Source organism: Sciurus carolinensis, chromosome 1 (genome assembly GCF_902686445.1).
Source record: "Sciurus carolinensis chromosome 1, mSciCar1.2, whole genome shotgun sequence".
Classification (NCBI taxonomy): domain Eukaryota; kingdom Metazoa; phylum Chordata; class Mammalia; order Rodentia; family Sciuridae; genus Sciurus; species Sciurus carolinensis.
In genome coordinates this window covers 91054100-91189756 of record NC_062213.1, presented here as the reverse complement: position 1 = coordinate 91189756, position 135657 = coordinate 91054100, and the positions used below count along the sequence as shown (strand labels likewise).

The 135657-nt window shown below is 37.3% G+C and overlaps 5 protein-coding genes across 10 annotated transcripts; 2 read left to right on the top strand and 3 right to left on the bottom strand.

The window, feature by feature from the left end:
- Nucleotides 1-24335: 24335 nt before the first annotated feature.
- LOC124965043 (olfactory receptor 6N2) lies at nucleotides 24336-25289 on the bottom strand. The gene has a single exon (XM_047525867.1). The coding sequence runs from the start codon at nucleotides 25287-25289 to the stop codon at nucleotides 24336-24338; it is 954 nt and encodes a 317-aa protein (XP_047381823.1).
- A 14789-nt stretch (nucleotides 25290-40078) lies between these two features.
- LOC124986542 (olfactory receptor 6N2-like) lies at nucleotides 40079-41023 on the bottom strand. Its single transcript, XM_047554972.1, has one exon. The coding sequence runs from the start codon at nucleotides 41021-41023 to the stop codon at nucleotides 40079-40081; it is 945 nt and encodes a 314-aa protein (XP_047410928.1).
- A 19898-nt stretch (nucleotides 41024-60921) lies between these two features.
- On the bottom strand, nucleotides 60922-61866 carry LOC124986476 (olfactory receptor 6N1-like). The gene has a single exon (XM_047554868.1). The coding sequence runs from the start codon at nucleotides 61864-61866 to the stop codon at nucleotides 60922-60924; it is 945 nt and encodes a 314-aa protein (XP_047410824.1).
- A 23540-nt stretch (nucleotides 61867-85406) lies between these two features.
- Nucleotides 85407-100699, top strand: Mnda (myeloid cell nuclear differentiation antigen). The gene is made up of 7 exons (XM_047556428.1): nucleotides 85407-85606; nucleotides 89292-89576; nucleotides 90527-90621; nucleotides 91093-91284; nucleotides 93906-94328; nucleotides 95697-95885; nucleotides 100106-100699. Exons 2-7 carry the CDS (start codon nucleotides 89312-89314, stop codon nucleotides 100235-100237), a joined length of 1296 nt encoding a protein of 431 aa, XP_047412384.1. The 5' UTR covers nucleotides 85407-85606; nucleotides 89292-89311; the 3' UTR covers nucleotides 100238-100699.
- A 4562-nt stretch (nucleotides 100700-105261) lies between these two features.
- Nucleotides 105262-133964, top strand: LOC124987253 (interferon-activable protein 203-like). Of its 6 annotated transcripts, none has more exons than XM_047556405.1 (10): nucleotides 105262-105383; nucleotides 105615-105740; nucleotides 123133-123417; nucleotides 124332-124468; nucleotides 125153-125314; nucleotides 126052-126126; nucleotides 127999-128418; nucleotides 129981-130400; nucleotides 131987-132175; nucleotides 133461-133964. In XM_047556405.1, exons 3-10 carry the CDS (start codon nucleotides 123153-123155, stop codon nucleotides 133536-133538), a joined length of 1746 nt encoding a protein of 581 aa, XP_047412361.1. In that variant the 5' UTR covers nucleotides 105262-105383; nucleotides 105615-105740; nucleotides 123133-123152; the 3' UTR covers nucleotides 133539-133964. The 6 variants fall into 6 exon arrangements, with proteins under 6 accessions (XP_047412361.1, XP_047412331.1, XP_047412351.1 ...); XM_047556395.1 differs by lacking the exons at nucleotides 105262-105383; nucleotides 105615-105740 and adding exons at nucleotides 110501-110628; nucleotides 122838-122954; XM_047556385.1 differs by lacking the exons at nucleotides 105262-105383; nucleotides 105615-105740 and adding exons at nucleotides 110535-110628; nucleotides 122227-122954.
- The last annotated feature ends 1693 nt before the right edge of the window (nucleotides 133965-135657 follow it).

Genomic DNA, 135657 nt, shown 5'->3' with positions numbered 1-135657 from the left:
ACTTTCTGACTACTGAAGAGTCAATTCTTGTATCCCCTGATGCCTCTCATTTTGTCATGGAAACTCATATCAAACATCATCTTTTAGGAACGTATAGGTCAGAGGTTTAGAACTCTTTTGGACACTGGTGAAAATTCAGTTCAGTCTAAGGGAGTTTGAGAAAATAAAAGAGATCCAGAAAGACAGGAGGTAAATCTGTCCCTCAGCATTGCTACTCTAAACTGGCCTCTTCCTGTAGGGTGGGTGAGTTGGCACAAGCCTATAATCCCTATGACTCATGACTCTGGAGCCTGAGAGAAGAGGATCACAAGTACAAGGTCAGTCTGAGCAACACAGCAAGACTCTGTCTGAAAAAATAAAAAGCACTGGGGATCTATCTCAGTAATAGAACACCTCTGGGTTCAACCCAAAGTACAAAATAATAAATAACTAAATAAGTAATTAAAAAAATAATCTGGCTGCTTTCTTAATTCTTTCTATTGCTTCTCTCCTCCACCAAACTCAAATGCACTTTTTGATTTGCAAATGAAAAATATTTATATTCTACTGTGTTGAGGTCAATGGAACAAAAACCTATTAAACATTTTCTTGATATTAAACTTAGAATACAGATTAAACAAATTAAAATATGGCACCTGATGCTAAGAAACCACTATTCCTGGCTTTTAAAATTTTTTATCATTTTTAATTGACACACAAAATTGTGTATATTTCTTATGCACAATTTTACATCATGATCATTACATTATTTATCATGATTTTTGGACTATTTATGTATTGATGAATGACTACATCTATGTAATTAACATATGCATTACCATACAGAGTTATCTTTTTTGTGGTGAGAACATTTAACATTGATTCTCTTAACATTTTTCAAAACTACAATGTGTTGTTATTAACTATAGTCACAGAACTGTACAAAGAAAACTAATACTCTACTAAAGAAAAATGGAGAAATAACCAATTCTTAGGCAGCAGTTTACTGGAATATACCATCAATAGAGAAATATGCTATTACTCTCACTTATTAAACAAACAGAAAAAAAAAAAGTACCCACATTCTTCCTGTTCATTCCCTTTTAGGTCACCGCCAAAGCTGCAGTTCTTCCTCCATCCCAAAACAAAATCCCTCCATAAATTGCCTGTATGCATTACCTCTAGTCTCTCTTGCATTTTTTTCTTAAACACATTCTAATTAGACTTTCACCAATACTCTCCATCAAAACATCCCTTCTTGTAGATACTAGTCATCTAAAATTGGCTAAATTCATTCACTTTTCATTCGTCAGCGTACTTGGGCCATCAGTAGTTTTTGACAAAGTTGATCTATCCTTTGAGTCTCTTGACACCCTATCTTCTCTTAATTCCCAGGATACTACACTTTCTGTTTCTTCCCACATTACTGGTCACCCCTTCTCCTCTTTTGGCTCTTCCTCTTCATCCTATTTTTTATAGCTTTTATTGGTGCATTATAATCATACATAAGATTCACTGTGACCTATTCATACATGCTCATAACATCATTTGGCCACTCGAATTCCTCAGTACCTCCCTTTCCTGTCCCTCCTTGGTCCGCCTTCCTTGACATTATTGTCTCGCTTCTAGTGCTCTACCTTTTTAAACTTACAGTTACCAAAGGACAGGGTTTGTTCTTTTTCCTCCTTAACCTCCTTTGTCAATATCATCCAATGGCAAGGTTTAAGTACCTAAATGTGCTGCAGAATTCTGAATTCATTTCTCAGTCAACATTCTCTCCCCCTATTTCAAAGTCATATATTTGGGGGCTCAGTCTCTTCTCCACTGGTGTTGAAGAGCCTATCTTGAAACTTCACCTATGTGTGCTTCACCCAGAGCTTGTCCATCTCAAGTGATGGCAATTACAATCTTTCAGTTGATGGGCCCAAATTCTCCGAGTCATCGTTTTTCTTTCTTTCTTATATCTAGGATCTGATGGTTTCTCACCACCTTGGTTTGAGTCACTGTCATTTCTAACTTCTGTTCCTATGTTTGACTCCTGTTTTTGTCCACCTGTGACTTGATCTTGAAATAGTAACCACAGTGATCTTCTTAAATTTTAAATTAGGTCATCCTCACTGTTCAAGTTTTTTCAGAAACGGCATTTTACAACTTTGTTGTAGCTGTTTCTTTTTTTCTTTCTTTCTTTCTTTTTTTTTGAAAGAATTGTTTTTCACCAAATATCCACTTAGATAGCCCCTTCATTTATTTAAAGTATTTGTTCAAATCTCAACATCTCACAGGCCTTAACTGGTCACCCAATACAAGACTGTAGTCTCCCCTCATCCCAACATCCGTATCTTGGATGGCCATCACCTGTCCCTACTCATCTTTTAATTCTTTTCCATAGGACTAATGATCTTCTAGCATATAAAATGTGCTTATTTATTATTCCTATTATTGTTTTTATCCTCTTTGAGAAAATGAGAAAAGGAGTTTTTTTTTTTTTTTTTCTATTTTGTTCATGGGTGTATCTTAAGTTCTTAGAGCCATGTCTGAAACATTAATAAGAACTCAGTAAATATTCGTTAAATGAATTTAAAAATTCAGTAAGATAAATGTTAATTTTGATATACAGTAGGGGTTGGAAGAATAGTAAATGAAACACATGCTGGATGTGGAGATCAGGAAGACCTCCTAGGCATAATTTGATTTAAAATAAAACATCATAATTTGTCAGATGGAAAAATTAAGGTATCTGCAATACAAAGAAGTACTTGCACTATGGAAAAGTTATGAAAGACAAGACACTCAGTATTGCCTTTCTGCCCTTTAAGTTTATCACTTCTTCCCTCTCCAGGATCCTTCACTCTGTTCTAAACTAACTTTACTGCTTACTGTTTTCTCAGCCATATACTTACATCTTAACCCGGACCATATGTCCACCCCTTATAACAAAAATTATTCTTTTTTTTTTCAGTACTTGGAATTGAACCCAGGTCCAGAGGCATTCTATTACAGACCTATGTCCCCAGTTCTTTTTATTTTATTTTATTTTATTTTAATTTTGAGTCATGGTTTTACTAAATTGCCCAGGCTGGGTTTGAACTTGAGATCCTTCTGCCTCAAGCTCCCAAGTCACTGAGATTACAGTCCTAGGTCACCTCATCCATCACAACTTAAGCTTTTCTCAACCTGAGACTTAACGCAGGATATTTTATCTACATGGCAGAGAACTTTTTCTGGGAAGAACATTTGTATGGATGATCTTGCTTCAATAGAACCATTTCAGTTCAAGCTTTCCCTCTGTCTTGGTTTTCCACCCTTCAAATTCAACCTGTCCACTGCCCAATTTTGTCTTCTACTCACATCTATGGTACATACCTTCTTTCTATAAAAGATTATTTCTAAATTTCTATCCAAATGAAAACTTTTTTCCCTTACCTGTATTACATTCCTTTTCTTCCCAATATAAACATAAAGTACATTCTGAGGCTGCCCCTCTCCATTCCTGGTCTCCATCCCTCACTCACAGATTAGTTTGTCTAAAACCCTTAACCCCTGTAATTCTCAGATCTATAGTGGGTGGGAGGATAGGGAATGGACTGGTCACAAGTTTGAATATTGGAAGTCAATGTCTTGACTTCTCAGAAGATAAAGTTTCCACATAATCCCATGGATTTATTCACAGTCTGTGCATTGTATCATTCCTCACTAAGCACCCACAGTTGTTCACTCCCCGGATACTCTGCCTAGGAAATCATGAGGAGCTATCAGGAAGAGTTCAAGCATGATTTCCCAGTGAAAACCAGCACCCATACTCCATCAACTCCAGAGATTTTGACCTCTCCCTTTTCTCCTTTATATCCCACCCAATATGGCAAAAGATATTTATAATTTTTCCCTTACATGTTTTTTATAAATTTAATATTCTTTCATGATACTTAATTACTATGATAATTTCCAGCACCAATAAACATTAAATCAGTGTTGAAAGAAGTTTTAGGAACTATCACTTGCCAGTAACCCCATAAATTTTTAATTTTATTGGAAAGTTAGAGAATTTGAAACATATCCCTGGGTATAGTGATACACACTAGTAATGGAAGCTACTCAGGAGACTGAGGCAGGAGGATCACAGGTTCAAGGCCAGCCTGGGCAACTTAGCAAGATTCCGCCTCAAAATTAAAAAATAAATTAAATTAAATATAAAGGGCTGGGGATATAGCTCTGTAATACAGTGTCCCTGGTTTCAATCCCTAGTACAGCCAAAAAAAAAAAAAAAAAAAAAAAAAAAAAAAAAGGAGGAGGAGAAGAAGGAGGAAGGAGGAAAGCTAAAATAACAAGATAAATCATCTACACCAAATATCATATTGTTCTTATCTTTCTCATTTTGACTCAGATCATGAAAATCTTGCAACTCCTTATCCAAGAAGTGGTCTATACCCTGGGTACCCCCCACAAATAGGCACCAAACCCCTGCCAGAACCAATAGTGCCAGAAGCTTCTGCCCCATAAAAACAGTCCTCTCCATTGTTGAAATGCTTCAGTTTGATAAAACTCTTTCTCCTGTTGATGCAAAATCTGATTTCACTCACTCTTTTTAGTTTTGTTCTGTAGAACACCTTACTAGTTTGGTCCAGAGTCATGCTTTTAAACATTATTTTTGTCTTTAGTATATAAACTTTACTGTTTGTTAAATGAGTCCCTGTATTTAGTCTTGACTCCCTCGTAGCTACCCTCACCAGAAATATACTGTATCCTAAGTGAACCTGAAAACACTTCAATCACTTTCTAGGTCAAGCCCACCGTTTTCTTTCCGAGATGAACAATGATCTTTCTTTGTTTCTTTCTCTTGTGTGTGTGTGTGTGTGTGTTAGTGGGCATAGAATCCAGGGGTACTCTACCACTGAGCTATACCCCCAACCCTTTTTATTTTTTATTTAGAGACAGGGTCCTGCTAAGTTGCTGAGGTTGGTCTTAAATTTGTGATCTTTTTGTCTCAGCTTCAGGAGGCACTGGGATTTCAGGCATATACCACTATGCCCTGCCAAATACTGATCTTTCTTGTCTCTAAATTCTCAGTAGTACTTCCTCACTGTCCCTCTACATCTGGTCAAGTATTGCAACTATCTTTATTTGTACATATTATCATCCCAAAGCAGTGCTGTGAGCCTTTTGAAGTTAATAAATCAATCTCCCAGGGTGTTTACCACAATGTCTGATATATTACAGCTGTGGTGACTGATGAACAAGATAACAATGATTAAGATGACTTGCATAGCTTCATCCCTCATCAGTTACTCATCTTCTTCAATTGGTCTCCTGATACTAGAGTTGGTGCTCTTATAAATCCTAACACCTGTACCAAGTAGCATTTGCCTTCCCCTTTTAAAATATCTTTTTATTAATGGGTATTGAACCTGGGGCACTCTACTACTACATCTCAGTCCTTTATGTTTGTATTTTGATGCAGGATCTCAGTAAGTTGCCCAGGCTGGCCTTGAACTTGTGATCCTTCTGCCTCAGCCTCCAGAATAACTGGAATTACATGCATGGACCACAACATCCAGTCAAATTAGAATTTATTTTCATTAGGCCTTTTGTAATCATGTTTCATTCCGCTCACTACAGGAAGTCCTTAGAAGTAATCCCTTGCATTCTGTTCTCTAGTTACCACAATTGCTTTACTCATAGCCTGTATTTATTTGAGCTTAGGGTCAATAAGCTATAGTTTAGGAGGGGACGCAATTTAAGAGATCATCTCACTCAGTATCTTCGTTTTGCAAGATGGGAAACTGGGTTCCAGAAAAGGGAGAATCCTTGCTCAAGGTCACACAGTGGCTAAAAATAAAGCCAGTTTGCTAATTCAGGGAACAGATTCTTCATTACAGCAATTAGAAAACAGAATATCTGTTTATTAAAAAATACAGTTTTTATGTTCTGAATGATATGTCCAGAGCCCCTAATTATTCAAGACCTTTCCCTATGTTCGCATGTTCTGGATCTCTTCTTAGTTCTCAGACTAGGGAGATAAAATGATAAAAACGTCTGCCTGGCAAAGTCCTTACTCACCATTTAATAGTGATGAAGACTTTGGTAAGGCTTGAATCTGGGACCCCAGCCACTGCTCAGAGTTTGCAGTAGGAAAAGAGCTCCCTTCTCACTTCCTGCTTCTCCTATAATATGACATCCAGCCACTCTTGGGGCCTAGAGGAGGTAAAGTTCAGCCCTTTGATGGAACCTGTGGGGGAAGTTAAACCATAAAACATTCTTCTCCCATAATCTACATTCCTGATTGGGCAGAAGCCCCTGGGCCTTCCAATAGACCTCCTGGGGTTGCTAAAGTGCTCTCTCAGGAAGGGTACTGACATGCAAGAAGTTCATTAGCCAGTAGTCCTTCATCAACTTACCTCACTAGAGAAACAACTACCCATCCAAGTTGAGATAGTTGTTAGCAACCAACTCAGGGAACTAAAAATAAATAAATAAATAAAGCAAAGTCAGCATAAAAAAAAAATAAGCAAATGACATAAAAGTGAAAAAATATTAATTTACACAGTTTGATCAAAATCAGCTAGATCTTTTCTCCCACAGTTCTTCAGAAGTGATTACAATTTATGGAATTGTAAAAAAAAAATTAAATTAAAACATTAAAAAAAAAAGTCAGGTGATCATATACATAGATTTAGCTAGGCTAAAGAGAATATGTCAGGTTTAATTTTCTTAGTGCACCTCCTCAGTGTGAGGAAATTTATATTCTTAACATGAGGAAGTTTGGGAGCTCTATTTCAACAGAACATCTCTCATGGTGATGGTTTCCTTCAGTAAGAAATAATAACTGGCAAGAGAACTCATATACAATTAGACAAAGCTCAGATAAAAAAATTTAGTGCTATGATGTATAAATATCTCTAATAACAGATTAAATATCTATGATGTAAAATATAGTATAATAAGCTAAAATATTAGTTGTTGATTTAACCAGAGTTGTAAGGTAAATCTTTTAAAACACTTTAAAACAGATACTAAATCCTTAATTCTTTTAAGACTTAGTTTCCTTAAATAATGAAAACTTGACAGAAAAAGAAACCACAAGAAATTATCTTGATAAATCACACCTTTGTTCTTTAAGCCAGTTCTTCTAAATGTTGCTAAGAGAAAATTAAATTTTTAGGAAAAATCTTGTTGCTTTAAAATAAAAAATTTGATTCTGGTTTATATAAGTACATTACCTTTTGTTCTTAGAAGATCTTTTAAATAATACTTTAAATTATAATCATCTCAATAACACATTTTTTCCTAACACTGGGACACTCTACCACTGCTACAACTCCCCCTTTTAATTTTCAATTTAAAGATTGTGTTAGGAGACAGATAGATGAGAATGGTGGAAACAAGAGGTTAAGAAAACAATTCTTAAAATGAGCCTACATGCCTTCTATGCCAAAAAGCAATTTGTTTGCAGACCTGCCTGGCCTAAGTGGACAGGATATGTCACATTCTACAAACTACATGTTATCTGCAATGAAATTCAGGCAGGGAACAACATTAATAAGAGGCACCCAAGTAACTTTGAAGAGAGAGACTGTTTGTGACCATTTTCACATACCAGATTCTGGAAGATAAGGATAGTTCCTCCTAACCATAAAATATTTAAGAATGTATATCTAAGAATCCAGCTAGAACCAGTCAGCATGGGCCAATGTGACCTAGTGTTACCATGGATGGCAGTGGGACTTGAAAGTCTGATGTCAACCTGCTGTCAGTCAAAAATCAAGAGGTGGATCTGGATGGGACTCTCTGGAAACCTCTCTGGGATCCCCCAAAAAAGTGGAGTGCAGGAGAGACACATTGTCATTCCCCTCTCTGGAGGAACCACTTCACTCTCTCCCTTGGGACTGTCCCCTTACCCATTTCCTATCCCTTCAATAAACCCATTCCTCTTACTCTGAGCAATATGCTGAAGTCTTTCTGACTTGGTTGCAAGAATCGGGACTGGAAGGGTGTCTTCGAGTTGCCTCAGTTTCTTGGAAGGCCCCAGCTCTGTAACAATAGTGTCTCACTAAATAGCTTAGGGTATCACTAATTTGCCCAGGCTGGCCTAGAACCTGCGACCTCCCACTTCTGCATCCCAAGTAGCCGGGATTACGGGCATGTGCAACCAGGCCCGGTGTACAAATATTTTTATTACATTTATCTTCTACAAACCTTTTGCAACTTATTTAGACAGTGCAGTTTGTTTACATACTTAGATTTGTCCTTATCCCTTTAATCCATCTTTAATTTTAGAAGAAAAATCTTACTTTACCATATAAGTCCTTTTTTTATCTAGAAGCAATCTCCAAAAATATGACTCATATTCATAACCTTCTTATACATCTTTCTCCTGCTTATGATACTGGTCTTATTGGTGATTGGGACCAAGTTGGTGTTTCATGGAGTCAAAGAATGAAACCATGAACAGATAGGCAAGCAAGGATAGCAAGTTTTATTTAAGAAAGCAATAAAGAACAGACTCCTCTGGAGAGGAGGGACTTTCAGAGCCAAAAACCCATAGGATGTGTGCAGCTTGCCTTATAGCTGTCAGAATTTCTATCTTCCATTAATCATTGTCTTTTACTCCCTTTCTGTGGACCCTGTCCCCTAGAAGGAGGCCTACATGGCATTCTGTCACAAGACGGAGGTGCTAACCAGGATCTTTGGGGATTAGGTCCATCCTCTTCTCCTGTGTTCTGTGAATAGGATGTTCTTCTGTGGTCTGTGAAACTGTCACCTTCTGTGTCTCACATGGTTGTTTTTTTACTTTCTGTTACCTACCGATAATCTGCCAAATAAGATAGTAACTGCTTACGCAAGGATTGACCTTAAAGATGTATGTCTAGCTTAACTGCAAGCCTATAAAAGACAGTGTTATATGCAGTAAAGACAAGCAGCTTCCTCTGTGACAAGTGCTCCAATCTCTCCCAAATAAAGTTCTTTTCCTCGGAACTCCATGTGCAGTCTGAGTCCTTCCCATGGTTGCCAGTGTTAGCACTCCCGGGGTGCAATACATAAGGCCTGCCTCATCAATAAGTACCCCCTTGTTGCAGCCCTATGCACACCTTTCCTGTACCCAAAAGCAAAAACACTGAAAATTTATTGTTTTTCCTTCTGGACAATAAAACCATCAGCAGTTTTCTTTCTAATTTTGCTTAAAAAGAATATAAACATTAATCAGTTTCCCTGTTCTCAACCATTTATTCATCTTCTCCCTCCCTTGCTACACATCTGCTATTTTTTAACTTCAATAACGGTGGTTAGCTAATTTCCTCTCAACCCCTCCTGACTCACATCACCCTTGCTCATAGTTAATTTTCTCATTAGGCCTTGTCTTTCTTTCCTGAACTCCTAAACTTCCCCGCACCCCATTGATACTGCCATTTACCGGTGATAAGTCCTGTTTCCTCAGGTGTTGAAGTATAACGCCAGAAAAGCACGCCGCCGAGGCAAGCATAAAGTAGAAAGTGAAAGTAAGAAGCTATTAAAGAAAAGTAAAAGCAGACTTCTCCAAAGGTGGATTCCATAGGATGAGCAAATCTTGCCCTTTTCATAGATTTTATTCTTCCTTTCTTTCCCCCTATCTCTTTCTTTCCTGCCTAAGTGACTAGGCCCGGTTTTGCAGGTGAGATGCATAAAGTGAGAAGCGGATGGGCAGGGGGAGGGCCAAATTGATTCAGGCATAAGGGCCCAGGGGGCATCAATTAGCATTTTCTCGTCTGTAGTCCCTGACAAGGGCAGGTAAATTTGGTAATCAATGGGCTCCTGAGATCCTTGACATTCCATTCTCCCAGGGCAGTCTCCAACTTGCAGAGGCAGATGGCTTTCATGGCCTCCATTTCCTTGATCTGACCCGATCCGATCCCCTATTTCTACACTATCTGCCTGTCCCCAATTCTGGCTTCGCTGTCTCACTTGCTGATTCTTTTTGTCCTTTTTTCTTTCTTTAAGTTTACAATGTAAAACAATCCTTATACAGTTTCCCAATTTAGACGAAATATTCCTTTTTCTCAATGAAAGAAAATACTATATGATTCTCTCAGTATTTTTTCAATCAAAACAGTTTTTTTGTTTTTCATTTTTTTTTTTTTTTCTTATTGTATTCTTGATACCAGTCTTGGAGAACAGGTGCTTATTCCCCCCGGCGTTGAGGATTAAACACCTGAGAAACACCAAGGTGAGCATAGACAGCAAGTTTTATTTAAGAGAGGGACAGAGGCAGAGGTACACTTCTTCAGAGAGAAGAGGTCCCAGAGCTAGGTGCCTGCAGGCATGGGTGTGTCTTGTTCTTTTATGGATCCCCAGGAGTCACCCATCTATTCTTGTTCTCCTATAGGTGCCTAAGGGCAGGAAGGAGCAGCTTAGGGAGTAATCACTTGTGTTGGGAAGTGTGATCCCCTGAGGTACTAGTGACCCCTTGAACTGGAATGTTTGATCCCTGAGGTTAGCTGTTAGCAACCCAGTGATAACAATGATGGGGGTCATCCTCTTTTCACCCCCATCATTCATTATCTACACTAACTGCCAGGCCTTTCACCCACTGCCTCTCTTTGTTGAGGAATGTGACATTTGCGATCCCCTCAGACCAGGTGGGGCTGAAGGCAGATTGCTGTTTGGCAAAGGAAGCAAATGGGAAATCAGTACAGTGGGCTTAATTTATGGAATCCCTGAACCTCATGTTTCCAGCATCCTCATCTGTTTGTCCCCTTACATTCTTCACATATAGAATCACATATTCATCAAAGTTTTAACTCTTAGTAACCTTGTTTTTCAGTGAAGTCCCCCAAACAAAACAACCTTGAAACTGTTTTTCCCTTATGCCAGTAATTCATATGTTTATATAAGTGCATGTTTGTGTGTGTATATGAGTTTAAGAGGCCAAGCAATAGTACTTGAATTTATAATATTCGGCAATTGATATTTCAGTAGTTTGACCTACAAATAACTCAATGTTCTCTCTCACTAATGCATTTATAAATATTCATCCCATTTATATCAAACCTAATTTATCCATTTTAACAGCTACTTTTAGATTGTTAGGTCGGAATTTGGGTGACTATATTATGGAGAGTGGAGCAACTGAGGCAAAGGGCAGTGTGCCACACGGCGACCAATCAAACAGGCAGGAAAACTCCACTGACCCCTTACCTCCACCTATCACTCAGCAGGACCCCCACCCATTCCAGGGTCTATAAAGACCCTGGGCAACCAGGGCCATGTGCAATTTTCTTGGGCTCCCTACCCTGACCTGTACCCCAGGGGGCTGGGAATTTCGCCTGAGAGCCAAATTCTGATAAAGCTTGCTTCAGTCGGTTGCTTTCTGTCTGATTTTATTTGGCCACTAGCCTTGTCCCCAGCTTACATTGATTACTAACAAAAATCAAGATATCAGAGAAACAGAGTTAATATTTTAAGCCATTTTGTCCTACCAAAGAAGAACCTCAAAACCATTGGACATTGTACTTTAAATATCTCACCAGAGATAAATACAGTCCTGATTGACTTGTGACATAGGCTAAAAAAAAAAAAGTGTGTTGGTAATTCTAAAAACATCTTTACTTCCATCTCACTAAAAAAAATTGAAATTATGTGTCAAGGATTTCTGTTAAATCACACAAACTAAAAGGCATTCGGGTTTATGTCTTTTTACTTTATTAGAGCTTATTTATTTTTAGGTCAAAATGGTACCATATAGACAACATCCAAAACACACACACACACACACACACACACACACACACACATACAGGAAACAAACTGAAAACAAGGATGTTATAGCTTCCATTTTGATTCATCATTTGCCAGTTTTTAAAGTCAAGCTATTAACCAAAGCACACAAGAAAACCAGTTTAGAAATATTAAATGCTCCCCATTTGTTAAATACTTGCAGGTTGGGGTACCATAAACATCAAGCATAAAACCAGCTGGGGTACCAGATGGGGTTTTTCTCTGAACACTTTCTCCTTCCTTGAATTTTTTTCCCCCATTTTAGTGGATGTGCCCATTCCCATATTTCAACCTTCTGAGCTAACTAGTGGATTTTTGTTTTGGACAAAAGGGAGCAAGCTTTCAATACTCAGGAAAAAAAGACAAGACAAATCTACATAGTGGAGTCATAATGAAAATCTGGATCCTTGCCCTCAATGCCAGTTCATGCTATAATATAAAGTTGCATCCCCCGCCCTATCCGCTGCAGTCATTTCCCCGCCTCCCAACTACTTGTCAGTCTGTGAACATCCTAGCTAGCTATTGGTTCATCAGTCAGCTTGCAAGTATACTTCTCCATTATTGGTCCCCTTAACCTGTGAAATTTGACTGCTTAAGGATAGCTCCCCGTCATTTTCTCTCTTTCTTCTTCTCTTCACATTCATGCTTTCTCTCTCCTATTCACTTTCTTTCTCTCTCCTCCTTGCTTTTCACACTCTCTCTTGAGTGCGCCCTTTCTCTTTTCCTCTCATTTTCTCTCTTACCCTGCAGGGAGACACTCTGTTTGCTTAATAAACCCTCTTATGTCAATTCCCGTGTCCAGCGTGGTTTTCTGGGTTCTTACACATGCCAATTTAATAATGAAGACAGGGTTTTCAGAAAAAGGAAAAAGAAGTTTTATTGCTTTGCTAGCAAAGGAGAAGCACAGAGGACTGTGATTCTGCCCCTCAGGAGGAACAGGGAGGTTTTAAAGGAGTTATTCAAAGGCCATGTTCCAGGTGTGCACTGACAGGGGGTCCCAGGGAGCCCTGATGGTGTGTTAACATTCACTTGTTAATTTGGGAGATATCCACTTCCTAAATTCTCTAGCAGATATCTCCTTCCTGTGGAGCACAGATAGCTCAGAGTAATCTTATTCCCTGCCCCCAGGTTAGGGAGGGGGGGAGGGAGAAGAGAAAAAGGAAAACAGGTCCCTTTAAAAAATAAGCCTCACAACTGTATTCAGAAGGGCAAGTGGAGCACTGTTACAGAACAAGGAGAAGGCAAATAACTAGATGGTTGATATTAGTCTAATTATATTAATATTTATGAAACTGGGTTTAGAAGGAAAACTGGATTCTCCATCTAGGCTGCAATAATTGCTGGAGATCAGGGGTTACTGACAGCAGGGGTCTCTTTCCAGCATTAGTGGCTGCTCTTAGGATCAAATTCTTCCACAGTGGACAGCAGGATTTAATTGGGAAGCAGCTCTCAGCAGCAGGAGATACCTGCTTAGCTTTGCAGCAAACCCCAGCCTCCTGCCGGTGATTTCTTTCTGGATTCTTGTAAGAGAATTCAAATGACCAGTGAGAGTAAAAGAATGGGATTTATTTAAATGAGAAGAAACAGCTCTCCTGGGGCAGGAGAGGGACCCAATAGAGGTTGCAACCTAAGTGTACTAGTCTAGAGGTCAATATGAAGCCAGAATTGGGGATAGGCAGTTAGTGTAGAGATAGGGGATCGGGTCAAATAGAGGAAATGGAAGCCATCTTGAAAGCTTGAAAGCCATCTGCCGCTGGAAGTTGGAGACTGCCCCTGGGAGGATGGAATGTCAAGGATCTCAGGAGCCCACTGACTACCAAATTTACCTGTGCTTGTCAGGGACTACAAGCAGGGAGCTGCTAATTAATGCCCCCTGGGCTCTTGCCTGGCTGAATCACTTTGGCCCTCCCTCTGCCCATCTCACCTGCAAAACCAGGCCTAGTCAGAGCCTAGTCACATAGGCAGGAAGGAGAGATAAGTGGGGAAAGAACTGGGGAGCTAAAGGACCTTAACCTATAAAAGATGTAGGGCGTGCTCACTTCTTGGGATTCTAGAACATCAGCCATGGCCCCCTTCTCCTTCTCCAGATAAGTCTGTATTTTTACTATTTTTAAATAAAATCTGCTTAATATGCTTGCCTTGGTGTGCTTCTCTAATGTTCAAACTTCAACATTAGAGGAAGCAGAACTCATCATAAGTAAATGGCAGTATCAAATACAGCTACTGGGTAAGAGCATCCATCAACATCTGTGTCAGTCAGGTGTTGAGAAAAATGCCACGGCTATTGGTTTGGCCCGGGACCTTCTGATTGGTTGTTTCCTTTTAGCTTTGAGTCTGTAGCCTTTACTCAGGTCTATCCTCTTCCTTTTTCCTGCTGCTCTAAGAGTTGTCTGGAATGTTTTGAATGTTTTAACAGGTTAATTTCATAGAGTGGACTTTGCATTTAAAGAAGACTTCATGGGGTCCATAGACCTCACCTGCTTGCTTCTATTTTACTACCTGTCTATCTTATGTTTCAAATATATTAAATAAAAATAGTTAAAACAAAAAACCTTTAAAAAGAGATTTTTGTTTCCATATTTTCCTTTTTTTCTTTTTGTTTCTTTTTTTTTTTCCCCCAACATGGGAATTGAACCCAGGAGTGTTCTACCACTGAGCTATATCCCTACCCCTCTTTAATTTGTATTTTGAGACAGGGTCTCACAAAGTTGCTGAGGTGGTCCTTGAACTTGTGATCCTCCTTTCTCAGTCTTCTGAGTCACTGAAATTACAGGAGTGCACCCTGGTATCTTGTTGAGATTTTTCAAATTGAATGGAAACAGAATATATTCTATGTTGACTTTTAAATCTACTTTAACTAGAAAGACAGATGAATTAAAAGTGTAAGGATAAAAAGGTACCTGCAAACGTTAATAAAAAAAAGTTAGAGTCGCTATATTAACATATAACAAAGTAGACTTCAGAGAGAAGAAACAGCCTCCAAAATTGTTTTTGAAATGACTGTCAGGGACCAAGAAGTTCTCATTCTGAGAACATTCTGACCTTTACAATAAGCAGCAGTGCCCCTCCACCACTCCTGGCTGATAATTCTGACAGTATGGTGCCTATGGCGCCGTCCCTGCTTCTCTTCCGGGACTTCACCTTCCCGCCAGCGCAAACTTGCAGCCTATCAGGAGCCCAATAGAAGAACACAGCCAACCAGCCTGCACCTCGTCATACCCCTCATTCCCTCAGCATAAATACCCGTGAGAACAATAAAAATTTGCAGTTTGATCAGAATTCTTGTCTTGCTGTCACTCCCTGCGTCTCTTGTCCTTTTCATTCCTTCTCTCTTAGGTTCGCCGTCTCCCGTTGATGTCCCGCGGGCCGGGACAATGACATTACACAATGATGAAGTAGTCACTTCACCAATGAAATTAATAACATGTCCTAGAAGTACATAAAGTAGAAACAAATAGAATAGAAAAGTGAAAAAACTATCAATTACATTTGGAGAAATTTACACTCTTTTTTTGTCAATCAAGAGAAGTAGAAGGACATTGAATAGTGTAAGCTCAAGGGCCAGGGCTGGTGACCAAACAAACAGGGCCAAAGCAAGCTTTATTGGAATTTGGCTCTTGGGCAAAATTCCCAGTCCCCCTGGGTACAGGTCAGGGAGGAGAGCCGGAGAAAATCACGGGTGGCCCTGGTGACCAGGGTCTTTATAGGCAGAATACGCAGGGGGTCCTGCTGAGTAATAGGTGGCAGTAAGGGTCAGTGGAGTTTATTTGTCCATGTTTGACTGGTCACTCTTTGGCGCACTGCCCACTTCCTCTGTCGTGTTGTTCCCTCCCATGAAGCCACTTAAGTCCCGACCTAACAAATAGAGATAATGAAGATGTAAAGAGTTCTATTAACCCATTTGACCTACTTGAATTTTACATATTAATGCACTCAACCACGTCAGAATATACACATTTTCAAGCGTCTCAACTTAAATAACAGGTTTTAAAGAATTGAAATCAAATACAGTATGCTCTTAGAATATAACAAAATTAAACCAGAATTTAAGGAATTGACATTTACAGTATCCATGTGTTAAAAACCAAAAAAACAGTTCCACATCTCTAAAGAACTTATGGGTTATAAAAGGAAATCATATTAAAAATTACAATACATTTTGGTGAAATTAAAGTACAATTTATTGAAATCTGTGAGATTGAAAAGGGAGCTGAACTGCGGCCATGACAGGTTGCGTGTAGGGTATGAAAGATTTCAGGCCTAGGTTTCTATCGGGAACTAACGAGCCAATGCCTAACATTCCAAACCATATATGTCAATATGTTAAGACCTAGGTACCCTAAGCCAATGGAAACATGCCAAACCACACATGCTGAAAAATCAACCAATCATGTACTTTGCTTTGTTCAAATTTTCTGAATCAAATCTCACTGAATCGAGACTCCGAGCTCTTAGCCAGTACCTGCTGCGTCAGTGAATGCTGAGAGTCCAGAGCTCAAGCTTGCAATAAAAGACCCTTTTGCTTTTGCATCGGAGACTGCTCCCTGGTTGTCTTTGGGGATTCATGATCTGGGCACAACAAGATAAAGCAGTGTTTAGGAAGATCAAATGGAATTAAATGACATAAATGAAGAGTTTACAAATACATAAAAAATGTCTTCACCTCATAAACTATAAAAGAGGAATGTATTGTCAGTAATAGTAGTACACACCTGTGATTCCAGTGCTTTGGAAGGCTGAGGCAGGAAGATCACAACTTGAAGGGCAGACTCAGCAACCTAGTGAGATCCTTCCCAAAATAAAAATAAATAAATAAATAAAAAGAACTTGAGATGCAACTCCATGGTAAAACATCTCTGGATTTAATCTGTAGTTCCAAAAATTTTAGAAAGAAAAGAACATATATTAAACTCTAAGCAATCTAAAGTAGAGCAGAAATAATACAGAGAACAAAATACAATAAAGAGAACCAATGCAACCAAAGCTAGTTCTTTAGGAAGAAAATTAACAAAATTGGCAGTACCCTAAAGAGACTGACCAAGGCGCGCGTGGGGGGATTAAGTAAATAACAAATACCAGCAATGAGAGACAAAACACAATTGCAAAGGACCAAATAACACTACAGATTAGTCAATAAAAATAAATAAATAAAACAACCCTGGCATAAATTCAACAACATAAACAAAATGGGGAAAAATATTTCTGATGTTGGGTATGAACCAAGGACCCTTTACCACTGAGCTACATCTCTAGTCCTTTTTATTTTTTAGTTTAAGACAGGGTCTTGCTTAATTGCCAGGGTTGGTCTTGAATTTGTGATCTTCCTCCCTCAGTTTCCAGTTGCTGGGATTACAGGTAGGTGTATGCCACTGTGCTCAGTCATGAAATTTCTTGAATGACACAAATTGCAAATCTCACAGAATAAAAAACATTTAATAGGAAGATTCATATCTATAAATAATTTATAATTTAAATTTCTAACAACTAAAATCTCCACATCTAGGTTGCTTTATTGTAAAATTCTACTAGCATTTGAGGAAGAAATAATAATTACATAAAGTTTTACAGAGTGTGGAAGAAAAGGGAACAATTCTTAATCCATTAAATGGAACCAGTATAAACCCTACTAAAATCAAAGACATTACAAGAAAAGATAAACTACAGTCCACAACCCTTCAAAAGCAAAGATTCAAAAACCTTCACCAAAATATCAGAAATACAATAACAAAAATTATGATGTGTCATGACAAAGAGGACTTACCATGAGAGTGCAAAAAATGGTTCAATCTTTGAAAATCAATCATATATATTACCATATCAAAATATTTTTTAGATGTATGATCTTTTCAACACATGCAGAAAAAGACTATGACAAAATTAAACATTTGTTAATAATTTTTTTAAAAATTCAATGTTAGCAATATAAATGAACATCCTCTTTCTGTGGGAGGATTTCTACAAGAAGGCCACACTAATACTGTACTTAATAATAACGGAATGTTATCTCCTGAAGTTTGGAGAAAAAGAGGAAAAATGGGTCTGCTTTCATCACTCCTATTGAATATTATACCATAGGACCTCACTACTGCAATAAAGATATAAAATGAAATCAAAAGATTGATTGGAAAAGAAAAACAAAATAAAACCATCTCTCTTCACAAATGACAAGGCCAACTCTGTGGAAAATCCCAATGAATCTTTCTTTTAAAAAGTTCTTAGAACTTTTTAAAAGTTCTTAGAACCTATAATCCCAGAAACTTAGGTGATATCTGTCTCAAAATTAAAAAGAAGAAGAAGAAGAAGAAGAAGAAGAAGAAGAAGAAGAAGAAGAAGAAGAAGAAGAAGAAGAAGACTGGGATGTAGCTCATTGCTAGAACACCCCAGGGTTTAATCCTCAGTACAATAAGAAAAAAAAAAAAAAAGTGCCAAGTCTAATAAATTAAACTTGCAGATTATATAACCAATGTACAAAAATTACATTTATAAATGTTTCTACAAAACAACTGAAAATTATATTTTTTCATATATCTATTTATTTTAAATGACTTACACATATTAATCAAAATGTCCATTAAGAATGGAATGGCTACCCATTGTCATCACACAGTGAAATACCACACAGTACCAGAAAAGAACAGACTAAGTACACACAATGACATGGATGGATCTAAAAACTTAATGATGGACCAAAGGCAAAAATTCATACTGTATGATTCCATTCACACAGAATTTGAGAGCACAGGCAAAACTAACCTACATTATTGGAATACATATAATGATTATAAAAATATAAAGGGAAACAAAGAAGCAATAATCACAAAATTCGTAGATGCTGACCCCTCAGAAGAGAGGGTGGGCTGTGACTGGTGAGAGACTCAGGCAGGTCTGGATGAGCCAGCAGCATCCTGCTTGCCTTGTCTTTGATGGCCAGTGCTTTATGCATGGCTCTGAAGGTTGTATTTACAGTAAGAGTATTTTTAAAAATTCTAAAAATCGATTGTATGGTTTCAAGGCAACAATACAAATCTGTTCTCTTTTCTTTATTAATATTTATCTTTTTAAATGTAATTTTTCCATTCCAGTCCCCAACATTTACTATTTCCCTCCTCACCTTCCTCCCCTGTTCTCCTTCCTCTCTACTGAATCTTCCATTTACTTATTGTTATTTTTATTAACATTTTATAGATATACATAAAGATGAAATGCAATGTGATATATTCATGTACAGTACATAGTATAATTTGGTCCATTTTGTTTCACAGTTCCTTCCATTTTTTGTCCCTGTACCTTCTTTCCTCCTCTTCTATCTCCTTCCTTTACTCCATTGATCTCCCATCTATTTTTAAAAATATTTATTTACAATAATGTGAAAATTCTATGTCCTACAAAAAATGTACACAAACTGCATGGAAAAACCTACAAAACACTGATGGAATCAAAGAAAAATAAGTGAAGAAACACATCATGCTTATAAATTAAGACTATTATTAAGAATATCAGTTTTCTCAAACCAACCTACAAATGCATTCTTAACTTCTTTAGGAATTAGAATGCTGACACAAAATTTACACAAACAGCAAAGGGATGTGAATAGTCCAAAATTTTTGAATAAATAAACTTGGAGAACATGAACTTGGGTTCAGACTTGGGATGGACTTGGACTTGTAGCATAAACTTACAGTATTGAAGACAGTACAGTTTAGGAATACATGAGAATAGACCCAGACATGTGTAATCAATTGATTTTCAACACACAGGCAAAGGAAATTCAATAAAAAATAGTCTTCTCAATAAATGATAACAACTGGATATATATCAGTAAAAGGAACCTAAATTTTTCTTATTTTAATAGTATCATATCAACATAGATTTCCTGGCTTTAAAAGTGAATTCTGATTTTGCAAAAAGTTATCATTGGATGAAGTCAGTGAAACTTACATAGAAACTCTGTATTGTATTTGAAATTTCTGTAAATCTGAAAAATTTTCAAAATAAAGGTTTGTGATAAATGAACTTTGAGATATCCTTCACAATCTACAAAAATGTTAACTCAAATGGATCATAAACTTATTTATAAAAACTAAAACTACAAAATACATATAAGAAAATAGTAAATCTTTATGATCTTAAGTTATGCAGTTTTTTAGCTATAATACCAAAAGCATAAATCATAAAAATGTGAAAGAAAAAAAAGCATACTACTTGACACTTCCCCAAAATATATTCTTGCCTTTATGCCTTTATAGTTTTTTTTTTTATTTTACTTAGTTACTTTTTGTTTTTTGTTATAAAACTTCTACTTTGACTCAATTGACTTCCTATCTCTTCCTTGAAATTTTCCTCATTTCTCAAACTACTAATGATTTCTCCTGGCCTTCCCCCATCCACACTGGATACTTTGATCTTCCATGGTAATAAGAGTGTAAACTGGCACAATCACTTTTAAAGTGCTTCCCAGTGTCAGTAAAGATGAACGTACACATGATCAATGACTTGACAAATCTACTTCTAGAAACATATCCAAATGAAAAATGAACAAATGTTCATTGAATATTATGTGCAAATGTGCTCATAATAGTGCTATAATAGCCCCAAATTGGAAATCACTGAAGTGCTTGGCAAAATATACAAATAAATGCTCCTATAACTGATTTCTATAATCAACGAGAAGGAAGGAGTTACAATTATGTGAAACAGAAGGGGTGAATCTCATAAACAATGTCATACGAAAGAATGCACCCCTGTAATTTCAGAGACTCAGGAGGCTGAGGCAGGAGGATCACAAGTTAGAGGTCAATTTGGGCAACTTATTGTGACCCTGTCTCAAAATAAAAAATAAAAAGAACTGGAGGCATAACTCAGTGGTAAAGCATACCTGGGTTCAATACCCAGTACCAAGAAAAAAAAGCAGACACTAAAGAGTGAATATTGTGTGAATCAGCTTAAATAAAATATCAAAACTGGTCAAGCTACATCATTAAATGTCAGGCTCCTGGTTATACCTGAGGGGGAGAGGAGTGTGCTGAATATAAGATGTAAGAGAGACCATTTGGGATACTTGAAATGTTCTGTTCTGAATGCTCATTACATAACAGAGATTACATTTTAATCTGTGAAAATTCATTGAGTTGCATGTTTATGTTAGTTATTGTCCTTTGTATGTGTTATATTCAATAATTTAAAAGAACTGATGACTTACCATCTAGATTGCACTCTTTGCCTTCCTTTGGCAAACTATATGTTCCACATTTAACAACAACAAAAAAGTTTCAGTGCCTGGAGCAGCAATTGGCACATGGTACACAATTTACCAGGGGTGTGGTGATTAAAAAATAAAGGATTGACTTTAAAAGAAACTATGAAGCAGGCAAAATAGTCTTTTTTCCTATGATCTTGGGATTACTTTTCTTTCAGTTTTCTGTGGAAATTTAGGTTCTGCTGCATTAAAACAGCAGAATAAATGTAAGGCAGAGGAAATAGGAAAGGATAATGTGGAAGCTTTATTCTCTTCACTTACCTCTAAGAATCATAAGGAGAATTCATACTAATTATTATACGTAATAATATACATGAGAGAGAAATGTATACAGAAAAAAGGAAAGAAATTGAAATATAGTTTTAAAAATACTGGAATATTTTCATCCACAAAAAAGGATCATGAGTTCTATCCTTTTAGTTGCATATATGTGTGTGTGTGTGTGTGTGTGTGTGTGTGTGTGTGTGGATGTTTGTGAATCTATACAATTTTTGCAACTCCAAATATACAAATACCATATACAAGAAAAATATTTTCAAATATCCTACTAATCTGTCTGCATGACTAAGAAAAGTCTTATATTTGAATAATTATTTGAATATCTAGAAAATCTGATAGACATTCCAGGAATGTTCAAAAATTCAGGGAAATATGTGACTCAGTGAAAAAAAACTCACATTTTTATGACAAGTTGTTCATCTTGGAATTCAAGGGTTGCAAAGAACATACACGCAAATAAAGGGTTAAATGTATTCTTAAAACCATATAATGTTAGCAATGAATACCATCTAGAGATGGCTTACCTACTCACTGAAGTTTTATGAATAAAGAAATACACATCCAGAAAAGATTGATGAATGTGATACGCACAATGGCTAGGACAAGTTATCAGTACTACCCAAAGAAATTCAAAAGGCAAACGTGGGGTGTGTTAAGACTGGTTTTGTAGAAGAAAGAGGCAAGTGTAGACCAAAGCACTGAAATGAAGAGTGGGTTCCTTAGTGATTAGAATCAGAAAGGAATCAGTAAAGACTAAACACGATATTGATGGGAGTGGGGAAGATTTATTATATTTTTCATTCGTTGCACTTTTATTGAATGCTTAACATGTTTAGACACTCTGCTGGATTCTGAACAGATGGCAAGTAGCAAAATTGAAAAGATTTTCAACCAAATATAGTTTATAGAAAAAAAATGATGAACTCTATGTACAGCTACATATATAAAAATGTACATATATATTTGTATATATGTATATATATAAACACACTTTGAAGGAAAATGAAATGTAACTTAAAGGAAAAAATGAATAACATAAAGGAGGCTTGTTGCTCAAAGTTCTCTTATAGTGTCATTTGAAAGGAATATTTGAACAGAAACTTATACAAATAGGAGGAGTGAGCCAAATGAACTTTTAGAGGAAGTAAAACAGTGTGAAGTTCCTTGTTAGTGTTTGGATATGAAGTGTCCCCACAAAAACTTGTGTGTTTGCAACATTATATACAGTGCAGCAATGTTCAGAGGTGAAATGAATGAGAGCAGTAACCTTATCAGTGGATTAATCCATTTGATGGATTAATAATTTGAATAGACAGCTGGGTGGTAACTGTAGGCTGGTGGAATGTAAATAGGTCAGTGGGGGCCTAGTCTTGGCCTATATCTGTTCTTGGTCCTTTCCCTCCTCTCTCTTTCTGCTTCCTGACTGCCATGAGCTGAACTTTTTTCTTCTACACCCTCTGTCATGATGTTCTGCCTCACTTCAAGCCCAGAGCAATGGAATTGGCCCACCATGGATTGCACCTCTGAAACTAGAGCCCCAACTCAACTTTTCCTCCATTAAGTTATCCTTTTTAGGCACTTTGACTATAGAAATAAAAAGTTAAAAACATCCTAAAGTCAGAAAGATGTTAATATATTTGAAGAACCTGAAAATGATGATGTGGCAAGGGAAAATGAGCTAAGGAAAAAGATATGGAGTCATGTGGGAGAGGAAGGCAGGAAGGAATTTTTTTCGCCTCTAAAGTATGGGGAGGCATATGCGTTTATCTAAGTGCAAAATTGGGTACCTTTTCTAGTTTTAGGAATGACTTATCCAACTTAGGTTTAAAATATGTGACTTTGGATTTTGTGTGGAAAAAATATAACAGAATAAGATTTGGAGCAACAAGAACAGATAATGGGTAGAATATTATTGTATTAATTCAGAATGATAGTAGAGTGAAACAGACATTATTACCTCATGTACATATATGACTGCATGATCGATGTGATCCTACAATTTGTATAATCAGAAAAATGAGAGATTATACTACATTTATATATGATCTATCAAAATGTATAAATGCATTCTACTGTCATGTACAACAAATTAGAACAAATAAAGAAATATAAAAACAGAGATGTTGGTGATTCACACTAGGGTAGCAACACTAAAGAGAATAAAAGCTATACAGATTTAGGACTATATTTTGAGGAAGATTGACATATATTAGTAATGAACTGGAAGTAGGGATTGAAGAAGAGGAAGCAAAGTAGAATAACTAAAAATTTCCAGCAAAAACATAGGAAAATAAAAACATCAAGTTTTCAGGGTTGGAAATTTGAAGATTTCATATTTGACATATTATGGTCTAAATTCCTGGGAGACATCCAGATAGTTATTCAGTGGTCTCTTGGATATATGTTGGTCTACAACTCAAAAGAGAGTTCTGGCTTGGAAAATCTATGAGCCCTTGGCATTGATAGGGATGGTATTTGAAGCCATAGAATAAGTCTGAATATCAAAGGAAATAGGTCTACATGATAAAGAATATTAGATGAAAAAAATGAGAGATAATAGTGCTATTGAAAATTAGGAAAAGAAAATCATTAAGAAGTGAAGACTAGTCATGCACCCTAAGATTTCAAGAAAGAGAAGGACAAGAAAGATCTAATGGATTTGGCATCATATAGACATCATTAATGACCTTGGCAATATTGGTTGAAAGGTCTCAGACAAAATCAGATTGAAACGGGTTGAAAAGTGAATAGGAATTGAAGAGGAGGAGGAAGAGATAGGCTGAGAAGTTTGAGTAGAGAAGGGAGCAGAGATATTGACCTCCAGTTGAATGGAAATATATGGCAAAGAAATTGTGTACTCTTAAAAAAAAATGGAAACACTTAGGTGTTCTTAAATGCTGAAAGCATTGATCAAGTAAAAAATAGAAAGGTAAAGATGCGGGAAGTAGAAAATAATCTTTGAGAAGGTGAGAGGAGATGAATCCATAGAGTGTGTAACAAAGGGACAATTATTCAAGGCCAGGCAGAAGGCACATGAGGTGAACACTGAGGTAAGGGAAGGACCTTGGTTAAAAAGTCAGTGTTGAGTAGGACTAGCTTTCCCCTCTTTCCTGAAGATAGTCCTCTTGATGGCCTTAATGAGTTCCTTGTTACGAAGACTGTAGATAATTGGATTGGCTAGTGGTGTCAATACAGAGTAGACTACAGCAAGTGTTCGGTCAAGAGTCAGTGAATAGCTCTTCCTTAGCCGCACATACATGAAGATGATGCTCCCAAAGAAGATGAGGACCACAATGAGATGTGAGGCACACGTAGAGAAGGCCTTCCTCCTTCCTGCTGCTGTTTTTATCTTCAGCACAGCTCCAATAATTCTCCCATAAGAAACCATGATAAAGAGAAAGGTGATAAGGATAATGAATGCATTGACAGCAAAGTCCACCAGAACATTAGTGGATGTATCCTTGCAAGCCAGGCTCAAAAGGGGTGGAAAGTCACAGAAGATGTGTTGGATTTCATTGTAGTTGCAGAAGGGGAGCTGAGAGACCAGGATGACTTCGGAAATGGGACATAGGAAGCCACAAGTCCAACAACCAGCAGCCATCTTGGCACAGAGTGCTGTGGTCATAATGGCAGGATAGTGGAGGGGCCTGCAAATGGCCAGGTAACGGTCATAGGCCATGGCTGTAAGAAGGTAACATTCAGAGGCTCCTAAGGAATGGAAGAAGTAGGTCTGAAGGAGGCATCCTGCAAAAGAGATGGTCTTCTTCTCACTGAGAAGATTAGCTAGCATCTTGGGGATGGTGGTGGCTGTGTACCACAATTCCAAAAAGGAGAGAACACTCACAAAGTGATACATGGGCTTGTGTAGGGCTCTATCCAGTCGTATGACTAAGAAGATGAGTGCATTACCACAAATGGTGAACAGATATGCCAACAGCAGCAGCACAAAAAGCCAGCCCCTGACATGTCCCACATTGGGGAAGCCAAGGAGTACAAATTCATTCAGGCCTGAGTGATTGTGTTGCTCCATGGGAGACTGAGGTCGACCAGGAAAGAAGAAGAAAGAACTGGATTAAGCAGACTATCAAGTCTAAGTCAAAATTTAATTTCTTCCTGTGTCTGGCTCTTAAAATCCAAAGGTAGCACTTTAATGGCTATTATTATTACTGTTTTATTAATACCATCCTAAAATAATAATAGTATTTATTCTAAATATATTCATGAGATAAATACCAATGTTATGCTTATTTTACAGATGGAAAACTCAGGAATAGAGAGGATGGCAGGATTGTGACTCTTTTCCACTTTCTATAGACACTATTTCTTAGGAAAAAAATTTGAATCTATGCACTTTAACTCCCTGCTGTTTATACTATGTGAGTTTGCCAAATATCCCCTCTCCCCAGGTCATAGTTTTCCTTTGATCAAGGTTAAAAGGTTGAATTTTGTCTATGAGATTAATATCATAGCCAGTCTTTTCTCACTGTTCAGTTCACTTTTATAAAAATTAAACAAATATGTGCCAGGCATGAAAAATTCAAAATTCAAGAAGGCATCATCTCTGCCACCAGAAATCTTACAACCTAGGCAGGCACATCCATCAGTCATCTCTATATAACCTGTGAAGCTCAGAACACTGCAAAGTACCCAAGTGACTGAAGGGGCTTCGCAGATGAAGCAGGTGGTGCACACCTGTAATTAGAGCAATGCAGGACACTGAGGCTGGGGGATCACAAGTTTGAGGCCAGTCTGGGCAATTTAGTAAGATCCTGCCGGAAAATAAAAAGGGTTGGGAATGTAGTTGAGTAGTAAAGCACCCCTGAGTTTAATCCCTACTACCACAAAAGAAAAAAAAAATGATAAAATTATGGGTTTGATATTTTTAAATGTTAAATTCATTCAGAGTAATTAGAATTTTTAGGAATTCCTGTTAAATCAGTTCTATTCCAAAGAGACTGTGCATTCATCTCTCCAATGGTGGAAAACATATGTTAAAATAGCAATCCATGCTTCCTCACTGTTACCACTCCTGACCATCTGTTTCTGGTTTAACTCTCTTCCTTCTTGCCCGTATGGAAACCACTTCTCATCCTTCAAAATCAGATCAAATGTCAAATGTTAATGATGCTTTCCTGACACAGAAAAAAAGTTACTTATTCTGTCTTCTGTAGCCTCATAACATTTATACTGTCTACTTAGCATAGTGTTATCTTTATATCAAATCTGTCTTCTTCACAAATGAGTAAGGTAATTGAGAGAAATATGGCACTTCATTAATTACTGCATATTCCCATGCTTAGATAAACATAGAATTGTGAACTCAATTCAGATTTCTTAAATGTACTTGAATTATTTTTCTAAAATCAATTTAAGTTACATTTCCCAACTGCACTTGATCATATCCTTGTCCTGCCAGCATTCTCAATACATTCAAATGAATTTAGCATCTCAAATTTGGTCTATTCTCACTTCCCCTATTCCTGTTTAAGGACCCATTATTGACTTCCACCAACCCACAGGAATTAAGGCAATATGCTTGATCATCTTTTCTGCACAAGCGATTGTTATTGATGATGCTTCCTCTTTCTAAAAATGAGCTCGTCTGAAGCCAACTGTACAGGTAAGACAAGAAAGGTCTAACAACTATGGAATAATTTCAGGAGCACTCTGAAGATCTCTCAATCATAAATTCTTGTACCGTCAAGTCTCTTTAACCCCTCAAATGCAGAACCTGGGTAAGGCCTTCTCTAACAGAAGTCTCTCCTGACAGTATCCCTTCCCTTCTTTTTCATTGTTGATTTCTTTAGCTCTTAGTCACAGCTCCTATGTTATGCATGATTTTCTTTTACAGAAACTTCTACTCTCTACTATCTATGCTAGAACCTAATCATTCTGTGGCAACACTTGGGGCAACTTTTTGTTGCCCAACATTTTTAACATAGCTATTAGCCAATCCCTTGATTACAGATTGAATTATCAAATGGAAAGGAAGATGGGCTTTAAAGTCTCTTCTAGCTCTGATGCTCTAAGATCTGTTATTTTTCCACTAAACCAATTCTCTGATTTCAAAATAATATCTGTTTTCCAATCCCTTAGCCATTCCACTCTCAGATTCCTGACCAACACATGGGCCCCAGCTCACCTACCGCTGAGCATCATCTGCTTCGGTCTCCTCTGGCTTCGTATATGTGGGGGAGATCGAGACTGGATCTAGGAGTCTTTTCTCCTCAGTGATTCTTATCCCTGCAGGTAAGGTTGATAGAGTCAACACCAACAGTTTAAGGCCACCAGGGGCACAGGGAAGGGAGAGACCCCAGTCCCAGAGGCAGGTGAGAATCAGGCTCAGGGGTGTGCTCCTGGGAGGTCCCTTGGAGGCAGGCCAAGCCGAGGAACTAGGATCAGGGAATATATGTTATGCTATCCCATTACCCCGCCTGCAAACCTCACCCCTACATCTCTAGTGGCTTCTTAGGATAGAAGCCTAATGTTCCTTTTCAGAAGACTCTTTGATAATCGCTGCCTCTTCTGAAATATATAAATAAATAAATAAGTATGGGTCATGGAGTATCCACTTTGATTTGTGGTTCCAATACAACACCCACTTACTAAACTTTTGGTAGGCAACGTATGGTGTCCTAAGCACAACGCACATGTTAACTGATACAATCTTCATTATTACTCTGTGGGGTTGGGATGATTGCAGTCCCATTTTACATCTGAGGAAATTAAGCATGGAGCATTTAATAACTTGCCCACAGTCACACATGTGCCTCTGTCAGTAATATAGTCTAATGCACTCTGACTCAGGCCTGTGGTCATCACCTCTAAGTGTCATTGCCTCCAGAAGCACTGATAGTGGTCAAAGGAACATAACCAAGGCCAGAGAGGTACAAAGTTGCACTTTCCCTGGTCTGTACTCTTGACCACTACAGATTACCTGTGCATCTTGAGGTAGTCACTTATTTCTTCAATGTATACTTTATCATGTTTAAGGGTGTGTTGTAAGAGTTAAGTGTGATAAAAATTATATCAGCTTTAAAATGTTATTCTATATTTCTTGCTTCACTTATTAAGTGCAATATTTGTCACGTTCCTCCAAATAACTTAGTGTAAGTGAATTAATGTCTCATGGTCTTATTTTCTCAACATTGAAAGGGGCACATTTTAGTTACTTTGAGAATCAAACAGCATGTCAATGCCTTAAAGAGAAGGAGCATACCTAGTTTGACAAAATTAGGTTTATTGACTTTTTCAATGAAGAGGATCACACACTATCAGAATTGTGAAGCATTTCAGTAAAAGGGCATTGGGAAAGGATTATTACAGGATGTGGATTTGTGTCAGGTCATTTGGGGAGGATTCAAGGAAGCAATGTTTGCTGTGAATTGGGTTCAGTCAGTTACCAGGGACTGAATCATACCTAGAAGGTAGACTGACGCTTTGAATGCCTTTCTCTTTCTCAGATAAAATCCATAAATACCAAAATATAAAGTTTGGTCCATAATCGATGATCCATAAACTTTAAGTTTCTCTCCAACCCATTTTACTATTTTAGTTTTTAGGGTTTCCAACATTAACTGATAATGCCCTTCCTTAAATTCACTATGTTATAAAATAACTTAAATGAATGTGTAACTTCGAATTGCTTAAAATTTAGTTTTCATGAATTAAACCCATCTCCTTGTCACTTTCTCTAATTGATCTTCTAACAGAAGGTTAACATCCAGAATATGTAAAAAACTCAAAAAACACACAAAAATAGAACCCCAAATAAAGAAGCATATAAACAAAACATACTTCTTTCTTTTTTTTACTTTTTCCCACTTGAGGGGCCAGGGATTCGAACTGTGGTTCTTGCACATGCTAGGCGAGCGCTCTCCAAAGCAAGCTATTTCTTCAGCTCCCATACTTCTTAAAAGAAGTACTAATGGCCATAAATTATATGGAAAAAAAAAAAAGGTTCAACATCTTTAGTCATTTGGGAAATGCAAATTAAAAACTACATTGAGCTGGATGTGGTGGTTCACACCTGTAATTCTAAAAACTCAGGAGACTGAGACAGACAGCCTGAAGGCATTCTGGGCAACTTAGGACAACCTGTCTCCTAAAATATGTATACATATATTAAAAAGGGCTGGAGGCTGGGCATGGTTGCACACACTGTAATTCCAGTAGCTTAGGATCACGAGTTCAAAGCTAGCCTCAGCAATTTAGTGAGACCCTAAGCAACTGAGCAGACCCTGTCTCTAAATAAAATACAGAAAAGATCTGGAGATCTGCCCCTGAGTTCAATCCCCATACCAACATACCGGGGGGAAAAAAAAAAAAAAAGGTGGAACGGTGGGCTTGGGACAGTAACTGAGCACCCCTGGGTTCAATTACAAATACTAAAGTGAGGAGGAGGGTAGGGCAGAGTACTATTTTGCAATTCTAACTCAGCTCAATCAGAATGGCAGGCAATCATCAAAAATACAAATAACAATAAATGCTTGCGAGGATGTGGAGAAAAAGGAACACTTACACATTTTTGGTGGGAATGTAAGCTAAGGAAGAACTGCAAACACTGGAACATAGTTTCCTGCCCTGTCTTAGTCCCTCTTCTTCTGAGAATAGCCTTCAACTGATCTATATGTATATTGGAGTCCCCTTGACTTACTGGTCGCTCTTTCTCAGATTGACTTTGGTTTATCACTGTCTTCATCCCTGAAATGAGGAACAAGGCTACAGACATTTCACATAAAAATAGAAATCAGCTAAACTGCCTAAGCTTTTAAATCACCCTCCCCTCTGCCTGGAATTCTCCTAGAATAAAATTAAGTGCAATATTTGTCACATTCCTCCAAATAACTTAGTGTAAGTGAATTAATGTCTCATGGTCTTATTTTCTCAACATTGAAAGGGGCACATTTTAGTTACTTTGAGAATCAAACAGCATGTCAATGCCTTAAAGAGAAGGAGCATACCTATAGTTTGACAAAATTAGGTTTATTGACTTTTTCAATGAAGAACAAAATCCAGTTCCTGTTCTAGGATCCTGTTTCAGTCAGCTTTTTTGCTGCTGCAACTGAAAGATGGGACCAGAACAGTAGAGGAGGAGAAGTTTATTTAGGGGCTCACAGTTTCAGAGTTCTCAGTCCATAGAAGGCTGGTTCCATTCTCTGGGGCTCCAGGTGAGGCTGAACATCATGGTGGAAGAGTGTGGAAAAAGGAAGTTTTTTCAACACCATCATTCTGTATCTAGTAGTGCGCACATAATGATCAGAAAGCAGGAAGAGAGATTCCATTCTCCAGATATAAATATATATCTGGAATGAACTACTTCCTCCAGCCACACCCCACCTGCCTCTAGTTACCACTCAGCTAATCTCATCAGGGGTTAATTCACTTGCACTGTCTTATACATAAGCTTTTGGAGGACACCTCACATGGAAACCACAACATATTCTTTTTACCAAGGTAAATTTCCCTTGTCCTTCTGTTATTCACCTTAAGATTACCTCTTCAAGGAAGTCTCACTTAACCATACTGTGTATGTATTTTGTTCACCAATCCTTATTCTATTGTTTGCATCCTGGTTATTCTTTCTATAGCCCCAACCATAATTTTAATTACATAGTTTTATGTTTCCCTCGCAAAAACATCAAAGAGTCAGTGAGATCAGGGACCAAGTTTTTTCAACACCAGCATTCAGTACCTGGTATTGTTCCTGGCACATTCAATAACTATTTGTTGGATGAATCAAGGAAAGGCTGTCTGACTCCCCAGTCCACTCCACACACACATACACACACCATATACACCCAGGTTAGGCCACATTCTCCAGGTTAAGTTTTGCAGAGCACTCTATTTCTGAATTCATCCCATTCCTAACAATTCATTCAATATCATTATTTCAAACTGAATCATAAGTACAGAAACCATTTTTGTCTGTTCCTATTTGTTCAACACCATATCACTACACAATGTCTGGCATAGAGAAGGCATTAAGTACACTAATAAATGACTGTAGTTAACCTTGCTTTTCCTATCGGTACTGAATTAGAAAGTTTTGGTATAGTCACTGTACTTGTTGTTTCTGTTTCCATACCAAACACAAGAACATTTTCTGCCTCCATTAAAATTCATCTTGTAGGATTCAGTCTGTTTTCCCAATGCTTGAAGGTATTTTTAGATTTTGATTCTGTCATTTCCCTTCGTGTGCCTTCTATTCACTTTAAGTTAATTACAAATTTGACAAGTGTACTACTTAACTTCTCATCTGGTATTAGTGAAACTTCAAGTTATCACTGTTGATTCAGCAGAGTCCACTGTGGTAGACCTGTACATCCTTTTCTTTAAAGTCATGAAATAAACATTCATTAGAATACGTTATTCATCCAGCTGGTATACTCTCATAACAGTACTCACATCCAACCAATATTTTTTCTTTTCTCCCTCTAGCGTATCCAGAATATGTCCATAGGACTGGGATCATGAAGGCAGAATGAAATGAAAGGTAATGAGCCCTGGTAATAATTAAGCAGAGCTAGGAAAGGCATGATGTAAAATATCTAAAGAAGCCATCTCAAAATTCAGAATCACCAGTGGAGAGATGTCAAATCAGAAATCAACATGCTGTTGGCATGTGACCACTTACTAATTTGTCCTGAGATTACAATTTGTTCTAAGATTTTAAAATATCTATGACTGGAAACTAAACTTTAAAATAAAAATAGTGTTTTTTCAGTACAATTAGAGTAAAAGTGTAAATGGCCAAGATAAAAATTTAATGAATATAAAGTATACCAGCCTATACTTACAGAATATCATATACATACTTTAGGGCAACTGTGGGCAAATTTTTTCTTAAAGGGGCAGAAAATAAATATGTTAGACCTTGCAAGCCGTGCAGTTTCTATCATATCTATATAACTCTGCCTTTGTAGCACACATGTAGTCACTGTCTATATGTAAAGGAATGGATGTGATTGTGCTCTCATACAACTTTTTATTTACAAAAACAGACAGCAGATTTTATTTGGTCCACAGGCCAGAGTTAGATCCAGGGTCATAATTTGGTAACCCACTACATGCAAACACACACACGCACACACACAAACACACACATTTTATTTTGAATAATGTCTCTAATTTTAGTATTTTGAAAATGTTCCCATTTGATATGATTCCTGAAAGCATATCTCTCCCTCCTCCAGAAGATGTTCATCAAAAAATTCCAAGTGCATAAAGAGAAAATGCATTCTCATACAAGTTTTCTCTTATTTGGGCTTCAGTGTGGATTTACAATATACACCTTTGGAGCCCTGTATCTATTCATCCTGGCACTTAGAACATTAGGCACTGTCCTTTAGGTGAATGGGCTAAGAAGAGTTAACTCCAGCAAATCTGGAGACGCACTGATGACAGAAGAAATGACAGATAAACTTCCTTTGAAGAAGGAAAACTAAAAATAAGAGTATCCATCTATGAGGAAGGAAATGAGCTATAAATGAAAAAAAATCTTTTGTAAAACACATTATTTGAATATCAGTTTATTCAGAAACTTTCATAAATATTTTGATTATTGTTGATAGGAGAGGCATAAAATATAATTATATAAGAACCTGTAAACTTGACAATTGTGTGCACTGACTAAATTGATGCAAAGTTATTAGATGAGATTAACGTTATCTCTGCCTGCTGGTCTGTCCTAACCTCAAAACTCAGGTTTTGTTTCTATGCATTTCAGTAAAGAATATCACTATTAGGCTTTTTCTATACATATAAAATATAAACCTTCATGTTTGTCATGAACTGTAAAACATTATTTATAAAGCATTCCAGTATGAAAGATTTAGAATGGTTCATACCATATTTATGATTAATCATTTCAGATGTATCTGAATTTGATACTTCCCATCAGAGAAAAACAATTTAGTCTTTGTTTTACAAGAGAAAAATTATAAACCTTCAAAACAGCTTACATTTTGAAATCTGTGGTTACATTTTATTGGCTTCCTTCAACTCAACTTTGTAGCAACCTTGAAAAAAATTTAAAATGCTCCTGACAATTTTTAAGCTGAACCCAATGTGGAGCTATTAATTAACTGTGACTGGCACCCTATAACCTTCTGCTCAAATATTCAAATTCTGAATACTTTCAGACTTCTCATATGGGTTCAATACCCTTCCACATGGCCCATTATAATGCATTTCCTGAAATGCTATTAGAGGAAAGCTTCAGATTCAAATTAGCATTGTATCATATAAACCAAAGCTTAATTTATAATTTCTTCTTATATTATCACCTTCGTATACCACGGAGAATAGCTAAAATAATCTTATAAGCCTCAATCAGTTGAGGGCTGGTGGAAATACTCATCACCACCATATACCACCTTTTCTCCTTTTTTTTTTTTTCTTCTTATATATCATGAATATGCTTGATCTTGGACAAAGTTTATCAAATTACCTCAAATACATTTTTGGAATTTCATATCAGATTTTATTTCATCTATAGGTTAATTTAGATAAAATAAATTTTTTTCTGATATAAATTCCCCCACCCATGAATGTGCTTTATCATACCATTTATGAGAGTGGCAATAACTTTAAATAAAAATTTATGACTTTCCAAAGAATCTTGAAATTCTCTTATTAGGTACAATATATCTTTTTGTTTCCATTACAAGTGCTTTATCTTTATTTGCATTTTCTAATTGTTACTGTTATACAATAATACAATTAGCTTCATTTTTTTTCCTATTGTATTGTATCATTTTTGCCCACCATTCTTAATTCTAGTTTGTTTATGGTTATCTATGCTTCAATAGAAATAAAAACAACATTCATAATTAATTTTTTTCTTTCTGAAATTTATACTTCTTTTTTTTTCTTTTTGTATATTTGTTACACTAGTCAGTATTTCCTGCACAATATTAAATAGAAGTTATATTAACCATTAATCTTGTTCTGTTCTTGATCTTCAAGGAAGATTTTTTCACATTTTTCCCTTGGTCTTCTACATGATTTAAAAGATGCCCGTTATCAGAATAAAGAATTTCTATTTGTAGTTTTGTTGTGGTTTCTTATTTTTCAATTATGAATGGATATTGAATGCTTTCTTATTCCTGCATCAAATGAGATTATTTTTTTTCCTGTTAATTTGTTTGTGTTGTAAATTAAATTATTCACTTTTTGTTGAATCAACCTTACATTCCTGAGATAAATCACTCATAATCATTTAATTCAAATTATTTTAATTGGTTAGGAGTATAGTACTTGGAGGAAGAATTTTTCGCATGTTAGTGAATGAGATTACCCTCTAATTCTTTTTTCATGTTCCTGGTTTTGTTCATTTTGAAATCAGTGTCAAACTAGCTTTATAAAACACATATTGAGTTGTAGTTCTGTTCCCTGCAGAATTTGTGTAAAACTACAAACTGTCTTTCTTTAATATTTGTAGAACTCACTTGTTACATGATCTGGACTTGATTCTTTCTAGTTATATTTTTAACTTCCAATTCAATATTATAAGATTTTTGTATTTCTCCTAAAGTTGATATCACTAATTTTTAATTTTTCTTGAAATGAATTCAGTCAATTAAAAATTTTAATTAATTTGCAAACATTGCTAATAACATCATCTTATAATTTCAAACTTTGCTGCAGCTCTAATTATACCAGTTTTTCATTCTTAATCTGTTTAAAAATTTTTTACTCCTCTCTCCCTTTTATTTTTATTAGTATTGTCAGAACTTTCTTATTTTCCAGGAACTGAGTTTTTTTTAATATCGAAAGAATAGACATATTAAATTTATCATTTAGTTATTTAGTCCTAATTTAATTATGTCATTATTTGAAGCAAGGATCTACATAAAATTAATATTATTAATTCTCTTGACTCAGTTGAGACTCATTTTGTGGCCTAGCACTTAATTTCACATGTGCTTCATGTAGATCTGTATTCTGTATATATCCATTAGGTGATCTGGTTAAATAGTGCCCTCAAATAATTTATCTTTCTATTTATGATTTATCCGCCTCATATTTTAACTATTCAGTGGAGGTATTTCAAACATTACTATGAGAGTGGGTGTGTTAATTTCCTTTTCTTTCTTCTGTCCAATTAGTATGCAGCACTAAAAACCAAAGACCCTCTCCTGTGTGGCAGAAGGGAGTAGCACACGCAGCTGGCTTGGGCCGCGCATGCGCAGTTTCTTCTTCCAATCTCACCCATAGGATTAGGTATATCCCCAGCCTGGTTCACGATTTTTAACTTGCATCCAAATCGTTTCAAAGCACATTTAATCACAGATTGCTAGCTGAGCGTGGTTGGCACACACCTGTAATCCCAGCTACTTGGGAGGTTGAGGCAGGAGAATTACAAGTCAAGACCAGACTCAACAATTTAGTGAGACCTTGCCACAAAAATAAAAAATAAAATAGACGACTGGAGATGTAACTCAGTGGAAAAGCACCCCTGGGTCCAACCCCCGCCCCCATTAATAATAACAATAATAGTAAACATACTGAAAGTTTCTAATTTAGCAAATCTGAATTGCACATTCTCCTTAAAATAAAAAATAAAACTTTGTTTATGGTTAAGTTGTAACTGAGAAGATTTCATGTGATTTGTTGGGCCTTATTTATTCCACAACTAATCAATATCCTCATGTTTGGAGAAAGTTTAAGAAAGGTTCGCAACTTGTTTAATAAGTGAGTTAAAGAATTAAATCAATGATCTGTAAAACATTGGCATTAATTTTAGACTTTCATGACTATAGACAGAAAAATACTGTTTCAATAATTATTCCATGGGCTCAGATAAATCATGTTGAAGGGAATTTTCTCTAGTAGCCTACATTTAAGTAAAAGATTATTTAAGTGAAAGAGATGTGTTGTGATTTCCGGATTCCTATAAGTTCTGTAAAACCCACACTTGTAAGGGATGGTAAGGAGGGTCAAGACTCAGCATGATTAGAGCCTCTGGTTTTAAAAAATGCTCTCCTTATTTCCTCTTTCTCAGTAGAGTTAAAATTTTGGGATGAGTTCAATGTCTACCTACTAACTGATTTTGCAAAGACATTTGTCCATTTTCCCACTGTAGGAGATTTAATAAGAAACTGAACACATAATATTAAATTATAAATGGTATGCCTGTGTAGTCATGGATCCCTGTGTAATCAGGCATCATAAAATTAGGCAAAAACAGGGGATGATTCTGTGAAGTAAGGAGACAAGTCCTATTTCCAGAAAGGAAATAGAGATGCAGGGGGCTGATAGTAGACAGGTGACAAGGCAACCCGTGGAAAATTCCAGGACAGGCCACATTCAACACAGAGATAAGGGTCACTCTATGGAGAGTGCTCTGTAGACACCCAGGGGAAGTCTCTGACTTGTGGAGTCTACATGCACTCCCATTTCTGCTGTGAGGTGCTCAAGCTTTCTTCCTCTGGTGGAAGAACTAAGAAAAAACAATTGAGACTAACTATTATAGAGGTAGAATGGTGTGTTAGTTTTGTTTTGTTTTTTTGTTTTTTTGTTTGTTTGTTTGTTTTTTAATGTGACTAAAATACTTAAGAAGAGGAAAATAGAGGAGGAAAAGTTTATTTGGGGCTCATCACTTCAGAGGTTTGGTCCATGGCCTGCTGACTCCATTGCTCTGGGCCTGAGGTGAAGCAGCACATCATGGTGGAAGTGTATGGTGGAAAAACTGCTTACCTCATGGCAGTCAAGAAGGAGAGAGAGAGAGAGAGGGAGAGAGAGAGAGAGAGAGAGAGAGAGAGAGAGAGAGAGAGAGAGAGAGAGAGAGAGAGAGAGAGAGAGAGAGAGAGAGAGAGAGAGAGAGAGAGAGAGAGAGAGAGAGAGAGAGAGAGAGAGAGAGAGAGAGAGAGAGAGAGAGAGAGAGAGAGAAAGAAAGAGAGACAGAGAAAGGGAAGCTAGAGACAAAATATAATCCCTGCCCCCTCCCCCCAAAAAAGAAAAAAATACAAAATAAAATCCCCTAGGACTTGCCCTCATTTGCCTGCTTCCTCCACCATGCCCAACCTTCCTACAATTACCCCACCCAGCAATCCATTCACATCATTAATCCAGCAAATGAATGAATTCATCGATGGGATTGCAGCTCTAATAATCTAATCATTTTGCCTCTGGACATTTCTACATTGCCTAAAACGAACTTTTTGAGGCACACCTGATATCCAAACCATAACAAATGAAAGGGGGTAGAACCTTGTTTCTACTCCATTCCCAGTGTGTTCCTAAATTGCTCAGGACCTGTGGTTACTTCCTACCTCTTACCTTTGTTTTCTATCATGTAATGATAAAGTTTGAATCAGATGATTACATGAGTCAGCATTTTAAATGTTGTCTAAATAAAAGTCAACGATTTGGTAACTTCCTGGTGGCACTCTTGTATTTTCTCTGGAGAGCCCCCGCCCCCCGCTTTTTTTTTTCTTTTTCGTTCCTCGAGCTACCAGCCTAACTTTAAGGAGGGTGCCAGTCGCACATGTCTTTATATTTACCACTCCTTCTGTAGGAAACCAGGGAAAAGTTTTAGTAATAAAATTTATAAATTCTACCAGATGTGCTCTTCTAACAGATCTTCTGCTCTTCCTGAGCAGATCTCTAAGGACAGACACATAATGATCCCTTTCTTTGGATCCTGTATATCCCACATTTTACACCTGACTCTGACTCACTCTGATCTCCTTACCTTTGAGGATTTTTTAGCTTACATGGTGTACCTTCAGGAATGTCCCCTCTTCTAATGGTTGAAGAAAGTTCACCTGTGTCCGCATCTGTATGGGCCACCAACTGTGGCAACCAGCTGGCAAACTCGGGGGTCCGGTGAGGGATGAAGGGGGATTGGAAAAATAAAGATTGACAGACACAGATCTTGAAGATTAGCCTGGGATTCAGTGGAGCCTACTTTCTGATGGAGATGCAGGTCTAAAGAATTACACCAACAATCTTTATTTATATATGTCTCATTATCAGGTTAGACTATGCAACAATTATTCTTTGTATTCAGGAAAGTTTCTATAACTTTCATAGGACATCTATGTAGCTTTTCCATACTTGCAATCCACAATTGCAAAGTGCAATGTTAAGAGCTTTATGTAGCTCTCAAGAAAGTCCATTGTTAAAAGTTACTATAAGGCAGGCAGGAACTGGAGAAATGGAGTTGGTGAAACACTGTGGTTATCTAGCATAAGAGTTTCTTCCGTCCCAGGAGCTGTGTGCCTGAGATCAAGGTCGATAGGACTCTTGCACAGAGCCTCCTCATGCAGGGCATTGCTACGGCAGCTAGGCATCCTGTGCCCTTGCACTCCCAGGAACCGGGCATGCCACAGCCATGAGGGCATCAGATACCCCTGATCTCAGTAACTGCTCTCCCATCCTGTCACTGCACTCAACAACCTCTCTAAAAGATTGGTTTTTGTTTTTTTATAATATTAAAATTTGCTTCACTTTATATTAGGACCCACCAAGCAGAAAACATAGTCCAGATCTAGATTAGATGGTTAGGGATGTTTTCCTTTAGGCCACATTGTTACAGAAAAACCTCAAATTAGAGAGCTCATTTAGAAATAGGAAACCTACTTACCTTATTACTAAAAAAGGGGGGATTGGCTAGAATAAAAATGCAGTCTGTAGAAATAAAAATAATAATAAGAAAGGGAAAAAGTAAAGGAAAAAAGTACTATATAGTTTTTACTTGAAATGAATTTTCTTTTTGTATTTTCAGTAGGGTTATAGTTGTGTTATCCAGAGACAGGGACAATCATAGGAAGAGCCTACAGTTCTACCTCTGGTCTGAGGAGACCCTTCAGAGAAGTATCACCTGGATGCTTAGGGTATGAGGATTCCACAATTTGAGACTTGGGGAAAATGTCTATGTAAACAGTGAGACTCTTTTTTTCTTCCCTTTTTCCCTTCCTGTCAATAAACATGCTCATTCCTACCATGACTTTCTGTTATTCCAGAAACACATAGAGTAAAATTTAAATTTGTTTCCTGGTGTTAGGAAACATGTTGCCACTATTGCTTGCTGGTGTGTGTGTGTGTGTGTAGGGAAGAAAGAGGGAGACAGGAGAGAGACAGAATGAGAGAGCTGACTCCTTAAAACAAAATGATAATAATCTCCTTGAAAACAGAAATTGTGCCCATTTTAAATATACGCTCTTGGTTCCTTGAGCAATTTTTGCACACAGGGGACTCCATCAATGATGTACAGGATGGGTTGATATAGCTTTAGTTTAGTCCAGACCATCAATATACTGAGCATCTTTGTCTTCGTTGTCCTGTTCTTCCCTATTAGACAGCAATTCTCTCCTCCACCTTCTAATGTCTTTTCCTGTAGGATCACCCAAGAACACTCAACTTCATACTCTTGTGGGCACTCTTTTCATTTTCAATCCATTTCTAAACATTTGTCCCAGGTATCCTTATATTTGTCTTTCATCTAATCTCAGTTAAAACCTTCTTGATCCTTCTCTAAGTATCCAGACTTGATTACAACCCCATAGCCAACATTGGTTCTTCAGATTTTCTCAACATAATTCCAAACTCTAAGTCTACCTAAAAATTTGCATTTCTTTATAATTATTATTATTTTTTTTCTATTTCTTCACTTATGTGGCCTTTCTCCCATATTAGTAGATCCAGGGACCATGTTTCACCTCCTTCTACATATCTCAATTTGTCCAAATTCAAGAATCAAACCATTTTAATGGTATATTTCACAGATTATTTGAATAACAAGTTGCTTTCCTTGGCTAATCAATTAAATCCTACAGTTACCAAGTGGATGGATTATAACCTTGAAGGACCTCAGGGTGTCTTCAATACAGTACTCATCTTCTGGATGACTCTCCTAACAGCCTCTTTCACCTCTTTGTTACGAAGAGTATAAATGATAGGGTTAAGAAAAGGGGTAAGAAAAGTGTACACCAAGGCAATGAGTTTGTCTCTTCCCTCAGCTCGGATCTCAGGTGGCCCAACATATACAATGAAGGCAGATCCAAAGAATAGTGTTACCACAATTATATGGGAGGAACAGGTGGAGAAGGCTTTGGCACGACTGGCAGCTGAGGGCAGCTTCAGAACAGCTCTAAGGATTCCCACATAGAGTCCTAAAATGATGATAAGATTGCAGGTGTTGATCATGCCAATCACTGTAATATAGACCCGAGCATACCAGCTTGTGTCCACACACGCCAACCGCATTAGTGGAGCCAGGTCACAAAAGTAATGAGCTACCTCCTTCAGGCAGTAGGGCAGAGTGCCAGTGAGGCTGGCCGGCACCAGTGCAGCTGAGAAGCCAGCCACCCAAGTGGACCCTGCTAGCCACACCTGTACCTGTCTGCTCATGAGTGCATGGTAGTGCAGTGGGCGGCAGATGGCTAGGTAGCGGTCCAGCGCCATGACTCCCAACAAATAACACTCAGTCATGCCCAAGGAATGGAAGATGTACAGCTGGATGAAGCATGCAACCGATGGGATGGGTGAACGCCCCTGCAGCAGGGTGTGCAGCAGTGTGGGCACAGTGGTGCTGACATACCAGAGTTCCAGGAAAGAGAGGACACTGATGAAGAAGTACATGGGTGTGGACAGTCCAGAATCTGTGTGAACCAGGACAATGATGAACAAGTTCCCTGCAAGAGTGAGGAGATAGATGCACAAGGTCCCCAAGAAGGCAAGAGGTCGTAGTATCCCAGTGGTAGTAAAGCCAGCAAGGATGAAAGTCTGGGTCCAAGTCAGGTTGAGGTGATCCATGATTCTAGGAATGAGGGGTAGATGCAGAAGTTATATGACTTCAGGATTCTTCCTTTTGAGAAATTTCTTTAGAACCTCAAAAACAGAATATATATATATAGTCAAACCAATTTCCTTCATTTATAAAAGAGGAACTGAATACTAGAAGTAGAAATGACTTACTTAATATCTCTTGCTAATGGTATGAGTGGAGTTCAGGTCCCTTGATTCACACAGTCCAGCACTTGTCCTGTTGAGTAGCTATGGCACCAGAGTCTCTGAACCCAGGATTTTTTCACACATTCTCTGCCAAGAAAAAGAGGGACTGGGGGAGAGACAGAAATTCTCTTGCTTATCATCCTACAGACTCTAATGAAAATTTCCAAGATTCTTAGAGATATTCACCCATTCCATGTGCTCTACCCAACAACTGACCATACTAAACTGGGGGAAGGAGACATTGCAAGGAGACTTTGTAAGGCTTTTTTAGGGGAATCTCTGTGGAACTCAACAATGTTCTCATTAAAGGTTGAAGGAGGAGGAGATGGGAAAGAAAGAAATGGGGCTCTCTGACATCATTCCAAGTTCAGACCTGCAGAACAGGATGAATCAATGAGTAGACCAGGTATATTTTAAGGAAGGATCTCAAATGACACATGCATCAGAAATTCTAAAGACCCATATGGTATAGCCAAGAAGGGCTGTAACAAAGCAAGCATTCTTTTGGGAGCTAACTTTTCAAACCTGTTTGCCACTAATTCAAAATGAATATTGGGCTTTACTGTTTCTCCCCTCTTTACTCAACTTCCTCTCCTTTAAAATGAGGAAGTTTAAATATGTATTTATAAAACCCTTATAACCTATTAGTTTGTAATTCTCTGAAGTCTTGAAAGATGCTTGTCAGGTTAGCATGGAGATGTGTGGTCTACATCAGTATCTCTGGAGTTTTACTCCCACACTTTTTTGACCTTATTTGGAAGTGGTCAAAACCATCCCCTAGTTCTCTTCTTCAGCTATGCTCATGTCATCCGCACCACCATTGCCTATTACCTGACTGTTTTGATGACAATATAACTCATTTCATCCTCTTTAGTATTCTTTCTGCCCCAAGATGCTTCCCTCATTATATTGCATGTTCCTGGATATGTGGGTCTCCCAAGGGCTCCCTGGAGTTGCTAAGACTACCTCTCAGTATGGGTCCCTCTGGGGCAGGAAGTTGGGCACAGGGAAGTGAAAAAGATAAACTCTGCTTCTCAAATGACTTGTTTTGGCCTTGCACTTTTCATTTTTGGATTGTGGAATTCAATCCCAGGGACATGGCTTCTTCTGGGCCACTAGAAGCTTTGCAATTATCATAGAGCTTTTCACCAAAGAGGGAATCCAACTTGGTATCCATGTGCATATATGGAAAATAACACCTTGGACACCTTAGAAATGGATTTTATCTTCCTAAAATTTTTCTTCGCAAGGAAGTTTCTCAGCCATTGCTACTAATCTTGTTGCACAATTCCCTTAGGTGCCACCATCAATTTTTTTGGTGATCATCTCTACTTCATGTTCTTATCAGTACCCCACCTCCACTGTGTTCACATCACTTATTCATCCTTCTGATCATTGCTTATTGCATAGCTAAAACACGGTTCTAAGTGCAGTGCTATGTCTCCATCAGCAAGATTGCTATCATGACTTTTTCCACTACCACCATTATTTTTATCCTGGAAATTCTCAAGAAACTACTCTGTTTCATAATCACTTTTTTCAATATCCATATTCTCTAGTATTTTCATCAAGAATTCTCATATTAACTTTTGAGCTTTGATCATGGCTGGGTACCATCTTTGAATGTGTACTTGAATGAATATGAAGTAAAAGTAAATGATAGAATAAAGGTATTTATCTATTAGAAGTAAGGTATTTGAATCTTTCACAGAACAGATCCAATTTTTTTTTTAATTCTTTAGAGACATATGGGGATTAGTCAATTTTACTGAATACATTTAAGGCAAGAAGGTAATTATAGAAGATTAACAAGCAGATCGTATTAATGGAATGAGAATATTGAATGTCCTTAGATTAAATTGGAAAAGCTTCCTGTGAAGGGTGATTTTTGAGTCAAAAGAAAGGAAGATATTTGCTTGTGAAAGTGCCAAGGAAACTTCAGAATGGGAAGAGTTTGTCAAGTGTTTGAACAATCTTGGTCTCATTCAGTCTTAATCAGCATTAAACCTGTACCCCACTCCCTCTGAAATACCTGACGATTCTCTGGGATAGATACTTGCAAGGACCATTCACTACATGAATGCATCTCCCACAGTCCCAAACACCAAGACACCTCTTGCTTTCATCCTTATTTCATGACTACATATAGGTTAGACATTTTTCTAGAGTCTACAAATGAATAGCTGGGCTGTGCTCAGAGAGGTCACATTAATGCTCCTTTTATTCCTCTATAAACTTCTGTAATTCTACTTTTCTCTGATGTGAAAGTCTGAGACAGACTTTTCATACCACTTGTTTATCTGGATATAATTCTCCTTTTGTACATTTGGATGGTTTGTTATTAACTGATTAGGCTACAATGCCCACATACTATATCTCTCTGAAGGCTCCCAATCTAACATAAATTCCTGATCATAGAATCATAGACATTTTCCAGAATCTGTTAGTACAGAAATATATATTAAATGATTGAGACTTGCATGTGTGCTCCTGGTATAGTAGAAAAAATTGTTGGTTTCTCTCATATCTTGCCTATGAGTAAAGAGTACTTAACTCAGCATTTACTCTGTATCAGGAATGGAACAAGAAAAAGAAGCATGTCCTATCCGGGCATGGTGCTGCATGCCTGTAATCCTAGCTACTTGGGAGGGTGAGGCAAGAGGACCTCAAGTTCAAGGCCAATATCAGCAACTTAGCAAGACTCAGTCTCAAAATAAAAATGAAAATGGTTCATAGTCACTATTCCACATAGTTCAGTGGTATAGCAACCCTGGGTCCAATCTTCAGAACTCAGAAAACAAAGAAGAGCAAACCTGATATCTTTATCAGGTAATTCAGGATTTAGGGGGTAATATAACATCTTCTATGATCTATGTTAAAAATTTTAGGAAGCCCGCCCAAGACCGCCTGCCACTTCTGAACCTCAGCATGCCCATACTCCATGTGGACTCAGTGTCTGCTCTGTGGCTCCTCATCTGTCAACATGTTTGGAGACTGGTGCAGCCATCTTGGATTATCTCCAAAGGGAAGCTGCGATGCTTAGGTGGGGCAACTCCCATCCTGGGATGCCTATGGAAGACTAGAAGCTCCTTGTCTGGTACCTCTCTTGCATCAGGATGCTGAAGACTGGGAGGTTTGTTATGCTGTAGATTTTTTTTTAATTTTTAATTTATTTCTTTACTTTATTCTCACTCTATTTTCCTTTTATATACCTATTTCCTCAGAGTCTCTTTCTCCCTTTTCTCATGCTAACAACCAACTCCATTTGATCCTATTCTCACTCTTCCCATGATCTAGCACTCACTTCTTATCCCATTAACAGTTACATCCTACACCCCTCCCCATCCTCTTTGTCCACCTTTAGAAATTGTAGATTTCATTGCAAACCTATTGGCTATACTGTAGATAATAATTGAACTCATCCTATCTGTGTATTATAATACTGTTAATGTTTTCATAGAGGCTATCTGGTTTAGGGTTGCATATTGTTGGAATTGGGTGCTGCTAATACTGATCTCCCTCTTAAAGGAGAGGTGTTGGAAATCTGCAGGGTCACAATAAGCCTATGGGGGGAAACTGCAATACCTCAGATTTTCACTACTAGAGGGGAAGATACAGCAACAACATGAAACACTAAGAGAAGGAAGTGTCCCAAGCAAACCAAGATGCTATATTAATAGAATCCAATGACAGCATGGCAGTAGAAATGTCAGAAAAGGAGTTAAGAATGTACATAATTAAAATGATCTGTGAAGTAAAGGATAAAATAAAAGAGCAAATGCAGACAATGTATGATCACTCCAATAAACAGTTACAGAGCAAATGTAGGAAGCAAAAAATTTTTTCAAAAAAGATATAGAGATTCTGAATAAAACAATCAGAAATCCTTGAAATGAAGGAAACAATAAACCAAATTAAAAACTCAATAGAAAGAATTACCAACAGAATACATCACTTGAAAGACAGAATCTCAGACAATGAAGACAAAATATTTAATCTTGAAAATAAAGTTGACCACACAGAGAAGATAGTAAGAAATCATGAATGGAACATACAAGAATTATGGAATATCATGAAAAGACCAAATTTAAGAATTATTGGGATTGAGGAAGGCACAGAGATAGAAACCAAAAGATTGAACAATGTGTTCAAAGAAATATATCTGAAAATTTCCCAAACCTGAAGAATGAAATAGAAAATCAAATACAAGAGGCTTACAGAGCACCAAATGCACAAAATTATAACAGAGTCACACCAAGGCACATTATAATGAAAATGCGTAACATACAAAATAAAGATAGGATTTTAAAGACTGCAAGGGAAAAATGTCAGATTACATATAAGGGGAAACCAATATGGATATCAGCAGATTTCTCAGTTCAGATCCTAAAAGCTAGAAGGGCCTGGAACAACATATTTCAAGCTCTAAAAGAACATGGATGCCAACCAAGAATCTTATACCCAGCAAAACTAACCTTCAGATTTGATGATGAAAAAAACCCTTCCATGATTTAAAAAAAAAGTTAAAAGAACTTACAAATAGAAAGCCTGCAATATAGAACATTCTCAGCAAAATATTCAATGAGGAGGAAATGAAAAACAATGCAAGTCAGCAAAGGGAGGAACTACCCTAAAGGAAAAGCCAATCAAAGGAAAAACCAAGTTGAGTTTAAAACCAAAAATAAGCCAAAATAACCAGGAATATAAATCATATCTAAAAAATAACTCTGAATGTTAATGGCCTAAACTCATCAATCAAAAGACATAGACTGGCAGACTGGATTAAAAGGAAAGACCCAACAATATGCTGCCCCCAAGAGACTCATCTCACAGAAAACAACATCCACAGATTAAAGGTGACAGAATGGGGAAAAATATACCACACACACAGACTCAGTAAAAAAGCAGGGGTCTACATCCTCATATCAGATAAAGTGGACATCATGTCTACATTAATCAGAAGGGATAAAGAAGGACATTTCATACTACTTAAGGGAACCATAAGCCAGCAAAACATAATGATTACAAATATGTATGCCCCAAACAATGGTGCATCCATGTACATCAAACAAATTCTCCTCAATTCCAGGGAACAAATAGACCACAACACAATAATACTGATTCTTTAACACACCACTGTCATCACTGGATAGATCCTCCAAACAAAAACTAAACAAAGAAACTATAGAACTACATGATAAAATCAATGATTTAGACTTAACAGATATATATAGAGTATTTCATCTATCATCAAGTGAATATTCTTTCTTCTCAGTAGCACATGGATCCTTCTCTAAAATAGACCATATGTTATGTCACATAGCAGCCATTAGTAAATACAAAAAACATAGAGATACTACCTTGTATTTTATCAGATTATAATGGAATGCAATTAGAAATCAGTGATAAAATAAAAAAGAAAAATTACTCCAATACTTGGAGACTAAGTAATATGCTATTGAATGTTGCAATGAAAACAGAAGACATCAGGGAGGTGATAAAAAATTCTTAGAGGTAAGTGAGAACAATGATACAACATATCAAAATCTCTGGTACACTATGAAAGCAGTACTAAGAGGAAAGTTCATTGCATTAAGCTCATACATTAAAAAAATAAAAAGTCAACAACTAAATGACCTAACATTACATCTAAAAGCCCTAGAAAAAGAAGAACAGATCAATACCTAAAGTAGTAAAGACAGGAAATAATTAAAATCAGAGCTGAAATTAATGAAATTGAAACAAAAGAAACAACTGAAAAAACATGACAAAACAAAAAGTTGGTTCCTCAAAAAGTAAACAAAATTGGTAAACTCTTAGCCACATTAATGAAAAGAAGGAATGAGAAAACTCAAATTACTAAAATTTGTGATGAAAAAGGAAATATCATGACAGACACCACTGAAATACACAACATAATTAGAAGTTATTTTGACAATATATACTCCAACAAAATCAAAAATATCAAAGACATTGACAAATTATTAAAAACATGTGATCCTCCCAACCTGAATCAGGAGGACATACACAATTTAAACAGGTCAATTTCAAGCACTGAAAGAGAAGAAGTCATCAAAAACCTACCAAGCAAGAAAAGTACTGGAACAGATAGATTCTCAGCTAAGTTCTACAACACCTTCAAAAAAGAACTAGTACCAATACTTCTCAAAGTATTCCATGAAACAGAAAAGGAGGGAACCTTTCCAAATTCATTATATAAAGTTAGTATCACTCTGATACCAAAACCAGACAAAGACCCATCAAGGAAAAAAAAACTTTTGACCAATATCCCTGATGAATGCAGATGAAAAAATTCTGGCAAATCACATACAAAAATATATTAAAATGATAGTGTACCATGAGCAAGTGGGGTTTATCCCAGGGATGTAAGGTTGGTTTAACACCCAGAAATCAAAACCCATAATTCATCATATCAATAGACTTAAAGTTAAGAATCATATGATTATTTCAATAGATGCTGAAAAAGCATTTGATAAAATACAGCACCCATTCATGCTCAAAACACTAGAAAAAATAGGGACAGTAGGGACATACCTCAACATTGTAAAGGCTATCTATTCTAAGCCCATGGCCAACATCATTTTCAATGGAGAAAAACTGAAAACATTCCCTCTAAACACTGGAACAAGGCAGAATGCCCTATTTCACCACTTCTATTCAATATAGTCCTTGAAACTCTAGTCAGAGCAATCAGACAGACCAAAGAAATTAAAGGAATACAAATAGGAAAAGAAGAACTCAAGCTATCACTTCTTGGTAATGACATGATTCTATATTTAGAGCATCCAAAAAACTCCAACAGAAAACTTATAGAACTAATAAATGAATTCACCAAAGTAGCAGGATATAAAATCAATATGCATAAATCTAATGCATTTCTATTCATAAGTGATGAATCCTCTGAAAGAGAAATTAGGAAAACCACTCCATTCAAAATAGCCTCAAAAAAAAAAAATTGGGGAACCAATCTAACGAAAGAGGTGAAAAAACTTCTACAAGGAAAACTACAGAATGCTAAAGAAAGAAATTAAAGAAAACCTTAGAAGATGGAAAGATTTCCCATGTTCTTAGATAGGCAGAATTAATATTGTCAAAATAGCCATACTACCAAAGACATGATACAGATTCAGTGCAATCCCAATTAAAATCCCAATGACATTTCTCATAGAAATAGAGAAAGCAATCATGAAATTCATCTGGAAGAATAAGAAACCCAGAATAGCCAAAGCAATCCTTAGCAGGACGAGCAAAGCAGGAGGTATCACAATACCAGATCTTAAACTATACTACAGAGCAGTAGTATCAAAAACGGCATGATATTGGCACCAAAATAGTCAGGTAAACCAATGGTACAGAATAGAAGACACAGAGAAAAACCCACATAAATACAGTTATCTCATACTAGACAAAGGTGCCAAAAACATACAATGGAGAAAAGATAACGTGTTCAACAAATGGTGCTGGAAAAACTGGAAAGCTATATGCAGTAAAATGAAATTAAACCTCTATCTCTCACCCTGCACAAAACTCAACTCAAAATGGATCAAAGACCTAGGAATTAGACCAGAGCCACTGCACCAAATGGAAGAAAAAGTAGGCCTGAATCTTCATCATGTTGACTTAGGACCAGACTTCCTTCACAAGACTCCTAAAGTGCAAGAAATGAAAGCAAGGATCAATAAATGGAATAGATTCAAACTAAAAAGATTTTTCTCAGCAAAGGAAATAATCAATAATGTGAAAAGAGAGTCTACAGAGTGTGAGAAAATCTTTTCCACACAAACTTCAGATAGAGCACTAATCTCCCAAATTTATAAAGAACTTATAAAACTTTACACCAAAATTACAAAAAACCCAGTCCATAAATGAGCCAAGGAACTGGACAGACACTTTACAGAAGAAGATGTACAGGTGATTAACAAACATAAAAAAAAGTATTCAACATCTCTAGTAATTAGAGAAATGCAAATTAAAACCATCCTAAGATTTAATCTCTCTCTAATTAGAATGGCTATTATCAAGAACAAAAGCAATAACAGGTATTAGCATGGATGTGGGGAAAAGGTACACTTTGTACATTGCTGGTGGAGTTGCAAATTGGTGCAGCCACTCTGGAAAGCAGTATGGAGATTCCTTAGAAAACTTGGAATGAAACCACCATTTGGTCTAACTATACCACTCCTCGGTTTATACCCAAAGCACTTAAAATCAGCATACTACAGTGACACAGCCACATCAATGTTTATTGCAGCCCAATTCACAGTAGCTAAACTGTGGCACCAACCTAGATGTCATTCAATAGATGAAAAGATAAAGAAAGTGTGGTATATATACACAATGGAATATTACTCAGCCATAAAGAAGAATAAAATTATGACATTTGCAGGTAAATGGATGGAATTGGAGAATATCATGCTAAGTGAAATAAGTCAATCCCAAAAAACCAAAGGTCTAATGTTTTCTCTGATAAGTGGAATATGATACATATTGAGGTGAGTGGGTGTGGGATAAGAGAAGAATGGAGGAACTTTGAATTATGTAAGGGAAATGAGAGGAGGGAGGTTGCAGGGGTATGAAAGATGGTGGAATGAGACAAACATCATTACCCTATGTACATGTATGATTACATGAATGGTGTGAATTTACATCATGTACAATCATAGAAATGAATGGTTGTGCCCCATTTGTGTACAATGAATCAAAATAAATTAAAAAATAAATAAACAAAAAGAAAAAATGCAGTCTGTAAAAATACAAAAATAATAAAATAAATTTTAAAAAAATTTAGGAACAAAAAGGATTTTACATGCTCAAAACTTCACAGAATCATTGCTAATATTTGCAAAAATATTGTATGTTTATTAGAAATTAGAAAATGTGTATTTTTTTAGTATTAAGATGATTAATATTCAGGATAAGTGATTTTAAAGTATACTCATTTAAATATTCTAATGTGCTGTATTTATTTATATGTAATACATTTTTTTTTTATTGTGAACAAATGGGATACATGTTCTTTCTCTGTTTGTACATAGAGTAAAGGCATACCATTTGTGTAATCATACGTTTACATAGGGTGATGTTGGTTGATTCATTCTGTTATTTTTTCCCCTTCCCCCCACCCCTCCCATCCCTCTTTTCCCTCTATACAGTCCTTCCTTCCCCCATTCTTGCCCCCCTCCCTAACCCTCACTCTAACCCTAAAACTAACCCCTCCCACGCCCCATTATGTATCATCATCCACTTATCAGCGAGATCATTCTTCCTTTGGTTTTTTGAGATTGGCTTATCTCACTTAGCATGATATTCTCCAGTTTCATCCATTTGCCTACAAATGCCATAATTTTATCATTCTTTATGGCTGAGTAATATTCCATTGTATATATATGCCACAGTTTCTTTATCCATTCATCAACTGAAGGGCATCTAGGTTGGTTCCACAATCTGGCTATGGTGAATTGAGCAGCAATGAACATTGATGTGGCTGTATTTCTGTAGTATGCTGATTTTAAGTCCTTTGGGTATAGGCCAAGGAGTGGGATAGCTGGGTCAAATGGTGGTTCCATTCCAAGTTTTCTAAGGAATCTCCAAACTGCCTTCCAGAGTGGTTGCACTAATTTGCAACCCCACCAGCAATGTATGAGTGTACCTTTTTCCCCACATCCTCGCCAACACCTGTTGTTGCTTGTGTTCTTGATAATCGCCATTCTGATTGGGGTGAGATGGAATCTTAGGGTGGTTTTGATTTGCATTTCTTTTATTACTAGAGATGTTGAACATTTTTCCATATGTTTGTTGATTGTTTGTAGGTCTTCTTCTGTGAAGTGTCTGTTCATTTCCTTAGACCATTTGTCGATTGGGTTATTTGTAGTCTTGGTGTTGAGTTTTTTGAGTTCTTTATAGATTCTGGAGATTAGTGCTCTATCTGAAGTATGATTGGCAAAGATTTTCTCCCACTCTGTAGGCTCTTTCTTCACATTGCTGATAGTTTCCTTTGCTGAGAGAAAGCTTTTTAGTTTGAATCTATCCCTGTTGTTGATTCTTGCTTTTATTTCTTGTGCTATGGGAGTCCTGTTGAGAAAGTCTGGTCCTAAGCCGACATGTTGAAGATCTGGACCTACTTTTTCTTCTATAAGATGCAGGGTCTCTGGTCTGATTCCGAGGTCCTTAATCCATTTTGAGTTTAGTTTTGTGCACGGTGAGAGATATGGGTTTATTTTCATTTTGTTGCATATGGATTTCTAATTTTCCCAGCACCATTTATTGAAGAGGCTATCTTTTCTCCATTGCATATTTTTGGCCCCTTTGTCTAGTATGAGGAAATTATATTTATTTGGGTTTGTGTCTGTGTCCTCTATTCTGTACCATTGATCTACCTGTCTATTTTGGTACCAATACCATGCCGTTTTTGTTACTATTGCTTTGTAGTACAGTTGAAGTTCAGGTATTGCAATACCCCCTGCTTCATTTTTCCTGCGAAGGATTGCTTTAGCAATTCTGGGTTTCTTATTCTTCCAGATGAATTTCATGATTACTTGTTCTACTTCTGTAAGGTACATCGTTGGGATTTTAATTGGAATTGCATTGAATCTGTATAGCACTTTTGGTAGTATGGCCATTTTGACAATATTAATTCTGCCTATCCAGGAACATGGGAGATCTTTCCATCTTCTAAGGTGTTCTTTAATTTCTTTCTTTAGTGTTCTGTAGTTCTCATTGTAGAGGTCTTTCACCTCTTTTGTGAGATTGATTCCCAAGTATTTTATTTTTTTCGAGGCTATTGTGAATGGAGTAGTTTTCCTAACTTCTCTTTCTGAAGATTCATCACTTATGTATAAAAATGCATTGGATTTATGAGCATTGATCTTGTATCCTGCTACTTTACTGAATTCACTTATGAGTTCTAAGAGTTTTCTGGTGGAATTTCCTGGTTCCTCTAAGTATATAATCATATCATCAGCAAATAGGGATAGTTTGAGTTCTTCTTTTCCAATTCGTATCCCTTTAATTTCTTTGGTCTGTCTAATTGCTCTGGCTAGAGTTTCAAGGACGATATTGAATAGAAGTGGTGAGAGAGGGCATCCCTGCCTTGTTCCAGTTTTTAGAGGGAATGCTTTCAGTTTTTCACCATTTAGAATGATATTAGCCATGGGCTTAGCATAGATGGCCTTTACAATGTTAAGGAACGTTCCCACTATCCCTATTTTTTCTAGTGTTTTGAGCATGAAGGGCTGCTGTATTTTATCAAATGCTTTCTCTGCATCTATTGAAATAATCATGTGATTCTTGACTTTAAGTCTGTTGATGTGGTGAACTACATTTATTGATTTCCTGATGTTGAACCAACCTTGCATCCCTGGGATGAAACCCACTTGATCATGATGCACTATCTTTTTAATACATTTTTGTATGCGATTTGCTAAAATTTTGTTGAGAATTTTTGCGTCGATGTTCATTAAGGATATTGGTCTGAAATTTTCTTTCCTCGATGTGTCTCTGTCTGGTTTAGGTATCAGGGTGATATTGGCTTCGTAGAATGAGTTTGGGAGGGTTCCCTCCTCTTCTATTTTATGGAATACTTTGAAAAGTATTGGAATGAGCTCTTCTTTAAAGGTTTTGTAGAACTCGACTGAGAAACCATCAGGTCCTGGACTTTTCTTTGTTGGTAGGCTTTTGATGACTTCTTCTATTTCATTACTTGAAATTGGTCTATTTAAATTGTGTATGTCCTCCTCGTTTAGTTTAGGCAATTCATAGGTCTCTAGAAACTTGTTGATATCTTCGAAATTTTCTATTTTGTTGGAATATAGATTTTCAAAATAGCTTCTAATTATGTTTTGTATTTCAGTCGTGTCTGTTGTGATATTTACTTGTTCATTCCGAATTTTGGTAATTTGGGTTTTCTCTCGTCTTCTCTTTGTTAGTGTGGCTAAAGGTTTATCAATTTTGTTTATTTTTTCGAAGAACCAACTATTTATTTTGTCAATTTTTTGTATTGTTTCTTTCTTTTCAATTTCGTTGATTTCAGCTCTGAGTTTAACTATTTCCTGTCTTCTACTACTTTTGGTGTTGGTCTGTCTTCTTTTTCTAGGGCTTTGAGCTGTGGTGTTACGTCATTTATTTTTTGAGTTTTACTTCTTTTATTAAATGCGCTCCATGAAATAAATCTTCCTCTAAGTACCGCTTTCATAGTGTCCCAGAGATTTTGATACGATGTTTCTTTGTTCTCGTTTACCTCTAGGAATTTTTTAATTTCCTTCCTAATATCTTCTGTTATCCATTCCTCATATAATAGCATATTGTTTAATCTCCAGGTGTTGGAGTAATTTCTGTTTTTTACTCTTTCATTTATTTCTAGTTTCAATCCATTATGGTCTGATAAAATACAAGGAAGTGTCTCTATCTTCTTGTATTTGCTAACTTTAGCTTTGTGGCATAATATATGGTCTGTTTTAGAGAATGATCCATGTGCTGCTGAGAAGAAAGTGTATTCACTCTTCGTTGGATGGTATATTCTATAAATGTCTGTTAAGTCTAAATTATTGATTGTGTTATTGAGATCTATGGTTTCTTTGTTCAATTTTTGTTTGGAAGATCTGTCCAGTGGTGAGAGAGGCGTGTTAAAATCACCTAGTATTATTGTATTGTGGTCTATTTGGTTTCTGAGATTGAGAAGGATTTGTTTGACATACATGGGTGAGCCACTGTTTGGGGCATAGATATTTATGATTGTTATGTCTTGCTGATTTATGGTTCCCTTAAGCATTATGAAATGTCCTTCTTTATCCCTTCTGATTAACTTTGGCTTGAAGTCCACTTTATCTGAAATGAGGATGGATACCCCAGCTTTTTTGCTGGGTCCATGTGCATGGTAAGTTTTTTCCCATCCTTTCACCTTTAGTCTTTGGGTATCTCTTTCTAAGAGATGAGTCTCTTGCAGGCAACATATTGTTGGATCTTTCTTTTTTATCCAATCTGCCAGTCTATGTCTTTTGATTGATGAATTCAGGCTGTTAATATTCAGGGTTATTATTGAGATATGGTTTGTATTCCCGGTCATTTGACTCTTTTTATTCATTTATTTGCTTATTTTTGACTCGACTTGGTTCCTCTTTATTTGAGAGTTCCTTTAGGATATCTCCTCCATTTGCTGATTTGCTTCTTTGTTTTTCATATCTTCTTCATGGAATATTTTGCTGAGAATGTTCTGTAATGCTGGCTTTCTTTTTGTATATTCTTTTAGCTTTTGTTTATCATGGAAGGATTTTATTTCATCATCAAATCTGAAGGTAAGTTTTGCTGGGTATAAGATTCTTGGTTGGCATCCATTTTCTTTTAGGGCTTGAAAAATGTTATTCCAGGCCCTTCTAGCTTTTAATGTCTGGATTGAAAAATCTGCTGATATCCGTATTGGTTTCCCCCTGAATGTAATTTGGTTCTTTTCTCTCACAGCCTTTAAGATTCTGTCTTTATTTTGTATGTTAGGTATTTTCATTATAATGTGCCTTGGTGTGGGTCTGTTGTAATTTTGTGTATTTGGAGTCCTATAAGCCTCTTGAACTTGATTTTCCATTTCGTTCTTCAGATTTGGGAAATTTTCTGAAATTATCTCATTGAATAGGTTGTTCATTCCTTTGGTTTGTTTCTCTAAGCCTTCCTCAATCCCAATAATTCTCAAATTTGGCCTTTTCATGATATCCCATAGTTCTTGGAGATTCTGTTCATGATTTCTTACCATCTTCTCTGTTTGTTTGACTTTGTTTTCGAGGTTAAATATTTTGTCTTCAATATCTGAGGTTCTGTCTTCCAGGTGTTCTATCCTATTGGTTGTGCTTTCTATGGAGTTCTTAATTTGGTTTATTGTTTCCTTCATTTCAAGGATTTCTGTTTGGTTTTTTTTTCAATATCTCTAACTCTTTATTGAAATGGTCTTTTGCTTCCTGTATTTGCTCTTTTAACTGTCTATTGGTGCGTTCATTCAATGCCTGCATTTGCTCTTTCATTTCATCGTTTGCTTCCCTTATCATGTTGATTATGTACATTCTGAACTCCCTTTCTGACATTTCTTCTGCCATGCTGTCATTGGATTTTATTGATATAGCATCCAGATTTGTTTGAGGCATTTTCTTCCCTTGTTTTCTCATATTGTTCAGGTATCAGTGGACTGCAGAGATGTTGCAGATTTCCTCTATTGACTTATAATGTCCCTGAAGATTGCTAGCGTATCCCCTCTTATCCTTCAGTAGCCTGAAGTCTTAGAGGAAGTTGATACTTCGGTGTTCCCCTAGGTAGCTGCCTCTCTAGGGGTGGTGATCTTCAGGTGGGGTATATTCCCTGCTAGAGGGCAGAGGTGCCTCTACTTGTTGACCAATGGTCATCCAAAGGGGAACTAGACTGCGGGCTGAGGCAATGCCTGTTTGGGCCTGTGTCTCTGGTTTTACCGTCTTTGTGGGAAAACCTCACTCGGCGGGGAAGACCCACCCGGTGGGGAGGTCTCGCTAGTCCGTTCCCCTCCTAGAGGTTCCCCTCAGTCCACAACTACTGCCTGGGCAGGGCAGCCTTCCCAGGCAACGTTTCCAGGGGCCTGGACCTACCTCCTGGGCTTGGGAGCCCTGCCCTTCGCAGACGAGTCTCCTTAGGTGGCCCCTCCTCAGAGAAGCTGCCCGCAGTCCTGGAACCTTCGCTCCACCCCTCAGCTGGTCTCTGTGTAGCTCTTTCAAGAAAAGGTGCTTAGATCCCTGGCTCGGACCGTGTTTTGCACCTAATCGGCCTGGCTATGCGACCCCTCCTCTGAGCAGTCACTTGGAGCCTCGTACATATGCTCCAAGCCCCAGTGACCCGTCACTCGTCTCTTCCTCCAGGCAGCCACCCGGTGTTCTGTGTGGGCGCTTGGAGACCAAGCCACTCACTGCGCACCTCCACCTCCTCAGGACAGCCCCCTCCCCGTTGTTCAGGCGGTTGCTGAATCCAAATAGCTCACCGCCCAACTCTTTCTCTGGCAGCCCCCGGAGCCCTGGCAAATTGCTCCAAAAAACCAAAAAACCAAGCAGTGTGCTGCTCGGTCTCCTCTGCAAGGTTCCCCACTTTCCGAGTTCACTGTTCCAGCCGGGGGAGGTGTGTCTTGCTGCCTGGGCAGGGCAGCCTTCCCAGGGGCCCAGACCTACCTCCTGGGCCTGGGAACCTCACCCTTCGTAGACGAGTCTCCTTAGGTTGTCCCTTCTTAGAGAAGCTGCCCGAAGTCCTGAAACCTTCACTTCGCCCCTCAGCTTGTCTCTGTGTAGTTCATTCAAGAAAAGGTGCCTAGGTCCCTGGACCGGACCGTGCTATGCACCTAATCGCCTGGCTATGCGACCCGCCCTCTGACCAGTCACTTGGAGCCTCGTACATATGCTCCAAGCCCCAGTGACCCGTCGCTCGTCTCTTCCTCCAGGCAGCCACCCGGTGCTCTGTGTGGGCGCTTGGAGACCAAGCCACTCACTGCGTACCTCCACCTCCTCTGGACAGCCCACTCCCCGTTGCTCAGGCGGTTGCTGGATCCAAACAACTCGCCGCCCTACTCTTTCTCTGGCAGCCGCTGGAGCTCTGGCAGATCGCTCCAAAACCAAGCGGTGTGTCGCACAACCTCCCTTGCAAAGTTCCCCGCTTTCCGAGTTCACTGCAGGGGGAGGTGTGTCTTGCCGCCTGGGCAGGGCAGGGCAGCCTTCTCAGGCAATGTTCCCAGGGGCCCGGACCTCCCTCGTGGGCTTGGGAGCCTCACTCTTCGCAGACGAGTCTCCTTAGGTTAGAGAAGCTGCCCGCAGTCCTGGAAACTTCAATCCGCCATTTTTCGCTCCGCTTCGCTGTCCCAATACATTGTTTTATAACATAGTTTAAGGATTAGAAAAATGATATTGAGTACAAATAAAATCATGTGAGAAATAGGAGAAATCACAGTCATTCATTTAATACAATTTAAATATATATATAAAATATATATATATATATATATTTTTTTTTTTCTCCAGACCATATTCTAGGAACTCGGTTGAGAAGCACAAAATACTGTTATTTTCCTTAAGATATTTACTGTATTGCCATGCAGAGGGGGCAAGGCAGCTCCTCACATAAGTCAATCATACAACAATACAGGGTTTTTTTCCAACACAACACATAATTTCCACCTCATACATAATAAGATACATGTGCAATTTTAAAAAACAATGAGATATATCATTTTTCATCCATTTTTAATGGAAGAAATAAATGATGTAATTCCTTTTGAGGAAAATTTACTGAAATTATATGTGCACTGACTCTGAGGTTCACAGATCCCTCTTCTAGAAATTTTATGGATGTATGTATGAAATGATATACATACAAGAATATTCATACAATGTTGTTTTTAATAACCAAAGACATGAAGCAACACAAGACTCCTCACATAGAGTACTAGTTAAATTAAACACAATGGAATTCTATGGAACTATGTTTTTATTTTCATGTGAGTGTGTACTCTCTGAAAAATAGGAAATACCTCTAAGATTTCTTATTAAGAAATGAAAAAATGAGGCTCGAAAACATTATATGGTAAGGGGCCTATGCCTAAGAATGGAGGATAATAAAAAATTCATCTCTTCTTAGTTTTGCAAAAGAAAAACAGTAATCATACAGAGAAACGACTAAAGGTGGTCTCTATCATGGTTAGGTGGGGATACAAAGGAGCCGATAGGTCTGAGAGGTGGAGCAAGACTCATTTTTGTAAACATTCTAGAATGCTTTGGTGTGGGAACCCTTTAGGCACATAATTACTTAAACATATAAATTGTGTGTGTGTGTGTATGTGTGTGTGTTTGTGTGTGTGTTTAAAAGAGTATGTAAGTGAAGTAATGTATTACGGCCATAAGTCGTTGTGTAAGACAGCTCGGGTTAATTAATGTCTGTCATCCTGTCGTCCAGGGCACTCATTAATAGTGCCCTCCCCTTGCTCTCTGATGTACTGGCATTTAGACTACAGATGCTTAAGCACCCTACATTACAATGTCAGCCTTCATGCCCATCCAGAGGGAATGATGTGACGGTGCCACCTTCAGTTCCAGCTTCCTGTTTTCTGACCTACTAGAGTCACGATGTGGATTTCGCCATGGGTGAAGTAGCAACCCTGCAGACATGCTATTTATGTATCTTGAGAATCTCTGTGCTAAGAATGACCTAAACTTTCTATTCCAAAGGGAAAGACCTAAGAAGGCTTTAAGAGAGAAAGATTATAGAATGAAAGGCAAGGGGACTTTGGGGTTAAGAATGGATTTATAAAAGAGATCTTTTCCTCACAGAAGTTATAGGAGAACTTAATATCTGCCATACTCATTCTGCTGGTCAGAGTGTGTCCATTCATTCATTCATTTGTTCAGATTTGAGTGAACCCTCAGCATTGTGCTAGAAACCAACGCTGTGCTACATACACCTTGAGTTGCTGCGTGACACTTACGTCTCTACAATAGGAGGAATGTGCCCCAGGCTTGCCACACAGTACAGACTTCTCAGAGATGGGGCCCACAGAGTTACTGATTAGTGTGACCCAAGCCATTGCAAGGGCAAGCAGTTTCCAGCCATTCTTTAGTGCTACTACCACAGGAAATCACAGAGCTCCTGTTGTGCTCACAGCGCTCCTTAAAAAATGTAGTTTGAGTAACGTGTGGTGCAGGAGAGCCATAACAGAAGCCCAAAGCACTAGGTTTAGAAGGCAACAGATGGAGAATTGGACCTGGCATCAGAGAAGTGGTAGAGACTCCATGAAAGCAGGAGGAAACCTGAGATTATGTGAAGCTTGGATGCTTAGGTCAAATGGAGAGACTGTGTTTGGAGTACGACCAAGTCTGCCAGCCTCATACATAACACAAAAGTAAGATATGTGTGGAACTATGCATTCTTAAGGAAATAAATCCCCACCACAGAAACATTCTTGGGAAAACTCTGAAGTAATAATGATTGATATTTATAGAGTGCTTAAAATTCTATATTTGTGCCCATTTTACAGATAAGGAAACTGAGGTGGGGAAGTTAAATGTGTTGCTTAAGATCACAGAGTAACTGATATAATTAAGGTCTGAACCCAGGCAGAAAGGCTTCAAGGTCTCTCCTCTAACCACCATACCACTCTGTGAAAAAATATGGCTACTATATTTACTAAACAATATGCACTATTTCAAATAATTTTATAACATTTTGTCATCGATGTTTTTAAGGAAAACAAAACTAAGATCAAAGGGAAGTTTTATTTTCTTGTTATATTTTGTTTGTCCAGCCAGCATCATATAGGTAAAATAATGGTAGTACTTGGTTTCAAAACAACAAATCCTCTCTTATTATGAATACTCAACTTTCATCCATCTTTCTCACCCTGCTTTCTTTAACAAATATTGCAATCAGAGAATAGAACATTTCTAGGCTGGAAGAATTATGAGCAATCATCCACAGATAGTCACTCATGTTGCAGACAGAAAGAGGCTGAGGAAGGCTTGTCAGGGTCACTCCGCCATCTGGAGTAGATTTAGGGTGAAATCTGCATCTCTTTACAGCAATTCCAGTAATATTTCTAGTTTCATGATGTAAACATTGGGATGTTTCTTCTTTCTTCAGAAGGATAGTCTGAAGATTAAATTAAAATGTATTTGAAGCAACAATTATAGTTTCTGGCTCAGGGCAGACATTAAAAGAAGAATTGATTTTTTTAAAGCAGTCAGATAATGAGAAAAATGAGCAATATTCAAGACCCATACAATACCTAGTCTCTGCCAAGGTTCGGTTCTGTTTTTCTCATTAATTGTCTGAGCATCCTTTAAGCAGGTATTTGGTGGCCTTGAATTCACACATTATTAAAGTATGAAGGTTGAATTTAATCAGTAATTTTCAAACTCTGCTCAGTAAAGGAAAGTTGGGGAATTTGGGGGAACAAAAAGTAGAGTGCGATCTAAGAATCAGGTCCTTATCTCTGCTTTGTATTTAAGTCTCTACTTTTTATTCATATGTAAAACTCATAGAGCTTTTTGTTTGTTCACTGCTGGTTTTAAAATATGGCTCCAAATCCTGTTTTAATGTGTACTCCACGATTTTGAAAGAGAACGCAGACAACAGTTTCCAGTTCTCTACCCTTACCCCACAACACAGCGAGTTATCTCTAGCTTCTAGCCACCTGTCCAGATAGCTCTGTCCCCCAGGAAGCTGACCCTGGTCACCCGATATCTCCAGATCACTGAATTCCAGCAGTTGAATGGCTTCCTCCCATGGCTTGACACTCCACACCTAAAACTTCACACAAGTTAAAAGTTTAGTCTCCTTTTTGTTTTGATCCCTTTATCTTCCTCTAGAACTCTTGTCTTGACTAAACTTGCAGTTCCTTGTTTCGGTTGTTCTTCCTTCTTTCAGAACTGTACTGACTCTCTAAGTCAATAATTCAGCATTAAACCTTTCTTCCAGGACCCCGTTTTTTCCTCTGTGGCATTTCTTCCCCCATTCAATTGGAAGGAATCAGAGACCATGTGTGCTGCCTTAGATCAGTCCACGAGTGGGTGTTTGCAGCATGTTTTTACTAATAATCTGATTGCTTATTTTATCATTGTTTACTGACTTAGACCAAATTATTGACTAACCAAATAGCTGATTCACACAGTGAACCAGAATGTGGGTTATGCCAAATGAGATCATCAGGGTCCCCTTAAATTAGTCTTGACCCTGTCAGTGAGCCTCCTCACAGCCTCTTTCACCTCTTTGTTGCGGAGGGTGTAGATGATGGGATTGAGGAAAGGAGTAAGGAGGGCATAGACTAAAGCAATAAGCTTGTCGGTTCCCTCAGGGCGACTCCCAGGGGAGCCCACGTATACTGTGAAGGCAGAAGCGTAGAACAGTGCCACTACTGTCATGTGAGAGGAACAGGTGGAGAAGGCCTTGGCACGACTGGCAGCCGAGGGCAGCTTCAGAACAGCTCTAAGGATTCCCACATAGAGTCCTATAATGAGCACAAAGTTGCATCCGGTGGCCACACCAATCACTGCCCCATGGATCCGAGCATGCCAGCTTGTGTCCACACACACCAACCGCATTAGTGGAACCAGGTCACAAAAGTAATGGGCTACCTCCTTCAGGCAGTAGGGCAGAGTGCCAGTGAGGCTGGCCGGCACCAGTGCAGCTGAGAAGCCAGCCACCCAAGTGGACCCTGCTAGCCACACCTGTACCTGTCTGCTCATGAGTGCATGGTAGTGCAGTGGGCGGCAGATGGCTAGGTAGCGGTCCAGCGCCATGACTCCCAACAAGTAACACTCAGTCATGCCCAAGGAATGGAAGATGTAAAGCTGGATGAAGCACGCAACCGATGGGATGGGTGAACGCCCCTGCAGCAGGGTGTGCAGCAGTGTGGGCACAGTGGTGCTGACATACCAGAGTTCCAGGAAAGAGAGGACACTGATGAAGAAGTACATGGGTGTGGACAGTCCAGAATCTGTGTGAACCAGGACAATGATGAACAAGTTCCCTGCAAGAGTGAGGAGATAGATGCACAAGGTCCCCAAGAAGGCAAGAGGTCGTAGTATCCCAGTGGTAGTAAAGCCAGCAAGGATGAAAGTCTGGGTCCAAGTCAGGTTGAGGTGATCCATGATTCTAGGAATGAGGGGTAAAGATGAATGACTTCAAGCTTCTCCCTTTCTTCAGAAAATACTCCTAGTGCCAGGGACAATTGTGGGTACTTGAAAACACTTGGAAATTATCCAATAAAGTCATCCCTTTGCTATAGAGGAACTGCAGCCCAGATACAGACATGCTTGTCCAATTTCATAATGTCTGTGGGTGCCAGGGTTGGAAATAGACACAAAGCCTCCTGATCCCTGGTTCTCCTTTCTATGCTATAATATTTGCTTCAGAGATTTGAGTAACTGTATTTCTCCCCTACATCACTATGAAATAAAAGGAAAGCAAGGAAACTTTTACAGTTATCCCTCCCCTAGTTCCAGTAATAAACTAACCTGCAATATTGGGCTCAGTGAGGGGAGAAAAGTCATCTAAAAGTGACTGTGGAAGCCTCTTTCAGGAAGCCTGTCTGGAGTGTATAGACTATTTTGGTAAAGACTAGAAGGTAAAGGAAATGAAAGATTTTTCAGAAACTCTGAGTATAAGTCTTAAAACCTCATGTCCATGGCGTCTCATGATTATTCACCCAGCAGTCACACTGTACCTTCTAAAAGTTGACCTCCAAATGACCAGAAATTTTCAAAGAAAAAAACATGAGTTAGAAGCCCCAAACAAGAAAGATCCTTCTCTAAAATTGGGGATTAGCTGCATGAAGTTTCTGACACTAACTAGTAATACACATGCGTTGAGGAACTTCTCACTTAACCTCAGCTTCCTCTTCTCCAAAACAAAACAAAAAAGATTTAATCAGTTCTTTTAAAAACTCTTACAACACAAATCATTTCTTCTTCCGGGGTGCTTTACCACTGTGCTACATTTCCAGCCCCCTAAATTGCCCAGGCTGGTCTTGAACTTAAAATCCTCCTGCCTCAGCTTCCTGAGTGCCTGGGATTATAGGTGTGAGCCACTACACCAGGCACAACACGGATAAATTAATGATCTTTTAGGTAACTAAAAAGTGATTTTTGGTTTTAGGGTAGCATCAACACCAATGTCTTTTGAATTTCCCTCCCACTCCCTAACAAGGCTCACCCTGCACAATTCAAAGCTGTCTCCTAGTTTTCTTCAGCTGCTCTCATCTCTTCTGCACCCACCTTGCCCATTAACTGAACATCAGGTGTTCAGGACTTGTGACATTCTCCTTGCCAAACTTTTTTTCCCTGCCTATTTATATTTCATCCTCTTGAAAATGTTCACTTCCCAAAGGTTCCCAAAAGGTCCCTAGAGTTGCAGAGTGTGACTTGCTCTCAATGAGTGTCCCTCTGGGGCAGGAAGTAGAACCCATGGAATTGAAGCAAACCAACTGTTATTTCTCAAATGACTTTTCAACTTTTCTCCACTCTGCAACAAGACTGTTGCCTTTCATAAGAGACTAGTGGTTTTCTGAAGACAGTTCTGATCAATGCCTATTGTTCTAGGATAATTATTAACGCCTCCTTTATCAGCCTTAAAAATATGTGGGTTTGCCAGGCATGGTGGCATAAGGCTATAATCCCAGAGGCTCAGTTGGCTGAGGCAGGAGGATGGTGAGTTACTCAGTGAAACCCTGTCTCCAAGTAAAAGTACAAACTAGGGCTTGGGAGATGGCTCAGAAGCTGAGTACCCCTGAGTTTAATCCCCAGACTGCACCCCCCAAAATTTGGGTTTTAGTTGGTTGGTACACTATATGAAAAAAATATAATGCAAGAATATTACTTTGATGCTACTATAGAGTTTATGATCTAAATGTGTGTCATATGTATGTATAATTATACACACACACACACGTAGTTTCTCCTTTTCAGGAGTGATAAATCTGATATCAACATGCAAGAAGGAAAGTCATAGAGTTGAACCGAAGGCATCTATCCTATCTTAGTCTTTTTCAAGCTGCTGTAATGGACTACCACAGATGGAATACCTTATAAACAGCAGAAATTTATTCCTGGAGGCTATTAAATCTAAGATCAAGGTGCCATCAGAATCAACGTCTAGCAGGGGCCTTTCATCATTCACAGATGGCTGTCTTCTTGCTGTAATCACATGCAGGGGAGCTCTCTGGCATCTCCTCGTAGAAGCAATAATCCCATTCTTAATGGCTCAGCCTCACAGCCTTGTCACCTCCCAAAGATCCACCTCCAAATATCATCACATGAGAGGTTAGGTTTCAACAGATGGATTTGGGGGAGACATAAGCATTCAGTCAGTGGCACACACTGGCACATGGATGCATTGCTTCCCACTTCTTTTCATCATAACAGATAAAACAAGACAATGATATTTGTGTGGCACACTGAGGTGAACAGAAGGGCTGCTTGTTTACAAATGTAATCTGTCTGAGGGCTTTTCCTTCCCTCAGGCTCTGGAACAGTCACTCAAAGGGGAAAGTGCAGGGAGATCGCTACTTCAGCAACTTAACATGTGTATTTGTTGGGAAGCTCTGTCCTAAGGAAGATTTGAAAAAATGGGCCTCAGAAATTTGCAGAGAATAAAAGAGCACAAAGTAAAAAGGAGATGTGTTGGGTTCACAGAAGTGTAAGAAAGGGGAATGACTTCTGTTGGGGTTATAAGAAGGGTGCTTAGTCTCTGGCTCTGCTTGTCTAGACTCTGTCTCTATTTGTCTCTGTGTAATCCTGGATTCCACTCATTCATAAATGAGTGAATAAGCTGGACATTGTACTAGAAATCAATGGTGAGGATATTGTGTTTGTCAGCTTTTCATTACTGTGACAAATATCTGAGAAAAGCTGGACGCAGTGGAACATGCTTGTAATCCCAATAGTATGGGAGGCTGAGGGAGGAGGATCACAAGTTTGAGGTGAAACTTCAGAAACTTAGTGAGGCCATAAGCAACATTAAAAAGACTGGGGATTTAGCTCAGTGATTAAGGGCCCCTGGGTTCAATTCCCAATTTAAAAAAAAAATACCTGAGCAAAACAAATTACAGGTGGAAAAATTCGTGGTTTCAGAGATTTCTGTTGAGAGTTGACAGGTTCCATTGTCTGGGTCTGAGTGAGGCAGAACATCATGGTAGAAGGGTAAGGAGGAAGAAAACTGATTAGCTCATGGCAGCCAGGAAGCAGAGAGAGGGAGAGAGAAAGAAAGAGGAGTAGACCAGGTGAAAAAAATATCTTTCCAGGTTACACTGTTGAGAGCAGGGTGGTATCTGTGCTGCTAACTGTCTCAAGGACAAACAGGACTGCTGGGCCCCTGTGCTTACCAAGGTTGTTAAGAGACATTTGTCCGAGGAATGTGCAGTTGCCTGGAGACCTTATCCGTCAAGGACGAGAGCAGGGCCTAGCCCCGACTCAGCTCCTGAATAGTTCACCCCTTCCCTCCTCCCTTCTTCCTCTAGGACCGTCCAGTTCTGGCCGGACCCAATGAAAATCAAATAGATTGACCGGACCCAACCAGGGGAGGTTTAGCTGTTCGAATGTTAGCCAATTAGAAGAACACTGTAAAACTGCTTGCTTTTCCTTATAAAAACCCTGCTGACGAGGGCTCGGGGCCTCTCCTAGCGTCGTTGATTAAGGACGCAGAGGACCGGGTTCGAACTCGCTAATAAATGACTCTTTGCCTCTTGCATTGATCGTGGTCTCTGGTGGTCCTTGTGGGATCTCAAGCCTTTGGGCACAACATATGGGGGCTCGTCCAGGATCCCCAAGCCCACCCAGACACCTGATCATAGAGTCATAAGTGACATCTTCCACCGGTGAGTAAGGCATTGCCGTGTGTTTTCTGGTCTGAATTGCCTGCAGGCTCTGGTTCTGGGCTGGCACAATCCTGGCGGACGCGCTATAGGACCCCAGCAGGGTCTCGGGAGACGTCCCCTCGACCCATCTGGTGACATTTGTCACATCTGAGCAGCGGGTGCTGCATTCTGGCGAGTCATCGCATCTGGTGACATTATTGTCACATCTGAGCAGTGGGTGCTGCATTCTGGCGAGTCATCACATCTGGTGACATTATTGTCACATCTGAGCAGTGGGTGCTGCATTCTGGCGAGTCATCGCATCTGGTGACATTATTGTCACATCTGAGCAGTGGGTGCTGCATTCTGGCGAGTCATCGCATCTGGTGACATTATTGTCACATCTGAGCAGTGGGTGCTGCATTCTGGCGAGTCATCGCATCTGGTGACATTATTGTCACATCTGAGCAGTTTGTGCTGCATTCTGGGTAAATTTGTCACTTCTGAGCAGCTTGTGCTGCACTCTGAGCAGTTTGTGCTGCATTCTGGGTAAATTTGTCACTTCTGAGCAGTTTGTGCTGCACTCTGAGCAGTTTGTGCTGCATTCTGGGTGAATTTGTCACTTCTGAGCAGCGTCTGCGCTGCTTCTGAGCAGCTTCAGTATTGCATTCGGACGACTGGCCGCATCTGGTTAACTCTTTGTCCCATTTGGGCTTTGTGTGGCACCTGGGAAACTACAAAATACCAGCTAGCCAATTTTTGATTTAGCATGCTATGTGTCTGTTTGTGTATTGTACTATATGGTCTTTACTCTTGCCTTCTGTTAAATTCTTCATTGTGTTAATCCAATCTTAGGCTTAGGGATACTCATTGCAGGGTACTTTGCAGTCCTTCTCCTTGTTCCTGAGAGATTTATTTACTCCAATCCCCCTAGGCAGAGAGCTCAGCAGCTCCATTCCTCAAAAGTAGTAAGAAATAATGTTTTGTGATTTTCTGCATTCAAACCTAACCTGATTTCTCAACCAGAAAAAAAAAAGGGTTAAAAAAGTCCTGGGTGATCCTCCCTCCCCGCTGCCTGGCCTTGCTGAAGCCTGCATTGGAATGTAAACTGCAACAGTCTCAGCGGGAAAGGGGGGTAACCTGAAGATAAGAAAAAGAAAACAAAAGGGTGTCTGTTTTAAACTTATGGGTTGCTACACAGAACTAATTCATTTTCCAGGATTCTTGTTTTGTTTTGTTTTTCTTTAATGCTGTGTTTTTGAGCTCATAATTTTGATCTTACATACCTAGGTTAAAGATTTTTTTTTGGTCAGTTCTATTTTTTATTCAACTAGAGTTTTTGAACATCTGTTACATTGCAATGGAGATAAAGTTACAAGGTCTTATCAAAACTGAGCGCTCCTAAAATTAAAATTTAAAAATGGATCCAAATACTTTTAATTCACGTGATTTAAAGGTTCAGTTCAAATTGGGTAAACTAATAAAAGTAAAATGTCTTTGAAAATAACTCATAAGTCTCTAGGTGGTCAAACTAATGAAATGTTAATGTTAAACAATGTCTAATATCAATTGTTTCTAGGACTTTTCCTCAACAGGAAAGAGACAGCAAATACTGTTCAGGACACCTGCCTGCTTTCTTGGTTTTTACAGAATAAGAGAATTAGAGTTAACATGTATGGGATTACTCAAATGTGTATGTTGGTGACATTTGATTAATTTGCAAAATTAAAATGCTCATTGTTAAATAACATCAGGTACTCTTAACTCCTCAAATTCCATGGGGTATCATACTTAAACATTATTGGTGTTTTCATAGGTTGGTAAATTAAAAAGAGTTTAAAATTGCTTTTTGTCATTACTAAAAACAAGGTTATTAAGAGTTATGTTCTAACAGATAAAACCTCAACTCGGAGAGTGAGTGTTCCATCTGCTCCCTTACCACTTCCCCCTGCTCCCCCTCCAGTTCTGCAAAGCTCCAAGGAGCTCTTAGACTTGGATTTAGAGCTACCATCTCCCCTTTCACTGTGTTTCAGTTAGAGTTGTTTCAGAATGTGAACAGAAAGGGGTCAACAGGTAGGGAAGAGAGAATAAAAGGTTCTGGGTTTGGAAATATATTTAATAAAAAGGAAAAGAAAATGTTTCTGGGTAAGAAAGTGCCTGTGTGATGGAATACATGAGGGTCTAAGTAAGTGCTAAGAAAGTCTGTGTGTAAGTAAAGGGCAAGTTTCAACAAGTCTGTGTGTAACTAAGTTGGTTGTGTGTATGTGAGACAGCTAAAGCTATTTAAGATTTTTCCTAAGGTGAAATACTAATGTTCTGATATAAGCCAAAGTTTAAAATATATGGTAAAATAACAAGGATTTCTTAGAAACACTAATTTACTCTTAACTTTGTGTCTATTAAGTTTTATTTTTTAAAACAATTAGTCTTAAAAATTGGGGTTTATACAATTATGGTTAAACAACTGTTAAGAGTATTGTACTATGTTACAGAGTCTAAATTTTTCTTTAAAAACTGAATTTAGTAAGATTAATGTGTCAAGGTACTTGTGAAATGGTCACTCCTTGTATATTAAATGTATTCATATTTTCCAGGTATACAAGTTTTTAAAGCAGGAAATTTGTCAAGCTGCTATTCTCCAGAATAAACTTGTCTGTACTGGTAATATTAAACTTAAAGAGTAAATTTTATTGGGGATTTATTTCTATCATTTAATGTTCTATTATGGGAAACTAGTCAGAACTGGTTTGAATCCTGGTTCAATTTTTCCCCTTGGTTAACTACTCTGGTGTCCACTACAGTGGGACCCCTAATATTGCTGTTACTAGCTTTAACTATAGGACCTTGTATAATCAATAAGTTAATTGCTTTTGTTAAAGATAAAATAAATACAGTACAGCTAATGGTGCTAAAGGCCCAATATCAGCCCATTAAGCAGCAAGAATTAGAACAGTAGAGACCCAAGATTGGCTCTCTAAATGTTCTTGGAAAGGGGGGATGTTGAGAGCAGGGTGGTATCTGTGCTGCTAACTGTCTCAAGGACAAACAGGACTGCTGGGCCCCTGTGCTTACCAAGGTTGTTAAGAGATATTTGTCCGAGGAATGTGCAGTTGCCTGGAGACCTTATCCGTCAAGGACGAGAGCAGGGCCTAGCCCCGACTCAGCTCCTGAATAGTTCACCCCTTCCCTCCTCCCTTCTTCCTCTAGGACCGTCCAGTTCTGGCCGGACCCAATGAAAATCAAATAGATTGACCGGACCCAACCAGGAGAGGTTTAGCTGTTCGAATGTTAGCCAATTAGAAGAACACTGTAAAACTGCTTGCTTTTCCTTATAAAAACCCTGCTGACGAGGGCTCGGGGCCTCTCCTAGCGTCGTTGATTAAGGACGCAGAGGACCGGGTTCGAACTCGCTAATAAATGACTCTTTGCCTCTTGCATTGATCGTGGTCTCTGGTGGTCCTTGTGGGATCTCAAGCCTTTGGGCACAACAACACCACCAGGGACCTACTTCCTCCAACCATGCCCCACTATCTATAGCTTGTTTCACCTACAAGTAGTTCCTTCAGCTATAAATAGATAACCCACAGATGAGGTCAGAGATCTCACGATTCTATCAGTTCCCTAAAAGCTGCTGCTTTTAGGACCAAACCTTTAACACATGCGACACCCCAGGTCCAAACCATAACATCTATGTTACCTTGAGTTGTTAGGTATGTCTTTACAGAAGGATTGTTAAATTCTGCAAGCTCACCACATAGTATACAGTTCTTGGTATTGATTCATGTGACTTGAGCTCTTGCCAGTGGTTTCTTTGGACTATCGGAAAATGTGTTCGTCAAATTGTGTTTTATTGTCCCCACAACCACACATACAGAAAGACAGGTTGAACAAACTGCAGGGTAGGAGGACAGAAAGAGTAAGAGGTGAATAGGGGGCCCAAAATCTACACATGAAGGGAAAATATCAATTTCATAAAGGCAGGGAAAAACACACAGGGTATTGCAGGGCAACTTTGAACACCTTGGTACAAGGGGGATTTTTATTTGGATCATTATCAAGTCTCCTGACCTGTACATGACAAAAATTCACAAGGCATGCATTTCCATTGTAGAAATTCAAATGGAAAATTTTCAAGTAATGTGTATCTTATATGGAATACTTACTGTTTTATGTTCTTTACTTGTGTAAACTAATTTAAACCCCATGAGAATTCTCTGAAAATGATTCCATTGCCTTTATTTCACACATGAGGAAACTGAGAAGCAGAAAGCTAAGTGACTAACCCAAGGTCTTACAGCAAGAAAGTGATAGGGGTAATGATTGAACCAAGGAGACAGGCTTGAAAGTCCCTTTTCTAACCAATAGACTGTCATTCCCCTGGAGTAAAAAAAAAGCTTACTACTATTTAGGAGCCCTGGTGTTAGGAACAGAATCAGGCATGTTGCATGTTTTGTTTCCTTTTGTTTCTGTAGGACCATGGAGTTCATGATGACCTTTTTAAATAGAAGAAAGTAGATGGTGAAAGAGAATTTAAGCTTCTGCTCAGAATCATATTACCAAAAAGTGTCAAAACTTGGATTTGGACCAACATATTCTCTCCATTTGGGAGATTCAGGTCTTATCCATCTGGGCCTAGTTCTGCACTTTGAGAAGCGTTGCAATCGTAGACCAAGACTCTGAGCTGGAGATGTGTGGGCTCATTTTGTGGACAGGAAATGAGACTTACAAAGTCTTGCAGAGATCATCTAGCCATTGGAATGAATTTTCAGTTGAATCCATGTCTGTATAGCAAGACTAGAAATATTCATCGTGTGCGATTTTAGATGGTCCTCTCTTATAAAGAAGGGTAAAGGTCAAAAAGTTACAAATATGCATAACAATTATAAAGGTAAATAGGTATTAAGATTATAAAGGCATAAAGAATTATAAGGACATTAAAGGAGTTTAATTCAATTGGCACAAACCAGAAATATAAAAAGGAAAAATGAATTATTGAGCCAATAAGTGAATATTTAAAAGACAGTTTTATCAGTGGTAGTCAAAATTCACTCAGTGATCTGTCTCTGCCATGTTCTGGTTTTTCTTAACCACTAGTGTGCTGTTCATCTTTTGGTAGATCATGTTACCTCCTGGATTCTCAGTTTACTCCTGAGAAAAGGGTGTGAGTTGTATTAAGTCACCTCAATAGAGAAACCAATGGGAGAGCCAGGAAAGCAAAGAAGACACAGAAATTGCTAGGGCTTTATGTCCCTTATACTTTCTATTTCTATTTTCTGCTTTGCACTTATCTATTGTACATATTATTCTTTTAATGTTGTTTATTTATTGAAAAATATAAGATCAGATGATTTCCAGGGTAGTTTTGATCTTTTTGAAAGAAATTTGGATCTTGCTGGGTTATGCAATAAAGCTGGACCAATGTGAAGAAAGAAAGAAAGTAGGAGATCAACCTACTTGTGGTAGACATAGATGTGGTTCCATTCCGAAAGGAAAATGCAATCTAGTGTCCCATGGAAAGAGTCAACACAAGTAGGGCCTCAGGCAACTGGGCTGAGTGCCAGGAGCCCAGGACTGGTTCAGAACTCAAAAGTTCCCAACTCCTTCTAATGGAAAGGGCAGAGAATAGAGAAATTGGGGAAGAGTGCTAGACTATCTTTTTTGCAGCATTTGACTCAGAAACTAAGTACTTCAGCAGTCTAAGGATGGAAGGTCCTTTAGTAGATCTGGATACATCAGGGAGAGTAAAACCAGGGTGATGTTGGAATTCTGACATTTTCTGAACATAGTATCTTTGAGTCTCCCGTTTATTGTGCCTTCTATACCTTCTTCACTCTGAACTATCACTGTTATGAACCCATTTTCTAACTTTTCTATATTCCTTGTGCAGAGTCTTCTTCCCACTCCCTCATCTAGGCTTGAGAAGGGCCGTCATTTTCTCTGTGTTACTGGACTAGTCACCTTGCCTGAGTCTCAGCTTCCTGATTCATATTCCCACTTTAGTGACTCTCAGTAATACACTCTCAGTAAGTGGTATTACTGCTATTACTGTAATGTTGCTTATGGAGACTACATAGATGTTGAATTCAATTACTGATGGTTGGTTGGTTGGTGTGAATAGTGTGAAAGACTGGAAATTTCTGAGAGTCATTTCACCTGATCTTAATTGAGAAGTACTACTCTCCTGCTAGGGCTGTCAGTCTCTGTTCTAGGTAATTCTAAAGTCTCATTTCACCTGATCTCAATTGAGAAGTACTACTCTCCTACTAGGGCTGTCAGTCTCTGTTCTAGGTAATTCTAAAGTCACAGGTTTCTATTTGAAAAATGAGGAACAGAAACATGCACTTTGTCCTTTCTTTCTTCAGTGAAGAGATATCATTAAAATATGAGAGTTTTTGGTGAGTACTAAAATAGTGCTATATTATATAGAGTCTGTAGAAACTCTGTTGCTAGAGAGGAGAGACCAGAAGACATGGTCACCTCTACTCAAAGGTCCAACAGCATGCAATGAGCCTGGAAAGCTTTGTGTCTCCAAAACACACTTTTATCCTTCTCAGTTAAACTCAGGCAGCTGCATTGAACTTCTGTTTCCTTAACCAGCCCAGACTTTCATTTCTATTTCCTTTGGGTCATGAAGAGAAAGCATTGGCCTCATTACTGAACTGTCACTGTCACAAATAGCTTGTTTGGAAGACCTGGATACCTCCTGTCTCATGAGGAAGCACGAGAGCCAGACCTACACAGCTGAGGAAATCCTCCCACAAAACTTTTCTTCTGAGCAACTCAGGGGAACAGGGCGATGAGCTAACAAGTTTGTTAATGAGAAGGCAAACAAGTTGCTTAAGTACGCTGGGGAAGCCAGGGAGAGAGGCAAGGGAACTGTTCCCAAGAGGGAGCTAGGACCCTCTAATGATGCACAGCCTCAACTTCAGTAATTACCAGCATTTTCTCTTTAGAGACCACCCTCTCCATGAGTTGTGGAGTGGGGAGCATTGGAGAGGACCTAGTTTCCCCTCTTGCCTCCTTCAATTAGTGTTAATTGGGAACATGGGGACCAGACCAAGATGGGAAAGAAGCTCCTCTAGATGTAGTTGTTACAGGATCGCTTCACCAGGCCTGGTCCGGAGAATTTGCCTGAATCAAATGTTCATTTCCCATATTCATGGGAGGCCTGAGTTTCAATCTAGGTTCTGCCACTAACCAGCTCTGGTAGAATGGGTCATATCCTTCCCTAACTTCCCTGACCTCAACTTTTTTTAAAAAAATTGTGTTTTTATTAATTCATTGAAATTATACATAATGGTGGGGTTCTTTGTGACACCTTCATACTTGCACATAACATAATTTGCTCCATTTCATTCTCCAATATGCTTCCTTACTCCCCTCTCCTCCTTCCCTATTCTCTTTCTTCTAATTTTACTTTTTCCTTATATTTGTTTTTCTTCTCATATTGGTTCATTATAATTGTACATACAAATGGGATTCACTGTGCTATATTCATAGAGGCACAGAGCAAAAATTTGGTCACTTTCTTTTTAATATGTAAAATAAAGAGATTGGACTTTATGAATTCTCTGGTTTCTTTGAACTGCACATTTTTGTACTATGAAAATGATGCAGAATAGAATATGATTTTGACTAAAATAAGTACATTTTAATATCAGGGTAACAGCATCAAGAATGTCTGATTCCTGGGAAAGAAAGAAAGAGAGAGAAAACCACACACACAAACAGGGTTGTAAACCATGTGAAATTCAAACAAGGGAAGATATTGTCATAGTTGTTTGCTCTTTAGAACTTGTTATCAACTGTCGTTTTTTAGGAAAGTAAAACTCTAATTTCTTTTTAGAAAATAAAAAGTAGTTCTGATCCTTTGCCTGTCTGTATATCTCTGCTTCCCTATGTACATACATAATATCATTTCTCACGACTCTCAAATGATACCAAAAATTTAAAACTACAAATGCAATTTTTAATGTTTGCATAATATTACACTTGAACAGTCAAAAACCTTAGATTTTAATTCCCATTCTGCAAATAATCAATTGTAAAATTTAGTGCATTTAAAATTTTTTATTTTTATTTTTTTAAATTATACATGATAGTAGAATCCATTTGGATATAATTATGCAAGCATGAAATATATAATTATACAAGCTTAAAATATATCTTATTCTACTTTGGACCCCAGTCTTGTGGGTACACAAGATGGTGAGATTCACCGTGGTATATTCATATATTTACATAGAAAAGTTATATCAGATTCATTCCACTGTATTTCTTTTTCCTATCCCCCTTCCTTCCCTTCATTCTCCTTTGTCTAATCCACTTAACTTCTTCTATTCCTCCCCTCCACCACCCTCATTGTGGGTTAGCTTCCACATATCAGAAAAAAACATTTGACCTTTGGATTTGGGTGATTGACTTATTTCACTTAGCATGATAGTCTCCAGATCCATCCATATACTGGCAAAAGTCATTCTTAATGGCTGAGTAATACTCCATTATATATATATATATATATATATATATATATATATATATATATATACCACATTTTCTTTGTCCTATGTTAGCTCCATAGCTTATCTGTTATGTTATGATAAAATTGAAGTGCCTGTGTCACAAACAATTTAAATCATTTGTGTATATGCCAAGTAGTGGGATAGCTGGACAAATGGTGCTTCCATTCCTAGTTTTTCGAGGAATCTCCATACTACTTTCCATAATGGTTGCACCAATTTGCAGTACCACCAGCAATGTATGAGTATACCTTTTCCCCTGCATCCTTGCCAACATTTATTGTTACTTGTATTCTTAATAATTGCCATTCTGACTAGTAAACTACAGTTTACTTACCCTTTTACCAACCAAAGGATATTTTGATTGCTTCTAAATTCTGAAATTCAAATAAAGCTGCAATAGTAATTTGTTTACAGGTTTTAAAATGTGGGCATAAGTTTTCAATTTCTTTGGGTAAAATGAAGGAGCACAATTTCTGGAATATGGTAATAGTATGTTTAATTCTATAAGAAATTGCTATACTATCTCAAAGAGGATATACCACTTTTACATTTTCACCAACATTGCACGAGAGTTCCTATTGCTCTATACCCTCAGGAGCATTTGGTGATGTTGTGTTTTGGATTTAAGGCATTCCATTTTGTATGTAGTGATATTTCATTGTTTTAATTTGCAATTGCCTATTGACATATTATGTTGCATCTTTACACATTCATCTGTCACCTGTACGTCTTCTTTTTTTCTCTATTTTTTGATTTTTTAGTTTTTAATTTTTAAAAATTTTTTGATACCAGGAATTGAACCCAGTGAGTAGAGTGATATATTCAGCTCTTTTCATTTTCTATTTTGAGACAGGGTCTTGCTAAGTTGCTTAGGGTCTTGCTAAATTGTTGAGGTTGACCTCAAACTTGAGAATCTCCTGCCTCAGCATCCCAGGTAGCTTGGATTATAGGTGTTCACCACCAGGCCTGGCTGTATATCTTTGGGTTTTTTTCATTACAGACTTTTATTCTTATTTTTTAATATTTTTCTTCAAAAAATGCCATAATACCTACAAAACATTGCTATTTTATATTTAGCAGTAGTTTTTAAATAAAATTTTAAACTCTATAAATATTAATAATAATAAATATATTTTATATTTATCTAAATATTTACCCTCATGGGATTCTTCATTATTTTCTGAAAAACTCATGGTTTTATCTGGTATTATTTCCATTCAGTTTGCACTGCTTCTTGAACACTACACTTGTGTTAGAGAGTTGCTGAACTGCTTGTCTGAAAATGTCTTTGTTTCACTTTCATTTAGGAAGAATTTGTACCTTGAATAAACAAATCTAACTGAATTTTTACCTCTCATCAAAGATGTCCCATTGCTGTCTTGTTTATACTCTTGTGAGAAGTCAGCTGTCAATTATATAGTTCTTTCTTGTTTAATGGGGCCTCAGTTGATTTCTATTTCATGAATTCGACTTATAAGGTGTCCAGATGAGCAAAAGAATTCTGCTTTTCCTTTTAAGTGGACATCAAGAGACAGATTCCTTCTTTGTTTTTGGTCTGTTATACCCCAGGGCATAGATCTGCAAACTTTTTCTGTGAAATTCAGTAAGAATTTTGGGTTATACAGACCACATATAGTGTCTGTTGCATATTCTACTCCTTTGGTTTTGTGTTATAAATACCACAGAATATAGAAATCATGCTTAGATTAAATGATATCAGAAGAATCCTCGGGCCTCCATAAATTAGTTTCCCAAGCCATACAGTCTGGGCAGGATGAACATCATGGAAATGGTAGAAGATGGATTGCTGCCTACTCAATTTACAACAGGAAAGATGTAACCTAATGTCTTAAATCCTAGATGTCCAAGACTTCTATTTGTATTCCATTGATGAGATTCAATGGTAAAATGGTAATTCATTGTATATCTTCTTTGGTGGGGAGTCCATTCAGAATTTCCCCCTTTTGTTAATTAACTTATTCATTTTCTTATTGCTAATTCTTAATGTTTCTTTGCATATTTTGTATAATAATCCTTTATTAGATTCACTATTGCAAATATTTTCCCCAGTTTGTGACTTATCTTCTCATTCTCTTGTCAGTGTCCTTTGTGGAGTAGAAGTTTTCAGTTTTCATCAAGTCCCACTTAATTATTTCTTTAATGGATCACTCCTTTCAAGGTATAGTTAAAAAGTAATCATACCCAAGGATATTCATATTTCTTCCTGTTATACTGTTGTCATTTATAACACTATAAGGCATTTTACCAAAAAATTTTAAAAAGTAACAATATGACATGATGGAGATGTTAATTGTTTGATTATAAAATAACTATGAATATATCAAAATATCATTGCACTCCTTAAATTTACTGAATAAAATATTTGAAAAATATTGACATAAACAAAATAACTTACTGGTATTTGATTGGGATTGCACTGGCTATACATATCAAGTTAGAAAGGAAGGGTACACTATCAACTTGATTCTTTCTGTTAATGTACATAGGACACCTTGCTATTTATTTATTTATTTACTTCTTTTATGATTTCTTCCATCACATCTTTTGGTTCTCTTTGTGTAGGTATTGTATATATTTTGTTAGACTTAGCCCAAAAGTCCAAAATCAAGAAGTCAGCAGGATCATGTTCTCATTGGAAATCCCAGAGCAAAATCATTCCTCATCTTCCAATTTTTGTGGGTGCTGGCATTTGTGGGTGCTGGAACACATCATTCCATTCTCCATCCCCATGATCATATTTCTTCTCATTTTGATTCTGTGACCATTGCATAACCTGAGGATGGTAAGAAGTTTTTGATGAATAAATAACGTGGAATTCATAGAGAAAGGTAGTAGGAGATGGTTGAGACCATGGAATATTTTCCCTCTCAAATTTAGGGATGGGATCTGTGATAGGTTAAAAAGGTTCTCAAAGACATGTCCATGTACTAAACCCTTGAACCTATGAATGTTATCTTATTTGTATGAAGGATCTTTGTAGATGTAAAGAAGCCTTGAAATAGAAAAACAATTTAAAAGGACCCTACATGCCATCACAAATAACCATGTAAAAGAGAGTAAGGGAGAGACTGACTCACAACTAGAAGAGAAAGTGAAGTAAAGGCACAGAGGAGGAAAATCTGACATTCTGGCTTTCAAGACTGGAGTGATGTGACCATAAATCATGGAATGCCAATGATCATGAGAAGATGAAAGAGGCAAGGAACTGGTTCTTCCCTACGACCTTCAAAATGAGCCTATCCCTAATAAAAAGCATAATGTGACTTAAGCTCTATGTATTCATAGAAATTTGAGACAAAGTAAGGCCAACAGATCAGGAAACAAATGCCACTCAAAAGATAGTTTGTTGGTTATAGTTCACAAGAGTAGAGGGTGGACTACACCACACAGAAGCGCATGGAAAAGTACTGAGGTAGGTCACGAGATCAAGGGAGAAAGAAGAAACTGCAGGAAAGTATGTTTGTTGTGGTTCCAACAAAAATGTACAGGAAAGACTGGTTAAGGCAGAGGCTGTGGATTGGTTAGTTTGAATAATTTCAGTGAGGCTCTGTGGCATGAGCTGACCTTTATTGTCTGGCATCTGATTCTAGGGTGATTAAAGCAGGAGTACAGTGGGCCAGTGTGAATGCTCAGTAAAGGAAGTGGTTAGATGTATGAATTCTTCATTCATTAGTTTGTATTTGAAAAATGCACCCTTGGCAGGAGGACTTTGACAGAGAGAACAGGGAGGCAGAAAGCCAAGAAACAGTGACTCGGGCCGTGATCTTATCAGGTTGTCCTGAACAAAGTGTATCTAGCATACGCATGTGGGGTAGATGTTAAAGCAGCAAGCTTACAAAAGCTGGAAATATGCATATTTATATTAATGCATAGTAATACTGATTTTGGACTTGGGGCCTCAACAACTGTGAGACAACAAACTTCTCTTGTGGACGTTGTGAAATTTGTGCTAATTTGTTAACAGCAGCAACAGGAAACTAACATGGGGATGTTATCTTAAAAAATAGTTTTTGAAAAAACTTGCAGAAGTGAGACTTGATGAAAAAAAGAAAGAAAATTAAAAATAGATTCGAGGGACAGTACAAGTTTTAGTTAAGAATAAATTCACAATAAAGAAATGGTAAGTGTTTGAGGAACTTGGCATGCTTAACCTGTTTTCAAAATGTTGAATATATACATGTACAATATATACATGTTTCTAAATAAGATAGAATCTTATGCAAGATGATATGAGGGCAACTGGAAAAATTTAAATATGAACTATAAATTATGTAATAATGTAATATCAAAGTTGAATTTCCTGATTTTAATCAATGTACATTTGGATCATTTTGATAATATATTCTTTGAAAATACAGAATGAGGTATTGAGGGATAATGGAGCAAAATATCTGCAGCTGACTTTCAAATATGTAAGAAAAATAATAATAATGCACAGAGACTGCTAAAGCAACTGTGGCAAAATATTAATTTGCAAATCTTAGTGAAAAATAGTTTGAATTTCTTATTATTCTTAGTTTTCTATACACTCAAAATCATTTCAAAATAAAAAGTTAAGCACTTCTTAAGGAAAATAAAGATACAGTATTCCCCAAATATGTTTAATTTTTGCATTTTTACACATCAGTTTAATATTCAATTGGAAAAAAGAAACTAATTTAAAAAGAATAAAAACATAACTCGAATGAAGCATAGTCTTGCTCATACTTCTAGATAACAACTATGGATAACAGCACAAGAAAAAAAAAATTAAATGGATTTTCTTGTGAAGAAAACACTAAAGAGGAATATTGGTCATATAACTGAAGATCACAGGAAGCATCAATAGACATCTTAGCTAATCTGTTCTGGATCTTATTAATAGGGAAGCACAGAAAGATATTTCATTTGAATATTAAAAAACACCCTTTGTTCCATTTTCTTTTCTGAGACCAGAGAACTCATACCTATGTGAACTTTTATCCTGAGCCCAATGTGAAGTTTAAAGGACAGGAGTATTGTCATCATAAGGACAAGTAGTGCCAAACTTGATTTATTTCAGTAAAGTATTTACATATTCATAATGACCTTCTATGTATGCCAAGCCTCAGTGTGTCAACAGGATGAATGATTAAACTAGTACTTAATCCAAAAGCAAATTCACAGCAGACCTTCCCCCATCCTGAAGTGCTGACATCTTGAAAGGCTGTCTATAATGTTTAAGTACTGGTAGAAATAGAAGCCTCTCTTCTGGCCACTGACAGTCTGTGAACGAGAAAGAGAAAAGAAAATTTTAAAAATTGATAAACCCTTAGCCATCCTAACAAAAAGGAGAGAGAAAACTCAAATTACTAAAATTCATGATGAAAAAGGAAATATCATGACAGACACTATGGAAATACAGAAGATAATTCGAAATTATTTTGAAAATTTATGCTCCAACAATATAGAAAATGTCATAGAAAACAATACAGAATAGAAGACACAGAGACAAACCCATGTAAATACAGTTATCTCATGCTAGAGGAAGGTACCAAAAACATTCATTGGAGAAAAGATAGCCTGCTCAAAAATGGTGCTGGGAAAACTGGAAATCCATATGCAGTAAAATGAAATCAAACCCCTATCTCTCACCCTGCTCAAAACTCAACTCAAAGTAGATCAAGGACCTCGGAATTAAACCAGAGACCCTGTGCCTAACAGAAGAAAAAGTAGGCCCAAATATAGGTCATGACAGCTTAGAACCTGACTTCCTTAACAAGATTCCTAAAGCACAAGAAATAAAATAAAAAATCGACAAATGGATGAATTCAAACTAAAAAACTTCTCAGCAAAGGAAACAATCAGTCTTGATGATAGAGCCTATGGAATGGGAGAAATTCTTTACCACACACACATCAGATACAGCACTAATCTCCAGAATATATACAAAACTCAAAAAACTTCACACCAAAAAAACAAATAACCCAATCAATAAATGGGCTAAGGAACTGAACAGACACTTCACAGAAGAAATACAATCAATCAACAACCTCTGAAAAATATTCAGCATCTCTAGCAATTAGAGAAATGCAAATCAAAACTACTCTAAGATTTTATCTCATTGTAGTCAGAGTGGCAGTCATCAAGAATACTAGCAACAGTAAGTGTTGACGAGGATGTGGGGGAAAAGGAACACTCACACATTGCTGGTGGGACTGAAAATTGGTGCAATGACTCTGGAGAGCATTATGGAGACTCCTCAGAAAACTTGGAATGGAACCACCATTTGACCCAGCTATCCCACTCCTCGGTTTATACTCAAAGGACTTACAGTGGCTCAGCCACATCAATGTTTATTGCAGCTCAATTCACAATTGCTGAACTGTGGAACCAACCTAGATGCCCTTCAACAGAAAAATGGATAAACAAAATGTGGTATATATACACAATGGAATAGTACTCAGCCTTAAAGAAGAATGAAATTATGGCATTTTCAGGTAAATGAATGGAACTGGAGAATATCATGCTAAGTGAAATAAGCCAACCCCAAAAAAAGCAAAGTCCAAATATTTTATCTGATTTGTGGATGCTGATCCATAATTGGAGGGGGAGCAGCTGGGCTGGGGAAGAATGGAGTAACATTAGATTGGGCAGAGGGAAGTGAGGGAGAGGAGGGGGCATGGGCATGGGAAAGATGGTGGAATGCGACAGACATTATTACCCTTTGTACATGTATGATTATGCAGATGGTGTGACTGCATCAGGTACAACCAGAGAAATGAAAAGTTGTGCTCTATTTGTGTACAATGAGTTGAAATGCATTCTGCTGTTATGTGTGACTAATTGGAACAAATCAAAAACAAAAAAAAAAAAAAAGAAGAAGAAAGAGAAAGAAAGAGAAAGAAATGACTGGGCAGTTTGCCTTTCCATTTTTACATTTTATCTTCAATGAAGATACACTTTAGTCTCCTGGATTAATAAAGTTCTAATATCAGACCTTCATTCGTGTATGGGCATGCTATGACTAAAAAGATAAAAATTTTGCTCTCACTGTTTTCATTATGATAAATTACAGGAAAGACAAAGTACAGTGTTTCTGGCAAAAGGCTAAGAACATTGATGGGAGGAGTCTCAAAATTGTTTCATAACTTCTGTCTCCCTAGAGACCAGGGTTCACAATATGAAGCCAGCCTCGGTCAAGTTTCCAAGTGATCCAGATCAATACCATTTGCCATCATTCTCTTTCAAAATACTTCATTATCTTAGCCTTACATGAGATTTTAACATTCTACCATTCAGTCTTTAGTTTTTTTTTGTTTGTTTTTGATTTTTATTTTTCAGTTGTCCATGGACCTTTATTTTATTTATTTATATGCAGCACCAAGAATTGAACCCAGTGCCTCATGCATGCTAGGCAAGTGCTCTGCCACTGAGCCACAAATCCAGCCCCCAGTCTTTAGTTTCACTGATTTATTTTTCTATTATTATAAAATAGGTACTCCTTTATTTTAAAAAAATGTTGCAAAGACTAGTCTTCTGTGAAAGAACTTCCAGTGAAATGAGATTTCTTTAGAGGAATATGTGGGTACATTGTTTATAACCATGGGATCAGAGGGGAACTTTCTTTTAATTGGTGTCCTTTCTCTTGTTTGTTGGTTTTTCATTCATTTTTCTTTGACACATCAAATAACATAGTGTCTGGTACACCTAAACGTAACTCCAAAAATTATTTATTCAAATGAATATATTGAGAATGCACTACAATTGATCTCCTGCAACCACAAAAGATACAAACATACATTCATAACGTTTATCAATTTAACATTATTTCTGACCATTAAGATTTTCCACCTCATATTGTCCTGGAGGAGGAGGAAAGCATGAAGCATACATAAGAATAAACAGTGTTTCCATTCTTTGTTGCTCACCTCTCTTTTCTATTTATTCTCACTTGTTTATTTACCTGTTAAAATCTTCAACACATCGTGCTTCCTTTTTCTTGGAGGTTTCCCTCTTACTTACTCTAACTGGACACCCCTTCCTTGGTCAGTCCACCATCCTCTGTGACCCAGAGAGTCACAGAGTCAGATCTTCTGCTAGGAGCCTTGCTCCACATCTCCTCACAGGCTAGCAGATGGGGTCTGGTATTAACTTCTGAAGGACGGTGGGCTTTTGTTTCCTACCACTGACAACACTATGGCTAATGGATGATGCATTTGTCTTTTTTCTCCCCAACCGTAAGTTTGGAGAATAGGAGCACCTTATCTACTCTTTAGGCCACCTCTTTCCAGTGGCACATTCAGTACATACTTCCAATACTGAGAAGCTTCCAGAGGAAATACCCTTTCAAAGAACCTAATGATAGTGACAGTTCTTAAAACAATAGATAATTTAAAAACAAATGATACTCAAAAAGAGTTTTGCCAAGTACTGTATTTGTGGCATTTTCCCCATTAATATTCTGAATATATGATCCCCGTTTCCTAGTCTGCAAGGTCTCAGTTGAGAAGTTTAATGCCAGGTATATTAGACAATTTTTATATGTCTATCTACCTATCTATTTGTCTATCTATCTACCTATCTATCTATCTTTCATCTATCTATTTACTTATTGGAACTGGGAATTGAACTCAGGGGTGCTTAACCACTGAACCACATCCCCAGTCTTTTTTTTTTTTTTGTATTTTATTTAGAGACAGGGTCTCACTGAGCACTGGGTTGATTAGTTGCTAAGGCTGGCTTTGAACTCACAATACTCCTGTCTCAGTCTCCCAAACCGCTGGGATTACAGGCTTGTGCCACCAAGCCCAGTCTTTTATATGTTATTTGCTTCTACTCTCCTGCTCTTTTCAGAATCCTCTCCTTGTCCATTTGTAACATTTGATCATAATATGTTGAGGGGTAGTAATGTTTGGATTGAATCTATTTGGTGATCTTTGACCTTCCTGTGCCTGGATATTTATCTTTCTCCAGGTTTGGAAGGGTCTTTGTTTTTGTTTCCTTGATAGACTTTCTACCTTTAATCATTCATTCACATTTAGCTTTGATTAAAGTTATCAAGAATCTCATAGGAGAGCCAGGTACAGTGACCAAACCTATAATCCCAGCAACTCAGGAGGCTGAGGCAGAAGGATCACACTTTCAAAGACCAGACACTGCAATTTAGTGAGAAAAAAAAAAAAATTTTAAAAGGGCTTGAGATGTAACTCAGAAGAGCTTAATTCCCAGTACCAAAGGGGGAGGGGGGGAAGAAGGAAGAAAAAGAAAGAAAGAAAGAGAGAGAAAGGAAAGAAAAAAGAGAGAAAGAAAGAAAGAAAGAAAGAAAGAAAGAAAGAAAGAAAGAAAGAAAGAAAGAAAGAAAGAAAGAAAGAAAGAAAGAAGAAAGAAAGAAAAGAAAGAAAGGAAGGAAGGAAGAAAGGGAAAGGAAGGAAGGAAGGAAGGAAGGAAGGAAGGAAGGAAGGAAGGAAGGAAGGGAAAAAGAAGACTATAATAGCAGACAAATGTGATTGGATCTGCTTAGCATTCTTTCTCTTTCACTTGGAATACATACATGAAAATATAGAGAACTCCACTTTGCAGATACCTGAACAGAAGGGAACTAGCAGGGGTGGCCCATTCACTGTATGTTGGGTCCTGGGTTGCTCCTATGTGAGAGAAACAACAGGAGGCCTACCAGAGAGCAGCTGCTGTGGAGTTGAGAACACAACACAGGAACCAGAGGGCAAACAGTGCTGGGGTATAGTGAAGCTTGCTAGAGTAGATACACACACATAGCACCTCCATATCCAGTGGCATGCCAGAGTGCTTGGTAGAAGAAGCAAAGCCTAAAACCTGTCTCTACCACGAATCAGAGCTTGAGTCTTGCAAATAAGTGAGAATAAGAAAACTTGGGATTTATAAATCCTCCTTAACAAGGCCTCAAATCAAGTTCTGACATGAGTCAGAGAACGGTTAGATTTAGACCGATGCCAAAAAGGAAATGCCTTGGCTAATTTGTTGCCAAGTCCTAATAACTCATAAATGTACTGAAGGATGGGGCTTCCCAATTACAAAACCAAACCAAATAACATTAGATGGAGTAAAACACAAATCAGTAATCACAGTTAGATATTTAAAACCTGTAATTCAATATTGATAGATAGAATAAGAAGAATCAGAAAGAAGACTAAAAAATCTTCACATCATCTTCAAAATATATGACCTGCCTATCATTTGAGGAACACTATAAAAATAGCTGGGACACCAGATGCAGTAGTGCACGCCTGTAATCCCATCAGCTCAGGGGGCTGAGGCAGGGGGAGCAAGAGTTCAAAGCCAGTTTCAGAAATTTAGCCAGATCCTTGGTGATCTTTGACCTTCCTGTGCCTGGATATTTAAGCAACTCAGACAGATCCTGTCTCTACATAAAATATAAAAAAAGGTCTGTGAGTTTGGCCCAGTGGTTAAGCACCCTAGGTTCAATTCCCAGTTCCAAAAAAAAGAAAGAAAAAGAAAAATTAGCTGGGGATCAAATGTTCTCTACCAGAGTATACAGAATGCACATCAAAGTGAAATGTGTGCAGGGAAAATGTGTTTCAGTAAAGTTTGCATTTGCAATTTTAGCATTGATTGCATAATTATATGACTGAATAAGGAGTTAAGACTAAATATTTAGAAAATTCTCATGTATCTTGAAATTATATAACACATTTTAAAATCAGCTGTGAGTTAAAAAATACATGACATGGAATATTAAGGACAATAAATACACATCCCATAAAACTTAGGGAGCTTAGGGAAGAACAGTGTCAACAAGAAAAATCATTAAGTATCTACACTAAAAGAAGAGAAGAGTAATAAAACTGCCGAAACTTTACAACTTATAATGTTAAAAAAAGAAAGCAAAGAAAACAGTAATAGTGTTTTCAAATAAAGCTGGGAAAAAATTCTATACATAGAATATCTAACAAAAATAAAAAGAAAATAAATATGTCCCAGTATTGATTTTTATAAAAGATAACTTGGTGAATACACACATCAACTTGGGCAGTTCAGGCTCACATACTAACAGATTTTGTTCTGGGCTTTAGCAAAGAGCAGACAGAAGAGTTTGGTTCAATTACACCCCCCAAAATTTTCCCCTCCCGTTTTTTTCTGTGACATTAGAATTGCTCTGCTTGGTGCAACTGATGTCTCTATAAATGTTCTTTTTTTTTTTTTTTTTTTTAAATAAACATAGCTGAGATCTAACTGTGATTACTAAGCTGTTACAGGAAGGGCACAGTTCAGTTTCTCTGACTGGGAAATCGAAAGCTATGAGCATTGGTAGGAGGAGTCTTGTACTGCTTCATCTCTTCTCTCCTGGGCTGTGAGCACAGTGTGAGACACTCACGATTGCTCAAGTTATTAAGTGACTCTAGCCAGTGCTCTTTTCCTGTAACCTTTGAAAACATATTATTTTCTTAGCATTTAGGAGATCTTATTTTTCAAGCAAAACAACAGCTGCTTGCTGAAGGTCTGAAGACCTGGACTATTGTTGAAGACAGTTCCAGGGAGGTGAGTCCTGTCAGAGCTTTCCGTAGAGACGATATGGACACCTCCCCCAAATCACAAGATTACCAGAGGAAATCAGTTTGGGCTCTTCCGGGTAGTGGGGTGAGGGGAGTGGGACTGGCATCAGCTGCATTGAGAACAGTGACAACTGCAGTAGCTAGCTTGGTTCTCATGCTTCATTTAGAAACATAACAGACATCTTTATTCCTCCAACACTTGGGCCTGAATAAAGGCAAGGGCATTTTGACTATTGCAGATTGTAAGATATATTTTCTAAGTATTTGTTGGCATAAGTTGATAATTAAAAGAGGACTTTGATTGTCTTGGCAGTGGCAAGACAAAACAGTGGCATGAAAATTCAATACGAAATGATTTTAAGTGAAAAGCACATCTCAACATAAAGTTGTATTATAGGGTATTATCCCACTTTTACAAAACATAAGAAACAAACACATGGATAGTAGAAAATACCTCCATTTCATAAACAGTTATCCAAGTGCATACTATCTTAATATTAATAAAAATATTTAACTTTTATTTTATCTCTACTCTATACCAGGTATTAAAGTTAGTACTTTAGTCATATTTGGACTTCTCCCTGCTTTCTTCAAAGTCAGAGGTGAACTTCAATTGTGAGAGTTCATACGAAAGGGGTCATGGAAATCAATTGAATTTTTTATGTATCAAAAAACAGTTTTTTTTAAAAACATTTACATATGCCTTTGGTAAAGCACTATCTTTTTGCAGATCCTGGTATACAAACAATTCATGTATTTTAGAAGTTTTAACGTTGGTTTCAGAATTTTATAAATGTTAGGTGCAACTTTTTATTTAAGTTTTTAACTGTGTTAATCACTTTTTCTAATTTTTCTAGCTTTTTACTCTTTTCAGTAATAAAGATAAGCTAAAATATCAAACTGCAATTATGATTTATCATTTTTGTATAGTTGTCTATTTTTTTTTTTTCGTACTGTTGATTAATCCCAAGTACACTCTACCTCTGAGCTACAGCCCCAGCCCTTTTTATTTTTCACTGTGAGACAGGATCTTACGAAGTTGCCTGGGCTGACTTTGAATTTGTGATCCTCCTAACTCAGCCTTCCCAGTCACTTGGGACCAGAATCATGGGTCATCATACTCAGCTTAAATTTCTATTTTTCACTTTATGTATGTGAATACATAGTGAAAAAAAGAGAGAGAACTATGCTGCATATACTTTTTATAGTCTTAAGAAGGAACATACAGTGACTAGGTAAATACATGATTAGAATTCTTTGATTTTTCTTGAGCTTGATTTTTCTTTTATCATTAGTGAAACTTCTGTTCTTACAATCAAGGCCCATTTATAACTACATGAAGAGATGTATTGCTTTCTTCAGAAATACTATTTGCATCATGAAACTTCTTCCAATATTTTTAAAACTTTTAAATGGTTTTTGTCAAAAATCTATAGATAAGTTTTTTTTTTTTTTCATTCAAGTTTTGAAAACTCTTAACGGGTTTAACATTTAATGTGCATTAATTTAAATGGTGTATTTTGACTGGCTAGTCAGCCACCATTATTTCAAATTGTAACACTTTTTCTATGCTTCCTTCTCCTTTTCTCTATATTTTAAAATTTATATCTGCATTTTCCTTACGTTACTTAGTGAATATTCAGATCTTCATTTCACACTAATTTCAATCCACCATTTTGATCTATTTCCTCTTTCTCTTTGTTCAGTCTTATTTTTACACACTAAAGTCCTAATCAAGTTAGTTTTGTACTCTTTATTTTTAAGACTGCAACATTTATTTTTTATGTTCCTATTACTGCATTATATTCATACATAATACCAGGGTTCATTTCAACGTAATCTTACATACGTGGAATATAATTTGTTCCACTTCAGCCCCCCAGTACTTCCTTTCCTCCTATTACTCCCTCCCTATTCCCCTTCCTCTACTCTCCTGGTCTTTCTTCTATTTATTTATAGTTTTTTTAAATTGGTACTTTATAGAAAATACATAAAGGTGAAATTCACTGTGGTGTGTTCATATGTGTACATAGCATAATGTGGTCAGTTACATTTTATAGTTACTCATTTTTCCAGTCCCTGCTCTCTCCTCCTAGTCCCCTCCCTGTACTCCACTGATTTCCCTTCTATTTTCATGGGATCCCCCTTGCTTTCCTTATTTTTCTCTAGCATCTGCATATTTGACTGCATTTTTTTTTTTTTTTTTTCCTCATTTACTTTTCTTCTTAGATACTTATTCCAAAACTGTGCCTGGTAGGTGTTCTTGTGTTGCTAATCTTCTGATTGTTAACTGTTTTATTCAAAGTCAGTCAAAATTCCATTTTTGGCTACCTATACACATTACAATTTCAAAATTATTTTTTATTTAAGTTAGATTAGCAGCACCTCTCTGAAACCCTTAGGGTCACTATGAAATTCCAAAATTGAAATACTTAAGAAAATGTACTTAATGCACACATTGTACATAGGGTTTTATGCCGATGGCCTAGTAGTATGTGCAAGACATGACTCTCACATAAAGTGAACTGATTTTGCAGCTAGACATATGGTTATTGTGCTACAGTTGAATTTTACAATATTACACATTGATGTTTGCCACTTCACATCCGATGTTTTTCAAGTTTTGTTTTGTTTTGTTTTTGTACTTAATAAACTCACATATTCACAACTTCAGGTTTTGCATTTTTCTAGTGTTTTAAAAAGTCCCCAAATATGGAATTTGGGGGAAAACACCATTAAAAATTACTTCATGCATTTTTTTTGGTTTGTTTTTGTCTAATTTTTGTCTCTTCATTCTCCTTATTTTAAATAACTTTAAATACACAAAAAAGAAGGTATTGAACAATAACAACAACAACAAAAAAATTCCAGAAACATGTTTTAGCTTATCAGTTGCTAACATCGTTTATGTTTTTTAAATTTGTTGCATTATAATTGTACATAAAAGTAAGAATCATTATTACATGTTCACACATGCACACAGAATGATTTGGTCAATTTCATCCCACACTACCTTCCTTGTGTCTCCCTCTTCCCTCTGCCTTGATCCCCTTACTCTACCCTTCTGTTTTCATGAGATCCACTTTTTTATTAACCCTTTTTGCTCTCTCATTTATGCATATGAAAGAAAACATTTGACCCCTGACTGTCTGAGTCTGGCCTATTTCACTTAGCGTGATATTCTCCAATTCCATTCATTTACAAGGAAATGACATAATTTCATTCTTTATGATTATGACTCCACTTATGTGTCTATGTATGAAATGTGACATATACATGTATATCACATTATATATATATGTATTTTACATATATGTATATATATATTAGTTTATCCATTCATCCATTGACAGACACCCAACTTGGTTCCCTAACTGAGCCTGAGGCTGACACTATACAACTCATACTCTAAGTTTTACAACAATTGTCATTTCAAGATATCCTTTCACCACAACTACTCTTGACCTAACTCCACTATCACCATTGATAAGAAAGAACATTTTTAGATTAACTAGTGCAGCAAGTCTCAACCAATATCCCAAATGATATAACGGGTGATTATACTTCTTTTTTGTTCTGAATATACCTATGGTCATTCACAACATGGGCATATCTCATTTTTTAAATTTCTCTTTTATGTGTAACACTGTTGTGCTGATTTTCTCTTGTAGGCTCACCCATAACGTGAGAAATGGTGAATCAATACAAAAAAATTGTTCTGCTGAAAGGATTAGAGGTCATCAATGATTATCAATTTAGCATGCTTAAGTCCTTACTGGCCAAAGAATTAAAACTGACTAGAAAAATGCAAGATGAATACAACAGAATTAAATTTGCTGACTTGTTGGAAGACAAGTTCCAAAGTGATGCTGGAGTGAGCAAACTGATCACGGTGTTCAAAGACATACCAACACTTGAAGAACTTGCTGAAGACCTGAAAAGAGAGAAGATGAAAGGTATTTGGAAACAGAACACTTTATTGCTGACCCTGTCCTACTTGTGCTTACCTTCCCTGACCTTGGAAAAAACCCACTTTAGTCTAAGTTGGTACATCCCTTTCCCAGTTTATGGCTCAGAGGCCATGGCAACACTGGTATTTCAGATGTCAGCATGTTGACAACCCAGGGCCTTCTCTGTCCAGTGGGTTAGTGTATTTAGAAGAGAATGTATATTTGGGTTATGATTAAAAAACAAAAGAAAAAATTGTTAATGAAAGACAGAGGTTTCAGGCACACTACCTGACAGCAGTTAGAAAATAACAAAAGCATAAAAATCATGGTTTAGATTTTAAATATATCCATTAACCAATTATTGCAACCAATTCATTAGTATTATACCATTGTCATTTTTCTCTCCAGTAACAAAGATAAGGCAACACTTTTAATGAAGACTGACCACAAAGAGACATGAACTTTTTGTCTTGTAAAATTACTGAATTAAATAAAAACAAAAAAGTCAAAATTCATAATCACCATATCTCACTTCAAACATCTATACCATCTTTCCTTTCACTGGTTTCTGTAATTTCAGTGTATTATATGAAAAACAGAGTCAACCAGTCAGCATCATGAACACCATGACTTTTTCAAAGGAGATAATAGGAGGACAGGATTGGGAAAGGTTTGACTGAGGTATGTGGAGATCAGAGGACAGGAAGCACATTGCACAGGGGATGAGTTACTAAAGCATTGAGGAGCAGGAGGTGATGCCTGAGTTATGAGTGCTGGTGTCCTTGAGCCCGGTTGAGCTAATGCTGTGGAGATAGACATAAGTATACCTAGACCCACAGCAAGAACTGAGAGGAAATAGTATGGAAAGTGCTTCAGCTATTCTACCCCATCTGCTCTGGATTTATATGTGTTCCTTTTTAATGCATTTGTTGTGATAAGAATTAATTCTATCCCAGTAAAACAAAAAACCCCAGTGAAAAAGAAGCAAGAAGTAGGTCCTGCAACACCGACATCGATCTCAGGCAGCACAGTGAAGACTCCTGAAGCTCAGGTACGTGTACTCCAAGTCCCACAAAAGAAAGTGCCATGGCTTTTCTTCTCAGTCTCTCCATTAAACAGTTATTCATTAGTTTCCTGTCAAGGTTTTAAATTTACCATCTGCATAATTATTGATCACATGACATAAATATATCTTTATTCCTACTAAAGAGGTATGTTAACTTGAAATCAGGTGAAAAATGTTTTGCCCGTGTTTATAAAAAAAATATGTTTTCTAATTCCAAGTCAGTCACATTCTACCACAGAGGTAACTAGAGGAATCGTGTTTACAACTCTTTCCTCTACCTTTGATGAAACCCGTTATGCCCCCATCTTACAACTGGCCAGGGGATGGAAAGCACTCTCTCAAGTTTCCACAAAAAAATTTTATTTATAATCAACCTGTTACCAAATAGTAAAGATGTGCTGTATTTCATTTGCTATTGAGAATCATTAACAGGAAAGAAAATTAAACTCTTTACAGAAAAGAAAAACCACAAGCTTAGGAAAGACTGAAACTAAAAAGAATAAGATTTCTGGAATCAAAAGGAGTAAGAAGTCTGAAGAGCAGATTCTTCCTTCCTGTCCTGCAGAAGCCAGCATGTCCACCATCATGGACCATTTTCCGCCTGCCCAGATGCTGGCATCAACTCCATCCAGAGCTTCCTCAACAGAGGTACAATCTTCCTGTTCCACTTTTCCTTTCTTTTCCCCAACCTAAATGTAGTCATCAGGCCTCAAAATTCTGATTGCAACCTCGACTTGGAAATAACAACACCAATACCTAAATAGATCCACAACTTGAATACGCACACACACATACATATATATGAGAGAGAGAGACAATTCACTGCATCTTGACCTTTTGCTCCCACAGGGATACTTGACAAACAACACAATCACTGAAGCAGGTTTTCTGTCCTGTGCTGATCTCAGGGTGGGAGAAGTGTACAGCCCAGCAGAGTTAGGCACATGCATCAGTAGGTTCACTTTATCCTGCTTTAGTCTCTTTCACATTTCTTCTCTTAGTTGAATAATCTGTTACTTTTTCTTCAACACACACCAAGTTTCCTTCTTTTTCAGAATTTTTACACACCGTGTATTCCTCCTCCTGTAAAACCCTTAGGTGCCCAAAACTATTCACCCTCTGAATCCCAATATTGATATCCTGTCCTTGAGAAAGCCTGCCTGAGACTCCATCCAGACCAAGAAAAAAAAAAAAATTATGGGGCTCACTTGAATAGGATCTCATTTTTTTTCCTTGCCAGTTATGACCAATATAACTAATTAATATTTGTCTTCCTACCTTTCTGTGTATTGTAAGATTACAGCAACCTTGTTGGTTCAGTAAATCCCTGTAAACCAGAACTTCCTGTGAGGCCCTGGAAATAGTGAAATGTAAATCAGCACAACTGATTGGGCAAAATGAGGGTTATCTAATCCGGTTAAGGAGTGATAGATTTCATGAGGCCTGAAGGATACAAAAGCAAACAGGTGAAGCATTTGCTCAGCATGGGAAGTTGAGGGATTTGGAAAAATCCAGACAAAGGGAAAACCACACACCAAGACCTGGAAAGGAAAGGGTATGAACTGCAATTTGTAATGGCACATTCATTCTTATTAAGTCATACCACTTCCAAATCAGTCTCATTCGTGTTTTACAATGTCTGGCATCAATGTCAGTTCAAATAACACATGAAAAATCTATTTTTATTCTAAAGAGGGGGAGTATTTTTTTTCCAGAATATGCATTGAAGGAAAAAGATTATGGATAACAGAAGAAAAGTCACAACACCATCAACATTCTCTCTTTCTTATTTTTTCTACACAAATAACACATGATTGCTTTAGAAATTAAGGAAGTGCTTACAGCCAAATCAGTCAAGCAAAAACAGACGCATGATTTTTCATTAGCTCTCATCCTACCAAGCTTTTTCTTTGTATTCTATCAGATATTTTTCTTCATAACTATAGAGTAAGTTTTTCCAGTAGAGTATCCTATAATGATTAGTATTTAGTTACTTGCGTTATTCATTTAACATATCAGGAATATCTTTCTAAGTCCTTAAATAAAAATATAAATGATTATTTAATGACTATATAATTTTGACATACATAAATACAATGTAATTTGTCTTAAAAAAATTTCGGTAGATTGGCATTCCACTATCCCAATCCCAATGCCTCTCCCATGAACACGCTTGTACCTGTGTCCATCGGAGGTCCTTTATTTCCTTTAGAGTAGTCAAATCATTTCTTTTATATATACACTATAATTTTCTTGTCAATTTGAATCTTGTTAGTAATGCTTTTCTTATGTCTGAGTCAATATTACTAACAATGTTGCTTTGGAAAAAGTGTTCCTTGTGTTAGGGTAACTGGTTACACTAATAAAAAGTCAAATCCAAGTCCAGTCACCCACAGGTGACTACTGTGCATAGTGTACCAGGGCAGAGCATTGACAACTAAAGCTCTATGTACTTGAACCTCTGAAGTTCATAGCCTCTTATTTCCTCACACAATTTCTCTTACAGATCAGGCAACTTTCTCTCCATTAAAATACTCTGCTGAAATTCAATGAGCCCAGACTACCATGGAGAAAAGAGATTGGAGTCTGTCCTTGATTTTGAGGAAAGCTATCTACCTTGGTTTAAGGATATGACTCTGAGTGGAATACCTCTACCCAAGCCTATTTAAAATAGGAAATTTTAAGTCAGCCAGTGCCTTTCTCATTACTTCTAATAGACCATTATTTCTTGGGAAGAGCTATTACAATTTGAACCCTCAAAATGGTCCTGGATATTCTAGTGGTAACCAAAAACTTTTGACATTCCTATAATTTATGATAATCATCCTTCTCCATTTTCAACACTATTCAATTTCATTTTTTATTTTTCTTTTTTTGGGGGGAGGAGATGTCACTTAAGTAGGTAAAGAATATACTTAAATTTGTTATTTGTTATATTGCAATTTATAATTCAATGCTTCATAAAAATGCTTTCATCATCTCTCATCCTGTACTATTCATGCTTAAGGTCATGCTTTGCTTTGGAAAGATTGTTTCAGTGGGAGCATCCTGACTTCCATGCCTGTTGTCAGCTGTGTTATACTTCTTCTAGATAAACTATACCACTTCATTAGCCTTTCCTTTCTCTCTAACATAGTTCTAGTATTAGTTCTAATTTTTCATGAAAGTTGCTGGGTCCAATGTTGGGATTGAGATTTTTCTCATGGAATGGTTTTTTTGTATTCCCTCCTAAACTTGTAAGTTTATTTCCCTGTGTCTGTTCAACCTAGAATCAGAAAACTCAGGCTCAATGTCATTCAGCTTCCAGAAGAAACATCCTCCACAAGGACCCAATGACAGTGTTGGTGCTGAAAGCAACAGACCTGTTTGAATATGAGTCTGAGGAAGAGGGAAAAAGCAAAATGTTCCATGCTACAGTGGCTACTGAGACTCAGTTTTTCCAAGTGAAGGTTTTCAGCACCAACCTGAAAGAGAAATTTACAAAAAAGAAGGTTATCACTATCTCTGATTACTTTGAGTGCAAAGGAATCCTGGAGGTAAATGAAGCATCATTTGTGTCCGAAGTTGGTCTTGACCAAAAGATCCAGGTCCCCAACAGTGTGATCAAGAGAGCAAATGAAACTCCCAAGATTGATCATCTTCATAAGCAAGCACCAGGAACATTAGTGTATGGGTTGTTTATGCTACAAAAGGTAATTCCTTAAAATCATTTTTTACTTTTCTCCATCAACTCCTGAAATTAAATTTTGCTTACTGACTGAATGTTGAAACTTAGGATTCTACCCTGACTGTAGAGACAGAATAGGAAATAAGACTAGGTAACCTTTTAACGTTCTATTTCCCCAAATTCCTCCAAGAAAATTCTTTACAAAAATTTCCCTAAGAGGTCTCATTTTACTAGTTATCAATACCTATCCACAGTCACAGTGAGCAAGGACAATGCATGGCACAGATAGGTAGACTTATTCTTGTAGCCTTATTCCTTTGAACTCTATTGCAACTATATAAATCTTTACTTATTTCCTTCTTTGCTTTGTTTTTTTCTTTCTTTTGTAGGAAGAATGGATTGCCCTAATAAGGATGAATTCTGGTTTTAACATGCATTCTCAGGAATAAATGAGTTGATTATATTCTCCTGAATGCAAAAACATTTAATAGGCAATGATCTAACCATTCAGTGATATCTGTTGTATTTTACTCAATTCATTAATAATTCAGAGTTTATTGAACAACTTTGAATCATTGTATGACATGATATTTGAAAGACAAGTTAACTCATCTAAATAAAATATGAACATTTCAGTGATAGATCAATGCTCAAATTCAGGGCATTAGTATTATGCCTTCAATCAATAACAAAATTTATAAACTTTTGTGAACTCAACTAACATAAAATTAACTCCTTTTATGACTGTATATACCTGTCTTTTAGGATTGCCTCTTTGTTTTATATTGATTATTACACCCTTTTTAAGAGGCTATCTGTATATACACAATTATAGAGTTGATAAATAATAGCTTAATGAGTGAGACTCTATACAGTATGAAGTGGGGAACATAGGTTAACTGGAATAATGTTATTGGAAAAGAATAAATCAATGGAGAAGGTTTTACAGAAGCATTAGGAAGTCACTAGAACTTAACTTGTAAGTTAACTTGTTGTATAGTTACTTGTTATATAGATCCCCTATATTCTATTGAATGAATGAACAGTGGTAATAAATGTCCATTCATAAAATAAACAGAGGAGTCATAGAAGTTCACTGATCCTACCAATTTCAGGTTCTCTAAAAGGAATCAAATCTGTTCCTGAGGAGGAAGCAGTTGAGACCAGGAAGAAAATTCATTGTTCTATAATTGTCAGGCAGAAAATGCCTAGAAGGAAAGCAAAAATTAGGAAAACAGGCAAAGAAAATCAAGTTTCTTTGAGAAGACCTTGCCAAGCTACATGTAGATCTATGCCTATAATTGATCTCTTACATTTTATATTGACTTGGTCTCAAAAGTCTTTCTTAAACATATGACAGTTACTCTTCTGAAACTGAATTTTCATTTTGCAGAAAAAAGTGAATAAGAAGAACACAATCTATGAAATACAAGATAATACAGGAAAGATAGATGTGATAGGGAATGGAAAATGGCACAATATCAAGTGTAACGAAGGAGATAAACTTCGACTCTTCTGCTTCCAGCTGAGAACAATTGACAAGAAGCTGACGCTGGTGTGTGGAACTCACAGTTTCATTAAGGTGGGAACTAGACAGAGCATTAATTTGCCAAGAGGGAAATCCTTTTTTTTTTTTTTTTTTTTTTTAAGGATTTGGGAAACTATCTTTCTAGTGTGTTACATGAACAGTTCAGTAGGTGCAAGGATTAAAGAATGCCCTTGCCCTCATATCTGAGTAGAAGATTTTTCTTGTTTTATTTTGTGTTTTAACAAATTAAGAAAATGGAGACAGGTGCAGTGATTCATACCTATAATCACTGAAACTTGGGAGGCTAAGGCAGAAGGATCACAAATTTAAGGCCAGCCTTGGCAACTTGGTGAGACCCTGTCTCAAAATAAAAAATAGAAAGGCCTGGGATTGTGGTTCAGTTGTAGAGTGCCCCTAGGTCCTATCCCCAGTACCAAAAAATGAAAGAAAATAAATATATATATACATATAATAAGGAAAAGACATTCATAAGGGTTTCAAAAGAATATTATACTTGTGCTGATAATAAAATATCTAATGAAATTAAGAAGTCATTTTCAATAATGATCAAGAACAAGGGTTTTGAATAAGACACATCTGATTTGAATCCTGCCTTCAATACTCACTAGTGTACTGATTTGGGGGAAATAGTGTAATTGGTCTGCTAAAATGATGGAACACTCCACTCTCTTGGGTTGTTTTAAACAGTACAGGAGAACATGAATATATATTATTTATCTCACTGCTAGGGCATGATGCAAAATTAGGTACATAAATACTATTTTTCTAAACCAGGTGAAAATGACTAAGGCAAATACTCTAAAGTGTAAACTAATTCTATAAATTCTGTAGAGCTGAAACTCAGTAGATGTAGAACACCATAGGAAGATGTGGCCAAAGAATTAAAAAAAAAAAAAAAAAAAAAAAAAAAAAAAAAAAGCTAGGTAAATGTACTTTTTTTGTCAGAAATATAAAATGGGAAATTCATTGTGAAAATTGCTGAAAGGTATAAGATTTTATGAAGAATACCTGATTCTTCCTATCTCCTCCAATATGGAGCTATATAGATCTGATGTACCATTCTGGAACAACACAGCCTGAAGACTTTGGTTCTGTTAAAAAAAAAAAAAAAAAAAAAAAAATTCTGGTACCTATCTTGGAAAGACACATTAAAGAGATATTAGGTTTGGAGAGAGGTATTGTAATCGAAAAGCTCAGTCCTTGTCCTGGACAAGGTTTTGAGAAAAAGGAAAAAGAAGTTACATTGCTTTGTTAGCAAAACAGGAACAGGGGACTCCAGCACCAGGGGCTGTGATTCTGCCCTCAGAAGGAGGGGGAGATTTTAAAGAAGCTATTCAAAGGCTGCATTCCAGGTGTGCCCTCACAGGGTGTCCCAGGACACCCTGATGGTATGTTAGGATTGACTTGTTAATTTGGGAGATATTCACTTCCTAGATCCTCTGGCAGATGCCTCCTTCCTGTGGAGCACAGATAATTTAAGGTAATCTTGTTCCCTGCCCCCAGGTTAGTGAGAGGGAGAAGAGGAAGAGGAAAAGGAAAACTTGTCTCCTCCGATCAAGGAGGCCTATATTCAAAAGGTGAAGTGGATCAGTTACAATATCAGAAAGTGACTTCTAGTATCTGCTACTATCACAGTTATTTTTGAATTTTATAAGCTGTTTATTACATCTTTGGCATTTTGTAATTAGCAAGGGCAGACGTATTCACACCAACAAAGTCTGCACACACTATACATCAGGACTTTTAAAAAGCAGGCAGCTTGTTTACCACGACACCGCAGGAGAGTATTTTAGAATTCTGTTTAAGAAGGGGTCCTCCAGGAACCTGCACAGTGGTGAGCGGGATTGAGAAAAATAATCAGAAATTATAAAAATAAGACAAAGACTCGTTTATAAGTGAAGAGTGGGGGCAAAGTGTGTGACCAGTTCTGGTAGAAACTGACTCTAACAAAGGAATGAAAGCCTACGATTTTATTTTATAGTTAGGAGCATATCAAAGGGTCTCCGTGTGAAGAACTTCTTGACATAAACAGAATGAAATGGGGGGAAATATGTTTGGGGCTTCATAGATGATACCCATCTCTGGGCAGCTGGGATTTAAAATCATGGTTTTCTGGACTAGAGACTTCCATGAAAGCATGGAATTTCCCCCATCAACAGGAATCATCCTGCAGTGGGCATTCCCCTGGCACTTAGGCACCACAGGGTTCCCAGAAGCAGCACCACCCAGGGTTTCACAGAGTTCAAGCCAATGATTTACAAACTGCTCACAACAAAAAGAAAGTCAAATAAGGTTTAGACTAATAGAGAACCAAGAGTGTCTTTTGCAGGAAGATTATGAGATTGTGACTAAGTGCTGACGGTGAGAAAGAAAAGATTCAAAGAATATTCGAGGATGTTTCAAAGATAATGATAAATGGTGCTTCAATTCACTAACGTTGAAAATGCCGGGGAAGAACATGTCTTAGGGAAAGAAAGTGTGTTGAATTTGAGCTGCCTATTGATATCCAAGAAATATCTATTCATCAATAAGGAGATATATAGATCTGGATGTACAGCTCTGGAACCAAACAGTAATTTTGTGCAAGAGATGTATACATTCTTAAGTTTAGAAATACATATTAAAATTGTGGGTTTGGATAATACTAGCTAAATTAAATGATATTATACTAACATCCTATTCATATTAATAGAAAATACTGAATACTCTATGCTCAGATTCGAAAACATTATGGAGCTATAGTAATTGTACCCATTTCTTAGAGGTAGATACTGATACTCAGAAACTGTAATATGCCCTGACATAGCTGATAAGTGGAGGAACTGAGATCCAGCCTAGGCTATCTGGTTCCAGAAGCAGATTCTTAGGAAAGATGAATGAGAATATCAGACAGTGAAGGTGGAGTCATAGAAAAGACAGCAGCAGCTGAAGATAAAGGATGCTGTAAGCACAAAAGGACAGGAAATAGACATCAACAGATTCAGAGAAGCCTTTATTCCTTCCTGGACTCAGATGTCATCGGAGTCCACTTTCTAGATGAGAAAATGACCATCAGTTACAGAGGGGATTTTGGTTTTATAGGCAACAATGATGTAATCACTGGGAGCTGTGTACGTGCAGTTTTGACAGTCAGGGGCTAGTTGAACAGATTAAAACTTTGATTTAGGAGGGCAGTTGTAAAAAGGATGAAACTCATTGTTTTATGGGGAGATAAAAGTCCAGACCCCTAGGGATGAGGACTCAAATCTTGCCCATTGTTATTTGCTGTGCTTACATTTAGGACTAATTTTCAATGGGGGAAGGTAATGGTTTAGGGCCCAGAATTCAGTATCTGCCCCTTTCCCCCAGGACCCATTGTTCTTTGGCTAGTTTTCCCTTCCTTCTCTCAAGACCCGCCTCTCTCCATTTTCTTGTGGGGGCTATGTTGCAGGAATCTTATTTTCCATAACCCTTCAGATGCTACCAATGAGAATGAAAAAATGAAAAAGAGGTCAAAGGTGAAATGGAAAATATGAAAATAGGCAATACAAACAAGTTTAAAGAGGAGGAAGGTCAACATAGCTCATGCCAGACACAAATGACCAAGGAGATCCCAGGGCCTTGGAATAACTCCATCTTAAAGCAAAAGATGTCATCTTTTAGTGAAATAATATCTCAGCCCATAGCAAAATACATGGTTGACTCCACATGATATCAGGCTGTCTGTCTCAGACTCAGATAAACACACTCCTACAAACCAACCCACACAAAGTTCTACCATGGGATTCTTGATCAAACTAATCAAAACTAAACTTACATGTAAACAGTCCAAGTATAAATATTGATAGAATCTGACACAGACATACCTTAATGCAAGAATTTGTGTATTCTACCTCTACCTGCTAATCCAGAGGATAGCCCTGAGGAAACAATTCTGATTTTCTGATCCAATCAGTGCTTCAAACTGATTAGAGTAGCACTTTCTTTTCATTTATGAGTCCCCTTCACAACCCTTGAGGAACTCTGGCCCTGTTCAAATAAACCCATGATGGGCTTGAGGAAGTATATCTTTGCAGGCTCCAGATGATGGGGAAGTGTTCACTTAAAACTGAATAATACAATAAAGAAGATAAGTGAGCAAAAATGAACAGCCTTTGAGAGAAAGGAAGAGACTGAAGTGGTTTATGAGATGAACAGACATTGATGGGCAACAGAAATACAGGGCTTTATCTCAATTGATGGAATCTCATGTGTCTTCTTTATCTCTCTTCAAGGTCACCAAGGCCATAAAGAACAAGAGACCATGCAATGCTAATTTAAGCCTGGACATTGAAGTACAGAACCTCCCAATAAATCAATTCAGTGTCTTCAGCAGTGATATGATTAAAGTTGAGACTTTCATGTAAACAATAGCTTCAGTAGTTATACCTAAGCATACTAAAAAGTTTTACATTTGAATTATGTTAACTTTCTTTTATAAAACTCGCTTGCTATTCTCCTTTGTCTAAAACTACTATTTTCATTTAAAATACTCATAATGTAAAATTTTAAATAAAAAAATCTTTAAAAGGATATCTTTCCCCAAAAGTGCCAGAAATATTCTCTCTAATGCAAAAGTGCATTGCTTGAATGTGGTTGATTTGTGTGCTGTAAGGCACGCAGGGTGGAACACAGGTTATCAGCATTGGGGTCTGCATTCTGATTGTGATTTTCAGGGCTATTCCTAAGTTTATTTAAGTTAGGCAAGATTGTACCCTGAGAAAGTATTCTGTTGATCAAAGAATAGAATTTAGGTTTCACAATTAAATCTACTCTACATGACAGTAAGTATTGTCTATAAAAATTAAATGTATAAAGTCAATGTTTAAAATATAGCTATTGTCTTTTTCTGGTGATAAAAGTGTAGTATATCCACTATTATATTCAGCTTTTTGCTGCTGTGACTAAAGACCTGACAAGAACAACTTTAAGGAGGAAAACATTATTTAGGGGTTCACTGTTTCAGAGTTCTCAGTCCATAGACAGCCAGCTCTTTTCCTTGAGGCGCGAGGTGAGGCAGAACATCATGGCAGAAGAGTGGTAGAAAGCAGTATAAAGAGAAGACTAAGCTCAGCTCACCAAATATATACCCCAATGACCTGACCCCAATGACCCACCTCCTCCAACCATACCCTACCAGCCTAAAGTTGCCATTTGGTTAATCCCTATCAGTAATTAACACGCTGATTGTCTTAAGGCTCTCATAACACAATCATTTCACCTCTAAACCTTCCTGCATTGTCTCACACATGAACTTTTGGGGGACACCTCACATCCAAACGATCACATTCACCATAAGCAATAATGTAATTCAATAAAATAACAAGAATTGACAGTTTTCATGCTTTGAACAATATACAGCTTAAAGATAAGAGGCCTCCTAGGAGACACAAAGGAAGCTCCACAACTGTCCCAGATGCCTGGGAAGATTTTCTGATTGCAGGTTAGTGTGCACTGCGGAAAGTGTGGCAGCACACTGGGCCTAGGAGAAAAATACCACTTCCCATGACACCTAAGAGCTGGCATCTTAAGAAAAGGAAGAAATACAGAGACAGTTCCCACCTATTAGCTGAGTCCTGAGTTGCACATCTAAGGGATGAGAAAATGTGATGTCTACGGAGAACATCTGCTTTGGGTTGAGAACAGAACAGAAAGGTTAATGAGAAAACAGTGCTCAGAGTACAGGATGTTCCTGGAATGTGACACACCTTGTAAAACCTGGGTGTCAAACTAACAAAACAGGAGAGCTACACCTTAAGAGTGACACAGCCACATCAATGTTTATAGCACTTCAATTCACAAGAGCTAAGCTATGGAGCCAACCTACCTGCCCTTCAACAGAGGAATAGATAAAGAAAATGTGGTATACACACACCACACACACACAATGGAATATTACTCAGCCACTAAGAAGAATGACTTCATGACATTTGCTAGTATATAGAAGGATCTGGAGACTATCGTGCTAAGTTAAATAAGTCAATCCCCCAAATCCAAAGGTTGAATAATTTTGTTGGTATGTGGAAGCCAACCCACGACACAAAGCAAGAGGAGAAGAATAAAAGTTCTGTAGAGACAAAAGGCAATGAAGGGGGGATGGGAGATAGGAAAAGGAAAGATAGTGGAAAGAATCTGACTTAATTTTCCTATGTACATATATGAATACACCACAATGAATCCCACGATTGTGTACATCCATACTGAAAAAAGGAATCAAACAACTCTAAGCAGTCAAAATTAAAAAAAAAAAAAAAAAAAGCCTGTTAGCATCACAGCCAAACTCCTGAAAACAGTGACAGAAAAAATATTTAGAGTAGTCAGAGAAGGCTACTAGCAAAATAATAAAACTCGGTAAACTTCACAAGAATGAAGTCTTATGTGGTATGCTTTATGACCAAAGAGAAATCAATCAATAAACAATAACAATAATTAGAAAATCCCCAAATATTAAGCACACAGCATAGAACAAATAAGAAAAGATTCACTGAAGAGAGTAGGAGGGGCTGTTTGACTGTTTTAAATTTCCCTGCATCATTCCTCCCTGTTTCAGGCACCACAGTACGGAGAGACATACCCTCCACATAAGGGAAGGGGAGAACGTGAGCACTGGAGTATGTTTCAGACCTCAGTGCCAGGCCTGTCCAACCAAACACATTGGCCAGGGGCCCACTGCCCTAGAATTCAGACTCGTACCCATGAACTAAAACACTAGGCTCTGGACAGCACCTGGCACTACCAGGGTCCCCAAACCCCACACCCATCCCAGCACCAGGCTGGCCCCTTACGCCATAGTCATAGGCTGGTACCCACACATAGAGCCTCAAGGTCAATCTTTGTAGACGTAGACTCTAGGCATTCTCAGTGTCCCACCAGAAACTGCAGACCCAGCCTTTAAGTCCACACCAGGTTCCAGACCAATCCAGAGCCACGCTGGGCCCATGGACACAGGCTTCAGACCCATCCCAGCATCAGTTTGGTATCCACAGCTTGAGGCACCAGGCTGGCGGACAGGCACATAGGCTACACACCTACACAATTCCAGGCCGGTCCCTGGAGCCCTACCCTCCAGGCTGATCATTGCAGGACTATGGTCCAGCACACTCAGAACATAGGCCTGCTCCAGAAGACTCTGGGTCTAGATCCATTCCAGTAGACCCAGCACTGGATTGGTTCCCCCATAGGCCCAAGCTCCAGGACCACCCCTGTGGACCCAGGTTCCAGGCCAACCCATGGTCCCAAGACCCAGGTAAGGCCTCATATCTACTTGCATCAGACTAGAAAGTACAATCGTGGACTCCAGGCAGGACCTGATGACACTGCTCCATGTCCACCTCTGCACCAGGTCATCCCCATGGTCCAGGCCTACCCCAGTGGACTCAAGTGCTAGGCTGGCCCTTGCACACGGATCCTCCGGTACCACTTCTACACACCCAAGCTCCAGGTTATTCCCTGTGGACCCAGGACCCACACTTGTCCCTGTGGACTCAAGCTTTATGCCCAGTTCAGCATTAGGCCAGTCTCCAAGAACTCAGGCTCCAGGCTGATCCAGGCAGACCCAATCACAGAACCACTTGTGAGCTTCTGTGTGTTGGCCACAGCCTAGTGCTTAGGAAAAGTACATATTGGTTCATCTAGTGAACTTCTAACTGCAGAGTACGGATTTGAGAGCATTTTCTGACTTTTTAAAATTAGGGTCATTAAGTTATGGGTCATCTGTGGAAGCAACTTCAGAGGGCACACTCCACATGCTTTGTTTTCTTATAAAAAGTAAAGAAGGTTTAGAAGTCATGACCTTGTTTCTCTTTTGTGTATTCTGGTTGGAGATTCTCTCTGACCTCCCTCTTCTGCCTCTCTCTCCTTGACCTTAATAAGATCGGCTCAATGCATCACAGAAGCAGCAAACTGAAGTCTGTAATAAACTATCATGAAAACTCAGAGTAAACTGTGGGAGTCACACAATGTTCTGCCTGATTTGCCCTATGTTTTGTATTTGTTCATTGACTCCATTTTTGGGACATTTCAAATGCAATTCTCCACAGTATATTTAATATATTTGATGTTTAATAAAAATGATCCATCAAAAGTACATATCAGTTCTTTAAGTCCTTTAAAGTTTCAATGCTCTTTCGGAATTTAAAGGCTTTATTCCTGTGGTGTTATGAGTTCATGACTCACTAGTGGTTTCTCTCAATTCAGAAAGGCAAGGAATTTAATCATTGAAGTCATGGATCCTAGTCACAGGTAAGAGCAACTAGGGCAAAATTCATTTACACGCTATTCTAGGAAAAATTCACATAATTATATTGAGTTCATACTCAATATAGTTCATGCTAGTTATGTCAGCTAGCAATAACTTTAAAATGTCACATTGTATGGAATTTATGAGCAACTTCAAAGCTGATCTCCTTCTATTCAAGAGGTGTGCCAGGGTCCAGCCCTAGCAGGGGTCGTAGTGGTCTCAGGTGAGGGAGTAGGCATCGGAGAACAAAGCAATACAAACTCAAGGAATGGATGCTAAGTTCTAAATTTTATTTTTCCCAGCCAGCTTTTTATACATTAAAAGGTAGGCAGTTACACATGTTTTTTCAGAACAGGAAAAGGTCACAAGGAGAAAAACAAAAATATTTTGTATAATCATTACTAGACTAGACAATGAAATATTCTAATTATGCTAGTAATTGTTTACTTGTGATAATCTATAACTAAACAATAAGACATATTAATATTTACCTAATCATAAAGGTTAAAGCAAGTTCAGTAGGGTTGAATAAATAATAGTTGTGTGACTACTGCTGAAGTTAATAAATGCTAGACATTTTAAGCTAACAAATATATGATATCATCTTACACTGTGTGAACTTAACATTGAGGAACCCTTTATTTCTTCTGTTCCTGTTAATCCTTCCTGATGGGGTTGGAATTATTTGCCTATGTGTTTCAGGTCATCTGAGAATAGTCAACAGGGGATCGGCAGCTAGAATCTGTTTTTGTATTTTCTCATAGCAATCTTGGTTACTCAGAGTTTCATAGCAAATGAGTAAATCTGAAATCACTGTTTCATTAGAAGTCTGGTTTTTATTTTCTAACCCTGGTTCTGTTAAGATCCCTATTTTCAGGGAAAACACATAAAATATTAATAGTAAACCTACACATATTAAGCAAGCAAGGAAGGAAAGCCCGCAACTGAATTCCCAACGAGATGATACTTTGCAAACACCTTTATTACTCAGAGGAATCCTTGTCAAGCACTGAGGGGAATTGCAGGTGGCATAACAGAGGTGCAGTAAAGAATTGGTAAAGATAGACACCTCTACCAATATCACCTCCCATCACTGACACTCTGTGAAGAGCAAAGGAGGAAGTCATTGAGCACCTCGCCTTTCCCATTGGACACTCATACAGGGGGCTTTGTTTTCTAGGGACCCATCTGCTGTATAAGAAAGTGCTAATGATGGAACTTGAACACAATGCAAAAGAGCAAGAGGACAACTCCACCACTGTTCTTCATTTTCAGTAAGTTATTTATGAGAAGAAATTCTGTTTCCTTGCCTAATGAAATAGAAAGCTTTGAAAATCAATGGGTGGAGACTCAGAATTGCCTCATAACTTCTCTTTCCCTGGGAGAAGATCAAATGAGGGAGAGAGCTAAGCACAGCATGAAGCAGCTGGCATGAATCAAAGATTCAAGTGACCCAAACTTGTGTGTTTTTTAAGATTATTTTTCAAACCATTTCATTTTCTCAGCCTTGCTCGACATCCTGCAGTTCAGGCTCTGGAGAGGATTACTAATGTGCCTTGCTGGTTATAAGACAGTGATTCCTGAAGTTCCCAAGCAGGTCTCAAGTCTACACTACTGCGGATGCACTTCCAGTAAGTAAATATCTGTGAGGTTGTCTGTAGAGAAAGATCTCGGGACCTCGTTAGTAATCACAAGCTCTCAGGACATTTTATCTTTAAATACTTTCTTTTGTTCCTCTTTTGCTCCATTTCCTATAACTTAAAGCCCAAAGCTCGTTTCCTCTCCACTTCCACCTATAAAACTCTTTCTATAAAACTATTTTATTCACACTATTCTATAAAACTTTTACTATGATGCCATCATGTCCACTGACATCTTCCATGACCAACAGCATGATCCTCTTATATTTGCCTCCCCATATATTCCTGTTATTTTACCCTGGCTAATATTCTGTATGTTCTCATACAGAGGTCATGTTTATAAACACAATGCATGAGTTGTAAATAGCCTCACTACTCTTTAACTTAAGACCAGCTAAATACATCCATGTAAGCAGCACTTAATTTTGTAATATAAGATCACAAACGCCACAGGTATCTGTGGTCTTTACTCCAGTTCCTCTGTGATTTCTCCTGACTTACTCTTGCTTTAGTGGTAGTATGCAGATGGTTTTCAAAATTCAGACATCAAAATCCTTGTTGATCCAAGTCTTGCAGAATTGATGGCTTCTCTTATTCTTTCAATTCATAGGACTTCCACTGGATGAGAGTAAACTCCTATAATTCACAGACATCAATAGAGAGGCATATTTTATAAAGTATCTTTCATATCTCCTTGATATGGAGTTTCCCTTAACAGGGTCTGCACACTACATGATACATTTGTAGAACACAGCAAACATTCAAAACTCAGAATAGAATATGGACTAACAATGATAATAATTATATTTCAATAATTATATTTATATTTTTTGAGCAGTTACTAGATGCTAGTTCCAAAATCTGTTTTCTTTATGTAGGTTATCTGGTTCACTCTTCATAACACAGTAATGAGAATGTTATTTTCTGTCCCACTTCACACAAAAAAAGATCGAAATACACAGAGGTTAAAAATCTTCTTTTAACTACAATATGTATAAGAAAAATGAGAAGTTACACTCCATTTATGTATGATCTATCAAAATGTATAAATGCATTCTACTAATTGGAACAAATTAAAAAACACACAGGCCCAGAGCAATGGAGTTGGCTGACCATTGACACACTTCTGAAACCCAGAGCCCAAAATAAACTTTTCCTCCTCTAAGTTTTTCTTTTCAGGTTTTTTGATCGCATCAATGCAAGGCTGACTTTCTTCTCTTCCTGAAGACTTTTACCACATGCATGTCATTCAACTTCTAGAAGATACAAATGGCTTTCAAACTGCAGACACCACACCAGCATTCTGAATCAGCAAGTTGGCTAACTGTCCTGTCTGCAACCTGCAGTTTGCCTTTGGTGATCTTGAATTCATCTGAAAGAAATAGCTAAAACTGGTTCAGTTCCTCATCAATGATGTTATGCAGGCCTGCTAGTAATAGCATTTCTTTATATCTATTCTCTATCTCCCAACATTGGGGTCACCCTATAAGGGACCCAAAACACATTAGATTACACCAGTAAAGGAGATTCTACATTCAAATAGACAAGGAGAGTCGTAAAGGTCATTTTCAATGAAAAATAAAATGACTATCGTACAGTAAAGAAGGTTTGGGCAAAAAGTAAACAAAAGTTTCCCAAGAGAGATGTTCATTATTACTGAAATAATACATCTTCACAGTTCATATAATGTCTCTGAAATTCTTAGAGAACAGGGTCCTTTCTTCTTACTTTTAAAACAGGTTTATTGAGGTATACTGTCATACAACACAGTGCATGCATTTCATGTCTATCATTTCAAAATTTAAAAATCAGTTCTTTCTACAGGTGTGTCAGTTTCTGGATTTTTTTTTCTGTTTCATTAGTTTCCTTCTCTATTTTAATGCTACTATGACATTTAAAATTGCTTATATATAATATACAAAATAATGCAGGAAATATCAGAAATTGTTTATCAATAATTCTAGGCATAAGATCAGTATAAAAATCTGCATTTTTTATTTAATAAATATACCAATAGAAAACAAATTGAGAAAAATTTAAAAATTATAATGTACTAGGAATATCTAGCAAAAGACATGTAAAACCATTATAGACAAAATTATAAAACTTTACTGAATGATTGCAAAGAAAACAAACAGGAATATATATGATTTTTTATTTGAAGACTCAATAACATGAATAGGACAATTCTTTTCACACGAACCTATAAATACCATATAAAACCTCAAAGACTGTTGCATACACACCCCTTTTGGTGTGGGGTATCAATAGTGGGAGAAGTTGTGCATGTGTGTGAAGGAAGTATATGAGAACACCCTGTACTTTCTATTGATTTTCCTATAACCTCAAACTGCTCTAAATTTAGAGATTATTCAGCTAATATATATACATATATATATATGAATATAACACATTGAATTTCACTTTTATATACATCCATAATGCACTAATTAAAAAAACTATAAATAAATAGAAGAAAGATCTGTAGAGTAGGGGAAAGAAAAGAGGAGTAGACGTAAGGGTGTGAAAGGGAAAGACCTGGGGACTGAATTTAAGAAAATTCTATTCCATACTCATAGAGTTGTGACAAAATGAACTCCAATATTATGTATGTTTGCAATGAACTAATGAAAAAGAAGTATAAAAATACAGATTATTCAATTTTTAAAAAAACTAAAAGACACTTCTAAATAACTTGTTGAGATAAGCCTAAAACCTGTGAAAAACTGTAAGGGCAAAACCCAGACCAAAGTGATGGTTTCGGAGGCACCAGTTCTTCTAGGAACCAATATCTATTGAAGCCCTAATAATTAAAGCAGTATGAAATATAAGTTAATAGGTAGCATGAGGATAGAAGCACATATACGTGACAAATTGTATATTGCCGCAACAGAAAGCCCATATGGGAAAAGTGTTGGACCAACGGGAAATCTCCATAGGTGAAATTCACAGCATGGTGTCTGCTGTATCTCACATACATTGTGTGATGTATCTCACATCACAGAAAAATTACATATCATGAGAGATTAAAGGACTAATGTGACCAGTGATATCATATAAAGAAAACAGGAAAATTTCATTACACTGAGGAAGGGAAAAATATCTTAAAGCACAAAAAGTACAAGCCAGAAAGGAAAACTTTATTAAATTCGATTGCAGGCAGCAAATTCTGTTTCTTCACAAATAAGATGGGGTATTAGAGTGCAAATACACACCAAACACTGGGAGAACATATAATATGATTAGTAGAGAGTTTGTATGCAGAAGATAGGGAGAACCACACATTATACCATTTAAACATTCCACTTGAAAAAATGGGTAAAAGAATAACCACTTTATTCCAATGTCCAATCAGTAGATGTTCATCAGTGCTAGTGATGAGTGCTTTCCAGAGCAACAACATAAGTGATAGGGGACCTAAGCCAAGAGGATATCTATGAGCTGAAAACAGCTGATGGTGACTTTCAGGGAAGTTTGAACAGACTAAGATCGTAGAAAAATCTACCTTGTCCCTAACAGTGAAGGTCAGAGAACAGTATCTTGGATGAACTGGAAACTTCATTCATTCATCTATTCAAAGACTCCCTGTTGATCATCCTGTGAAGATGAGATTAATGATGCTCCTTTCCCTTTTATTCTCATTGTATGGAAGACTAGGGAGGTGTGCATTGCAAGGGACTGGAAGGCTCACCTCTTCCTTTTGATATTTTAGCTTCATTCAAAGGAATATAGGTTCCTAAGTGCTGGGTATGGAAGTCCTAATGTTGGAACTTCTTTATCTATTGAGGTCTGTAAGAAAAACATCTCAGTACAGCTGAGCTCTAAAGTGGTTACTAAGATGTTACAGGAAGGACACTCCAGTTCTTCTGGCTGAGGAAATTGAAACCTATCTCACTGATAGGAGGGGACTTACTTGCTCTTTGTGATTTGTTTCCTTTCTTCCAGAGCTGTGAGTACAGTGTGAGTCACCCAGCATAGTAAGTAAGTGACTCACCAGTGCTCCTTTCCCCTGTTATCTTTGAAAGCTGCTTCATTTTTTCAGCATTTAAGAACACACACCCCAATTAGAATGGCGATTATCAAGAATACAAGCCACAATAGGTGTTGGCGAGGATGTGGTGAAAAAGGAACACTCATACATTGCTGGTGGGGTTGCAAATTAGTGCAGCCACTCTGGAAAGCAGTGTGGAGATTCCTCAGAAAGCTTGGAATGGAAACACCATTTGACCCAGCTATCCCACTCCTTGGTCTATACCCAAAGGACTTAAAATCAGCATACTACAGAGATACAGCCACATCAATGTTCATTGCTGCTCAATTCACCATAGCCAGATTGTGGAACCAACCTAGATGCCCTTCAGTTGATGAATGGATAAAGAAACTGTGGCATATTTATACAATGGAATATTACTCCGCAATGAAGAATGATAAAATTATGGCATTTGTAGGCAAATGGTCGAAATTGGAGAATATCATGCTAAGTGAGATAAGCCAATCTCAAAAAACTAAAGGACGAATGATCTCGCTGATAAGCGGATGAGGACATATAATGGGGGTGGGAGGGGTTAGCATTAGGTTTAGGGTTAGGTTTAGAGTTAGGCTAAGGAGAGTGGTAAGAATGAAGGAAAGAAGGACTGTATAAAGGGAAAAGGGCGGGAGGGGTGGGGGGGAAGGGAAAAAAAAGAAACATCATTACCCTATGTAAACGTAAAAAAATAAATAAAAAAATAAAAAAAAATAAAAAAAAAAAAGAACACAATATCCTGCTGTTGAGTCTGAGAGCTTTGCTGACTTATTTTCCTAACTCAAAAAAATCACTGCTTCTTGCATTACTGAAGATCTCAAGACCTGGACTACTATTGAAGAAATTTCCAGGGAGGTGAGTCCTATCAGTGCTTTCTGTGGAGAAGATCTGGACACCAGAAATCACAGGGTCACCAGGGGAAATCAGTGTTGGGTCTTCTGGTTGGTGGGGTGAGGGGAGTAGGGCTGGCATCAACTGTGCTAGAAACAGTGACAACTGCAGTAGCAAGACTGATTCACTTAGAAAGATAATAGACATCTTTATTCTCCAACACTGAGGCCTGAATAAAGGGAAGTGCATTTTGACGATAGCAGATTTTAAAGTAAATTCTGAGTAGGAACTGGCATGGGTTCATATGCAGAAGAGGACTTTGATTTTCTTGGTTGGAGAGAGTATAAAAAACTTGGTGACTATAGTGAGGGGCCTCAGGAAAAGATAAGAATAAGACAAGGAAAAAAACATATAATATTAGGTAAAAAAATACATCTGAACATGAAATTTGTATTTTGTAGCATTATTCCAATTTTTCAAAATGTAAGAACAAATGCAAAAGCATTGTAGAAAATTTTAGATTCATAAACACAATTATTAAAATATATGATCTTAATATTTTCTGAATTATTTTTAACTTTAACTCCATTCAGAAACAGTGGTAGAGGCAGATTTCAGTCACTTTTGTATAGCTCTGCCAATCCGAGAATTCATTATATATGTAAATAGTTCATTTTATATTTTATATATGTGTATACACACACACACACACACACATATATATGTATGTATATATGTTTTGGTGGTAAGAGGTAGGAGAAAAGAAGAAAAGTCAAGTAGAAAGAAGTCATGTATTTTAGAATTTTTTCAAATTGTCACTTTTTCCTTGTAGATCCTTAAAATCCAAATATGTATGTGTGGGCACTCACACATACACATACATGTATATGATGTATACATCTGTGTACCCGTGTGTGCGTATGGAGAAAAATATATTCCATAATATTATTTATGGTACCATAAGGAACATAAAGTTATAATATACTGTTATTAGAAACATCCATAATTAAAACTTCCAGTTCTTCCTAGAAGTTGAATATTTTATTACAAAGTGGAATCTGATAATGGATTTATCTTCAAGTCTACTTAAATCTACACTAATATACAGAAAATTACTTTCCTTTAGTTACTTGTCACATAATGATTTGTTATGTTTGTCTTTGTTTCCACCTTTAAGTATTGTTTTGTTAATGACATTTAGATAGTTGTCTTCAATTAATTTTGACAAGAATTTTCACTTAACAGGTTAGGCCTTTATGTATGTGCTGGAAACAAGTATTTTGTCTCGTATTTGCGATCTTCACTTTAATCTATGACTCTTCTTTTTTATCCTCTTTTTTTTTAATGTATTGCTCTGTTTTAACCTTTAAGACAAATACATCAGGAACCTGTTACTTTCTGTTCCCCCTACCTTCACCATGTTGATGAACTTCCTGTTTTACTTCTCTTCCATCCTGTCTTTATTTTTAAAACATAGTCATACGTAATGAAGTTTGTTTTTATTCTTCTGATATTTTGGCCTGAAGTATTTCTTAATCCATTGTTTTCCTATTGATTACTACTTTCAGTAGATATTTCCATGTGGGTATTTGTCTTTCAAACCTCCCTAGGCCTTAGGAGCCAGAGAGTACTTGTTGAGGCTTTCCTAATTAAATGTCATTTTGTCTAGGTTAAAATTACATTTCTAAGATTATTTTTTCACTAAAACCAGTTTGAAAACACCATTTTCTATATCAGAAGTGCAAGATATATATTTTTTTATTATTTTAAGTAATTTTTTGGTTCATTGTACACACACTTCCATTTATCTGGTTGTACACGAAATAGAGTCACACCGTTTGTGTAATCATACAGGTACATAGGGTAATGATGTTTGCTTATTCCATTATCTTTCCTTCCTCCCTCCCCCTCCTCACCCCTCATTTCCCTCTACACAATCCATTCTTCCTCCATTCTTCCCTTACCCACCCCATCCCCGTGATGTACCATCATCCACTTAACAGAGAAAACATTTGGTCTTTGATTTTTTGGGATTGACTTATTTTATTTAGCATGATATTCTCCAACTTCACCCATTTACCAACAAATATCATAATTTTATTTTTCTTTAAGGTTGAGTAATATTCCACTGTGTATATATTCCACAGTTTCTTTATCCATTCATCTATTGAAGTGCATCTAGATTGGTTCCACAATCTAGCTATTGTGAACTGAGTTACTATAAACATTGATGTGGTTGCATCAGTGTAGTATGCTGATTTTAAGTCCTTTGGGTATAAGCCAAGGAGTGGGATACTAGGTCAAACAGTGGTTCTATTCCAAGTTTTCCAAGGAATCTCCATGTTGCTTTCCAGAGTGACTGCACCAATTTGCAACACCATCAGCAATGTATAAGTGTACCTTTTCCCCACAACCTCGTCAACACCTATTGTTGCTTGTATTCTTGATAATAGCTATTCTAATTGGGGTGAGATGAAATCTTAGGTTAGTTTTGATTTGCATTTCTCTTACTACTAGAGATGTTGAACATTTTTTCATGTATCTGTTGATTGCTTGTATATCTTCTTCTGTGAAGTATCTGCTCATTTCCTTAGCCCATTTATTGATTGGGATATTTGCATTCTTGGTGTAAAGTTTTTGAGTTTTTTATAAATTCTAGAGATTATTGCTCTATCTGAAGTGTGTGTGGCAAAGATTTTCTCCCATTCTGTAGACTTTCTCTTCACATTTTTGACGGTTTCCTTGGCGAGAAAAGGCTTTTTTAGTTTAAATCTATCCTATTTATTGATTCCTACTTTTATTTCTTGTGCTTTGGGAGTCTCGCTAAGGAAGTCTGGTCCTAAGATGACATGATAAAGATTTGGGCCTACTTTTTATTGTATTTGGTACAGGATCTCTGGTTTAATTCCTAGGTCCTTGATCAATTTTGAGTTGAATTTTTTGCAGGGTGACAGATAGGGGTTTAATTTCATTTTGCTGCATATGAATTTCCAGTTTTCCCAGCACTGTTTGTTGAACAGGCTGTCTTTTTCCATTGTATGTTTTTGGCACCCTTGTCTAGTATGAGATAACTATATTTATGTGAGTTTGTCTCTATGTCCTCTATTCTGTACCATTGGTCTACCTGCCTATTTTGGTGCCAATATCATGCTGTTTTTGTTACTATTGCTCTGTAGTATAGTTGAAGGTCTGGTTTTATGATATCTCCTACTTCGCTCTTCCTGCTCAGGATTACTTTGGAGTCTCTTACTCTTCCAAATGAATTTCATGATTGCTTTCTCTATTTCTGTGAGGTACATCATTGGAATTGCATTTTTAATTGGAATTTGTGTAGCACTTTTGGTAGTATGACCATTTTGACAATATTAATTCTGCCTATCTAAGAACATGGGAGATATTTCCATCTTCTAAGGTTTTCTTTAATTTCTTTCTTTAGTGTTCTGTAGTTTTCCTTGTAGAGGTTTTTTTCACCTCTTTTGTTAGATTGATTCCCAAGTATTTTATTTTACTTTATTTATTTATTTATTTTTGCGATGCTGGGGATTTGAACTCAGGGCCTTGTGCTTGCAAGGCAAGCACTCTACCAACTGAGCTATATCCCCAGTCCTTATTTTATTTTTTGAGGCTATCGTGAATGGGATAGTTTTCCTAATTTCTCTTTTAGAGGATTCATCACTTATTAATAGAAATGCATTAGATTTATGAGTGTTGATTCTATATCCTGCTACTTTGCTGAATTCTTTTACTGGAAGTTATCTGATAGAATTTTTTGGATCCTCCAAATAAAGTATCGTGTCATTGGCAAAATAGTGATAGTTTGAGTTCTTCTTTTTCTATGATCTCTTTAATTTCTTTGGTCTGTCTAATCGCTCTGGCTAGAGTTTCAAGAATTATATTGAAATAGAAGTGGCAAAAGAGGGCATCCATGTCTTATTCCAATTTTTAGAGGGAATGCTTTCAGGTTTTCTCCATTTAGAATGATGTTGACCTTGGGCTTAGCATAGATAGCCTTTACAATGTTGAGGTATGTCCCTACTATTCCTCTTTTTTCTACTGTTTTGAGAATGAAGGGGTGCTGTATTTTATCAAATGGTTTTTTCTGCATCTATTGAAATAACCATGATTCTTAACTTTAAGTCTATTAAGGTGATGAATTATATTTATTGATTTCCAGATGTTGAACCAACCTTGCATCCCTAGGATGAAACCCCCTTGATCATGGTGCACTATCTTTTTAATATGTTTTTGCATGTGATTTCCTAGAATTTTTAAAAGAATGTTTGCATCTATGTTCAACAGGGATATTGGTCTGAAGTTTTCTTTCCTTGATGTGTCTTTGTCTGATTTTGATATCAGGGTGATTCTAGTTTCATAAAATGAGTTTGGAAGGGTTCCCTCCTTCTCTATTTCATGGAGTATTTTGAGGAGTATTGGAATTAGTTCTTCTTTGAAGGTCTTGTAGAACTTGGCTGAGAATCTGTCTGGTCCTTGGCTTTTCTTGGTTTGTAAGTTTTTTTTATGACTTTTTCTATTTCATTGCTTGAAATTGATCTGTTTAAATTGTGTATGTCTTCCTGATTTCAGTTTGGGTGGATCATATGTCTCTAGAAACCTGTTGATGTCTTCAAGATTTCCTATTTTGTTGGAGTATAGACTTTCAAAATAGTTTCTAAATATGTTTTGTATTTCAATAGTGTCTGTCATGACATTTTCTTTTTCATCACAAATTTTAGTAATTTGGGTTTTCTCTCTCCTTCTCTTTGTTAGTGTGGCTAAGGGCTTATCAGTTTTGTTTATTTTTTCAAAGAACCAACTTTTTGTTTTGTCAATTTTTTCAGTTGTTCCTTTTGTTTCAATTTCATTGATTTCAATTTTGATTTTAATTATTCCCTGTCTTCTTCTACTTCAGGTCTTGATCTGTTCTTCTTTTTCTAGGACTTTGAGCTGTAATGTTCAGTGATTTACCGGTATACCTTTTCTTCTTTTATTGAAAGCATTCTATGCAATGCATTTTCCTCTTACTACTGCTTTCAGAGTATCCCAGAGAATTTTATATGCTCTATCGATGTTCTCGTTTACCTCTAAGAATTTTCTTTATCTCCTCCCTGATGTCTTTTGCTATCCATGCATCATTCAATAGCATAACATTTAGTCTCCAGGTATTGGAGTAGTTTCTGTTGTTTATTCTATCGTTGATTTTTAACTTTATTCCATTATAATGTGATAGAATACAAGGTAGTACTCTATTTTTTTGTATTTACTAAGACTGCTTTGTAGCATAACATATGGTGTATTTTAGAGAAGGATCCATGTGCTGCTGAGAAGAAAGTGTATTTGCTCATTCATGGATGGAATATATCCATAGATGTCTGTTAAATCCAAATTATTGATTATGTTATTGAGTCCTATGCTTTCTTTATTCAATTTTTGTTTGTAAGATCTATCCAGTGGTGAGAGACATGTGTTAAACTCACCAAGTATTATTGTTTGTGGTCTATTTGGTTCCTGGAATTGAGGTGGATTTGTTTGACATACATGGGTGCATCATTGTTTGGTGCATAAATATTTATGATTGTTATGTCTTGCTGATTTATGTATCCCTTACACAGTATGAAATGTCCTTCCTTATTCCTTCTGATTAATTTTGGCTTGAAGACCACTTTATCTGATATGAGGATGAAAAACCCCACTTTTTTACAAAGTTTGTGTGCACGGTATGTTTTTCCCATCCTTTTACCCTTAGTCTGTTCATGTGTTTCTCTATAAGTCTCTTGGAGGCAGCATATTGTTGGGTCGTTTTTTAAATCCTGTCTGCCAGTCTATGTCTTTTGATTGATGAATTTAGGCCATTAACATTCAGGGTTATTATTGAAATAAGATTTGTATTCCTGGTCATTTTGGTTTAGTGTTGGTTTTTAACCTGACTTAGTTTCTCCTTTGATAGACATTTTCTTTAGTATATTTCCTTCCTTTGCTGGTTTTCATTTTTTTTTTTTTTCATTTCCTCCTCATGGAATATTTCTGTGAGAATGTTGTGTAGTGCAAACTTTCCATTTGTAAATTCTTTTAACTTTTGTTTTTCATGGAAGAATTCTATTTCACCATCAAATATGAAGGTTAGTTTTGTTGGGTATAAGATTCTTGGTTGTCATCCATTTTCTTTCAGAGCTTGAAATATGTTGTTCCAAGCCCTTCAAGCTTTTAAAGTCTGGGCTGAGAAATCCGCTGATATCCATATTGGTTTCACTACATATAATCTGATGCTTTTCTCTCACAGTCCTTAAAATTCTATTTTTATTTTGTATGTTAAGTATTTTAATTATATGTGCCTTGGTATGGATCTATTGTAATTTTGCATATTTTGTGTTCTATAGGCCTCTTGTATTTGATTTTCCATTTCATTCTTCAGGTTTGAGAAATTTTCAGATATTATTTCATTGAAAAGATTGTTCATTCTTTTGGTTTGTATCTCTGTGCTTTCCTCAATCCCAATAATTCTTAAATTTGGTCTTTTCATGATATCCCATAATTTGTGGGAAGGAAGTACATGAGAACACCCGGTGCTTTCTATTTTATTTTCTTGTAACCTAAAACTTCTCCAAAAATATAGATTATTCAACTTTTCTATGTACAAATATGAATGTACCACAGTGAATTTCACCTTTATACTTATCCACAATACACTATTTTAAAAACTATAAATAAATAGAAGAAAGATAGTAGAGGAAAGGAAACAGGAAGTGGGGAAGGAGAAGGAAAGGGGAGGTACAGGGGACTGAATGGGAATAAATTGTATTCCATGCTTGTATAATTATGTCAAAATGAACTCCAATATTATGTCTATATTAATAATGAACAAATTAAAAAAGTATAAAAATATAGATTAAGTTTTTTAAAAATATCAAAGATATTAATGAATAATCTGTTGAGATAAACCCAAAACCTATAGAAAAGAGTAAGGGTAAAAATTACTCAAACCAAATTGTTCATTTAGGAAGTTCAACTCTACTAGGAACCACTATCTATTATAAAGCCATGATAATTAAGGTTGTATGATAGTGGAACGCAAAAAACACAGTAAATAGATAGTGTGAAGATAGAACCACTTATATGTGAAAACATGTATTACATCACAGAGACCGAAGGACCAAATGTGAAAAGCGTTGAACCAATGGGAAATCTCCATAAATGAAATTCAGGGCATTGGATTTGTATCTCACATCACACAAAAATTACATATCATGAGAGATTAAAGGACTAATGTGACCAGTGATATCATTTTTAAAAAATAGGAAAAATTTAATTACATTGAGGAAGGGGAAAATATCTTAAAGCACAAGAAGTACAAGCCAGAAAAACTTTATTAAATTCCATCGAATGCAAATTCTAAGTTTCTTTACAAATAAGATAGGATATTAGAGGGCAAACACATACCAAACACTGGGAAAACATCTCTACAATATGTAATATAATTAATAGAGAGTTTGTATGCAGAATATATGGAGAACCACACATTCTAACATTTAAATGTCCCACTTGAAAAACTGGGTAAAAGATAATAACCACTTTATTCCAGGGTCCAATAGATATATGAGTAGATGTTCATCAGTGCTAGTGATTAGTACCTTCCAGAGCAGCAACATAAGTGATGGGGGACCTAAGCCAAGAACAAGAGAGGGTTTTTATGAGCTGAAAATAGCTGATGGTGACTGAGGGCTCTACCCTAATAAATGAATTAACTAGTGTCACTACAAAAATGTTTGTGAGAGTGAATTTGCTCTTTTTTGTTCTTCTATCATATGAGCATGCAATCAAAAGTTTTTCCCAAATGCCAGAGTCTTGATCTTTGACTTTCCAGCCTCTGGAACTATGAAAGATAAACTTCTGTTCTTTATAAATTACCCAGTATGTGGTATTCTGTTATAGCAACATAAAGCAGACTAAGACAGTAGGCAAATCTTACCTTGTCCATAATACTGAGGGTCAGAGAACAGTATCTTGGGTGAACTGGAAACTTCATTCATTCATCTATTCAAACATTCCCCATTGTGTAATGCTGTGAAGATGAAATTAATGGTACCCCTTTCCCTTTTCTTCTCGTTGAATGAAAGACTAGGGAGGTATGTATTATAAGTTGCTAGGAGGTGCACCTTTTCCCTTTGATATTTCACTTCATTCAAAGGAATATAGGTTCCTAAGTGTTGTATATGAAAGTACTTGGAAAGTTCTATTGACCTTCTTTAATCTATTAAGATTTGTAAGAAAAACATGTAAGTACTGCTGAGCTCTAACTTTTCATGCTCATTAATATGTTTACCGGAAGGACACTGCTCAGTATTTCTGACTGAGGAAATTGAAAGTTAGAAGCATTGATAGGAGGAGTATTGCTCTATTTCCTCCTTCCTCTCTGTTTCTTCTCCTAGTGGCTGTGAGCAGTGTGAGACACCCAGCATTGCTCAAGTTAGTAAGTGACTCTCACCAGTGCACTATTCCCCTGTTACCTTTGGAAATGCTTCTTCTTTTTTCTTTTTTTTAGCATTTCAGAACCCAATATCCTGCTCTTCAGGCTCTGAGAGATTTGCTGACTTATTTTCCTAACTAGAACAAGGAAATATTGCTTCCTACGTTATTGAAGTTTTCAAGACCTGACTACTGTTGAAGAACTTTCCAGGGGGGTGAGTCTTTTCAGTGCTTTCTGTAGAGAAGATCTGCATACCTCCCCCAAATCACAAGATCACCAGGGGAAATCAGTGTTGGGTCTTCTGGTTGGTGGGGTGAGGGGAGTAGGGCTGGCATCAGCTGTGCTAGAAACTGTGACAACTGCAGTAGCAAGACTGATTCACTTAGAAAGATAACAGACATCTTTATTCTCCAACACTGAGGCCTGAATAAAGGGAAGTGCATTTTGACTATAGCACATTTTAAAGTAAATTCTAAGAAGGAACTGGCATGAGTTCATATGCAGAAGAGGACTTTGGTTTTTCTTGGTTAGCGAGAGTATAAAAAACTTGGTGACTATAGTGAGGGGCCTCAGGAAAAGACAAGAATGAGACATGAAGAAAAAGTGTAAAATAATGTTAAGTAAAAGACACAACTGGATGTGAAGCTGCATTGTGTAGTATTATCACAATTTTATAAAATGTGAGAACAAATGCAAAGGCATAGTAGAAAATGTCAGATTCACAAACACACTTATTCAAATACATATCTTATCTTCATAAATAAGTTCAATTTTTCTTTAACTTCATTCTACAATAGGTAGTAGAGGTAGATTTCAGTCACTTTAGGATAGCTCTGCCAGCTTGGTAAAAGGTAGGGGAGAGGAAGGAAAGTCAATTAGAAACAGATTTCTATCACCTACTTTTAGAATTTTTAAAATTTTCTGTATAGCCCAGTCAATATTTCATGTGCACTTAAATAGAATATGAGATCTTAAATGTGTATTTCAGATTTTTTATATATTAGAATAATGTTGTTAAGTTTGTCAAATATGTTGCTCGGATTTTCTAAGTATTTTCATAATTTTTACCTTGTTCATTCAGTAATTTAGAGATATTCTGCCCTATGAACTATAAAATTGTCTTTTTTTTCTTGTAGTTCTTTGCAATCCATATATGCTTTGGCAGTCACACATACATGTATATCAGCTCTATATGTATGCGCAAATATGTGTATATAAAGGAAAATATATACCATAATACTACTTGTGGTACCATTTGATTCATAGTTATAATATATTGTTATTAGAAAAATTCATAATTCTAATTGCTGAGTTTTCCTAGGATTTGAATATTGAATTATAAGATGGTATCTGATAATGCATTTACCTTAAAGTCTACTTAAATCCACAATGATAGAGAGAAATTCGCTTTCCTTTATTACTTGTTGCATAATGATTTGTTTCTAATTTTTCCACCTTTGATATTTTGTTAATAATATTGAGATAAATATCTTCAATTAATTTGGACAAGAATTTTCACTTCACTGGTTAGACCCTTTATGTATACACTGGTAACAAGTATTTTATCTTGTTTTTGCTCTCTTCACTCCAATCTATGACACTTCTTTATTCTCCTCTTTTTTTTAAACTTATTTCTCTATCTTAACCTTTAAGAAAAATACATCAGGAAACTGTAACTTTCTTACCTTCTGTTTCCCCCCTACAGTCACCATGTTGGTGGACTTCCTGTTTTGCTTCTCTTCCATCATGTCTTTATTTTTAAGACTTAGTCATATTTCATCAAGTTTGTTTTCATTCTCCTGATCTTTTGGCCTGAAGTATTTCTTTCTTTCTTTCTTTCACTCTCTCTCTCTTTTTTTTTTTTTTTTTTTTTTTTTTGGTTGAGGATTGAACGCAGGAGTACTCAAACACTGAGCCACATCCCCAGCCCCTTTTATGTATTTTATTTACAGACAGGGTCTCACTGAGTTGCTTAGTGTCTCACTCTTGCTGAGGCTGGCTTTGAACTTGCATCCTACTGTCTCAGCCTCCCAAGCTGCTGGGATTACAGGTGTGTGCCACCAGGCCAGACTCCTGAATTATTTCTTAATCTATTGTTTTCTTATGAACTACTACATCCAATAGATATTTCCATGTGCATTGTTGTCTTTCAAAACTACCTTGAAAATAAAAGAGTAGTTGTTGAGTCTTTCCTGCTTAAATATCACTTTTTATAGGTTAAAATTGCATTTCCAAAATTATTTTTTCACAAAAACCAGGTTGAGAGCACCCTCTTCTATATCTGAACAACTGGAAATGTTTTGAAATTCAGTATTTGGAGTTCACAAAAGATTATTGATACATTTGTTCTAAGTACTGTACTACTAGAAACTCCATTGAAATTTGAATCATTACTCCAGTACCAAAAGCAATACTATTTCAAGAACAAAACACAGAAAAATGTCAAGATTTAAGTGGGAAGAATAAGGATTACACATATCCTCTTGGCATCTCATATTTGGTTATATTTTTACAAATAAATTGTGTTGTCACACTCTCAAAGCTTTCTAATTTAAAACTTTTGGATTATGTAATAGATAAGGGATTTTCAAACAATATTATATGAACATTATTCGATTGTCTTACTGTAGGCAGTCTTGCTGTTGAAAATCAGTTTCAATCTGAGTCTTCACTCTATAAGCAATATCTTTATTTCTAAAAACTTACAACATATTTATTTTGGTTTTAAAATTCTTCACCTTCACTATGATGTTCTTTGTGTGAATTTTCTCTTCGTTCTATGGGCCTCTTCAATTTCAGAATATTCCTGTTCCCTCAAGGAGAAAGCAATTAACATACCCAGAAATTTGGACAGCCCACATACACCAAAGGTGTACAAAGAAAAGAATCCTACACTAAAAAGACTTGTAAGTTAAGCAGAAAATTGGAATCCATACCATGTACCCAGTGTCACTAAGGAAGACCACAAGAGGCTACCAAGGTTCAGAGGTGTGACTCTCATCCTTGTGGGAACTCTGGGCTTCCAGAAGACAAAACTTCAGTTCAGTCTTAAATACTGCAGTGGGAGGAAATCAGAGAAAGAAATACAGGAGAAGTTTTTCAGGCAATGAAAAGGGAATTAGCAGTCATAAAGCATGGACAGACAAGTTGTGTTATTTCAGAATCACATGATATAATGAATGCACAGAAGAAAACAGAAGTAAGATGCAGATCACTCAAAGTCTTCCAGATAATTGAAGGAGTCAGGAATATTTTTTAAAAGAAATTAAGGAACTATTAAAGAATTTCAGCAGTATTGTGCTGGGGGTAATAGAGAAAAAATTGACTCTATGAAAAATCTAAAGAACTTAAGCCTGAAAGGAGAAAAATCAAGCAACTATTGAAATAATTGTACCAATAAATACTGTGACCCTACAAATAAAGCTTGTAGATATTCAGCAAGTGACAGCAATGGGGCACAGAGGACACAGAATGCATGCTCCAACACCAGAGAGACACGGTGCTAATGAGAACTGGTTAGGGAGCAGCCAAGTGGACAAGGGTCAGGAACTGAGCCTGGAAGTGGAGTGCAGCAGCAGATGGTCATACCTTGGTAGGTGAGAGGCTGCACCCATTGGCAGAGCAGCCACTTCATGCATAACAGCCCAGCAGAGAGTCAGAACAGGGATAGCCAGGGATAGGCTACAGGTCCAAGAGAGAAGGAAAGGGAAGCCAGGGACTCTGACCCCAGCCAGCCCTCAGACTAAGCCCTGCCATGACTGCCTATTTCCAGACCTCCTTTGACCACACCCACCACTGAATCCACTCAGCTATGATCACTCACAGGGAAGAATTTCTTAGAAATGTTTACAGCAGCATCTCTCTACCCATTTCCACAGCTATACCTCTGGTAAGTGGACCCTCTTCATCACACACACACCTGTGGACAACACTTGGACAGGGGTCATTCACTCACATACACACATCGCTTTTTTTTTTTTTTTTTTTTTTTTAACAGACTGCATTTTGATTCACTTGGAAAGTGTTGGTATACAAGTGTCAGACTGTATGCTGTTCCTCTCTTCTAGGCTCATCCATAACTTGAGAGATGGTGAACGAATATAAGAAAATAGTTCTGCTGATAGGGTTAGAGGCCATCAATGATTATCACTTTAGACTAATTAAGTCCTTATTGGCCAAAGATTTAAAACTGACTAGAAATATGCAAGATGATTTTGACAGAATTAGGATTGCTGACTTGATGGAAGAGAAGTTCCAAAATGACGCTGGGCTGAGAAAACTGATAGCAGTGTGCAGAGACATACCAGCACTTGCAGACCTCGCCGAAACTCTCGAAAAACGGAGGTTGAAAGGTAACCAGGAGGCACCCCTGACTCCCATCCTTTCTGCACCCTCCCCAACCTTGACTAGAAGCCTGATCTGCTCACAACTGATACATCCCTTTCCCAGTCTAAACCTCAGTAACCATAGCAACAGTGGTTTTTGAGATGCCAACAATTGGACAACTTAGAAAACTCCTTTACAACCAAAGTTTCTAGTGTATTGTGGCAGAAGGAGGTATGTATTTTGAGAGAGGAGATAAAGAAGACAGTTGAGGAGGCATCAAGAGACTAGGGCTTTCAATACATTACCATGGAAAATGACAAAGTAAAATTAGAAAAAACGTTCATTTTAAAAATATTTAAATAAATTACTATTACTGCTCTATTACAATACTTGTGTCATCATTAATATCTTCTCTGGTAACAAAAATGAAGTGGTATTTAAATAAAAGACTGCCTCTCAGTGATGTAAAGAACTTCACTCTTGACAATATTGGGTTTAAAAAGCACGTGTAAGAACTCAAACTCCAGCATAACCATTTTGTCATGTCACAAAGCAGATGAAGTTTCTTCCTCTCTTTTCTCTAATTTGGAAAAATTTTCTACAAAGATGACCTATGCTTAATATCATGTAAGTTTTATATTCTTAAAAGGTAAATGTAGAGTAAGAGGTTAGGAAAGGGATTGATCCTTGTCCAGGAAATCCCCAGGATAGGAAGGCTGTGCTCACTGCACACAGGAAGTCCCCAGGACAGGAAGGCTAAGGAAACCCCTGAGACGGAGACTGTGCCTAGGTGGCTACTACCAGGCTGAACTGATAGCACAGAGGTGGACACCCATAGTTAGACACAAAAGCAGGAACAGATAGGAAACAGCACTAAAACTGCTTCCCCTGTCTTCAACTAGAAGCCCTGAGTTTCTTGTGCTTTCTTTTACTTCATCAGTTAAAAGAAAATCCAAAGGGGAAAGAAAATCTACAGTGAAAAAAGGTCAGCAGGATGAAACTACTACTGCCCCTTCTACATCCCCAACAAAACCAGATTCGGAACCAGAATCAAAGGAAGAGATCCCTTCATTGAAGGTAGGACAGCTGAGCTCCCACTGAAAAAGTGTCCACTCCTGCTCTTCCAACTCTTGCCTTTTAATGAACACTCCAGTCTCTATCTAGTCCAAGAACATAGAGAAAATGAGGTTCAGAGTCATCAGACTCATACTTATTGGTCTCCCATTTTGTTTGAGTACTGCTGTGCACCTCAACATAGGTATTATAATCTCCCATAACAGAAATATGAAGTCATTACCCTTTTGTAAGATATGTACTCAAATAGCAGTCAGTTCAGGGCAATGACTTGCCAAAGCCTATTGAAAGACACTGAGTTCAAATTTATATTATCTAAATCCAAGTCGCCTACTCTTCTGCAGGAAATGAGTACAGGGCTGAATGCACATAATTTTTTCTGCTCTTTCTATGAAGCAGTCTATATGCCCAGTACTTACCTTCTGGGCATCTTTTTAGAGGATGAACTATAACTTCCTGGAATTTCCAATGGTATCAGTATAATTAGAATCTGTTTATACAAAATAACTTTTTTATCTAAAGGTGTTGTACTTCAATTAACATTAAACTCCATTACCCAAGGCTGGGAGTGTGGCTCAGTGGTAGACCACCTAATTAGCATGCACAAGACCCTGGTTCAATTTCCAGCACCAAAAAGGAAAAATTACCTTTACCAAGACAAAAAGGGGGAAAAAAAACTTCTTTCAGGAAAACAAAATCAAGAAATCTGAAGACCCTGAGGGAATGCAGCTTCCCCGGGAGCAGAGGCAGTCTCTAGCACCTTCAGCAACCAGCAAACAGAAAACTGAGGGCTGTCCCCAGACTCCTCATGGGCATCCACCAACACCATTCAGCAGTCCTCCAATCAAGGTACCTCTTCCTGAATACTTCTCCTTCCCCACACCATATTCTAGGGGTCATTATAACCTGAAGGAGCTTCTCTAATCCCCTACTGTACACCATTTCTTCCTACAATTAAATCAGACATTCATTTATCAAGTGCATATATCAAGATCTCAGTTCTATTTACAAGACCCACATTGGTGAAATAATTCCTGATCTCCACAGTGTTACTTCTTGTGTTGGTCCAAGAGAACATGGGTGTGGGTAGGAGAGTGGCCAGACAGATAAAGATGAATACAAGTGTGCTCATTCTATGTTGCAGTTTCTTTTCAACACTTTCCTGTTTGCTCCCTAACCAAACTTCTGAGTTAATTTTCAGCAGTCTAGGCTACTCCATACCAGGTCTTTTGGCCTATGCTCTGTTCCTACTTTGGAATTCCTTATTAATGTCTCCTCACTGGCCAGATATATTCACCCATCAGGTACCAGCATAATTTGTTTCTCAGACAAGAAATCACGGAAAGTCCCCCTCACAAAAGAGCAGATATTGGCCCTATGCTTTTCTATTATAGCTTGTATCCTACTGTAATACATCAATGTCTTTCTTCTCTACTAGATGATAAGCTCACATGATAGGTAACTGTACCAGAGGGGAGAAAACACAAAGGTGGAAAAGTGAATTCACACCTGTATCAACTCCATCATAATCTGCTTTTTGTTTTGCCCTTTTTATTCTGCCTCAATGTGTTTCCTGTGGTTACCAGGGACCCAAGCGTAAGAAGTCTGTATCTTTCATGAATGAGGAAGAAAAAAATTTTTCAAATCTTCAGGAGGTTCAGGTAAGAGCACAGGTTAAGTCAGTCTTCTCTATCATAGTTTCTAACTCAAGACCCAGCCTGCACTTTGATCTAGGCTACATCTGCACCCTAGAGCCACACACTGATGTTGAAGACAGACTTCCTATGGAGAGAGACCTTTGATTTTGGGCTTTGTTTTCTTTCTTTCTTTCTTTGTTTCTTTCTTTCTTCTTCATTCATTCAGTCAGTCATTGCTATGAGGAACTGAACTCAGGGGAACTTAACCACATCCCCGGATCTTTTTATTTTCAATTTGAGTCAGGGTCTTGCTAAGTTGCTTAGGGCCTTGTTAAGTTGCTGAGGCTAGTTTTGAACTTGTGATCCTCCTGTCTCAGCTTCCTGAGTTACTGGTATTAAAGTGGTGTACCACCATGCCCAGCCTCTGTTGTTATTATTGTTATTAGTTCCAAGAACACATATTTCCCCAAATCTCTCCTGAAAATTCATAGAAATAAAAAACTGTGGGAGAGGACTGTTCATTTTTGTTTCAGGAACCTGTAGAACAGGTGTCAGGGAAAAAAATTGTGCATTTTCTTAATGGTAAGATTTAGTCAATAAACCAAATTCATAACCACAGCTGACTTTGATTTGAAATTTCCTCCCTTATAACCCAGGAGGCTTGCTTACCCAAACATACACCTAAAAACTGTGCTTGATTAAGTTGTTTTAAGTCATTTGGCAATAGATGTAGAACCCAGGTTCATGTACATTATCTCACTTATTCTTTATAATACCATATGAAAATGGTCTTGTTAGTCTCATTGCACATATGAGAAAATGGAGATGCATAGAGGTTAAAATCTTCTACAAAGTCACACAGGTAGTAGATATTAGAGCCAGGATTTAAATCCAACCACCCTTGAACTTTAAAATTTGAATGTTTAATGGTCATAGATCAAATGTAGGGTAAGTATGCAGATGTTAAAATGTCTCCAATTTAGGTTTAAAGACTCTTGAATGGACCCTGCTGTTTTGGGTTTGTTACTGTTGCACAAGTGCCTGGGGTGGGCAGAAGCTGTTCTAAGGAGCTATGCTACCTGTGAGGGCTCTTCAAGCAGTTCTCTCACATCTGTTAACTGGCACTTCAAAAGTCAGATTACTGAATGCTGTCAATCCTGTCAAAACTGGTCAGTTCTGTGTCACTCTGACCTGATTATGATGATGTTTAATGGACTTCCATTAGTGTGATCAAAGTTGCAACACCATATGATTTTAGAAAGATTTCCCATTATTACTTGAAATTGTCTAACAATGAAGCTAAAGGTAATGCTTTAGGTAGTATGTTGAACTGCTGTGAATGCAACTAGGAACTCAGAAAGATTCTGGCTCCTATTCCACACTATAAAGGTAGCAGGATCCCTGAGGAACTGTGAATTTGATGAACCTGTTCTGTTGCAGTTATGATCAGACACCTGAAAGGATGAAGACCTGTATTTCCTATATGTCAAAGAGCACAGGACAGGAACTGGTGCATGTATTTACTTGATTGATAAGGCTTGGTTAAGAAATGCCCATAAACGTTAGCCTGTTTTGCCTCCTCCCCCCCAAAAATAACCCTAAGTATTGTATGTAAGCAAATGATTTAGTTCAGTTTGACAGGACCCTTAGAACCAGTGTTATATCCCAGACCACTGAAATTCCAATCCTTTGAGATTTTAACATTTAAAAGGAGGACTGGGGTAGGAGGAGGTGAGGTATCTGAATGTGTGCTATTGTTCCTCCTGTAACCCTGGAGAAAATTGGCAGGTGTAGGTCCTATGTAAAAGAGAAAAAAATTAAAATGAAATATGAATTTCATCTGATTTTTAAAAACATTAAACAGAAAAAAAAGAACAGAAATCTATTTTCCTTTAGGAAATGGATGACACAAACAACCAAACACATGATAACGTGAAGGTACAGGAATCTCAGGGACAGTGTCAACTCTCAGAACTGTCAGAAGTTGGCACACAAACATCTGTGAGTATGTTCCACACGTTGGAGACGTCTCCCAGAAAACCATCTGGCAGTCTCCAGACTCCTCAGATGCCTCCAACAGCACCATCTGGAAGAACCCACACTACGGATTTATCTCCAACATCATCCAGAGAAATCCAGATGCCACACTTAAAGATAACATCATCTTCAACGTCATCCAGCAGAATGCAAACTCCTCAGTTATCTCCAACATCATCCAGCAGAATCCAGACTCCACATGTGCAGCCAGCAGTATCATCCACCAGTCTCCAGACTCCTTCAGTGTCTCCAACATCATTCAGCAGTTGCTTACTCATGGTAAAAGTTTCCTGTTCTTACAGTGTAATAACAGGGATTAACAGAATCGTGGAGGAGCTACTCACATTTATTTAGTTCACCAATTTTTATTGGATATATTTAGAGATCCTATCCTAAATTTGAATTCTAATTCACATAATGCTCTACTCCATCAGGATAATCTATGACTTTTAATGAACACATAATCTTCCCTATTCCATAAGCAGTAAAATGAGACATTAGTTTATTTGATTTTATTTTTGTGTTTTGGTTTACATTTTTATTTTTTCCTCACTGCAATGTGTAAATGGTGTCATAGGGTAAAATAGTGTGTAGAAATACAGAGCCTACTGGAATCTATTGCAATTCCTTTTCTTTATTTTTTAGTACACAAATGACATCTTAGAAAATTTGTGAAATATAGATACATGGACAAAAATAATTAAAATTTATCTGGAATATTTTCTCTATCACATATCAATTTCAGTGTACAGTCTTCTCTATCTTTTGTCATATATATGTATCATTTTCTCCCAGGTTGGATCATGTTGCATGTATTCTTATATAACCTTGGCTTTCAAAACTCTTTTTAAATATATCTTGAGGTACTATTCAATCAACCAGTATAGACTTCAATAATTTTATTGTATGTGAAAAATTCCATGATTGTTTATGCATTATAAAAATAATTTCATATTATCTGGTTTTATATTACTTTTAGTATTCCCTAAACATAAGAACATGTATCCCTCAGTTCTTCTTTATCACCTGCAGAAATTATATAATTTCTTTTTCAAGTTCTATACACTTTTTGTCAGGTATTATTGTCAAAATTAGGAGGTTCTTTGTTATGCTTAAGGGATCCTGGGAATGAATTTCCTGATGTAGGAAAGTATTTGATCACATTGGTGAGAAGGCAAAGTGAAACTCCATCCCTCATATGTCATATTCTGTAGAACTTTCTAGGTCATATCTCAGTGAGCACTGCTGGTCTTTGAAGAATATCCATGAAGAATTCCCATGGTTGCTTCCATGAAGAAGCCTGCACTACTTCCAGATCCGCAGATCCCTTCAATTCAAAGTGCTCTCCTGCAACTCAGAAAGAGTGCAGGGCACTGTGGAGAAATGTGGTCAAAATAAGTTCCTTCATGATTAAATTCCAATTCTGATCCCCCTGAATGCCTGCTATCATTCAAACTGAACAACACAGCCTAGAACTGTTCAGACTAGGAAAGTTCTAAGTGTTCTTTCATTGTCTGCCTTATGAACTCATTTGCAATACACCACTGATTTCTTGGAAAGGGCTTTATGATTTGAGTCTTCTAAGTGCCCCTATTAGGATGAGTACCAGTTGAAATTACTACCTAAATCTTTTCATTTTTTCACTACCTAGATTTACTGTGTCTGCCATTGTTGTCCAGATTTTCCCCAGCTCTGCCCAATTAATGTTTCTTTGAGGATCAACATTGAGAATCTTCTTGAGGTTCCTTGAGAATCAACACTGAACCTGAGAGGGCTCTCACTGGACAGTGACCCTGGATTTCCTGTCTTAACTATGTTTTTGCTGTGCACTTTCTAAATAGAATCGAAGATTGACAACTATACCTAAAGAAGCTTCCAAAGAATGTGGCTACCAGAAGGGCCCCAAAGAAGTGATGGTGTTGAAAGCAACAGAATCATTTACATATGAGTTCAAAGAATGTGAGAAAAGAATGTTTCATGCTACAGTGGCTACTGAGAGTGAATTCTTCCGTGTGAAAGTTTTTGACATCAGCTTGAAGGACAAATTCATCCCAAGGAAGGTTATTGCCATATCAGATTATATTGGCCGCGATGGGTTCCTGGAGATATATAGTGCTTCAAGTGTGTCTGATGTGAGCACTAACAGAAAGATGGAGATCTCATACAGGCTGGTTCAAATTGCCAATGGGACTCCTAAAATTGAATATCTTTGCTCACAATGTACAGTAAAATACGTGAATGGGGTGTACACAGTGTATAAGGTAAGCCACAGCATTATTTCATAAAATTTCTTCTGCAAACCTAGATTTTAAAGGTCTTAACTTGCCAACTGGAGTTGGGTCAACTTACTGAACACAGGAAATCAAGGCCTCACTGATCAGGGATAGGGAAGTGGAGACTTCTCACTTCAGAGAAGGGCATAGTAAGTCTCAGAGCATCTCTCTTTTCAGGATATCACCATGAAAGTTCTTCAGAAAGAGATTCACCAAGAATCTTTGGCATTCTAACAGCTATTCTGATACATTATTACCCACCCTGGTCTACAACAGTATCTAGTTCATCTCAATACATATATCCTGAGGATTTTGCTTGAGTTTTCCCCATCTGTATCAGTGACAACTTAATTGTAAATGAAGAGTTAACCCCCCAAATCTAGATCTGGTTGTGATGACCAGAATAAGAAACCAAATAGATTACTCTGCCCTAGGATGTGGTGACATCTAACAGTAAGCCCAGATTCTGATCAGCTGAACTCTGACCTTTTAGAATGCTCTCACCTTTTCCCATTCATTACTTTTCAACAAGAGATTTTTGAGCAACTGACTTCTCCATTAAACCATAAGAAAAGCATAGAAGTTGAAAGACCAGAGACCTATAGTTTAATTTCTCAATTTACAAAGGACAGTGAAGTGCAAAGAAACTTGGTGAATTCTTAGACTTAGGGTCTTTCAGTCCCAATGCACCATGTAAATAGTAACCTTAGCTGAGTTAACTGCTTGTTGGAAGTGCATTAATATGCTATATATGCCTTTGAGGATGGTATTTCTTTTTTCATTTTGGTAGTGGGGAGTGAAACCAAGGTTGGTTAACCACTGAGTTACCTTCATAGTTTTATCTATCTATTTATCTATCTATCTATCTATCTATCTATTTATCAAGTTGACCAAGCTGGTATTGAATTTCTGATCATTTGGATTTAGCCTCTAGAGCAGCTGGGATTACAACACCACCCAGATGGGGGTGACTTTTTCTTTTACCTGTGCTATTTCCTGTAAACTCTGTTTAAACAATTGTACATATATATGTACATGTATATGTAGAATTCATTAATATAGTGAAATACAAACAAAAGACAATGGGACTAGATGATCCGGATTTAATATTTAGAGCAGAGCAAATCAATGGAGAAGATAGAGAAAGAAGTTGTATATTGAGATAATATAATCTACTTAATGAGGACTTGTGATAGTCTTTCTCAGGCTCCCAGTGAGCCATAAATGGCCTTTCTTCTCCTCTTTTCTTGTGGAGGTATCAAAGAAACCTACCAAGGTAATCAGATTTCTCTCTATTCAGCTCCTTGACATCTCAACTATGCCAGTGTGGAAAGAGTAAAAATTAGGGAGCTAATAAAGTCTTCTAGCAAAATCTAACTGATGGAGACATTAAATAAGGAAAGCTTGAGAGTTTGGTTGAAAATATCTTAAGCTATTTGATACCTCTGGTTCAGAACATACAGCTCTATTTACCTTGTCATAGATGAACATTTTCATTTATACCCTTTATTTTTCTTAGATCTAAGAGTTCTTGATACATTTATCAGAATATGAGTGTTAATTATCTTTTGCAGAAAAATGTGAGGGAAGATTGTACTTATTATGAAATACAAGATAATACAGGGAAGATGGAAGTTGTGGTGCATGGACGGCTGATCTATATCAACTGTGAGGAAGGAGATAAACTTAAACTCTTCTGTTTTGAATTGGCCTTCAATGAAGATAAGTGGCAGCTGAGGTCTGTAAAGCACAGTTACATCAAGGTGGGTATTCTATGGGAATGTCATTCTTCCAAAGGGCTACTGGTTTTCTTAAAATTTTTATTTGTTCTTTTTAGTTATACATGACAGTAGAATGTATTTTGACGTATCATACATGGAGTATAACTTCCCATTTTTGTGGTTCTATGTGATAGGAGTTATACTGGTCCTGTATCCATATATGAACATAGGAAATTTATGTCTGATTCATTCTACTGTCTTTCCCATTCCTACTTGGAAGGGAACCACCATTTGACCCAGATATCCCACTCCTCAGCATATATCCAAAGGACTTAAAATCAGTGATGCAGCCACATCAATATTTAGGCAACTATTTTTTATGCTATACTTTAAGAAAACTAAGTAACTGGAGTTACACAGAGAGTTCAACAGGTGGAAAGAAAACTAAGCTCTGCCCATTAGTGCATATAAACTTTTTCCACTCTTTAAAAAAACGAATCATAGTGAGAAAGTAAACTCAGAGAGCCTTAAAATTCTTTATATTCTAAGCTAAATAATGAAGATTTGTTGAATTGATCAAAGCAAGGAAATAATTTAATGAGAAATTTGGGTTCCATTAAGGCAGATATGTTTAAAATTCTGGCTCAGTGATTTTCTAATTGACTAAAGATTTAAAAGATAAAGAACTTCTGAGTCATCATCTATAAAATGGGGAAATGTTTTCTACCACAAAGGGTCATCAATAGAGGTCATAACAGACCTAAATTACCAATGATGTCCTGAGCAAATCGGAACACAAGTACTTGCCTGTAGAGAAATGGTACATGATGGAGTCTGTGCTCTGTCACACTGATGCACAGGTTCATGTGCAAGTCTTGGAACATTGCAAAAGGCTGATACTGGAGTGCAAGCAAATCAAATAAAAAGGCTGACCTGTTCAAGCACACAGAAATGCACTTGCTCTGAGATCTCTCTGATCCTCAGTATCATCAGTCAAACATTCTTCACAGTAGTTGCACTACGAATGCCTTTATAACTTCCTCCCTCCCTCCTGCCCAATGAACACCTCCCACTCAGTTTTGCCATTGGGTATACCAGCTCTTCTCTTCTGTTGTTCCCTCACATCACCTGCAGCCATGCTGGATAAAAGCCAATAGCTGATTTCCTAGTCCTGAGTAAGTGAGAAGAAGTGACTGCAACCACGGTAATTGGTTATAATAAATAAGTAAGTGTAAGAAAAGAGATGATGTTTGTGGGGGAAGACAGCGTGGATGAAGAAAGAAATGTGTGACCAGCTGCATTTCAACTTTTTACTTTCTTCTTCAAGGTTATCAAGGCCAGGAAATTCAAGACAGGACCACTCAATGCTGACTCACATAGGGAATCTTCACAGGAATCTCCCTAAATGCCAGTGCACCATTGATAACAATGTTCACAGAGATAAGATCCAAGTACTGAAAAAAGATACATGTATATACATATATATATGAAATATACATATAAAATCCAGCTTTTGTGCTGAGGATATAGTTCAGTGTTATAGTGCTTTCCTTGCAAGCATGAGGCTGTGAGTTCAATCCCCAGTACCACAAAAATAAATAGGAGTAATAAATGAATAAAAACAAAAATAGCACTTAATTCTAAGTGGGAATTACAAGTGTTTTTGTCCTCTACTTTTTTACATTTTCTAAATTCCATATTTTGCATCTATAACTTCTATAATTGTTTTTAAATTAATAATATTTTTCAAGAGCAATGGTAGGCTCTAGTCACAATTAAATAGGCTATAACCTGCTCAAAAAAAAAAAAAAAAAAAAAAGGAGGTAGAAGATGAAATTTAGCCTGGGCTGTAATTGCAAAGCCCTGTGTACTGGGAGGGATTGCTTTAGCCCAGAAGAGGGAATATTTTTGAGTATCTGTCTCCTAGAGAGACCAGAATTGGGGACCTTGTCTGCCAAATCCATGTGGAGCACTCTTCTGGTGATTTGCATGAACACACTAGTATGTTAAAAGAATTTCTGGCCCGGTCTGATATGTTTGCTGTTTCTGAACTATGCAGTTCCATTCATTTACTCAAGTACCAACAGTCCTCAGTGGCTATCCACTCACAGTCCTCCTTCTCACATTCTGCATGTGTGGATCCATCAAAAAGTTGTCCCAGGCACATCTGCATTAGGCAAACACCAAAGAACTGATTTTCTTTAGAGTAGAATAGCAGAAAGCAGATATCTGCAAAGAAATTGTACCCTTTTATTTTTATTGGTCACATATTGGTACCTGGTGTTTTGTGATTGTTTTGTGTCATTTAATCTTCATTTTAGTCCTAGAAGGTGGATGGATAGTTTCCTCCATCGTCCTCTGTGTCATTTGTGGCAGACAAGCAACAGACACGCAAAATCACTCTCCTAATGACACCTGAATGGGAAAGTAGAGAGCTTGATTAAGAATCCAGGGAACTTCTCCAGTGTGGGGCGTGTGATGGGGAAGAGTCTGGAACTCAGTTGGAAATTGGGAGAGCATGGGGATGTTTAGTACAATAAAGGTCCAATTTGTGTAAGGAAAAGAGGCTTTAAAGTTCTACCATTAGGCTCTGGGGCCCAAGGCCTGAGGAATAACATTGTATTGTTTTGCCATAGATTGCTTCCCTTCTGATTGTTTCTTTTCTTATAGTTGACTCAGATGCTAATTAGGCATTTTCTTGCCTAATACTACTCTAATAACATATGTGTGTGTATGTGTGTGTGTGTGTATCTATATATACATATACACACACATATACACATACTGTTATAAACTTTTATAGTCACATAACCGCACATGTACTTGCAAGGTTATGTATTTCATGGGTATACTCATCTACAGTTAAAAATCCGAAGTTCAAAGATATTTAATGAAGTGTCTAAATCAGTTTCTCAGCTAATTAGGAACAGAGATCATCCAGGGATGTTAGCCTGGTAAACTTATTCTAAATTCAAACTTGACTTATGGACACTAAGGAAAAAGACTGCTTCATACACAAACGATGTTTGTATACTTTATGTAAACTTCCTGTAATTTGCTATTCTTGAGTCTTAGAAAATGGCAATTTAAAGACTGAGTCACAGGTGACTTGCCCAGCGTCCCGGCTCTGCTTTCCTTCATGCTAATTCCCCTTTGAACTTGTAAGAACTGTGTCTCCAACTGAGATAATAAAAAAAATCACATTCTATGCAAGAGTTTGCTTCTTTGTTTTGATTTCATTTAAAAAGCTTCATTGTCTAATTCCACAGTCCCACTCTAGCTTATATCTGTGGGCCATACCAATTATCAGAGCTCCTCTTTGGGATAAAAATAAACTAAGAAGCCAGAATCCAGAGCTGCTGCTAGATTTGAAGCCAAATAGGTCAGGACAACTCGCAGAGATGCTAATCTGTAACCATAAACATCTTACAGAGTGGGTGGTACCAAGCAGTTTTAAGGTATCTAAGAGACAGAGAAATGTCATTGTGAAGATTTCTGGGGTATCCCAGTGTGACAATGATTAG

Coding starts and splice junctions, on each gene's coding strand:
- LOC124965043 (XM_047525867.1), bottom strand. CDS start 25,289: ATGGAGCAACACAATCACTCAGGCCTGAATGAATTTGTACTCCTTGGC.
- Mnda (XM_047556428.1), top strand. CDS start 89,312: ATGGTGAATCAATACAAAAAAATTGTTCTGCTGAAAGGATTAGAGGTC. Junction 89,577..90,526: donor GAAAAGAGAGAAGATGAAAG/GTATTTGGAAAC, acceptor ATTCTATCCCAG/TAAAACAAAAAACCCCAGTG. Junction 94,329..95,696: donor GGTTGTTTATGCTACAAAAG/GTAATTCCTTAA, acceptor TTCATTTTGCAG/AAAAAAGTGAATAAGAAGAA.
- LOC124987253 (XM_047556405.1), top strand. CDS start 123,153: ATGGTGAACGAATATAAGAAAATAGTTCTGCTGATAGGGTTAGAGGCC. Junction 124,469..125,152: donor AAGAGATCCCTTCATTGAAG/GTAGGACAGCTG, acceptor AACTTCTTTCAG/GAAAACAAAATCAAGAAATC. Junction 126,127..127,998: donor CAAATCTTCAGGAGGTTCAG/GTAAGAGCACAG, acceptor ATTTTCCTTTAG/GAAATGGATGACACAAACAA.
- LOC124986476 (XM_047554868.1), bottom strand. CDS start 61,866: ATGGATCACCTCAACCTGACTTGGACCCAGACTTTCATCCTTGCTGGC.
- LOC124986542 (XM_047554972.1), bottom strand. CDS start 41,023: ATGGATCACCTCAACCTGACTTGGACCCAGACTTTCATCCTTGCTGGC.